General features: G+C 38.7%; 2 protein-coding genes across 2 annotated transcripts in view; both read right to left on the bottom strand.

Moving 5' to 3' along the window:
* Positions 1-26,413: 26,413 nt before the first annotated feature.
* Positions 26,414-106,927, bottom strand: LOC139708230 (serine/threonine-protein kinase MARK1-like). The gene is made up of 6 exons (XM_071620203.1): positions 106,729-106,927; positions 80,787-80,902; positions 77,613-77,759; positions 52,497-52,550; positions 27,136-27,188; positions 26,414-26,582 (listed from the first exon to the last, which is right to left on the bottom strand). Exons 2-6 carry the CDS (start codon positions 80,871-80,873, stop codon positions 26,414-26,416), a joined length of 510 nt encoding a protein of 169 aa, XP_071476304.1. The 5' UTR covers positions 80,874-80,902; positions 106,729-106,927.
* Positions 106,928-115,333: 8,406 nt separating this feature from the next.
* LOC139745224 (DNA repair protein XRCC3-like) overlaps positions 115,334-121,085 on the bottom strand; it is a 6,351-nt gene continuing 599 nt past the window's right edge. Inside the window, exons 2-6 of the mRNA XM_071655634.1 lie at positions 119,820-119,957; positions 118,869-119,084; positions 117,194-117,339; positions 116,097-116,309; positions 115,334-115,624 (exon numbers count right to left, since the gene is read on the bottom strand). Coding sequence (XP_071511735.1) covers positions 115,334-115,624; positions 116,097-116,309; positions 117,194-117,339; positions 118,869-119,084; positions 119,820-119,957 — 1,004 coding nt within the window. The remainder of the gene's footprint in view (positions 115,625-116,096; positions 116,310-117,193; positions 117,340-118,868; positions 119,085-119,819; positions 119,958-121,085) is intronic.

Genomic DNA, 121,085 nt, shown 5'->3' with positions numbered 1-121,085 from the left:
TGACTGAAGCTGGAATAGTTATACTGCAATTTGGAGCTGGTGATATCAATTCACCAGGGTCCCATTTCATAAAACTTGTTATCTGAAACAACTGCCACATTTCTATGACAAATTTGCTCTCAGCCAATCAGATACAAGGATTTCAGTAACTATCATAACTTGTTGTTGATAGCAAGTTTTATTGAAACGGGGCCCAGTTTACAATCCACATGTTAAAACTAGAAAACAAATATACATATATGCATATATCATGTGCATACATATATACGTGTATATATTTATTTCTATATTTATATAAATAACGCCTAAATTGATCCTTGTCATTTAATTGGTTGTTTGTCATTGATCATTTAGCCCATTTCACTATGACGTCATCATCCGTGCAATTGTGGCTCCATTTAACCGTGCAATTTTGGATCCATACGATTTGCTCCATTGCACGCATGCCGACACAGAGCCCGGCACACTATACGTGTGTAAAACGCTTGCATCTGCAGGCAGTGTGTGTATGACAGCGCGCTAGCGTAAAGCGCTCAGTGAGCACTCTCTCGATTTCAGATTCTCTCTTGTTTCTAGATCAATAAAACATCATTTGACAAGGATCTATAATAGGCATTATATAAAACAAATAAATGTTTTTCATTTGTGCAATGGACAGAATATTTCATTCGCTGAAAGATGAAATCTTTGGTCCATTCAACTTGGCTGCGCCTCGGTGATTGAATGGATCATTTCATCTTTCACCTCATGAATTATTCTGTCCATTGCACTCATAAACATTATTTGTATAATATATTCACATGCAAATATTTTATACTTATGAAACTTACACTCTAACACACTTATGTATATATAGATAATATATAATATACATAATAAGATTTACAAATCAAGAAACAAAAAGAGAGAGAAAGAGAGAGGGAGAGACATTACCATCTCATGCTCCCGTTGCTATCTCTCTCTCCCTCTCTCTCTTCAACAATTCAGTTGTTCCCTACGCCAAGTTATGTTTTCATTGGCATTGGTTTGTTTTGTTTGCTTGTCTGTGTGCAAAATCACTCAAAAAATTGTGAACAGATTTGCATGAAACTTGCAGGAAAAGTTGATAATGACACAGAGAACAGATGATTGCATTTTGGTAGTGATCCAGGAATTTTTAATCAATTTTTGAAGCATTTTTTAATATTTTGGCAGATACATACTAGGTCAATGAACTTGAGAGTTCAGGCTGCATGTATTTGAGGTTTGCATACGTGCTTGATAGCTCTGCTCGGCCCCCAGGCACCGTGCAGCTGGAAGCTGATGACATAAACAGGGTTCTGCACAGTATTTGGAAATTGGGCAATTTTCAGCATGCTTGGCAGATGTCTGTGCTCTCAGAATGCTTTCCTATAGTTTGGTATGATTTTAGGGAGTGATATTCATTATTCCTAAACACACAATTCTGCACACCTAGATGTTTGTTAATCTGAAATTAAGATGAGGTTCATCAATCCAAACATTTGTGCTATTATTTCGAAGGCCGGTTGATCCGATAATATATTCAACTAAAAATAAAAAAAAAATGTACCTACTAACAAACCTTCTAGTTCTAAATTACAAACACATTTCATTTTCGGAATTATGAAGCATCATAATAACAAACCTTACTTCATTTTTTGGCTTAATGAACTTTCGGTATAATGAACCTTTGGAGTTATGAACTAAAACTGTGAAACTATATATGCATTTAAATTTACAGATCTTGGCTCCTCACGAAACTCACAAAATTTTTATAGCTTACCAGTACCGCATTTTAGGCAGGAGTATATGCATCACAAAAGGACAGTTTCCACAGTAGGCCAAGTATGTGTAGAAACGTATGAGAGAGGTACATTGTATGACATATAATTTTCCCCCTCCCCTCCCCTCCTGTCCCCTCCCCTCCCCCTCCTCCTTCCCTTATTTCGCTGTTTGGCACAGACATTTGACTGGTATGGTAATAGTATTTTACACTAAGTACTACAGTAGTACAAAGTAGTTTGGTGCTACTCGCGCGTGTCGCCAAAAGACAACAAGATAACACGGGTACTGGGGGTACCCCTCTCAGCTCCCAATCGTACACACACAATATAGACAAACACACGGTGTGTGGTGTTCAATTCGTGAGTTGATTTGGATCCAGTAGACGGCAAACGCGCATACAGGCTTTGACGGGAAAGTTCATGAGCGAGCCTTTTGATTGATGATCATTGAGGATGATACTACTCACATACGCTCACAACACAAGTGATACTGGAAATCCCTGCGCCTTGAATCTGTGTCTTTACTGAGGCGAGCTTCATCTATTATCTCAAGAAGGTACTTTATCCTGACAAATTATGCTATTGTATTTGAGCTGCTTGTGATGCCTGCTAGTGCTAGTGTGATGAGGATAATGGGCGAGTACTGCTGCGATGTTGTGGTGGTCTGCTGTGCTGTAGCTGTGCTGAGCGTATATCGTGCATGGCCATGGTTGCATAAGACGTGGAGTCAAACACGCGAAAACTGTACCTGGAAGAGCTACTAATCGTTTAAATAGGTTCTGTAGACTATACACAGCCCAGTCGCTCTGGGCCCAGTTTTATGAAGAGTTAAATTGATAGTTGATTTCAACTGTAAAGTCTATGGCAGCCTGTGTGGTTAGGAAATTTAAAATCGATTTTATGTTTTGATAAAACGAGGCCCTGGTCGGGCTAATTCGCTGTATAAATTATTTTTCTTCTTCTTCCTGCCTGGTGCACTGGTGTGAGTGGTGAGTGAGTGACCATGATGAACATGCTGATTATGCTGTCACTTTATCAGGTAGCTTCTAGGTCGGTATTGCACGGTGCAGTACCCAGTAGGTTTTGAGTTTAAAATTTATAGAGTAAAATATCCCGTTTGCGGCAGTTTAAGCATTGTTAAGAGTTTTTAACTTGTAAACAAATCAGGCAAATTATTTTCAACCATTTCATATATCATAGACAAGATTATTCATTAACGCAATTGTTTTCATGAAAGAAATTTACCATAGACCAACGCAGTTTTCATGATTTACCAGGGCAAAACCCGGCACAATTTTCGCCGATAAGGGCGATATGCGACGTAGTATTTCTGCTTGCGGCACGATGTACAATCCCTATGCAATATGCGCGTGCTCCGCGATCTTTAGCTGAACGCCTTCACTTGTCTCGCGAACATTGCGAAAGCGCCAATTCCCATTGCGAAAGCACGTGAAAATAGCGTGCGCACATGCATTGGCCGCAAACAAGATCGCAATTCTGGCGGTGTTGTTGATGTCTTTCTCGTGTTTTTCTCATTTTTTTTCGATGGTAACATCCACTTTCCGAAAAAAGTGGCGGCCCACATCGGCTCGCGAAAATTCTATTTTACGTGAGGATATGTTTTCAAAATCCATGAACATCGAGAAAATGACAAAAAATCCAGTTTCTTGGACCATTGTTTCTTAACTGTTATGTTAAGAAGTACCGAAAATTTCATTTTGGATGCGATATGTTGTCATTTAGGTGAGAAAATTTCACTTTCGTCAGAGATCGTGCCCATTTTATCGGTTGGTTTTTGTTGATTGCTAGTGTGTTAGTATATGTGTAGTGTGCATGTAACAGTGCAATGCGGTGTTTAGCTGTATATTACCGTGTATGTTGTACCTGCCGCGAACGGCTGCACGGCCGCTTACTGACGCAGTTACTCTAGTTGAGCGACCAGCACCTCGTCATAGTTAATGTTTATGGAATTTAATGCATGTTTGAATCACATTTCGTCACTGAAATTCTATGAAATCCCACTCACATACCTTTATGATGGAATTAAACCGGAACAAAGAAAATATTAAACCTCTGAGAACTGTAGTGTTGGCAGGCGGCAACTCATACAAGACGAAACGGCGGAAACAATGTGCATTCAGTTAACTCAAATAATTTAATTTTCTATAACTGTGAATTTTGGTTTTACAGCAAATTATAAAAAGAAAAAAACCAAACATAAATTCTTCCTGCGCAGTGGCTTTCTGGCTCTTAGGACTTCTTTATGTTAAGGTAAACTTAAATTGGATTTATTTCACCTCGATTTTGCAAATGGCTGTCACGGATATACGTTGTGTGACGATGGCTTATGACGACGACATATGACGATGACAGTGCAGGTCGATGACGATGTCGGTCGATGACGGGGGCCCCGTTACGCTGGGGCTGGTATGGACTGTCGCGTGGACTGTCGTAGCAACTCATAGCAATTGCCGTTTGCGTGGTTGCTCTCCCGACGAACGTCTCGGCGATGTCTCCTCAGCATCCAGGAATGAAGTTCAGTCGACAGTCTATGCTCCCTTACTGCCTCGGAGCTGGTCGACAGTCAATGACGCCTTAAATGTACCTGCCTCTTGCAGTGCCAGTGGGTCCTTGACCCTTCGGGAAACCCGGAAACCTTTCAAATATTAAAATATTCAAATTACTAAAAGCCAGAGCACTTGTTGAGCACATTCATATTATCCTAATTAACGTTCAAATTACCTCATAAATATACAAATGTATCTCAGCTCATGCAATCACAAACAACCATTATACCTATGTCACATATTAACTGGAGCGTTTATCACAATTCACTCTCACTTCAAATATCATTTACACAAACGAATTATTCCAATTGAATAGGCCCTATATAAAAATTACAATATTAATGCACTTACAGTACCACTATCTGTGGGTATCTCTAATAGATACTGACTGGGGTGGCGGCCCCTGTCACCGTTACAGGGCTGCCAACTCTCACGCATTGAGCGTGAGACTCACGCATTTTGGTCCTTTCTCACTCTAAAACTTTATTTCATTTGCATGCATTTCTATTGATCTCACTCATTTTGACTCCTAAATTGTAGCATTGGCCTATGGGAGTCTCACTCTCAACTAGTTTCCAGTGTTGGCAGCCCTGCCGTTACTGAGTGGCCATTCTCATACAATGTGTCACAGAGACAGCACCACAGCGTGATGTCCCCTTCAAGGCCTGTTATCGTACTGCCGCTCCTTGCCACACATAGCACAACCGTGGCTCTACCGAGAGCGATCTGGAATGTCTTCTATTGACATGTTAACAGTTTGCATCAATTTACATGCTTTAGTTTACAAATTCCCTTCAAATTGACCTCAGTGGAGGAGAGCGTCTGTCACTCCACTCGTGACACCAATCAAATGAATTCTTTCCAGCGAATACGGTACAACTATCTATTTGGACATCTTCAAATCCCCAGTGAACAATTGTTGAAGAATGCAAAACAACGCAGTAAACTCTAAGCCTAATCCAAAAGCCGCCTAAATTTAATAATGTTACCTATACACATCGTCGATACATATGCATTTGAAACTCTGCCCCCAAATCCTTAGATATTGTCATCTTGATAATCCTCCAGAATCCGTCCAGCCTCATAGAATCCAGACGCGCACTATGCACAATCAATCTCAATGCAAGTTCAAGGCCACTGAAAAATGCGCTGCACCATACTGTTGGCGCAAGGTTGCATTTAGGACGTTGCAGCACCCGTTTGTGTCCGAATTTTGGCGAGTCGGCCCTTGCATTCATTCATAACCCCTGTACACTGCATCAGCATGTAGAGAAATTTTGTTTTTCTGTTGTGTTTTTGAGGATACCATCACACTCTGAGCTTGTGATAAGTGAAAAACCTTGCAACAGAATGGCATATTTCTTGATTTTTAGCGCTTTTTTTGTGACCCTGATTCTTAACACCAGACTTAATTCGCACATGCACTGGTAAAATTGCGCCGATTCTGCATTTCTGACAGCGAAATTTGGAATTTCAGATAGATTTGTAGGTATTATTGTGTGGGCCTATGATGAAATACCTAACTATTACTCACCGAATGGCTAACAGGACGCAATGCGGAAGGCACCACCAGCAGGAGTGGTAGACGACCGTATCAGTAGTGTAGAATGCACTAGGGCACCAGAAGAGGTGAACAGTGTCCTTGTGGGTTGTATTGCACTCCCCGAAATAATATGAAACAATATGGACAAACTCCGAATGCACTTACGGTGTCCGAAGACGACAGTGTCCCATAGAAATATGTACAAAAGATCCAGCGGCAATGTGGAGTATCCTATGAGTGCCGCGGCTAGCACAAGCGAGGGTAGAGTCCACCGCTGGAGCGCTGGGTCGAAGAACTGCGAGGTCCTTGGTAGAGTCTGCACACCACGGACAGCACGCTAGCAGGACCGATGCAGCGATGTAACGGGACGCGAATCGCGTTGAATGCAGCGATGTAAAAATCCCCAGGTTGGAGTGTAGAGCCTGAAGAAAGGGCGAATCGCGATATAAAAGGGAGCGAATGTCACGAAGTGTAAAATCCGAGGAAGTGTAATATTCCGTATTGCGTATAATCCGTATGAAATGACCGTCCACGGCGCGAGGTGTCGTCCGCGAGAAAAGACGTGGGAAGTAATATAAGGACGTGATATGCGGACGTGAGTGACTCCAACGATTAGGATGTGCTCTCCGGATGAAAGCTAATCGTGAAGTGAGGAAGCGTGGGAAAATGAAACAGCGTGGTCGGAGAAACGGTGTCACACGCGGACAGGGGCTTTGGAAGTTGTAATTGGCTGGTGAGAATGCACAGCTCGCCACTAATTGGTAGTTTGTTTCCGTGACAGCAAAACAAGGGGTGTGTTTATGAAAATCCAACTACTGTTGGAATGTGAGTAACGGTACCTCGGCACGATGACAAAGGCGAAGAATGTAGTGTGCACATGTCGTGTGTCGGCGCACAAAGAAAGTTCGCGTGGGTGTTGACATAATGCTGGCGTCGCCAGACAGCGTAATTGACAGCGGCCAGACAATTTAATACAGAGATATTGGCAACCGCTACAGATTTTTGGAGGTGACTAAGGGACTTACCTGTTGTGAATGACAGTGCCAGTACATGAAATGCTGTGATATATGCGTGTGTTGTGACAATAGAATTTGCTGGCTTGTGATAAGTGGTAAGTGTCCGGATTCTTGGTGGCCGAAAACTGGTGGTTTTACTCTAGTTACAGTATTTGTGGGTAAACTCGACCTAACGGGTAAACTTGGCCCCTCGTGACCCCATTAAGGGACCCAGTTTACCCGTTTACCCACAAACACTGTATAGAATCCACCTAGAATCTAGTCAGTTTTGTTCTGTTGTTTGTTTGTTTTTGTCACTGAAAATTAGATTCTATTTCTAGATCCCCATATTTTTTGCCTTAGTCACAAAAGTTCTATAGACATCTGCTTGTATTCTACATTTGGACATCATGGCTTGTTTGTATGGCATGGGTTCTTGTAACCCCTGGGTGCTCCTTCACACACAGTCGCAGCAGACGACTGTAATTAACGAGACCCCGAAACCCACGAAACGTTTTGAATTTTCAACCACCATCGAGGCAGTGCGAATCGGGCGTTCTCATTTTCACCAAAATTTTACCTTCTCATATCTCCGCTACAATGTATACATTGACCAAAATCACTCAAACTTTCAGTATCAATGCAAAATGATGGTTTCTATCCACATACGGTACGAAAAATCACGAGAAACAATTGAGTATTTTTTAAGTCATTCAACATTTCATGTTTCGCTGTCTCGGAAAACTACCCTCCGATTATTTCCAGACACATCTGGTCGCACCACTAAATATTCATGAAACTTAACATACATATTAATAAGACATGTGCGGACGTTAGCAGAGTGCTGTTCACTTTGCCGAAGACCTATTTTTGAAGTTACAAGTGAAAATAAATGAGGTATCTTGTCAGAAATCTCAAATTGTGCGGGAGCAGCAAACGAGAATAATGATGTCATATTCTAAGAAAAACTGATTTGCGCTTGCGCAATGAATGGACTATCCCATGCTGCTTTGATCCAGCGAGCTGATTGGTCGATGCAGTGTACTGTTCAGGGTTCTCGCCAGGAATTTCTTCACGCTTGTCGGCATTTATGCGCGCTGTTCTGGGGGTGGGTACGGGAGGGGGGTTCCCCCTCCCGCGCGAAGCGCGGAAGCCTTCGCTAATGCTCAATACAACACAGATAAATCGCCGCTAAAATGCCACTAAATGCGACATTTTCACGGAGATGTAATGAACGTTGTGAGGGGCATATTCTCACAGAAACAATGCAGAAACTCCATACCTTTTGTTAGCGGCAGTTCCTAAACAATAAATGAAAGAGAAGTAGGTGCCGATGGTGGAGGTTCCGATTTCTTTTAGGCCTTTCCTGTTTCACTGTTGCAATAATTAGCCGCCTCTGCATGCATCGCAACAACGCGCGCCGTGTTGCTTTCTCGCCGTCTGCTCGACCACGTGGTAGGCCTATTGCATGCAGATGCGCGAGAAGCGATCGAGAACTTTCGGGACATCGTTGCACTTTCCTTTCTGGGTATACTGCGGTAGTTTGGCCGTGACATCAAAGAGATATCATACAAAAATGTAATGATGGTCATTATTCCGAAGGTTTGTTTAATCATAAAATGAAACGATTCATTACTGAGTACTTCGAAGGTTTGTAATCGGAAACAACAACAACACCAAAGGTCGGTACTATACAGATGAATGTTCAAAATAAAACTGATTTCGTTCGAAGATTAACAAGCATTTTTTCTTTATTATTTTCCGATCAACGAACCTTCAGAAAGGAATCTATCATCTATCATCGTTATTGCTTCAGAAAAACAAACCTTCTGAATAAGAAAACACCCTTTTGGGGCCGTTGTTGTATTCCGAAATTATACTGGCAGAACATTCGAAATAACAAAACTGATTTCGTTTGGATATAAACGAATATTTTCTCCTTTATAATTTTTCTATTAACGATCATTCAGAATTAAGAATGTACAGTATTATTTTGCCATTATTCTTTCGGAGTAACGAACCCTGAGGGTAAGAAAACTGTAACCGTTTTCATTTCTTCTTTATCGTTTTCCGATTAACGATCGTTCAGAATTAAGAATCTAAAGTATATTATATCGTTATTCTTTCGCAGTAACGAACCTTCAGAGTAAAAGAAAACTGTAACCGTTTGGGGCCGTCGTTTTATTCTGAAATTTCGAAATAACAAAACTGATTTCGTTGTGAAATGAACGGACATTTTTTTAAAATCATTTTTGGATTAACGAACCTTCAGAATAAGGAATAGAGCATTATTTTTTCATTAATCTGTCGGAGTAACGAACCCTAAGAGTAAGAAAAGTGCAACTGTTTTTGGGGCAGTTTTATTCCAAATTTCACTGGCAAAACGTTCGAAATGACGCACTGATTTCGTTTTGAAATTTACGGACATTTTTCTTTATTCAATTTTCGGTTAACGCACCTTCGGAATAAAGAATCTATTGTTATTACATCATTACTACTTCTGTCGGAATAACAGACCCTTATAGAGTACGAAAACACGCTGTTTTGTGCCGTCGTTTTATTCCGAAATTTCACTGACAGAAACGTTCGAAATAACAAAACTGATTTCGTTGTGAAATGAACGGACGTTTTTTCTTAATCATTTTTTTGGATTAACGAACCTTCAGAATAGGGAATCTAGCATTATTTTATCATTAATCTGTCGGAGTAACGAACCCTCAGAGCAAGAAAACTGCAACTATTTTGGGGCAGTCGTTTTATTCCAAAATTTCACTGGCAAAACGTTTGAAATGACGCACTGATTTCGTTTTGAAATTTACGGACATTTTTCTTTATTCAATTTTCGGTTAACGAACCTTCAGAATAAAGAATCTACAATTTATTATTTCATCATTACTACTTCTGTCGGAATAAGAGACCCTTAGAGTACGAAAACACGCTGTTTTGTACCGTCGTTTTATTCCGAAATTTCACTGGCAGAACGTTTGAAATAACAAAACTGATTTCGTCGTGAAATGAACGGACATTTTTTCTTAATCATTTTTGGATTAACGAACCTTCAGAATAAAGAATCTAGCATCATTTTATCATTAATCTGTCGGAGTAACGAAAAAAAATGAATCTTGGTGGCGATAACTGATGCTGGTGTAGAGAAAAACAAAGACAGCTCGCTCAAAAGATGCTTCCTTCTTTCAGTTTATTTTCTCCCCAGTCATTCCTATCGTTCTCCTCCCATGAACCCCTGCCATGCAGGGACGATGAACAAAACAAAATGTTACCGATGCTGCAATGAAAAAAAAAAGAAAGAAAGAAACACGTCCTCAAAGCAAATTATCTATATACACTTTTCAAGTTGAACAAATTGATGTTCGTAATGAAGAATAAAAAAAAAAGCACGACCTCAAGCAGTGGGGAAACTTGATATCATGGCTTGTGGAAATTTCCACGATATTTCCACGAAAGCCAGGTGTCAGATAAAGAATGTCGCGCGTACTGCCACCTTGCTTCAGTGGTCGTAAACAGCGTGTACATAGCATGTAAACCAACTGGGAACATTGATGAATGATCATCATTTATTTTCTGCCAATGAAGGCCCCCTAACCCACCTTTTAACAAACCAAGCCAGAAGCACGTGGAGCATTACGTATACGTTAACTTGAAAGACCATCATGACAGAATTACTATAAATTTCGGCCCGGAGAAGGAAAATGGAATATTCACGAATGACGTTTACAAATCCATAGAAATTGAAAAGGCTAAAATGGAACGCATGGCTTTTTAGATTTAAAAAAAAATAACCCACTGAAACTACCAAAACCTAAATAACAATTTGCATTTGCTTACTCCATCGCACGTTCTTTTTTCTTTTCTTTTTTTAACGAAAAATGGAGTTAATTTTCTCTCTGCGGCAATGCTTTGAACGCATCTAATTTTGCGTCATTGCCGATGGCCAGCTTCCTAAAGAATTGATACGAATCCTTTCAAATATACGAAACAAAGTCTAAAGATCCTGGATCCTGGCGGTGAATTTCGGTGGTATTATAAATCCTACTCACTATCAAAATTTAATCATCTGTTCCTTGCACCATTTTACCAACCAACTGTTCCTGAAAATTTCATCCTAATCTGTTCCCAAATTTTGACTTATTTTGCGAATAGAGAGACAGACAGGCAGACAAACTAACAAACAAACCAAAGCAGCCAAAAAAAAAAAAAAATACAACCTTTGGCGGAGGGGGGCATGCATTTCATATCGTTTGTTTTTGCGTAACCCGACAACAAGCGTGACAACAAGCGAGCACGTGTCAGCCTTCCTCAGCCTCCCTCGGCCTCCGACCCTCTCTTCCCGTCCTCTCTCTCCCTCTCACAATACACTGTAGCGTTGCACACGCACGCGGCTGGATAAGTGGCCGGCTGGGTGCTTGTGCATGTGTGTGTGGATCCCAAATCAGAGCGCATGTGGTGAGCAAGTGTGTGATGTGGTGTGTATCTGCAGGGAGGTAGTACGTCGCTCTGTTGAGCCGCGTTGTTGTGATCGGTGCGGTGACTGCGTGGGTAAATTTTTGCGCTTGTATAAGTATGTAAACTGCCGCTGCTTTCAACATCTAGCTTCTTTTCTAGCCAGATAATAAAGACTGAAAAAGGCGAGAAATTGGTCCGAACTTAGCTCGTCAAACAAGTTACCCTTGTCGGCAAGTTCACGCGTGGTGTTACCCTTGTCGGCAAGTTTTACCCTTGTCGGCAATTGCTTCTTCAAACCGCACGCTTGTCGGGGCCGACAAGGGTGATATACGCTGGCGAGATCCCTGCTGTTACTGTGCGATGCAAGTTGGCTGCTGCCGATGCCTAGTACACTGTACATGTGATGAGAGTGGGCCGGGGGGGGGGGGGGGGGGGGGGGCCGCAGGGTGTCGATAAGTAGCAGGAGTGTGCTGCAGGGGACTTTGCCACCTCATGAACAAGCACTTACTTTATCAGAACTGGCCTATTAAAAAGAAAGAAGCAGAAATGTGAATATCTACCAGCCATGATACCACTTGTAAATTCATGACATTGGATTATTGGGACTTTACGCAGATTTTACTGCACTAGTAAGTAACAATACAACTACCAATTCCCGGTACGAGTTTCGATCAGAGTACAGGTGATGTGAGCACCACAAAGATGTGGGTACGTGGGACTGTACCCTGTCTTCCCGTGTGCGAACGACTATGAAATTTTGTGCTCGGAACGAAGGTAGAAAATGCACCTCTTTCGATTATTTCCAGACATATCCAGATGCATGACTTCTCGAATGTGATATTTTAGAGTTCCGGAAAGAAATACATACTTAGTAACATACTTGAAAGTTTTTTGCTGTTCACGAAGTCAACATGTTAAATTTTAGCAACCATTTCTGACGATTATTTTCCATTTTGAGAGTGAAGTTATGCTCCATTTTGGAATATTTTATCATCTTTATTTAAACAAGGTAACATAATGGCAGGTTAAAATGAGGTTTTTACTTTTCACAAGCGTTTGAATTATCAAAAAATATGAATTAATAGTAAAGTTACAGCAGTTTTGCTGCGACTCTTTCCTAGTGGTTTTCGTGCAAAACGTGTTCATTCAAGAGGAAAGTGAGGTCACGTCAAAATGAAAACAGCGAGTTAATTGCACCCGTCCGTGGCGACTGCATAGGTATACCTGGCCGCCCTACCAGATGCCATGCTTTATACGGCATCTGCCAAGTACCGATATACTTTTATTGTACGCACACTACAGTTCACTTTTCTCTACTTGGTAAAGACAGGGTTACGCGGATAGTAATCGCTGTGCACTATTTATAAGGTCATGCCAGTAACCGTGTGGTGCACGGAAAGGATTGCTGTAGCAGCAGACGACCATAGGTGACACACACGCAGTGCTCGCTATGAAGCACTCTAAATTAGGTTACAAAAAGCATTTGTTGGTGCCATGCAGTGTTTTGACCTAAAATAACTATTGATATTTTAGTTTACAATAGTGTATTCTCGGGGATTCCACCCCCCCTTCAGATCTCGCCTATGGAACGCGTGATTGCGCCGAAAATCGGCACACGCGACGCCCACGACGTATACTATCAAAATGTATTGTTGCTTTCTCTGAAAAATTTTTCTTATATTTTATATTAATTAATTATTGTAATTTATGCATAAAATCAGTTTTGGGCTCTAAATCACTTATTAATGCTCTAATTAAGCGAATTTCTTTTTAAAAATGTTTCTTGTATCATTCTCCTGAGACATAGGATAAAAAAAAAATCTGTATCGAAATTAATTTCTTATGTATTATATTGTTTTTTGAATTTCTTATTTATTTCTTTGTTTTCGACCTTTTGTTTTTGTTTGTTTTTTGGCCAATTTTTGTCACAGACATTTTTCAAAGCTTTATTATGCTAAAATAAATTAATTTCGTCCATTCTAAGTCAAGATATGAATTTTTATGTGAATTAATTGAAAAAACACAATTTGCATTGGATTTGTACACAAAATCACGTTTTGGAGCAATTTTGGGGTTGACAAATTTTTTTGAACGGGCGTCGCGTCAAAACGGTACGCGCGGGCGCAACAATTTTGGTCTCAAAAGTTGCGCGATACTTGAAAGAAAAAAGTCATGAAACATCGCGGCGGGAGCTTATCACGCTGCGAAGATATTGCGCGAAACGTCGAGGGGGGGGCGGATTCTGCCCCCCCAGCCTGATTAGGGTTAACCTGATACACAAACTAAGACAAGGAAACTCAGGGAAACTTTTGAGGTACCAAAACTTTATATTATCTTTAACAAATTTGTGATTTTTTTTTGTTGATTTGTTTAAATAATTTTTTTTTGTTTTTTTTTTGGGGGGGGTGTCTTTTTTTCTCTCTCCCTCCTCCTTCATTCACACTGAGAAGGAACAAACAAATAAGAACCCACCAAGGAAATTGCTGCATTGTCCCGCAGTTCAGGAGTATTATAAATGCCACTTTATCCTGACAATACATCACAAGAGCTTGTTGATTTCAGCAGATGAAGCTTTCGCCTGACGTAAAGTGTGCATAAGCTTGCAAAAACTAGCAAGCAAAGTAATTAATTGGTAATGTGCAATTTCCGCATTAGTATGTGCAAGATCCGGCAATGTTAGCAGCGATGAAAGCGCACTTATAGTAGGTAAGGCACACCACTTCTCTTTCAGATCTTTTGAAAGAGATGTAAAAGGTGTCGGTCACATGAATGCTTATTTACTAGTATTTAAAGGGGAAGGCTAGTAATTGATCAGTGGGAATCGGTGGAAATGCTGGGAGATGATTGTTCCAATCCTTATGGGATTCATTCAAGAGTTCATTGTATATCTATTGTTGTGTGAAAATGATTTGCTTCAGAATGGTCTCATATTCAAGTAATGTGCAGTTTAATGCTTCCAGGTTAGCGTCCCTGGTCAGTGACGGAGCATTAATCTGCACATTACTTGAATATGAGACCGTTCTGAAGCAAATCATTTTCACACAACAATAGATATACAATGAACTCTTGAATGAATCCCATAAGGATTGGAACAATCATCTCCCAGCATTTCCACTGATTCCCACTGATCAGTTACTAGCCTTCCCCTTTAAAGGGAAGTGAAATGCCACATATTGTGTTAATTATATATAAGTGAATGCAGAAATATTGATAGGCTCACACATCATTGAAGTTTTAGGAAAATCAGACAATTTGTTCATGAATTTGTGAAATTTCAGTACATCCCATCACTGGATAGGGAGACTACAACAATTTGTGATGTCACAGCAGGACAACAATTTAAAGAAAATATAGAGAGAATTCAACTTATGTAAATTTTGTAGAATAGTGAAGTATCACTTGGCTTCTTTCAAAAGTCAGGAGGAAAAATATTACCCTCAACATACATGTCAGTAACAAGTGGAAAGAACGTGTACTGGTACTTTTCATAGAATGTGAAATTGTGAGAAGTTATTCTTATATTTTCTTTTCATTATTGTCCAACTCTGACGTCAAGAATTATAATGAGGGAAAACTGGCAGTCCCCCCGATCCCATTATAGGGTTTCCCCATACTGCATTTCCATGGTTACCTTGTACGAGCCCTTCATTTCTTGTCGACTGTCAAACCAGAAATGTTTGTGTGCATTACAATTTGTGAATTTCTAGAGAGAGCCAAGATTTGTAAAACAAAATGCAAGCGAAAGTTGTCTACACTGTATGCATTGAATGCCAGCTTGGCGATTCACAAAAAATTTCATGCTAAGAAAATTTCTTGCTTTACACTATCTAGGTCTATGAGGATACCACTGTTTAGTAGTTTGACTACTGTGTACGACGAATATTTCGCGAGGTTTTTATTTTTGTGAATTTCGCGAGTCGGGTGCTGTTCGCGAAATTTTTAAAAAAAAATATTGACTCTGATCCCGATGTGGATGTGATGTACACATGTACATTTCTCTGTTCAGTACAGGACTCCACGATCGCGAATTTAACCACTCGCGAAATCGTCGGGAATTCCCGATTCGTGAAACTTTAGACTCGCAAAATATATGGTGTACACAGTACTTCATTAGTATAATTTGTTGAATATCTGCCCCAGGCATTTTATGAAGCATTGTCAAATCAAGAAAATAATATGTTTGTAGGCCCTTATTTCCTAGGTTCTTCCAATATCCTTAGAAATGCTCTAAGTTTGACTTGGCCTGTCAACCACAGGACTATTTCACATTTGGTTTGTATCTTCACTTTACTGAAGAAAGCAAAGTTCCACCCGGGGGGATGGACATAAAGAATGGAAACTTGAAAAAAAAAAAAATTACCCATGCTGCTATTACTGGTAAAAAAAGATTTGAAGTGTTTTCCTCCAACAAATGAATCTCGACTGCTCATGCACGCACATTTTGTAGATCATGCGAAGTATCTCAACAAAACTTTACATACAGTTTGTACTTTGTATGTGCTTGCGTAGATTGCTACTGGTGAAGGTCAAGATACACATAATCATGTATGGGACTATGCAATATGCTGATGAGCAACTCAATATTATACATTGAATCAATCAAAGTGCTTTACTGGTAATCTTTTTAGCCACTTCCATTGTCCTTCATTAATACCTACAAATGATAATGTTCTAAATTTTCTAAAAACATTCTTACCTTTTTTTTAAGACCAACCAAACTCAGAGGTAGACGTTGCTGATTGCACAGTCTAAACATGTTACTTTCTTCAGTAGTAGGACATTGTGCTGGCGGCCATATGAAGGGTCGTCGGCTTCTATTCAGAGCTAGTAATAGTATGGAGAGTCACCTTCCCCACATGCGGTCCATACTCTCCCACTGTGTGCATACACTGTGCAAGTGTGTTGCATAGTCTCCCAAACCTCCACGATTCTACATAAAGAGGGTGATAATACAGTGGAATAAACAGTTTGTAGGTGCACAGTGATAACAATAATCGAAATATAAACATCATTCTCTAATGTGTTCTACTATGTAGATTCATTGCCACATTTACTCATTCCACATATATCCCAGTTTCATTCCCCTGAAATCTGTTTTCGTATACAGTGAAACCTGTCTATAGCGGCCACCCAAATGAGACAAAAAAAAGTGGCCGTTATAGACAGGTTATCCAACTTTGTGTGCATTGCCTACATGTACATGTATCATCGTTGTATAAGTACTTACATGTACATGTATGATGTATTATGCGTGTACGTATGCACACGTGTGTTTCATGCATTGAACAATGCCGGTGTTTATGAAATTGTTGCACAGTAGCATGTGTACAGTCGTGAAGAAAGCTTAACACTACCAGTACATAGTGCATTATTATGTCTGAATGAGTGATGAATGCAATGGTGGCGATCACTGAACGTTGCCCATGAATGACTGGCACTGCTACAAAGCAGAAAAGCATGCTGAATTATCGACTCTGTGGCCGCTATAGACAGGTTAAAATCTACAGTGGGAAACAAAGTTTGTTGCCGCTGGCCGCGTCAGACAGGTGGCTGCTATACACTGGGTCTTAAACAGGGCTTTTCTCTCAGGTGGCCACTAAGGCAGGTTTGACTGTATTAGCAAAAACATTTCATTTGCACCCATCATGAAATGCAGTGCTGATCATTTGTCGAGTCACGGACTATTTAGACACCAAAGTGAGTCACATGGCACGCAGCATTCCAATTCAACAGCAGAGTCACAAAATCCATGGCCTGCCAATCAAATGTGCATGCAGGAGTACATGATCCTTACACACTCACACCATCAACGTCTAGCTGCAGTTTGTTGGTGAAAGTGAGTACAAGGTGAAGTGATGCTCCATTCATTAAGGTGAAAAGCGTACAATCAAAATTAGTGCGATGTGATGGGAAAACACCTCCAGACGTTGAATGGCCAAACTTGATTCGAGAATCATAATTAGCAAAAAGTAATTTCAGCTTGCTCTCAGATCACAAAAGGAAAAATAAAACAAAACGAACAAAGTTGATTAATGCAAAACATGTTTATAGACATATTTACAAATGTGAACAAGTACCTTTTGGCCAACAGAAAGAGTTGTTGATGAAATCTTCAAAAGTGCTTTTTGTTCACTCATTGAAGGTTGATTCGAAAGTCAGCAACATTTTGATAGGAATCTAGCATTTAAACACCAGAGGAAGATCACTGTCAGTGTACAAGTGTTGTAGGCCCTCATTTTGTTTTATCATTACCATGTCAAGTAAGTTATTGTTCTCACACTCTCGCTGATTTGATGATGTTAACAGTCTCTCGGTGAACCCCATGGATGTGCTCAAGCGACGCATCTTGAAAATGGGTGCACAGATCCCTAGATGCATTAATGAGTACCTTGTTGCACCGTAGTCCCTCATTTGCCTGTAAACCGATTGTATATATCACAAATGAAAGTGGGAGCATACAGTTAGTGGATGATAATTCTGGATTTGTAAACCACAGGTCTTGTGCTTGATTTCAAACCAGTGTGTTCATCTTTTGACTAGATGTATTGCCAACCCCCGCGTCACCCTACACTAGGTCCTGCATCACTAACAAAGTCCCATGCTTACGGGACTTTCCCTTCCTACACCATAGTATGGGCACTCAAGGGGACTTCTCCCGGTGTTCCATGTCAGGTCTGAGTATACAGATTTTTGGAGGGAAGAGTGACCTTGGACTTGTAATTGATGGCACCCAGCTGTATTCATCAAATTCTCACAGGCACAAGTTCTGGAGTCAAATGACAGGGCAAACCTCTTCATTGCCACGCACGCAGCCCAAAGTGCAATTGTTCCAGCAGCTTGGCAACGGTCAGTCTGTCAAAAAGATATGATTTCTCTTGACCATCATCACATGGACCTACTACACACGTGGACTAGTAACAAAGGTCTTTCTTTGATCCCATCATCACCGCCGCCACCTGATGATGCATCTTAATGAGTACATTCAGGTGCTTGGATAATGATGATTGTGCGGTCATGCATCGTCACTGACAACAGAACCATTTACCTCATTGCAGTCTTATTTTGCTGAGGTGCCTTTTCAGGCTCAACTGCCTTTGAATGAACACCGGTGAAAGGGAGCAGCTAACCCGAAAACATGACAGTTTTCCTGTCACAGAATTGAAAATTACTGAAGTGGACACTTGTGGACAAGCATGTAACATGGCTCAATGATAGGACATAGGTAACGCCTACATGTCATCTACGGTTACTGTCCATGTTTACTCTGGAACAATGTGCGAAAAATGGAAAAATTTTTATTACAAATCACAACCAACTTGCCAAGATAAGTGCTTTCTCTTGTAAAGTACGCGCATTTCGCAAATGAAATTACTTGAGCGATAATTTCCCAATGTACACTACAACTGCACATGCATTTTTCTTGATTTCAGAGAATTACTATCTTCTGCGCATGTACTTTTTAGATTTCTCAAAGCGTTGTCTTTTTTTATCCAGACTCAGCTGTCGGCGGTGATGATAAGATCAACGCAGGAAAGCATGTTTAAAATGCGTCATGCCACTTTTGACAGAAACAGGTGCATGAATTGATTAACGAGCGATGAACATCCATGTGTATTAGGTCCATGGTCATCAAGACCCAGGACCTAGTGTAGCCTTTTGCCCAGGCCCTCTCGCTGTATGGTGGTGTCTGGGCAAATGGGGGCAAACAAGGTGAACTCAGCTGAGTGTGATGGGGCGAGGGCCTTTTGAAATCTGATCTGATTTACATCCTCCTATTTTAGCCCTTTGAATTACCGTCTTTTGCTACCCGAATTGGGGAGCAAAAATCAGCCAATCTCTGTGTCTGTCCTGCTTGAGCCCGATTTACATACGGTGAATGCATGCCACTTACCTCCACTAGTGGTCAGTGATACATGCAAACAGGCCAGACAACGTCAAGACAGAAGAAGTGGGAAGCGTGCCATTCCATTGGTCGACCAGAACCCATTAATATGATTGTTCAATAGGGTTTATGTGGTCATGAATAATAATGTGTGAAGCAGATCTCAAAAGGCACTTGCGCTGTCGCGCTCGGCTGGGCTTGTTTCACTCGCCTGTTATAGCCATCATACAGCGAGAGGGCCTTGTCAAAAGACTAGACCTAGTCTGAACATAGAGTGCAATTTTCCTCTTGACCCCCCCCCCCCCCCCCCTTTGTATGGATGGTACTTGTACCTGTCAATGCTTTTTGCTATATGCCATATATTTCATATGTTTTTTTGTGTGTTTTTTTTTGGGGGGGGGGGAATTTTGACAGTTGCTACAAATATGTATATTTGCTGATTCAACAACACACAAATATAATACTCGTAAAATGCCATGGTTCAAGTTTGCAATATTAAAATTTTGTTGTTGTTGTTTTACTTTACATTAGTTTGTATTTTGTTTTATTTTTTCAGTGTTTCCAAGATCTAACTGATGCCACACATCTGTCTCAACCCCCTCATGTTATATTCTTATAAAGTTGCTGGTGGTCTCTTGTGTTGTGGGGCGTAGCACACAATTTTGGCGATCCAGCGCGAATTATGTGTCAAGAACCATAAGAGGGTTGACATTGCAAGAAGCACACAAGGTTGAAAGAGTCACTACACATTGGTGTTCGAGCTGACCCTCATCTTATTTCCCTGCCTTTAATATTCACCATAGATATGTGTCATTAAAATCCGTCCATTCATAAATATCCTACCAGTCGATCTTAATTTAGTTTTGTTAAGGTCACTGTCAGCACAAAACATGTTTATATATGACTGGCCAAGTTTTTGGAATACACTGAGTGATGATATTTCAAATGCCCTGCCACTGGCTGTATTTAAAGGTACATGGAGACTGAAATGGAATCGATGTTATTGCAATCTTATAGATAAGACATTATATGAGTAATAATTCCTTGGAAAAGTATCATGAGTATTTATCTGTCTTCAATCATCAAGCCTTTGTCTGTTCTGTGCATTTGAATCCTATACCATCTGTTCTTCCTCTCTCTCATTCTTCCTTCTCTCTCTTTTCAACTCTTACTCCAAGACTACTACAGCTTGTGATGTCACATGTGTAGAGCAATTTAAAGAAAATATAAAGAAAATTCAGCATATTTTCACTTTTCTTGCAATTTAAAGAAAGTACAGCATATTTTCACTTTTCTCGCATAATAAAAGAATACTTGACTTGCCATCACTTTTCTTGTAGACTGATAATACTATTAAAGGGGAAGTCCGGACGATTATCAGCCGTTTCGTGTGTAAAGAACAATATTTCATGAACCTATTACCCTTTTCCCGACGAGAAAAGACCATCAGATACATTTACTATGATTTTTTTTTAAAAATAAGGTAATTCTTCATGTTCGAATCCGTCGCGAGCTGCCCTTCATACTATCTGTCCCAGGATGCATTGCGTGTGACGTATCGGGCGCAGTTTCCTCAGCTGAGAGCACCGCGAGCGAAGCCCAGCTACGCATCGATCTCCCATTGCACTGCTGACTGCGGGCGGTATCTGCATGCCTGCATTGGTGTGCCTTGTCGGTGCTACTGCAGGAGACCGTACACCGATCTAGGAGTGCTGTTGCCAAACGCTGTATTCCTTTATTCAAATAATCTTCGTTATATATCTATATAAAATCTTCAAAGATTAATGTAAAATAGTTGCAATGCTATAACATTTTCGTTTAAATTGAAATATGTATGTATTATAATACTGCCGTACTTATTAGTGTCCACCCCATCACTTACAATGCATTAGCTGTTGTCGGGCTGTGCAGGCATACATTTACGTCTGCTGCTGCCAAGTGCTATCACAATCCGCGATCGTTTTTTCGACTTCTGAGTGTGAACAATCTGAAATCAGTCTGTCAATGTCAGAATTATTGCCTCTTTTGTTGTCCGAGACTGTTGAAAAGTGTGTCTGACGGTGATAAAATACGACAGTATACATGTAACTTGAACCGCGGAAGAAACGCCAGCGCCAGCTTGGTACCGCCGCCGCGCCGCGCCGGTAACTACGACCAGCAGCCCAATACACACAGCGTAATCGGGCTGCGTGTTGTAGCATTCAGGATCATGTAAAGGTAGTATCGTGGATAGATATCAATTTAAAATCGAAATATTTCTTCAATTTGAAGACTTACTAGTTAAGTTGAAGTATTGACAACACCCTAACACTTGACACATCGGCATTTTTTTAATGAAGCAATAGATCATGCCGCGTGCATCCGCTGTGTGGTCAGAGACTGTTGAGCGGTACGCTACTACCGCTTGCTTGGCCCGTATCACCGTTGCTCAAGCAGGGCTCCCCCGAGCCAGCTGACGCTCCAAGCAAAAGCAAAGTGAGGATGAAACGTCACGCTGTCACGTGATCTTTCTCGCCGGCGTATAGAAATCGAACGGTTACGATTCAAAATTAGTGATGCTAAAAAATCGATTGTGGCAAGTTGGGAGGGTCTTTTTCAATGAAACTTAGTCATTATGGTCCTTTATTTATGTAGATTTTGGTTAATTTTTTTCAAAATCGTCCGGACTTCTCCTTTAATGACTTTGTATAAGAAAGGAGAGTTATAATTGCTGAATTATGCAACGACAATAACAAATATGCCAGGTAGATACTTACAGAATAGGACCTATAGTCCGTAAACCCATGTGGAGAGTTGTGAAGCCATTGACATTGCGCGATCTTATTTGTCGTATGATCGTGATGAACATTACTGTCTTCTGATGACAAAGTCACCAGTGCTTGGTAATGTGAACACTGGCAATGAATTACCATGCCTATTCACCCAGTAGTTCCAATGTGAATGCGTCACAAAAAAGGATGTGGAAATAAATGAAATGAAATGAAATGAAAAGCTAAGAGCTCGTAGAATGCAGGTGATCCCAGCATACATGAATTGGCAGCTGGTGAGAAACTTAGGGAGAGGTGATGGTGCAGTGGGTAGCCTGCAATTCATCTCCTTCCGCGTTTCAGGGGGCCCAAATTTTGATGTTACATCATGTCATGCACTCTGGTAGCCATGCTTCTTGTGGGCGTCTACTGTTACGAAATAGTATGCCTGTATGGTTTCCCGTTTTGTGCAAACCTCACCCTGGTATGCTCCCCCGATATGCAGTCCTAGCCTGTCTCGAGATAGTGAGCTAGATCAGAGAAAGTCTGAGAGCCGACAGACACACATGTTTGAATGGGTAAAAGTGGGAGAATGTAGAGGTTACATGCAATTTAATGCATTTGGTCTATGTGATGGATATATGATTTGATAAAATGCAGTATACAAATTTTGACTGCTACAGAGGGAGATAGTAAAACTATTTGCACCGAGGTGATTTCTCAACAGTGCTATATGTCCCGAGACTCCCAGGACGAAGTCAAGGGACATGGCACTGTTGAGAAATGACCGAGGGCAAATAGTTTTACCATGGCCTGAAAGAAAGCAGTCGATATTTTTTTTATATCCCTCTCGAGCATTTTGCTAGAGTGATGACAAGGTTCCCTTATGGAAATGTGCAGGCTTAACGTTAAATCTAGGCCGTGGCAGTGCAGCAGCAGCGCGTAGCGAACGACACGGCTGCACTGTATGTATAGGCACTGGCGTAGCCAGGGGGGGGGGGCGGGGGCGATGGGGGCGGTCGCCCCCCCCCCCCCCCCCCCCCCCCCAAGATTTGGACCGGGGATTTGGGAGGCGGAAAAAAAAATGCGTGTATACTGTATGCATGCACATGAAGCGGGTCTCCTTTGCAACGTTTCATCAAATAAGATTTTTTTTTTAATATTTCACTCAAAGTGTGCACCAGATCGTTGAATTTCAATTCAAAATATGCAAAACCTCTCGTGCTTGGGAGGGGGTATCCCCCTCCCAAACCTCCCCCTCTGTGCCTCTTTCCCTAGCTAAGTACACTTTTTAGATTTACAAAAAATTCTGAATAATTCTGAGTGCACAAGACTTATCACTAATATTCCGAAAACTGGAGGTTCCCTCATGTATAAGGGGAATTTCCCCTTTTAATCGACCCTTTCCTCCCTCAGCCCCCCCCCCATCAGTTTTTTTTTTTTTTTTTTTTTGTGATTACCCAAATGTTGATTCCATCAAATATGCGTATACGAGATATCTCAATTTCAACCTTAAAAAGATAAAAGCTCCATCGGAAGGGAAGGGTGGACATAACACTCGCCCACGCCTTCTCCCTGCTCCCCCCCCCCCCCCCCCCCCCGCCATGCAAAGAAGTAGACTGTGGCTATACCAAGATCGCTTTATTTCAATTCTAAAAACGCAAAAGCTCCGCGAGCGGGAGGGGGAATCCCCCTTCCCCTAAGCTCTACCTCGCTAGACTTTATACATACGCACAGATGGTGCACATTCGGAATAAGAGCTAAATTCCGTGATTTTAACACTTCGATGAAAAAGTGTTGCACCAAAAATTTGCACCAGATCGCTGAATTTCAGGTCCGAAAACGCAAAATCACCTTCGTGTGGGAGGGGATATGCCCCTATCTACACCCTCGTGTGCATGCTTTTTCTGTTTGATTGCTGAACAGACCAGACCGTTCATGATATTCAGTGTAAGAATTAATACAAGAAGACTAGTGTATTTATATTTATACCATTTTATAGGCAAATTGTTCAATAATAATCTAAACGAGACATGAAAACTCGTCACATTGAGGACGAGTTAGGTGATACGCTTGTGGTCATCAGATGACAGTCATCTGTGATCGACAAAGAAAAGAATGTGATATAGGCACCTTGAAGTTATATTGAGCGTGCATGCGAAACCGTTTCTGTAACCACTCGGCCACGGGTCATCCACAGAAATGGTAAGACAAAAAAAAAAACAATGTATAGATATAACAGGGGAAAGTCAATGCCCACTCAACCAACGTGGCCGTGTGAACATCTATTGCATTGCTAGACGGAAAAGCGGCCTTGTAACGACTGAGGTCGCTATGCCATTTCTGGCAACTTGGGAAAAATACGTCCGCAGACATAAAACCTATAATCGGCTGGTTTTGATACCTTGCCTTTAATCACAATTTTCAGTGTAATGACGTCATCAAATTACAAAACAATGACATCGTCTTGAAAGACAATTGTTCAAAGTACAACACCTCAGTCGTCGTCATTACATACTATGATCGGTTTGACAAAGTCAACCTGCAAAATTTTGCTGCAGTCGAAGCAATGTGGTCTCCAACACACAAAAAAGAGGGATATGGCGTGTGTGTGTGTCTGTGTGTGTGTATAGGTGCGTTTATATACGAACGTGATTTCTACATGGACGAATATGTAATACAAAATTGAAGAAAAAAAAGTAAAATAGCTAAGTATTTTGTTTCATGATCTTGTGGGGTTCGAACCCGCAACCTCAAGTCTCTGAGACGTCGCCTTTATCCACTCGGCCATACGTCTCGACGAGAAAATGTGGGGAACGTAATCTTATGTATGTGAAAGATACACGAGGAATCGTTTTGTCCACATTCCATTTTCATTTTCAGTTTTAAACTGCAAAATTGTCAATCTGATGAGAAGATTTCAAAGAATAAAATGCATGATTACTGCAGCTTATTGTCTCAGCTACAACATACTAAAGTTTCAGAGGAAATGAAGCAAAATCAGCTGAGATAAAGGTGCTTAAACGTTGTTAAGTCAATGCATGGTTTTAAAAAAAATCACCTCCCATAGACAATACACGTAAACTTGTCCGATTTTGCGTCTTTACCTTTAATCACAATTTAAGGTATGATGACGTCATCAAATATCAAAAGCATTTTATCAGACCTTATCAGTTTTATCAGATCTTATAAGATCTTGAGGTCAGTCATGGTAATTGCATTGATCATAAGACTATTTTTGAACCGTCCAAAACTTGCACGACTCACCTCAAGATCTGATAAGATCTGATAAAATTTGATACGACCACGATTACTCCATGATTTGGAGCGATGACGCCGATTGTGATGGACATCACTGAAAATTCCACTATCAACTACTAATGGCCAATCATGGTGTGCGTAGCGTATCGCATGACAGTGGAAACGAGCCTTTTTTTATCATTACTCTTATCTGAAGGGATGAAGAGAACCCATCAAAGCTGTCCCTATATTCACTTCCTTGACTGAACCTTTAAAACTACAAACAAACTAACAACAAACCTTCAAGCAGCACAAAACTAACAACAGGTCTGCCAACATTCCCACATCCAAATCAGGGAGATTTCACACAGCAATCAGGGAGATATCTGTGTGTTACATGCATTTCAATGGGCGAAAATAATTCCGAAATCAGGGAGATTTTAGTATTCTCTTATTCAGACATGAACAGATTTTGACATTTTCAGGGAGACTCCTGCAGAATCAGGAAGAACTGGCAGCTCTGTAACAATCTTTGACTGAAATTGCTCAGTCAAGTTCCTAGAACTTTGGAAGAAACTACTTGTATGTAGAACCAGGACAACTTGATATTTCTGTGCATAATCAATCAAAGGGTGCATACCAATAGTGAAAGATTCTTCTTTTTAAAAATATTCTAGCCCATCCCTTTAAGCCTTAATTCACTACACACTTCACTGTCTGTTCTAATTTGGGTGCAGCAATATGTACCAAGTCATGTACACAACCATTATGATGGTGTAGGAAGTGTTCTTAAGTCTCTCATGATTCAATGTATTCACTCTCCAGTATTATTAATACTCATGTCTTGCATTTCGCTCTTTCCTGGGTATATTTGCACATTCTGGCTTCATGCAAAATTACACACTGTGGCTTCTTAAGTGATACACACTATGACTTCTTTACCAATACACAGCAAGAAAAATGAATTATTGGATTCCCTGCCTCATTCTAAACCTATTCCTGAGAAATTCTGATATCCATCCTACAAAGGCACTTTCTTTCACCAAAGCAGAGGGAGCATTAATTTTAAAGAGACTTGATAACGTAGCAGGGTACATTTCACAATTATCTTCAAATGCCTTTATGTGGCAGGACAGCAAGTTGGGTAATTGTTTAGCTTGCGTTGCCATGGCAAGATGGAGGATGGTGATGTCATCACCTACATCTCGCAACGCTCGTCAGATGGGGATCCCAGCATCTGTCACTCTTAAGTGAGGTTGAGACGCGGCACCCGGCTCGTAATGAATGTCGCAGGGGCATGGGACAAGACACGTCGGGTGCAATCACCAACACAGGTAGCCTCCTAGCCTCGCAGCAAGGCTTTCTTTCGTGATGGAGACCGCAAATCGAGTGGGAGACAAGACTTCATTTGATAGCATCCCCACGGATTTCAAGCAAAATGCCGCAAATGGCTCGGCTCATAATACCGACTCCTCCTCGGGCAATAAATGAAAAAGTCGCCCCTCCTCCATCCCCCCTTCCCCATGCTATCATAAACACATACACACAAACACACACATACAGATACAGACTTTAGCTTCATATTTTCACCATATTTTGCTCTACCTTCTTCCAATTAGGCATGAATGAAGATGCACACAATTGTAATATTACACACATTCAGGAACAAATTCCCCCCCCCCACCACCCTTCCACTGATCTCATCATACAATGTGAATGACTGGAATCGATGGAATACAAACATGATTCATAATATGGTTGTTGGTTTGAGTTTGAATTTCATTACTATTCTGCTACCCCGTGCCATCTTCCTGCGCTTCAATAGAATCTACGATGTGTGCCAACATGCTCTAGAACAAATATACATATAATAATAATATTTGAGACATGAGAAAAATACGAAAAAACAAAGGAACTTACCTATATTTGGATGGTCTAGTAATTTCATAATTTTAACTTCTCTGTACACCTGCAGATGAGAAAGAAAAGAAAAACGGAGACGTGAAAATTTGTGATACTTGTAATTTGTAAGACACAAAAAGATAGGTGAATGAACGAAGGAGTCCTATACATACGAACCAACACAAATGATGCCTGAAATAACAGGATTGACCAGACTTTGCAGGAATCTCGGTTCATTCCAACACAGCAGCATGTTCTCAAAGACTGCTCTGTCAAAGCACAGAATCGATCGCTGTACACAACCATTGCAGCTATTATTTCTTTCGGCAAAATTTGAGGAATGCTGTTCACAATATGAAGCTTAACTCAACTCCATCAGTGAATTCATTGTAAATTTGCAAGCATGTGCTTATATACATGTACATACATACATACATTTTTATTTTTTTTTGCAATTAGTATCTATTTATTACCATCTAAATAATACATTAACTGGTACTGCTGTAAAAAAGTAATATAATTTGGACATAAGTAACAAAAGAATTATATTCTTCCCACGTACAACTTTTTTTCAAAAGTAGAAATTACAACTTGATAATATAAATACCACACATCTCCTTTGCCAGATTTATAACAATTAAAACGAAAAAAGAACAATTGTAGAGAGAAACAGAATGGAATCATGTCGGTATAGACCAAACACCCTCCACCCCCTCCCTACACACACACACACACACACACACACACACACACACACAGATACATATCATACACGTAATGACTAGAAAGGCAGCTGTTATGACTGCAATAAATGTTTCACATGCATATCTGCTCTGATATCAAACATAGATAGACCATGACACACACAACTGAACAAGGTAAAGCATCCTTTTTGGCACAGGTGAAGGAAGCTCCTACAGGACGGGGGTAAAAAAAAAAAAAATGTATCGATCCTGATCGACAAGTTCCTTTTCAAGCATCTCAATGCATTGGAGGGCCCCCTTAGGACATGAGGGGACCACGCAACCATGTCAGGCTATTGCTGATGTCCTACTTTCCATGGCAAAGGCAACAGTTTCTCGCATGCGGCAGATTGCAATATTCTCTTGAAACTGTGTAACCATATGTGCATATATCTTATCCTATCTTTTTTTTTCTACTTCCTGCAGAAGCCACAAATATCAACCTTATAAACAGCACAACAGTATTCTGAGGGCCAAAAGGTTTATTGTTTTTCTTTATTACATTTTTAACCTTTCCTGCAACAAACATAGGTGTAATATTAAGACAAATGGGAAAAAACAGTATTTTCCATGATACCTGCGATACTTTTGGTAAAAAGGAAGAGGAAGAAAGTACAAAATACAGCAAAAAGTTACAGTTTGCCATTCCTGGAAAGCCCCATTAACCTTCTGGAATTGAAATTGAAAGTGCAGATTATCACTTTAAATGGATGAAGAGCAAATTTTCATACATCTGCAGTACATAAAGTAACTACAAACACAATAATAAAAGCGTGCATCGAAAATTAAAACTTGGTGGACTAAAATGGCAAAGAGTATTTCACCTATTTTTTGTTTAAAAAATGCTTTTATCAGTTTTTCACTCCAAAATTTAAGTAATCTTATTACAAATGTGATCACCTGATGCAATTTTTCTTCACTTAACTTGCACACATTCTTTGTGTCTTCTATTGTGATGGTGAAACATTCACTACTGCTAATGAAAATTCATCAGTACCTGAAACTGCATTTCCTAATATAATAATAATACAGGGTACTAATTCAACTTGTCTGAAATTGTAATAACACTTTGAAAAAAACAAACAAACAACAGTGATTCCCTTTCACTGTAGCAAGGTGAACAACACTGAATATATCATAAAAGTCATAAATACCACACGTTTTTGTATCTATGACTTCACAATTTCTTGGCTGTATGTCATTAGTCATTATATACATTTCCGTTGCTGTAACTACTTTATTTATCCACCATATTCATTCATTCATTCATTCATTCATTCATTCTTTTTAGCTCAAACAAAATGAATGGGCAGACTGATCAAATAAAAGAGAAGAAGAAAAAAGAAGAGAAGATATTTGGCATCAGTAACTCTGTGAAAAGAAACAATAAGTATCAGCCCACAACAAAACTGATTGCACATTCTTCCTTAGATATGAAACCCTCAAAACCTTCGTCTACAGACCATATTCCCCCCTAAACACATACACAATTGCTTTGCAATTTCCTTCTCCCATTGTTCAACAGCAGTGGTCTTTGTTTGCATAACATTGTGGGAGTTTTTACAAAGAAATGGGACAAGGTTATCTCCAAATGCAATATAATGTGATTAACATAATGATAGCATTGAAAACAGTGGGTTAGATAGTACAAACAGGGGATAATCCATTCGAAAAGTCCGACCTTTTTATCTTGAGATGAGAGAGACCTTATAAACAAAGATATGAAATCACAGAATACTTCTATCAACAGCCTGGTAGCATTTGGTATCGAGACCACCGCGCATTATAGCTGTACATTTTAGGCCGAGCTCCTGCTGGGTTCTTTCAGTAATTTCAGGGTTCTACCTGCCATCAAATTTCGAAGACATTTAATTTTGAAATTTAATTTGGACAATAGCTGCATTGCTTTGCATAGTTTACCTTTAAGTCGAATCACTTCCAACTACAGATACCTAATTTATTTTTATTCCCTTATCATGATGTAGTATGAATAAAAAGGGGAGGTGGTAAACCTATTATCTGGACTTTACCAGAGAAGCATTTACATTAGCTCTTTGAGCACTCTTCATTTGCATAAGAATGTGTGATACTTTCTTGAACAATGTTTAGATTGATTTAAAAGCAAACAACGTTTACCAATCCTTTACTAAGGATTAAACTCAAATTTCTTTCATTTCTTAAAGGGACCGTACAGTTATGGTTGAGACCTAATTTCAGGTTTCTAACATTTTTGGTGAGTTAATGAGAAACCTCTCTATAAAATTGAAAGAGCATGTAATTATATGAGGAATTCAACGTTCATTTGATGAAAATTGGTATTGGAATGGTTGAAATATAAAAAAAAGAGCAATTCTAATAAAGTGTGGGACCTACACTTTCCTACGATTGCTTTGTTTTAGCTTTGTTTTTGAATGTTTCAGTCATTCCAAACCCGATTTTCGTCAAATAAACTTTGAATTCCTCTTAAAATGGTATTTTCTCTACTATATCATAAGTGTTTTCTTGGCATCTTGCAAAAAGTTAAAAGCCCAATTCTCATCTCCACCAAAACTGTACCATCCCTTTAAATAATCATCATTATGCAATGGTGGCGAACAATTACAAATGTAGTGTACGAACAGCTACAATGTAACTGACAGTGTATAATGATTCTGGTAACCGCTAATACATGATCACTATGTCTGAGGGAAATTGTACATGATGTTTATGGACAACTGCTCACCCCAGATCACATTATACATTCATTATTGACGTACGTTATAGATTGGCTGCGTATAGTACAAGTCCCGCCTTCACTCGGATCTGATGGAGGGCTTTAATACACACCCCAGGTGACTGGGCTATTGTGTGACTCATTGAGAGACAGAACAAAAAGCACAAACCCTTATGACCTCTGCAGCAGCAATTATTCTCTGTCAGTATATCCCCCCCCCCCTCACACACACTCCAACAATTACACATAATACCACATACACACACTCATCTTCACACACACACATACACACAACCTTATTAGTCCTTCACTGACACATGAAGCGAAGAGATAATGTGGGAGTTGTGGCATACTCTCTTACATATGAGGGGACTTGTCAGGTAAAAGGCACACCAACTAACATCATAACAAAATAAACAGTGTCTTTACAAGGTGAATTCACATTCACTGTTCTCATTGCAGACATACTACAGTACTAGATAACGTGGTAATCTACTTTGTATGGTTCACATTCAAGAAACACCATGCAAACATGTCTAGTAAGCACTGCAGATGCACATTTTACCAACAGGAAAGACACAAAGTCACTTGTCAGGTCACATTAAAAATATACCACGGTATGGTCGGTGGTATTTCGACTTCGTGCCTCAAATTGCACCACAAACTCTCATGTTTATTTCGTGTGAAGTTTGAATTAGCACCTGAGATGCCACAGTATTTACAATGTACTTTGCGGTGCAAAGTTTGCATTCACATTACAAAATATCGGGTATTTCACCATCAATGTAAATGCACCGATAAAATGTGATGTTCCACATCACACATGAGGAGTTAGAAATTAATATTCAAAGAAGGGAGAGCTAAGGGGATTAATGGTAGGGTATATGACGTGTCCTTTCTGCATCCAGCAGTAACATCTTATTTTCTATTGTCAGTCAAGAGAGGATGTAACCTTCAAAATGTTTCATGGGTGAACTTTCATTCTCATCTCCACTGCATGTGACCCACAATGGAGTCTAAACAATCAGTAGACTGATAAACTAACTGACTATGCCTGCTATATTGTAAAAGTGGAAATGTCGCCCATTTTGCACAACCACAAACTAGCGCAAAACTAAATTCACATGACTATTTTTGGTTGCCATATGATCCAGTGATTAATGTCTTGATTTCAAAGAATCAAATACATGCAAAATTCATCTTACCCAGCAAAGTGCAAAAAATTACTCGAATCCACATTTACAGCAAGTGACAATACATGCATTCACATTGCTATTGAAATACCACGATATTTCGTAAAAATGTGAATGCAAGTCTTTACACATCATGAAATACGCCACACAATACATCACAAAATACCGTGGTTATTTAGGGTGGTAAATCAAACTTCGGACGAAAGACGTATGCAAGATTGGAGTATGAATCGCATCACAAAATACTGTAAACCCTAAGCTATTACTTTTGCAAGAGTTTGGTTTTTGTGAATCACTGTTTGACCGCGAGTTTAACAACACGTGAAAATGTCGCCATGCGCTGGGCTAATAATGCACTTGCGATAGCTTCGGTGTCAATTCCCCAAAACAACATTTCACGAAAATGTCTGTGACCTCATTTGCAAAAATATCTGTACTGAAAATAACAGCTTGTACGGTACCAGTGATTGTTCAGTGGTGCATTTATCATGTGACCTGACACACTTTCCATCTTCTCCCTGCAGAAGACATGCACACTATGTGCATTCCTTGCTAAAACCAGAAATACCATGGCATTTTATGAATGAGAGCGGTACCAAGTGAATTACTGCTGTATCTACTGCAGTGGTATTTCACCGAAGAGTATGGTGCCAACAATATCACTGTATCTAACACGATGGCGATTCAAATGTTAATGCACGTAATTACAAAAAACTGCCTAGTTCCCTGAGGAAAAAAACCAAAAAGACTCACTACTCTGTAGAGGGTTGATAAGAAATCTACCACTTTTCATTGGTTGCTGCTATCATGATCACTTTTATTTCAAAGGCTCAAAAAAAAAAAATGACTACATATCATCTACAATGTTTGACAGATCATACAATTGTAGGTGACAGGGTTACAGAACTGGCATTTTAATCCTCACATCTCCAGAGAATTTTTTCTTTCCATTCATCCTCTTCACAATTTCTCACCAATGTTCTTGAAATTAGCCCACGGTGTTTGTCTAAAGTCTGTGGCTCTGCATTTGTGTTTACTTAGCAATGCTGAAAACAAACTTTTGCACTTTGACCACTGATCTCAGTATTCACTGAAAGGTAGTAAACATTGCAAGGCAAATCATGCCTCCTCTATCATTGCAACTTGTAATCTCATTACTATCCACTGTAAAACCATATTTCCTATAGTCCTACGCAATGACAGACAAGTTATGTTTTGTGCATGGATTCTAGTACTCTTGTAAGGTCAACTGGGTCTGCTCCAATTCACATATCAAATCTGCAACAAAGCACATCTATAATGCATCTTGCACAATACTGCACACATGCTGTAGGTTATGAGGGCCCACATACAACATGCACCAAATATTCCTGGGAATTCTATATTAGGGTTGTAACGATTCTTATCCGACTTGAAAGGAAAATCCTTTACTTCTATGGGAGGGAACTGCCACAATTTCTTGTTGTTTCTTCCTCTAAATTGAAACTAAATATATCGATGACTAAGTTCACAATTTAGCCAAACTAATTTGATACGATGCAGTGGGGACTTACGACCATCATCAGTAAATCATATCATATGGTTACTATCTTTGGTGCATCGCAACATGAATGTCTTGGTCACGCAACTAAGATGTCATTTGCCACATACACGCAAAACCAATTTAATTTCATACTAATACACAAAAGACACACAAACAATATTTTGAAATTCATGCCCGTTTATGGAGGAGTGTTCAAAGATCATCATATCCTAAAAATACACGATGTTCTGCTGCAAGCCAATTGTTTTTGGGCTGATCAAACAGAACATGAGTAACACTTGAGCGACTCACAGTCACATGATCTTAGCAGCCATTTTGAGGCACCGACAGGATGCAAAGTCAGATGATTTACAGACATTTAAAACAGTCATGACCTCCTTCTCAGTTGCCAATTTCCCTGCAAAATCCCTGAAATCTGTTTCTTTTTTTTTTCGCTCACTAAAAGTCACCATGTCCAATTGAAATCATCAAATACATATAATAGGATACAAAACTTTGGACTCCGTAGATATATAAAGGTCGGGTCTACGCTGCTACTTAACAGGAATGGCATTTGGCAACAGGTATATACCCGGGATTAATATGTTGTATTCTAGTGAAGAATACTCAGTGGTATTCTCACAACAGAACTGAATAGGAGTGTGGAACTTGGCTTACAATGAAGAAGACTGGCCCAAATCCAACAATCAAGGTTAATTACTCACAAAATCATAAAAGGGATGAAATGAAAATCTGTGAACCATCTACACAGGCAACAGTGACTTCTGCCATGCCAAAAAAACAATGTAATTACTGAATGCGGGGTACCAGCACTTTCCTGGGTAAGGGGTTGGAAGTTCAAACACTAAATTCTTTACCTTGATATACCACATTCTCTTTGGGTGTTATTTTCCCCCTGCACTCTCTCGAAATGAATCAAACCACAGAGTGATTCAAGTGAACTTTTAAAGACCTAGTGAATACAAGCGAGCTTTCCGAGTTAAGGCACACCTACAGGGACACCAACCTCCTAAAACACACTGGCAGTATTCTGAGGGATGAAAAGGCATATTTTTTTTTTTTTCTTGGGGGGGGGGGGGGAACAGTATTTTTACCTTTTCTGCAATAAACCTGTGTAGTAATACAATATGTCAAAAACAGTGTTTTCCATGAAACCAGCAGTATTTTGCCCCTCCCCCCCCCCCAAAAAAAAAGACAGTACTACAAATCCCTGCAAAAAAGTAACATTTGGCAATGCTGCACCTAAGACTGAAAACTCAACTCGGTCTTCGAGTTGAAATTAGTAAGGAAGCAGAATGAAGTAAGACCCCGTTTACAGTGCGGGGCCGGGCTCGGCCGCGGCCGAGCCCGGCCTCAATTGCGCGGCCGAGCCTCGCAACTTTGTCCGTTTACACTGCTGGGCTCGGCCGCGCTTTTGATTCAAACCTTTCAATATTTTGTCGTAGTGGCGCTCTGCTTGTAAACAAATGCAATTTGGTATTGTCTGGTTTTCAGACCCTTTGCCCAATGAATTCCGTGGCGACGAAGTCGCCGTTCGGGCAAAGGCCTTTGCCAAAGGAAAGAATTCTTTGCAGGACAAAACCACCTTAAAATATACTGGTTTTCAACGTTGAGGGGGTTAATATCCTGAATAGCGAAAGATACAGGCAGAGGGTTTGGAAGCCAGACTAAAATTGGCCGCGCAATTGGCCGCGCATTTGGCCCAGTTTGCGTTTACACTGAGAAAAGGCCGGGCTCGGCCGCGGCCGAGACCAGCTCCAGAGCGAGGCCAAATGCGAGGCCAATTTGGGCCTCGCATTTGGCCTTCTGCGCGTTTACACTGAAGCGAGGCTGGACTCGGCCGCGGCCGAGCCTCGCACTGTAAACGGGGTCTAAATCAGAGAAAACAGTATACTGGTTTCGTATGAATTACATGACACCAATGATGACACGACTTAAAAACTTTGGAATTTTGAAGTAAAACATGCTTCTTTTTCACAACAGAGATACCATTTTCAGTCACACTCACAAGCAAATTATTCTATGCAGTAATGTCATCTACTCACAACTGGTTGAAAAATGGTTGAAAAATGGGGGAGAAAAATATCGCACACACTGGTCAAGTTAGCCTACTAAAAGCTTTCGGTTGACTGGATCTACCTGCCATTTATTCAAATATACTTTTTTTTTTGGGGGGGGTGGAGATGGGGGTGGGGGAAGGAGGGGCATACAGGGTTGCTTAAAACTAAATGCCATATGTGCGAGCGATAAGGCTGCTGTGTTGTTTAAAAATAGCATCCTGATTTTAGCTCCTGGAAAAAAAACCAAACAACAACAATGAACGAACAGACAGACAAACATTTAATAGAACATATGATTTAATACCTGTGTCAGTGTATAAGCAGGTGATTTACTGGGTTGGAAAGACCATTATTAGGTTGTGGTGGTGCATATGCTGCACACACCAAAAGTTTACTTCTTTGATTCCATTGAAATTAGTGTGGTCATATTGCTGATGAATAGGATACATTGGTTATCATTGTTTACGTTGAGGTTGGGTGTGAGAGGGACTAATTAATATTTAAATAAATGTTAATTATCTATTAACGCTGAAGCTGACCATATGTTACCAACATACTATCTCAACAAAAACACAAAAGTGAATGACGATAAGCCTCGATTTGGAGATACTGTCCCGAACTAGGATTTGAGACTAACGTATGTGATCAAACAAAGGTAGGAGAGCTCGCGTTCAACAGCTCCGAAATGTCAGCACACAGGGCGAGCCACTGGCACATCTATCATCCACATACACAAGACATTCCTGTCACTTGTCATACCCTGTGATGTTATGATCCTAGAATGTGTGTGTGTGTGTGTGTGTGTGTGTGTGTGTGTGTGTGTGTGTGTATTGCACCCCTTTCTCATGGAATTTTCACAGTGCACTGTACGGGGGAATCACATTTGGGGTTTTGTCCGCATGGGATACATCACACACTCCTCCCTATTGGGTTCATGGATCTATCTGTCAAATCGTCAATCTGAATGAACATGAATGGCTCGGTCACACATACACACAATCAGATCAATTCTACACCACTCGTCTGCAATGCATCTTACCCTGCTTGAAATAAAAACATTGCGGTAATAAACACTACATATTAATGACTGTTCCCATCTTCACAAGCCTGCATCTTCCTTATCTAGCATTCAGTTGTCATAACATGCTCCTGTGTTTTTCATACAAACTTCTTAAAAACATGAACTGGAGAAAAATTGTGGTATTTGGAAATCAATACGGTGAGAGTTTGTTTGTCACGGAGCACACTCCAGTAATTCCACCAGGCATGATCATACATACACATCAAAACAACAACACCTCCGCCTTGCCCAAACAACAACTAAGCAAATAAAAAACACAAAATATGACAAAACACAAAAGAAGACAAAACAAAAATAAGAAATTTGAGATGTTGTGGGTAAAGATATCGTCACTTTGTGGAGGTACACCCACGTGGCTGCTAAATTGAAAACTGGGCCATCACTTCATCATTCCAAATCTTTCCTTGACAAAATAACATTGAACACTTCTTGAGCTAGTGCAAAAAATGAATACATGTAGTTTCTGTTTTAACCATAACCTTTGACCTGTAAGAAGAGGCACTTAATGCACATGCAATCCCTATGACCCCCCCCCCCAAAAAAAAAGCAATATGCAGTATTCTCACTTCAACATCCTTTCCCGAGCACTAGATTGCAATCCCAGGAATCTCCTCATTTCAACCTATTTTCATGTTCATAGAGACTACACGGCAACGTCACTCGATGAAAAGCCCATATTGGCTGTGCACATTACATCTTGCAACATCAAAATGCCCTCATCAGGGCTCAACACAAACTTTTCCTCTAGTGGCACGTTCTGGCCACTAAAAATCTTTTAACTTAAAATTTTGGTGGCCCAATAGGGAAATGTATTGGCCTGAAAAGGACAAGGAAATACAAACAATGCATTTTGCATCTCAGTTGCCCGATCGTGGCTCGACAAAATGTCGAGCCCTGCTTATACATGCAAATGCTTGGCATCATGGACAGTGTCTCCTCCACGTTTGTGGCTGAACAAATCTGAGCGATGGCGATCGCCAACATAGATCCATCGACCCTCAGCAAATTTACATAGAGGCACAGTTCACATGAAAGCACACACAATTTCGGGCAAAATGTGATGCGCACTTGAGCACATCGCCACCAATGCATGCATGAACATGTCCACCAGTCTGTTAGAAGGCGGCCCCTTTTCCCTGGCCTGATTTTTTTTCCTTTGCTTCTGCCCCCCCCCCTCTCCCTTCTCTGCCCTCCTTTTCACTCCTTTCTTCATCTTTTCCACCATTCTTACTATCTCCCAACTCTTTCTGCTCTCTCTCGCTTCCTTCAGTCTCAGTCTTTCCTGCCATATGGATCAACACACAGCCTGAGCCTTCCACCAACCCATCTGCCTCCTCCTCACAACAACATTTGCAGGAGAATGATTGACGGAGAGGAGCCCAGACTCGGTGTGACTGCTTTTCTCTCTCTCCTACAACTGCCCGTTTCCAAAACACCCAACTCCAAAAGCCCTGGGCTTGGGTGCACCCGTATCCAGCCCGCTTTATTAGCTGTACAGCGATTTACGCCGATCTCCTGCGAGCGTCATCGGCATTAGCGGTAAACACCATGATGTATAGACAAGCTTGGGACAGTGGAATAGATAAGTCATCTGCTGCAAAGTGCAACAAATGGATATTTCAGTGTAATTTCACCGCCCCACAATTAGCCGGTATGCCCTGATTCCCAGAGTCAAAACTAAGTCCTTGGAACATACTACTAAGCATAAATCTGTCACATGGATAGAGCTTCTATGACATTGTATGTGCAATACAGGGCTCTGACAATAACCCATGACAAAATAACATCATTGCAGTTTAATAGAATAAAGAAAAGCTTGCACTACAGGGCTAGCTCTTTGCGCGCAGTTGTGCTGAATACTGAGATGTAATTTCTACAAGTAACATATTCATGTGTACATGCTATTTTTATATTCTACTAAACTTTTGAGGTAGAGACTCCACAAAAAGTGTCAGAAATAAAGATTAACAAAGATTTTGACAAACATAACGGGTAATAGATACCCTGATAGTGTATCACCTAAGAAGAAGTTGCATAGGAACACTTGAAAACACTTGAAAACTGCAAACATTTTCCGGAGGATGTGTCGGGTGGTCATTTGGCACAAGTTGCTCAGTAACGGCTATCCAGCTTGTCATGATTTTTCATTGTCGGTGTGAATGTCCCTTGAGAGGCAGAATATTGTTTCCAAAAGCAGAATTCATGCAAGAAAGAAAGATTAAAGAGAAAGAGAGAGAGGAAGAAAGGCAAGGGGGGGGGGAGGGGGAGGGGTGAAGAGGGAGAGGAAGAGAGATGAGTATGAGTAAAGGGAAGGAATTGAGGATAAGTGATCAGTCTGTTCTTGACATTCTCAGCCTCTTTTTCTCCAGTTTCCTCCTTCACCCTTTGACCGGCACAGAACTTGCCACGCTGCCAGCTGCTGTTACATTTGGTTCTTCATTAACCCACTTCTACATTGTAGCTTGGAGGAGAAAGGTGTCCCTATATCGAAGTAACGTCAAGTGCAAATTCAGTCGCTGATATTTGGTTCTGCCTGATTCCCTCAAGTTCCCCTTTTCACTTGGCTCTATACATGCACGCACAAAAATTGTGTAAGCTTTACAAGCAATGCACAATGCAGGTCTATCTTAACCCGTTTGCACCTACATTTGCATTACCAATGGCAACGAGTGTTCCAAAGTTTTTCCTCCTCTGTTTTTCCTCCTAACACGTAATGAACAAAAGCCACAAGGAAAATAGTCAATGGCCAGAATCCACAGAGTTAGTTTAAATTCAGCCCATGGATTATGCAAATTTTGTCTAGGTGTAAATGTTCCCGACAAATCGTGCATGCCAACAGACATTCAATAACGAACGTGTGCGATGTGATACCCTGGGTAAGCGCATGTGAAAAATACGCCTATTTCACACTTGTTTTAGTCCACGGATTAAACTTCAACCCTTGGATTTGATTTAAACCACCTTTGTGAATCGGCCAATGCTATTCCACTGTAAATGTCATGTCATCCTCACTACAAAATACAATGCAAATTACATGCCTCTTGCTTGTTTAAAAAAAAAAAAATTTAGGGACTTATAATCAAGTGATAATGTATTACTGTACAAAAAACAAACAAACAAACAAACAAACCCAAAAGCAAACGGAATCTTCTCACAACTGACTTTGTAATATAAAGGTATAGAAATGTGGTACAAATATATGCACACATCGAATTTCTCGTACATGATTATACTCAGGATACTTGGTTATTTTGTCCTTTCTATAAATACTCTGTAACAGAAATAGCTAAAAAAAAAATCTTCCAGTCAGCAAAAAATGACATCATGCTCAATGCTTCGGGTGAAGATAGCAAACAATCAAACAAAAGCTGGGGAGAAATAGGTCAGAAAATGAATGACCAGTTGGGAGTGTACATAAATTGCCTTGTTAGATTATCTAGTGATATTTAAACTGTCATAATTTTTTAATCATTGCCTTATACTGCTGACATTTTTGCTGCATGTGTAAGGCTTAATGGTACTGTTTACCACTGGGAACAGTGATTTAAAAAAATGTTCGAGTTATCACATTTGATGCATACATGTAGGTCAGTTGTATCACAAAACATCCTACTATATAAACATTTTGAATAAAGCCTAAAATATAAGGAGATATCACTATTTTTTCTCACTTAACCATAACTGTAGACGGTTAAGTCTAGAGACAAATCTATTATAGCTATTGTTCACATTTTGTGTATTTAACAATACATAACATGGATTATACTGATTGACTTCTACTATCCCTAACTCACATTTTAGAACTATTTTCAAGCTAAAAAGCTGGGTTTTTGTTTCATCTGCAAATGGTAAATAATGCCTTTAACACAATTTCTCTATTGGGTCAATGGTCCCCGCAAGGTATGTTTAGCTAAGAATGACCTTTAACACTTATCAACATTTCACAACCAGGACAGTTTGCAGACCAGTTAGTCTGACTTTCAGACTGCATGCTACTACCCTCTACTTCAATAATTTAAAATTTCAAGTGAAATAAATTGCTTCTGCTAGAATACTTTTCATTGTACCTCGGTAAAGCCAATTGTGACAGGATGTTATGTGCATTGAGTTTAAGTCATTGGTAAAGATGACAGACTGTAAAAACAAAGAGAGAAGACAATATTCCATGGGCATAGGACTAAGGCTATACTAGTTACTACTGCATTCCCAGTAGCAGTATTACAGTGCAGTAACCCAAGTGGTGAGCTGTAGGCACATCTTCTTTGACCATTTTCACACCGGTCGAGAAACATAAATGCAATGCTGAATTGAAATTATGATTGCAATTACAATTCAAATTATCATCCATGTGTATGACTGAGGAAGGCTTCATGGAATCTATGGTTTCGATTTTTTTTTTTTGGGGGGGGGGGGGGTGGGGGTGTGGCTTCTTTCCAAGTCAACGTCTATCACTCTTATTGAGTGGTACATGGTGTGCATTTTGACTGCAGCGCGAGCATTTGCGGGGTGCGGTTGAAATGTCACCATAAGCTCTGCCCAAAAAAACATGATTTGGAGATCATTCAGTAAACACGACTGTTCCATTCCGTAAGTCTGGCAAATCCTGATTGGAAAACACCACAGACTCTCATTTGAATCATTGACTGGAATATTATGATTCAAATCACCCTCCAAAATTCCAGTTTGCATACCGGAACACACAGCGAAAATGCATATCTTGAATCATGTTTCTAGCGATTCATCATTACAATTCTGTTTCAAATCACGCACTCTCGATGTGTGTGTGAAACCTGTTTCAAATCACGCACTCTCGATGTGTGTGTGAAACCTGTCTTTGACTTCATCATCTTCCTTCCTCACAGAGTATGGAATGTAACTCCTGTCACAAACTGGTTTCTTTCTTTCCCCGAAAGCCTTCAGGACTTCTGACCACTATAAAAAGTCGCAAAGGGTATGGGGCGGCTTACGTGTGACAAGAGATAAACTTGTCCTTTACAGGTATTAAAAATGTCAACAGCCTAGCATGCCAGTCATGTCATTCCCAGGACGTGATTTCTGAATTCCATTGTGCATGAAGATAGCGTGCAGCGGGATGGTGACGAAAAATCAAGAAGCTGCTGTTAATGAACAATGGCATTTAGGCTGCCTGCCTCTGTCCAAAGGTGAATGTCCTATTCATGGAAACTACCGCTCTGTATGTAAATATTGATCACCATGGTGTGATTCCTCATGCACTCTAAGGGATAACATGCAATGTTCAGCTGCATATAAAACTTCCTTTTTACATTACAGTAAAGAAATAGGAGTTTGTGAAAATTTCATGACAGGTATGATTGTAAAAGCTATTGGCCTGTTACCAGATTTGAAACTCGAGGACTTTGCTTGATTCAGAGACTAAAAGAGTGGATAGGGAATGTCTAGGCATGCAGTATTTTGAGGTCACTGATAATCTTACTTTTATACTTAATGAATAAGAGTGTAGTTGAAGGAAGCTTTGATTATGGCAATCAAACAAACTAAATAGGCTGTAGGATGGATGGACATGCGATCCAAAAACATGTTGTCTCTGGCCCCCTTTGGGTTGGAAGCAATAAATAAGTTCATTGCTGAGGAGATACTAAAAACTACTTCCGTCATAACACACTGCTCACATGACTAAAAGTCATATCAAAGAGGCTGCACAAATTTCCTCAGAAATTGAGGTATTTGGCATAAGCAAGGAAAACCTCCTTGGCATGAAATACGAGTAAAGAAGGCTCATACATCCATGCATCAGGCCTTTCTAAATGCATCTTCCGATGCTTCACACTGAACGGCTCACCTCTATGACACCACTGAACTGATATTCCCTGCTTGTAGCATACCACCTCTGCAACTGTCTTGACAAGAATATTAATCATCCTACCATCCTTCAGAAAAAGCTGTGAGACCCACACATTCCTCCAGATCCTGTGAAAGCTGGAGCTGCTTTTGAGACCAGCTCCCCCATCTATCACTCTGGGTTATGCTGTGAATTTACTGTGTTCATTTTTGTACCTCATTATTTTTCAGCTAGGAGGATAGTTACACCTGTCCAGTATCTAGTTACACCTGTCCAGTATATCTAGGGCAGCAGGTCCAGTGTCACCTACTGGAAAATATCTCAATACTAATAATTTGCCATGTTTGAGCTTTCCATTCATGCTGACAAAAAAAGAAGAAGACAATAATAATAAAATGAAATAAAATAAATAAAATATCATGATGTTTTGGCGCAAGAGAAAACGGTGAGTCTTTGAATGCTTACGTTATCGGGCTTGACAGTTTGTAGTATAAGCAACTATGATTATGACGTAATAAAAATGTAAAAACTGTAATTTTTGCGTACAGATATCTTTATGAAATGGGGGAGGTCACAGACACTTCTGCTAGATGTTGTTTTCGCGATTTGGCACCGAGGCTATCGTAGGTGCACTAATGCCGTCTAGTCACTCAGCAAATTTAATGTGATCCCGATCAGGGAGGCGATATTTTCTGATGTTGTTAAATTCGCTGCCCGTGACAGTGATTCACAAAATTCACAAAAATTAAACCATGGCAAAAATAATAGCTTTTACAGTAGCCTGGACAGTTAGATGTGTGTGTGTGTGTGTTTTTATGGCAGTGTAAATAGCCCTTGAGTTGTTTTGAGACAGATATTGTTACCACATTCTGTTGTAGAAGAAATAGGTTACCACACATTATCTTGTCACACCTCAAAATCATGCCTTGAAGAATAAATCTAATATTAGCAAAGGTAAAATTAGAAGCATGCAACTCATCATGGACACAGACAACTATCATATTACACTTGATATCGATGCATATTTTTTTCTTTCTTTGCATGTGATCATGTAACGGTAGTGAGTCACGATTCATCGCTTACTGTAAACTTCTATTGGCCGACAATTTAGACTGTAAATTCAAAATGACAACTATTGAATAATGCCACATTTTTACAATCGTTAGCATATGGCTGCTTTCTGCATATACGTGCATGGTCTTGGCTTCCAAGGTAACATTATAACTTCGAGGTTCCGACGGCTTTTGCCTTCTCCGAGAGTAATGTCGTGTCTTTGCACCGATACTCTGTAACGATCCTCCTTTGGGCCTCTGCTTTCGACGACTTGATTTTATAGCCCTGCCATAACTGATATGTCTCGTGTTGTCTCCATTCCTACACAAAGTGCCTCTGGTGATGGCGATCAACACACAGTAGCCCTACCATCATGTATTGTATACTCCCAAATGCTCATTTGCTCTGCTGTAACCTCATCCAGGATTTCTAGCAGTTATGAGCTAACTAGCAACTACAGGTAAAAGGCTTTAAAAGAGATTTAAAAAATATCAATCAATAAAAAACAATAATAAAACAAATCCTCATATCACTCTCAGTAGATTAATAGGCCTACTAGTTCATAAAGGGAAGCAGTGTTGGCTACAGCATGCCACATAAATGTACAGTCACAATGAGACACATATAAACACACAAGTCAGAAAGAGAGAAACAAAATCGCTGATTTTAAACATCTTAATAGTCCCTTGACCTTTAAGTTCCAGGTACGGCAAGAACAGAGAGAAATAGGTTGAAAGTCACTGTGGAAGAAAACATGTGACTTGCAATACGTCGACTGCATACATTGTGGGATAGGACCCACTGCAGCACGTGACATGTCATAATGAAACAAATTATGCATGCAAACTCATAACTGACGCACTGCATGTGATGTTGAGCATAAACTGCATAGGATGTAGATGTGGAAATGCCTGGCAAGAAACTCCATAATTACACCTAATGAGAATGCATCGAAGTGACAAGATCCCAGGTCAGAGAGACAAATAAAGGACTGACAAACTGACAAGCAAAAAAAAAAAAAATGAATGAAGCGTAATCCCTTCAAATCTCTACGAAGTTGACATCTGCTGATCGCCTGTAAGACGTTGCATTGTGTTAATATTACCCGATACCATTCAAAACTGTCATTTCTTGAGCACCTTGTCCAATCATCCATCAAAAATTCAGACAAACTATGGATTCATTACACAGATTTCAGTCAGCACTTTTATTTGCATGAAGAACAGATTCATTTGTTTTTAAATGAAGTAGGCCTACTCCTAATTATGAAAACCACAATGGCTTCATCAAATAGAAATGTGTGTCCCTGACAACTAAAATGGCTACTGTGGCAAACATAACTTCACATTCAATCAACAGCCATTGTACATCTTTTTGATAGCCCATGCAAAATATCTTTTCCCCAAAGATGACAAGATTCCTTGACCAGTGAGAGAATATGAAAGGAAAGAGGGAAGTTGTAGTTCTACTTCTGGGAACAAAGACTACAGTAAGTTTGTGTCATGACTCTGCACACATTGTTCTTATATATATATTTATAAAAAAAAAAAATGAGTGCTCTGGTGAAGTTGTGGGGAAAATGGTAGAGATTGCAAATAGTGCTACAACCTTTAAAGGGAAATTCTGGACCAGTTTTAAAAACATTAGACTGAAAATTAAAAAGATGTAAAATGTTCTGAATACAACAACGAAAATTTGATCAAAATCATATGAAAATAAAGGAAGTTGTTACATTGGGAAATTTTACTAATTTTTCATGAATTTTTCTTGAATAGTCAATATGAATATGCAAATGAAGTGATGATGTCATCTCCCAACAACTTGTTATGTAGTTTGTACATAAATTTTGAAATTTCCAGTTTTTTGTTCAAACACAATTATGCCTAAATATCAAATCCTGATATATCTGAATGATCATTATCTTGATGTTAATCAACCATTACTAACATTGTTTAAACTCTTATAATTGGAAAAAAAAATTGTCATTCCTTTTTGTACACAATCAATGAAAAATTGTGAGGTGATGACATCATCAGCTCACTCAATTAGGACCTACACATTCATATCAACTGTTCAAGAACTAGTATGCAAAAATTAGGGAATTTTTAAAATTTCGTGACTACCTCATCTTTTTATTTGATTTTGATCTAATCTTCACTGATGTGCTAGTCATATATTTTGTTCTTTCTTTTTAGACTAATTTCAAACTGGCCTGGAATTCCCCTTTAAAAGACTTCCCTGCTGCCAGAATGATGATATCTCTCTGAACAGTGTTCCACCTTTTACCACTTCCTGTTATTGGTTGACAGGTACAAAGTCCACCGACCTTCTGGACCACAGTGGGGCTAAACAACTTTCTACGAATTATACCTGTCTTTGCTGTATCACAATATACACCCATGTCATGTCATGTGGACCAACACGCACAGATGCAGGGCAGGTGAAGTACCCTTTCATAAAAATGAAGGCAAACTTATTTTTCACAAAGGTTTGAGGAGAAACTTTGGTCCAGACAAGTTAATAATGGTCTAGAGAGTAAAACAACTCAATCACTGAAGTATACCTAAAATCAAATACAGGCGAAATATCAATAGCCTCTCTCACATGCGAAGTAATGATTTCAAAAATTGCAGAAAGTGTGTTGAACTGATCAAATGCCTTGCCTTTTTTCCCCCTTTCTTAATTTGGTATTGTCTGAAGTATATGGGACTATGAGATTAGGTGCATTCACATGAAATGAAAACTTTAAAGTATTAAATATGCTTCACTAAGAAAGCTAGTGTTTACTGACTTGAGTTACAGACACATTTAATGACAGAGTCTGACAAATGAGAAGTTTTCCATTAGCCTGAATGGACAATTGGGCTAGAACCCCCATACTTGCCCAAATTCTCAAGTGCCCATTCATTTTACTTGCCAGAGAGTAAGCTCTACCACCTGTAAGTAAGTGAAAATCAAGCAAGACTTCACAGCAACAACTTCCAAGTGTATAATTAGTACCAAATGATCATTTCTTTTTTAAAATCCAGGACGGCCTCTTGTATTGTACATCTTACATGGGGGTGGGGGGGGGGGGGGGGTAAGTGGGGGCATTTACAGTATCTTAATCTGTGATACTTCCTGCATTTAAGTCTTCTAGAAATAAATCTTCAGGCAGAGAGACAAAAGACCATTATCGTAGGATTTATCTCTTTTGTGACCCATTGAACTTGGCGACCTTTGAGCTGGCCAAGAAAAGGAAGAGGATGGACGAAAACTGAGCGGGCATCTCTGCTGGCCTTCCTTGTTGGGACTGTCCACCTCGAGAGTATAATGCAGCATCCCTAATGGACTGTGGCCACTCTGACCCACTTGTAATAGGATGGTCAGGTCATGGAGAAAACACAAGCTTTATGAGGGGAATTCTGTCACACTTGACCAACTTCTATCACCCTAAATGGAATGTACACAAATCTGCCTCACACACATCCCCGTCTGCAAGTTCCAAATTCCCAACGCCTCACCACCAAGCGCAGATCTATATTCAAACATTTTGCAAGGCTGCCGAGTGAACACTGGTTGTCATCACCCATCCCCACCTCCCCCACCTCCTGCATAATGTCATGTGAATCTGGATCTTTTGACTGACGTCAAAGTGGTCATATGGGACTGAGCAAATACTGTTGAGTCTGCAGCCAAGACTGAAAGCATATGACTCAGCCCCGACACCCATGGTATTTGAACACTGTTGCTTCCTTACCAAATGTAAATTCAATCATTCATCCCTGAATGGAGAAGTTGTTACTCCTATAAAAGTTAAAGACCCATTAACATTGAAAATGTCTTCCAGCTTTCTGATGAGAATTCTGTGACAATTATATTCCTTGAACTGCATAGGAAATTGACCAATGGACAGGTCACATGTAACATACTTCCTTTTTTCCACAGTTGAAATGTCACAAGGTTAGGTCACAAAGTTGGCTTGATGTTGCCTACCTTAAACAAAACAAGACACCCAGAGGGTCTAGTGCTCACCTGGGTATTGCAGGTTCATGTTTCAATTTGGTAAGCACCCCTGGATCTACCCTGAACAATCTTGATATTGCACTCACTAACATATTTACTCACAACAATTGGGGGGGGGGGGGAAGGGGGAGGGGAAAATAGAAATTTTCCATCTCCCTAGTAATGATAATTGTAGAGTTTGGTAAAAATTTCACAATGTAATTTTCACAAGATGAAAATTTGGCCCTACAACTTGGTCTTCCTCATCAGGCCCTCAGGTCTGCTGTTTTAATCTGGGACTGTCACTGATAACAGGGGTGCCGGAATTACCTCACAGCACTCACAGCAATACCTTGTTCCATTCTCTTTGGCTAACTGATATCATAGATGAGGAAATGCTTTGCTAAATTTCTTTTTTTATAATGCTGTCTGGTTTGGCTTTTCCTCTAAATGCTGCATGTTTAAAATGTAATCACTATTTGGCTAAATCACACAAAAAGACCTGATCTCAATCTCTGCTACACGCAGCCAAAAAAGTTGAAGTTTCAGCTCATGCATCGATAGGTCAAACACTCAATCAGGAGAAACTCCCATGAGCTAAACAACTATGATAATAATCATCAAATATCAGACCTACAACAAGGTGACAAAAACCAGAGTGACAGACATGACTCATTCACTCTCTCCATTTCTTCGATTGGTAAAAAACAAAAACCAAAAACCAAAACAAGACTCCCACTCTTTCTCAGAAGATATGTGGAAATATGACATTAATCTACAGTGAACATTGTCAAAACATAAAACCTAGTGGGGGGGGGGGGGGGGGGGGAGAAACAGAGGCATGAAAACCTTGTGGTCAGTTTTACTGCTGTATCATAACAGTCACATGATCAATGAAGCCCTGTCATGATACCACACTACCAATATCCTGACATTAGATTCAATTACCTGTACTCCTTTCCTCTTTGATGTTTTTCTCTCATTTTTTATTTTGTTTGTTTGCTTTTTTGTTCCTCTGCTCTTACTCAATATTTACCCATTGCTTGATATAACACATTCAGCTTTCCTGATGGTATCAGAGAAAAATTTCATGTGAAATCATTTCAAAATCATAATGTTAAGCATGATCCTCTGCATTCTATGACAAGCCCCAGCTGGGCGTGAGAGACATTGGAAACACATAACACTAGTCACGTAGTCACCCATGGTTGCTATAGATATGAAGTTAGTCCCTTTTTTTCCTTTTTTTTTTTTGTTGCTTTTTCCCCCACTTGTTCTGTGCACAGACACACACAACAACGTTCTTTTGTGGTACACACACTTCAATGTGTGGGCTTTACATTCTAAGAAAGAAGCAACATTGAAATGTTGTCGGCCAGCATGACAAACGAGCACGAACACAAGCCTTCTCGTGGATGAATGAACAATGACTACTGTGGGCTCACCAAGGCCAGGGCTCACGCTTTTATGTACATGACTGAATTAAACTGCATTAATCAGAGTACTTTTTCCCCTGATCTTTGTCTTTATTTATTCATCTTATTCTATTTTATCTATTTATAATTATCAATATTATGTTATTCGAAGCAGGATGTTGGATGACAATCAGCATGCGAACATGCCACTGAGAATATAAAAGAGCCCTGAAACCTGTCAAATCATACACAGTATGAGGGATTAATGGCAAGTGATTATAATGCAGGAAATGATTCAAATGCACTTAATTTTGTGCCGTAACCTACTTGCCTGATACAGATCTAGATATTTGTCTTTAGGAGTAAATCAAGTTGATACAATTTCATGAGCCACCTCTATTATAACATGCATCAATCTTTTTTTTTCTCATTCTGTGCCGCCACCTGATTTCCATGCATGAATGAAGGACAAATATATCATTTGAGAGAAAATCAATATGACAGACTTTGATAACTTCTATGAGGTGATTTCCCACGTAGTTTGTATAGAAAATGAAAGCTGAAAATTTAAAGAAGGCATACATCCATCTTGATATCTTGTACTGAACTTAATGGATCGTATAGTTTTGGTTTATTTATTTATTTATTTATTCAGTTTTCTTTATCCAGGGTAGCCCCATCAGTGGTTTAAACACTGTTATCCTAGGGGGCCCTGCAACAGAATGACAAAATATAACAGTTCAACAAACACAAAATAACAAATCAAGGACATTCCTTTTTACATCATAACATCAACACAATATCAATATTCTATATAAATGAAAAAATGCAAAGTTAATCGTTGACGATAATACTACACAAACTCATATTATTTGAGAAAAAATACCTTAACATTAAACAGGAATATCAAAAATACCCGAATTCTACCCCAAGTGAGATATGTATGCTCTTACGAACGCTTGAAGAGAGGTTGAGACCTAATTTCAGGTTTCTAACATTTTTTAATGAAATAATGAGAAACCTCTTATGAAATATGAAAGAGCATGTAATTCCATGAGGAATTCAACGTTTATTTGATGAAAATTGGTTTTGAAATGGCTGAGATATCCAAAACAGAGCGATTCTGATAAGTGTGGGACCCACACTTTATTACGATCGCTTTGTTTTACTTTGTTTTTTGATGTTTCAGTAATTCCAAACCCGATTTTCATCAAATAAACTTTGAATTCCTCTTAAAATGGTATACTCTGCACTATTTCAAAAGTGTTTTCTTGGTATCTTGTAAAAGGTTAAAAGCCCAATTCTCATCTCCACCAATACTGTACTATCCCTTTAAATGACAGATATATTGCTCAGAGATACCAAAGTCATATAAAAACAGCTTATTACTTATTTTCTGCGCATTTTTATCTTTACAAATGTTTTAGATCAGTGAATTAGATTACAACACAGTTATATAATACAAGGACACATCTCATGAAATTACGGGATAGTTTCCAGTCCATAAAGGCACTTTTACAAATCTTTAAATGTCAGGCAGTGACCAAAAATCAAATTAGATTCATAACATAAAGAAACAATGGCACATCTAAACAAGAAAAAGATATCATGAAAGCACAGGCATTCCATTGTGAAGAGTGAATAAACCCTCGCACATGAAATAACGTCATGGATATTGATCAGAGTGAAAAACCAATCAATGTCCTACATAACTTTCCAGATAGAACTGGAAAAATAGAAGGGGAATGCGTAAGAGAGGTAATATCAAAGTGGCAAATGAATTCAAATTTTGGGTCAATTAAAAAAATGAGATAGTATGGTTCTTCCTTACCACTTATTCAATTCACTTAGCTTTTATTTCAATGAAGAAAAAAGAATGTGCCAAAATACTGACAGTTTTACTGACAGCAAACCCTGACATTAGGAAGAGATAAATCTTCACTTTGGCTTCAAGATCTAGAAGAAGTATGGCTTGTGTGATGAAACATCTCTCACAAAATTTCATCCCACTCCTCCTTGCCCCCCAGGGCAGCTTTCTGCAAGTTGTTGCAATCTTGCTCAATTTTCTGCCAGTGCACAAAAACCCTCTTACACCGACCGATTTCCAAAGAAAATTTATATCAGTTTTTTCAAAATAGATCACATTAATCTTTCCCGCAGCTATAAAGGTATACAAGGATGATGATCCCTGTCAATACTCCTAAAATTCAATATAAAAACACTAGATCAATTTTGTCATTCAGAGCAGTACAGAAAATGTACTGCAAAGACAGACAAACATCATTACCATAGAGATGTCCAAAGAAAATTTAAACAAGCACTTTGAAAATAGAATACAAATCTTACCTGAATTCTATAATGTATAATAGGATGATGACCCTAATTCCTACCCCTAGAATTCAGTATAAGAGCAAAAGATCCATTTTGGCATTTGGAGCACCAGAGAAAATGTACCACTGACAAACATCATTACCATAGGGATTTCCAAAGAAAATTTACACAAGTTCTTTCAAAATAGGTTACAAATCCTTTCGAAAGTTTTAAATATAAACTAGGATGATGATTACGTCATTGGACAAGATGTTTTAACTCACGATGTCCCTCTCCACCCAGGCGTATGGGTACCTGGCAACGCTAGGGTAATAATAATGGCAGGGCCCTCTGGTAAAGCAGTGGCAACACTGAAGAGGCAACCCTGGGTAAATAAGACCTTATTATTATTCATCCCAACTCATATTCCTAGAATTCAATACAAAAGGAAAATATCCACTTTGGCACTTAAAGCAGTAGACAAAATATACTGCAGTTCAGACATAGATCAATTCAATATAACGGTATCAACTGGAAACACTCATTTACCTTTTTCTCTTAAAGAATATTGTGAATGATTCCACGCAAACTCCTTTTTGAAGTTTTTAATTCACGAGACATGTCAGTTATGATGTGAAAAGAATGTGTATGATTATGAAAAACAATGTAAAGTCATAACAAACACTCTAATTCACTTTAAAACTGTCAATAGCCATGTGTGTGCGCAATGAAAACATTATGCTTTGTAAATAATGCCCATAATCTCATCTTTCTTGAAAGCCCCATGCAATTTAAAGCCAAAATATGCAAATCTTTGCTGAAATCCAAAATAGCCAACATGGACATGCATAAGATAATCCCTGCATGTGACCTTTTATGGAAGAAAAAAAAAATCACCCTGGCTAGTCTGAAGTCAAGTCTACAAACAGAATTATCCTTTGGAATGTGACTTTGACCTCATAGATGCTGCCAAGCCCTAAGTTATTGGGTCTCTCCATCCCCCCCCCCCCCCCCCTCCCCCCACAAGGCATGATGAAAAGTTGGCTAACACTGGGTGCAAAGCATATTGCTCTCACTTGATGTGCAGCACGACTCCGTTGATGGGTATAAGACACCAGCTGGCAGCCGACATCATCAACGTGCTTTGTGTCATTCAGTCCAGGAGGAACACACTTCATATACCGGGAACTGTAAAAGCTGTTATTTTTGCGAACGAGGAAGGCACAGATGTTTTCGCAAAATGTTCTTTCTGCGCTCTGACACCCAGGTTATTGTCAGTGCACTAATTCCCGACCGTTCACTCTGCCACTTTATGCGATCAAGAGCAGGCGGTGTTATTTTTCGCGTGTTGTCAAATTTGCGACCCAATGGTGATCTGCGAAAATTAAACCCTCGCGACAACAACATTTTTTACAGTCCAATACGGTGAAGGACATTACTGTACTCAGTTCAGGCTTACCTTTTGAAGACTGCCTGGATTCAATTGTGTTTTGTCGATAATCTTGATTGCAACCTGTAGACGAACAAATAAGAGATGAAAGACAAGAAAGAGTCACTCAGTGCAGCCGGCAGTGTGAAAAGGAAAACAAAACTTCAAATTGAACACTAGCATCATAAAAGTGCCTTCACAACACTGCATAATTGATGCATGTACTGTATTAGCACATACTACATGTCACAGTTCAGGAGTTGTGATGGAACTCAACAATTTTAATGCCCTTTTGAATAAATCGTGCCACGCACAAATTGTGGCACATTAAAGATAGTTATGACTTTTAAATAAGTAAAGGTGGCATTAAAGTCTCATTTCGCAGTGGCACCATGATCCTATGATCCTTGAGGTTACAATTTTTTCAGATACTATTGTAAACATCAAAAGCAAGACATGTATCAGAGTGTATGCTATGTACAACAACTCAATTGCTTAATCATTTTCATGCAGATTAGTGACAATAAAAGACAAGTACAAATATCCAATCAACACTTTGGCTTTTTTTCCCCCTTTCATTCATTCATTGAAAATTAGAAAAACAACAACAACAAAACAATAGAGCTGGATTGAACATATCTAATCAACAGTGCTGGCAGCTCCAATTCTTATGGCAATTCTGCTATTAATTAAAACGGTAGCTGGATAAAAACAATTCTCTGCAACAAAGTATGCATGAATCTCATTATTGATTTTGTGCAATCATACAATAAAAGAAAAGTTCACATATGAAATGCACCACAACACACAAATATTCAATTTGAAATCATCAATACCTTAAAAAATGGGGTGAATTACATTAAGAGAAAAGAAAGTGTTCTATCTTTGTCTGAAAAGTCTCAATTTTACAAATCAATGGATATGTAATCACTGACTGACTGGTTTTCAACTGTATTTGGAATAGAATGCAGAAGATGACAGGAAATTGGATCTGAAATAAATACTGTACAAATGAATGTCTGGCGAAACACTCAAAACAAATCAAGGAGTGATGAAAAAGCCTGTGTGGTATAATACATATACAATTTGATTTCAGAGTACGCCACACTTTTCCCACTGGAGGAATACATTAGTCAACATGGTTACATATACATATATGTGATTGTCGGTCATAAATGTAAGACATCGTCTTGACAAGTGAATCTATAAATGTGCGCTGGAGTGTATACATAATGCACATCTCCAGGGCAGGCAGGGGGAGTGCTTGGATGTGTAGATAATTATGAAATGAGAAAGAAAGATGGAAGTGGAGCTAAATCGAATCATCCCCGAGCGTTAGAATTGTCACAAGAAGGGTTTCCGCTTGGATCACTATCCTTAGCATCAACTGGTTTCAGCTTCAAATGGCTAGAACTACTTTTGACTGAGTTCTGCTCGGCCAGTGTATAATTGCATGGTGCCTGAAATGTAAATTTTATCTCTTTCTCTCAACTGACTCCCGTTGAATTTCACCTTGGCCAAGGAAAAAAAAAAGGGGGGGGGGGTGGGGGAGGATACTAGGTAGGTAAATTCATCTTATAAGCCCCAAGATGCATCATTATTCTGATGAGGAATTTCATTAAAACATGCCTCCAGTGCTCATCCATGTGAAGTAGGACGTCAAAGGTCATGGGGCAACCACAGATAAAGCAATAAAGAAATTTCACGAGTAATTCAATTGATCAAAGTGTTGTGTATTTCTCTGCATAGCTCGTTTGAAAGACTGTGCATTTATCAGTCTTGTAGTTCCTATCAATTATAACTGTGTAGCAAGGGGCACGCCCCCACTGCAACTCCTATCTTTCCGTAATGTAGATCATCACAGGCCGAACCCTTTTGATGTTCTACTTTTATACACCTGTTCCAACCTACAACAAATTGACTATGCAGACTTTGGGTTCATTCATTTCTCATCGATTGTATGTACGCAAGGTCAACAGAGACACTATTGATACACACTGCAGCTGCCTTGGTACTACCTTCCACTCTGCAAGCAAAGTCTTGCCTGGATGGTAATTTTTGTATCATACAGCTACTAAATCAGGGAGTCTAATGGGGTGTTATATTGCTGATGCTGCACGTAATTAATCAAATCAAAGTCTGGTCAACAAGTCCAACTGCACAATCCCTTCTTCCACTTCCGTCTGCACATTTTCAACACGTCCATGTCAACATCTACCAGTGAACTAGATGAAGTGTGGCTGGGTGAAGGGTGGGAAAGAGGAGAACAAACAGCTTCTGCAGTGGGATTCACACTGACACGAATTAGCGGGATACAAATCTTGAGATATTTGCATTGTGATCCAAATTGCTACATATTTGCCTGTGTGAACATATAATAAATATCCCACTAAATAATGTAATCACCATTGTGATCCAAATCCCAAGAAATCTTGTGAATTATTTCAGAATTGTTGCAACAATATGAGAAATAATGCAATACTTCGCACTGTGGCATGTGTGTGAACCCTAAAGAAGAAAAAAATTGAATAATTTTCTTTTGCCCCATCATTCAAAATATATATCATGACAGCACACGAAAACCTAGGGTCATTATTCTGGTAGGATTTGGGCATGCGCAGTTTGGTCGACAAATTATCGAAATTGGCAATTAGCGAGATATTTCTGTCCATCTGAACAGGCATAGAATGTCTCTGTATTTGGATTGCGATCGTTATCTCACTATTTTGTCTGTGTGTGTCTTTATGGTGCCTACTGAATGAAGGCAACGCATAGTTCTCCGAAGGACTCAAAATCAATCTTCCACCATTTGGAATTTGCTTGCAATACACTGAAAAGGTCTACCACGAACTTGTCTGGCTGATGCGATTTGCCAGGATAATGATCTGGTTTGGAGTATTTTGAGATAAAAGAATGTACATCTGTATGATAATAAAAGTTGGTGGACCTGACATCTATTTCTGAAGAGTCCTCCCTGTTCAGTAGTGGGTAGGTATAATGATGATCTATCGTGCCCTGGCAATTGTATTTCACAATGAGCTGAATGCGATTCACTCTAGCGCGGAAGGTCAATAAATACTGCTATAGCCGATTTTGTTGATTATCAATAATCAATAAAAAAAAAATGTAGTAAACACAATCAGACATGTGTTAAAATTGCAATACTTTACTGTCAGCGAACCTTTTTTGGCTAATATTTTGTAGTTTTATCATTACCTAACTGAATTCCTGTTAAGGTTAAAGGTTTAGGGTTGGTGGTCTGGTGGAAATCCAGGAATCTCCTACATTTATGTTGAAGTTGTATTTTCTTCAGTTTTTGAAATTAATGTATGAATATATTTATAAATGAAGTTAATGGTTGGATGATTATATTGGAATTGTATTGTGTTTTTTACGTTTTGAAGTTTGATATGGGCTATGGCGTTAAGGGGTGGGGATCAGGGGTTGAGTGATAATTTTTTTATGATTGTTAAATGTTTCTTAGAGGCAACACGAGTGGGTTCACATCCCTATGGGCAATAGTAAATGTATTTACTTTTGTGTGCCCTGACCCTCATGTAGTCTCCATTCATTTCATTTTCATTTTGTGTAATGTGTACAGTACAGCATATCCTTTGTAATGTTAATTCTGGTTTTTGTTTCATGTTTGTAATGTTTATGATATGTATCCTATATTCTTTATCTGGTCAAATAAATAATAATAATAATAATAATAATATTGATAACACTGTGCTGTTTCACACATTTCTTATACATCTAATATGTCTATTTCAGAGCAAAAATCAACAGTTTCTGCAGGCACATGGAAACTAGTAAGAGTTGAGTGTTAATTATTAATTTCTATATTTGACATTCAGAGAAATGAGAGCAATGTCCATGCTCATTGACCTGAACTGTTTACACTCTGATCTACTCAACTTAAAATAAAACCCCAGTAAACATAATGCCTCGGGCAACATTTCATAGCAGAGGCATAAAAAAATCTAACAAACAACAACAGCTACAAAACACAGAATTGTGGTGATGAGACAAAAATATCCAACCATCAATTGTAGGATAATCCTGTGGTAATGAGCATTTTTCTTCTATCCATTTCGTTCCAGGAATTCCCTGCCGAAAACCTGTTTGGCAAAAAGAGGGCCTCTTGTGACTCATACTGCATGATTTCATTTTTTTTTTCTCACAAGTACAGCTGCGCATCTAAGGATGTGTACATGCCACAGAACATACTACATGTATTGAAGGTTTCCATGTTTGTCAACAAGTATGCCACAGAGATTCAGGAACAGTAAACCAATTAAAGATGGGAAATCCCTCTTCACTATCCATTCCTTTCCCCATCTCCCTCTATTGCGAAGGAGAAGATAAAGAAAGAAAAAATGTGTCTTAAAACGTTTCCTACGTCGTCATCAGCGTAGAAAAATAGATTTGTCTTTCAAAATGTCAGAGTGCCAAAGCAGCACCATACTGGGTTAACTCAGTTTGCCCAATATGAGGGGGTGTTAATAATAGCCCCAAACGCAAGTACATTGTAGCAGTAGCAGCAGCGAGAGCCAGCATGCCACATATTGTAGACATATTGACTGTCACACAGCATAATAGATGTGTACCCTTCTTCATGGACCTACACAGTTTAGTATGTTTACCCTGATTCACTCCCTGCACATCAGGATGGTAGTCGGGAGTACCTGTGCATCTCCTAGGCTGTATGCCATCTGTTAGTGAAAATCTTGCCGAAAAATTTGGAAGTAACTTTAATCCCCCCCCCCCAAAAAAAAAAGGGTGTAAACACCTACGATGACACTTGAAAACCATTTATGTAGGAACGTAAGTGTTGACATGCCAATGCATGCTAATTAGAATGTCTTTTCAAGATCTGCCCAAAGATTAATATCCCACTCACTACAAGCTGAAATTTCACCTTTTCATAAGGAAAAAAAAAAAGAATAAGACATGGTCTTTGGTGAACAAATGTTTCTGAATAGGCCTTCTCTGTATGTTTCATGACATTTCTTGTTATTTGGATTGTAACATCATATAGATTGTTCTTGAGAAGTAATATTCTGCTGCCTGAACTTTACAAACCAAACATAACCAACATACAAATTATTAATGTAAACTTCACTAATGTTATCATATTGTTGTAATTACATATTCTTCAAAGAAAGGATCTTCAAGTGCATGCTCTAAGTCTAACTGTAGGAATAAATAATTACTTCCACTCCACCATATTTTATCAGAGTAAACCATTCATGTACAGTATGTTCTCCTTGCTCTGGAAGCGAGATAAATAGATAAATAGTGTAGATAGATAGATAGATAGATAGATAGATAGATAGAAGAGAATAGATGACACAAGATAGAGAGAGACAATGAACTGTAAAACCAAAGTCAAAGCCCTACAATTTGCAAGCAGCATCACTAAATCGGTCGATATGACAGACCAGCCACTCTACATGCCGTTCTCCACATATTACTGAACACATGTGCTTTGGAAACGGGCATGTGTGTGGCAAACACATGCAATATGTAGCGCTGGCTCGCTGTTAGGCATGTCCCACACTATATCGGCCATGTCTGAATCCAAAATACAGCCTGTGCATGCTGTAGTTGCACCCACAGTCCACCATATCGACATGGCACATACATAGTATACTGACTCACAGATGTACCCCATCAAGCATGCAAGCAAATGCATAACATACTACTCCCCCAGTGTGTGTGTGCATACAATATGTATACTTGTATTTTGAAGAATACCAAAAAGCCAGTTTTATTGTCATCGCCAAACCCCCTCTCCATACTCCTTTCAATCACAAACAAATTTTACCACGGCAGAGGAAAATTTGCACACTATACCTGCACTAGTTTTTACAGTTGCCCTCGCCAAATGAACCTCAAATGTACGAGTGAGCCCTCGAGGGAGCGGACATAATCTCTCCTCTGTGTCTGAAACTGGAAGACTACACACCTGGCTCTACTTACACCAGTGGTGTATGATTCATGGGGAGAGGCATGATTGATTGAATAACCCAGGTTCAATATTGATTTCATTGTTATGATCTCAGATGATAACCATAATGGGGCATAGAAAGAAACTCACCAGCGACAGACAAATAACTGGACTAAGTATCAGGGCTCCTGGCTGAGAATTAAGGGGGTATGCACAGTCAAATTTTGGAGTTAGTGTTTGCAATTCGCCCCCCCCCCCCCCCCCCCCCATACATCCAGGGAATATGTTCCTATAAATATCAAGTTACTGTTCCGTCACAAAAGTATTTTGAGGACAGACCAATGCTGATCTCAAAATTTGTTAGTGACAGAATGTCCCAGTAAGTTTGGTTGAATTTTTAAAAAAGACACAAATTCAGATGAGACACTGCAGATTGTTTTTTTCCTTTCAGTAACAATTATGCCAGTTCTTCATTTTATGATTTCACATGGCTACAAGTATTGTCTCTGGCAGGCAAGCCTTTAAAATCTTTATGTTTCATTATAATTTCTGATTAATAAATGCTGACAATGGGTTACATAGTGCAATTGGCTAAAAACTGCTCATAAATGAATGTCTTCAAATCAATGACTCTCAAAAATTATCCCAATACAACACACGAGGACAATCTATGATCCAAATGTACAACCCTGAACCATGATCTAGTGATCCTGTTTGGTATATCATCTTCATAGAGCATACATTACTGAATGTTTACTTTTGTTTATAATGCACAAAATGAAGCCTCTTTATAAAGGGAAAAACAATATTTCCTTCTATCTATTTGACTGAGAATATTCCCCGGGGATGCTGACAAGCCTTTACTTAAATGAGTGTTTCTAGATTGTACACAAAACCTGTTACAAAACAGAGAATTCAATATGACAATTACCAACTGCTTCCAAATTTGCACATTCGTTATCTTGTATGAAATTATGCAAAAATGAATGGTCTCCTTTTACAGAATAAAATAAATCATGCATGCAAGATTTCTGTCGTTGGATCTGTATCAAGAGGGCAACATGTTCAGTTGAACTTGGCCTGACCTTATAACAGCATGAAGCTTCCCCTCTACCAAGAACTGAACAAGGAAACCTGATCGTGGCATTGTGTCTGGGTCCCCCTTGTTTTTTTTTTTTTTTTTTTTTTTTTTTTGGGGGGGGGGGGAGAACAGTTTGTGACACACTGGCACACTCAAAGATCATCATTTCCCTCTTTACATGATGTATCTTTTTTTTTTCTTTGGCTCACATACCTCTAAAACTAATGGCATGGCATATAAACGCTATTGCACACAGAAAGACATAATACCACAGTTTGAGTTGTCACCTACGAAGCACACATTCAGGACACTTTTCTTTCGGGTTTATGACGCGTGACCAATCTTGCACACAAAGTTTCTTGTGACCAATCTTGCACACAAAGTTTCTTGTGTACGGGGCCTCAGAATGTAGACAACATGAGGCCCTACAATAGGTGAGGTAAGGCAACAATGCAAACAAATCTGTGAAGAGCTGGTCTTGCTACTCAGACCCTGACAGCAAACCATCAAGATCCTCTACTTTCCATACAAGGATGGATAGTTGGTCTGAAGGACTAAAAAAAACCCCAAAAAACATACAACATAAAATCAGCAATGAATCATGAAGCATCATAAACATGCGAAAGAGAATGCCTGTATATTTTCACTTTTCTAACATAATGAAAGAGCACTTTCAGAAAGCACAGAGAATTATATTACTCGTAACTTATGTCAGTAACAAGGCAAAAGAATGTGTACTTTTCATACAAATTGAAATATTATTCATTTTTATAAGATATTTTTTAATATCATTATTCACATGTGATATCACAAACTGACATAGTCTTCTCATCCTGCAATGGCTACACCAAAACTTTTAAAATGCATAACTTTCGCAGGGACTGTCCGATTTTCCTCAAACTTTACTGTTGTGTTCTACTACTACTATACGAGCTGAAATTTTAGCGGTGGTTTTATTTTCGCGAATTTCGCAAATCGCCTTTGAAACGCGAAAATAAAAACATGCGAAAATAACAACGCGCAAAAAGCTAAGTTCAGTTAGACCCTCGCAACCGCGAAATAAACAACACGCGAAAATGTCCTCCATGTAGCAATTTGCGAAAATATCTGTACGCAAAATTTCAGCTCGTACAGTACTTCTGCATTCAATAAATCCACACATTGGGCGTCATTCCCTGAAGATTACCACAGAAACATAATCTGCACTTTGAATGTCATGGATACTCACAGATAATTCTTTGCACATCAACATTAAAGGGTGTGTACAGTTCTGGTCTAGGTGAAGATTTAGCTTTTAACGTTTTGTGAGATATTCAGAAACCACTGTATGAGATGTCAAAGAGCATGCGGTTCTAAGGGGTATCAAAAGTTTATTCGATGAAAATCGGTTTTGAAATGGCTGAGATATCCAAAAACAAGGTGAAACAAAGAGATACCAATAAAGTTGGGGCATGTCGCCTTTTATTATTAGCACTTTTTTGGATATCTCAGCCATTTGAAAACCAATTTTCATCAAATAAATGTTGAATCCTTCTTAAAATTACATGCTCTTTCATATTTCATAAGAGGCTTTTCATTATCTCACTTAGGAATGTTCAAAACATGAATCCCTACCTCAACCAGTACTGTACATTCCCTTTAAGACTTTGCACTGTACATCAAGCAGCACTTGTTCCACATCATTTTACCTCTCATTTCTATTGGTGACTGTTTACATACACTGTGAGTTGTAATGGGTTATGGTAACCCTAAGGGGGTTAATGCTGCAATTCAGAAGTACGAACTCCCTGCATGCAGACATGCACGTCACAGAGTGGGTGACGACTGGCAATGTCTGGCGCCTCTCGTGTGGTTGCCAACGATGAATGTTCCCTTGCCATCCAGCCTGAGCCTGGAAATGGGTGCACTGATGCTGGTAAATGCCCTCAAATTTCAGATCTTTACAAATTGTGATGAGACTGGCACCCGTTATAACAGTCTTGTCGCAGACGCCCCTGCCTACAGCCAACCTGCCCTTGGAGCTCAAATTAAGTTTTGGTAATGAGACGTCGAAAGAAGCATGTGGGACTAGAAAGTACAGGAGACATTTCTTTTCTCTTTCCTTTCTTTTTTTCCTGCTTGGTCATAGAAGATATTAGCTGTACTAACTCCTGGCCTCAACTTGCCTGAACCTTACAGCACTCATGTTATTTGAAGCCTCCTTTTAAATCTCTTTTAAAAGTAAACATATCTCCTCATTGTATCTCACAGTTTCACCTAACTATCACAATGCACGAGCTTTTAATCTATAGTCCAAACCATGCACCCTTTCCACGTAGTACACAACTAATGCTTATGTCTAAACATAAAAACATTACAAAATCAGAACATTCAGGATTTACGCCTGCACTAATTTGCTGTAAATACAATGTATGCTTAGATTATCTGCAATCTATGAACACAAAATCCTTTGAATAAAATATTTTACTATGTATTTTTTAGAACACCATTAAAAAATATGGAAAAACTTCATAACAGAGATGACCCCAATGCATACGTCTCTAGAGAAATGATGTTCTTGAATGAACAGAGAGATCCTGATGCGTAATCCCCTAAAACATAATCAGTAAGTTTAATCAATCATTTTCATTTCCCCTTTTCAAACTCGACTCGACTACAGGGACATTCAGATAGAAGAAACTATAGTAATGATTGTGATTCATCTCAGGGATGATAACATGGTCATCGATATTCAACATAATTTGTTAGATGACGTGTGGCACAGTAATGGGATTCACACCTACATGAATTAGTGGGATATAAATCTCGAGATCTGCATCACAATCGCAATCTCGAGTTTTTTGCATGTGTGGACACAAAACCCCCACCACTTCGCGTAATCAGCATCCCGATGCTAATCCCAAGAAATCTTGCGATTATTTCTGAATTGGCATGCTAATTCACCCCACGGTGACTGTGTGAACACTTGGCCAGATAATCTCCATACATTTATCATATTTATAGATTTATATCCCATCATTCAAATAACACATAACAGCGTGCGCACCACACCGTTGTGATGCGCAAGAACAATAGATTTATCGACTAGCAATAAGCGGGCTATTCCTGTCCATGTGAACGCTTGTAAAAAATCTCGAGATTTGAAGCGCAATCGTCACCCCGCTACTTCTGACCGTGTGAAGGCTTGCACGATATCTCAAGATTTGGAGCGTGATCATCATCCTGCGATTTTGTACGTGTGAATGTGGCTAGTAACGATGTCCTTCTTAATGTAAATATACAAACACCCCAAACCACACCCTTTTATCTGACTACTTGATGGCAGGGACAAAACGATGACTATGCCCATGTCTGAAGGCTGACTCTATTCAAGCCCAGGGTGCTCAGCACATAATTAGAAAGTGAAGATTTACATGGCACATTGTATGCATTTCCAGTCAGGAGCTGTATACAAGTACAGTACCATTGTTTCCAGCTGTTGAGTGTCTTTCATGGGGGGGGGGGGGGGTCCTCTCTTCTGTGTACAATATTATGTTTGGCACAAAACTCACAGTAATTGGCATGTGACCCTGCAATTGATCATTCTTGGCCACACAGTTAATATCACTGGCCATTTGTAACCTACAAATATATGACAACGCCTTGAGTTAAAGGACAGGCTTGAGATTCACTTGGGCTAACACTGAACCACAGCTTTGATGGCAGTTTGTTATATATATTGACTGTTACAATATTAATCATATTGGATGGCAATGAATGAGATATTGACCAGGGAATATTGCACAAGGGAGGGATAAGATTGGAGGAAAATTATAATGTAAAACTGTCTCCAACAAACAAACAAGCAAATGAATACTTGAGGGATGTTAAACATGGATCGTGCGCGGTTAAAAAAAACCACACACACACACTCACAAAACTATTCTGATGCGATATTACTCATACATTGCCCTTTAAAGCTTGAAAGGGGCTCTTTGCGTGGGAAGAGAGACAGGGGGGCTTGCCCAGGGCGGCATGAAGCGAATGGATGCGAATAGATGCCGGGCGATAATATATTACATCCCAATGTGGACAATGCACAGGTAATTCAGAGGAGCGGGTCAAGTGTCGGAGATTGCACTTTGGAGCCATGATTGTAGAGCGATGGGGGGGGGGGGGGGGGGAACCAACTTCCAAATTGAGTTGATTCCCTTTGACAATCCTGAACTTGAAATGACACTATCACCTTGAATCCATTTTTCGTGGTAATGTCCGGATGGGGCAATTGGCTAAATACCAGGACGGACTGCATGCCTCCTTCAATTCAAGAGGTACCTTGCGTGTTTGATACAAAGAGTCTATTATCACCATCAACTGCAGCCAGCCCAGTATACAGTGGTAAGTACTATTCTGTTGCGTATCTTGGAGGTACATTACGATGGCAAAACTGTGCATCCTGTATTCTTATCATTTCTGACAAAATCTAATATGTCATTAAAAGGTGAGGCCCACCTTTTATTAGAATTTTGTTTTAGTTTGTTTTGGGATATTTCAACCATTTCAAAACCAACTTTCATCAAATAAACTGTCAATTCCTCTTAGAATGGGATGTTCTTTAATATATCATATAATACGTTTCTAATTATCTTGCAAAGAAAAAATTAAAATCAGAATCCCCATCTCAACCAAAACTAGACCACCGCTTTAAGCTCCCTAGGCTGCTTTTTGTTAAGTTTTATCCACTTGCCTTGATGGCTTCTACAAATTTATATGATGAAAAAACACTGAACTTGTTTTCCTCTTTTACAGGAAATACTTGTTACTTCATGGCTTTCTGAACTATAGGCCTACAGCTTAAATCTAGTTGCCAGTATTTTTTTAGAATGGTCTTCATTCTTTTATACACCATTGAAACAGTTATCAAAGTCACTTTTTGTACCCCTTTCACTGTCGCTATGAAACAGAATATTCTGGTTTTTTTTCTCTATCTCCCTTGCGGTTTTCACATGGCTTTTAGGCACAGCTATGAGCCCGTGTTTGGCTGGAGATCCCCGTAATCTTGCAGGAATTACGGATGCTACCTCAGAAGGCAATAATGGGTTGCACCATGTTGCTTGATGAAGTCTGTATGCTGTCGAGCAGAACATGTGCCAGGACACTTCAGCACACACACATACACAAGTCGAAAGCAACGTACCTAATAATGCAGCAGAATATGAGCACTTGCCCATGGTCCTTCAACGATATTCCTACAGCTTGTTGACCGTACAGCTTGATGGCGGAGCTAGAATTGGTCTCGTTTGTGCATACGCTTCGAAGGTGTCAACACAAACAGATCTCTTTAGGAATACACAAATGCTTTCAATGATGCCAAGCTAGAGAATCATAAATCACATTATATACACTACATGGGCAATTGTTGTTTTCCCATAAAATAGACTGAAAATGAATGCTTTCCAGTGTATGGCCAGTTCCTCAGCAATGCTGATATCTATTTTGTGATAACGAGTAATAAAATATATGCCCTCAGTTAAGGGACCAAAAATCAATTGAATGATAATCACAAATTATTTCTTGAGCTGATACTAAACATAAGATAATTTAGAGTGATCAACATACAAGCCCTTAAAAAAAAAAAAAAAAAAAAAAATTCCCAGGGGTAAAATTGTATCTCACATCCTGACATTGTTGAACTGGATTGCAAATGCTCTGCTGAATTCTCACACAAAACAAAAGTGAAAACACACACAGTAATGCAACCTGTAAAATCATTCTTAGTACATCAGTGCAATACTGAGTCAAAACAAAAGCACATCCAGGCACATGACATACTGTAAAAGCACAGTCTACCCTCTCACTGCACACACAAAGCAATTAATACAGTAAAAGTACCACAACAGAGTTCTTGAGTCTACATTATGAGCGACTCGGGAACAGACTCTTCCCTCTATTCTACACATCATAACACGGCCGTGAGTACACAAGGCCGGTGTGCGAACTCTGAGAAGTGCTGTGGGGGCCCATTGTTGCCAGGGCCTTTCAGGGAACCCTTTTCTGTCGATAAGCCCGAGCCATAGAATGGGATCAATACGTGCGTCCGGCAGAGTGGATCCCTCCCATCAACGATCACACATGTTATAATAGTAGCATGATAGCTACAGGAAAACAGATGGAGACATGTGCCGACTGCCAAAAAGTGGGGATCCCTAAAAATTAATCTGAAAAAAAAAAAGGACCCTATTTGTCTTTGTTAACGTGTCTTCCATCTGCTATCTTGGAGGGTGTGCCAGGTCATATCATTATCTACATACTACATACATCTTGACAGAGAGTCACAATTAAGAAAAATGTTACTCAGGAAAGTACTGAAAACTGTTACTTCATACGTTAGTTTGAAAAGAAAATGTAAAGTTTCCCATTCGTGATGGTCCGGCAGTCATGCGATTACGATAACCTACAGACTTCCAGGGGACCATGGAGCATGATTGTTCCTCCATGACCTCCTAATGAGCAAGTGGTCTCAGCTTCATTACTGTTATACTCCCCCCCCCCCCCCCCCCCCCCTTATTCTGATTCAATCCTCCAGGTCTTTTTCTTTCGTTACAAGGTTTTGTTGCATTTATTCTATAACCTTTCCCTTTAGGGAAATTAAAGAAATCACTGCAAAATAACCAAAACAACAAGACCTGACATCTCAGTGGCAAACAATTGTATAAAACAAATCTCTGAGGGCTTGTGAAGTCATGTCTTTAAAGTGGACGAGGGTACTATGAAAATGATTGCAATTTTGACCCCACAGTCAATTTACTTATCTATTTGTTTATATATATATATATATATATTTTATTCATTTGTTTATTTATTCATTTATTTATCTATTTATTCAACTTATTCTCAAGACTGCACTAAGTCTATAGAAGTCTAAACAGGACTGTACCAAACTAAAGATGAATCACTATCCTGTAAAGAAAACTGTATAATGCTGTAGCATTGTCACTTGTATGTTATTCTCCCATCTCTCACACTGGTCTGAAACTCAATATGTATCTCAAGTGCCACTACAGTTTTGATTACTCGCTGTTGACTACAACATGTTTCGAGAAAAACTGGGTTGAACTTTGCTTGGACTTGTTGGAGACTTTGTAAACAAAAAGGCTGTTAACTTTCACATACGCATGAAGGACAGCAAATGTGATTTTCCTGATTTGCGAAAACTTTTATCACTTTCAGTCACGTATTCATCAACAATGTAATCTCGAAATTTCTATTGAACACTACCCTTATTCACTCTTTCCAGATTGCCTTAGCCATGAGTGCCATAAAAAAGACAGTTAATCATAGAACTATATTGAGAGCAAAACTTTCCCCTAAATATTTCTTCGGTCCAGGTCCCTGCCAAGCTCCTAATGCAATATCAGCATTGCCGGTGCCGCCCACTTGCACGCAATGACATCACTTTACTCGTCAGCGTGAACCGACTCAATGCGAAGGACTACCAGGAACTCGTCGGAAAATAAGATTAGGCCTTGGCCAAGATTGCAGACGAGTAATTGAGTTATGTCTAAAGCCTCAGCCAGCATGTAATTAGGACGAATGATAATGAGCTTACAACCAAACATGTACAGGTTTGCTCTGCCGTGTAATTGAGTCTTACGTTTGATGGAGGAACATGCTTACTTGAATTAGCTCCCTACTAATGCTACCTTGATCTTGCTGCTGTCTTCATGGACTCCATTCATCCTTCATATCCCAGTTCATTACTTGTGTGTGTGCGTTTGTTTGTTGTTTTAGTTTTTGAACCCTACAAACATAACGTTAGAATTCTACTTTACTACTGAGCATCGTGCTGATTTGGGTTAAGCAGTAGATACTGCTACATGTAGCTAGAGTGTCACTCCACTCTATGTTCGAGTTGAATTTGTTGAAACAGGGTCTAATCAAACAAGAAGAAGCAAGACGTTTCATCAAAATCACGCAAGAAGTAGTTCTACAGGGAGCTTTAAAATTTCACATGAATTGGTGAAATATTGACATTAGCTGCAATCACCTAATATGCAAATGAGTTAAAGTGATGATGTCATCAACACAAAAGTACCCCCATGGCCCACAAATCTTAATCAATTTTCCTGTTTTGGAATGAAATCCACATGAAACCTTTGTACAGTGCATCTTTCACATGAAGTACACATAAACATGTATACTATTGTTGGTCTAAGATAACTGAGCAGTAATGAGTTTTAGGGGTGAAAGAGAGACAGCTGCTAGTAAAATCATCACGTCAAAAAAAAAAAAAACTTTTGTAAAAATATTTTGGGGCAAAAAGAATACGAGAAATGTGAGGTAATGCAATTACTACTTCATTAAATATGCATAATTTATGTGGTAAGGACTAATGTCACTGATTTGTGAGGACTTGTGAAAATACTATCTTTAATGATCTTCTACGAAAACCATTCTCTTGGCTTGACTTTATTCTGTTCAAAAAGCCAACTTTAATAAAGGGGGAGTTACACTTTAATTACTATTGCCATAACACAGAAGGGAGTTGTACTTAAATTACATTTGCTATATAACATAGTGGGGAATATGATCACAGACACTGTAGTACTATAGATGTTGATAAATCTTTATGGAGGAAATAAAAGATGGCCAATGTCTGAGGATTGAAATTTGAAGCTGAATTTCATATCAATTCTTTTGTTAATTTTCTGATTAGGTGGGTCTAGTATTGCGCAGTAATTTATAACCCATGCCCTATTTGTAATTGAACTGTGCATTTTCTACATTTTATAACGGAATGAGTACACTTGTTATACAAATGTGAACTTTTGCTGCTGTTTTCCTAGCAGTATTATATTGTTCATGCATGTAAAATGGAGCTCTTTTTCATATCTCTGGCATAGAAGAGAAAGACACAAAGACATACCACATTGATGCACGTTTATTGCTGTCATTGCATATCATATATACCTACCGTAGATCACTTCATTGAATACTAGTAATACTGTTCAATCTTTTCAGAGCATAAATATGATAAACAGCAGCTGTTAGATGGTCACATGTATCCACTTGATTATAAACAATATCTAGCCTATCAAAAACTGCACAGACTTGGACGTGCAGCTACTTTACATTTATGGCACATATCCCATCCTAAACACTATTGGTGAATACTTCTACTAAAAACATATCAATGAGTAAATCACTGCCATGATGCCCCTCTGCCTGTAAAAGAGACAAGAAGGGGGGGGGGGGGGGGGGAGACAGGGAGATAGAGAGTGAGACAGAGAGTGAGAGAGGGTTAATGCTTGACCCCCTTTTGAGGCTACCCCACCAGCTGGGTCTCCCGTCGAAGGGCCGACATGTTCATCTCATTACACAGTAGCATGCCCATACTGTGAGAGCAAACTGCGTCTGCTGAACTGGGCATGCACACGGTGCATTTTCTCTGAAAAATCACTGGGGTACATGTTTTGGACTGTTCTGCTTGTCTCACAGCAAAATACCGGCGACTCATTTTTTCCCCCTTCATTCTCTTTTCCACACAAAATGCCATTGACATGCAGCAAGTAACTACATCAATAGTCACTGCGGTGGTAATTATTAAAACTCCACCCTCCTTTCTCGACTCAATTTCATTATGACTTATTGATCATGGCATGGGCGATACACAATTACATTACAGAATGAATTACGGGTAGCGGGTAGCACTTAAAGGAATTCTCCCTGGGTAATCTAAGATAAAGAAGCATGAACTGCTAGCAGTAAGCTCAAATGTTGCTAAGTCAATCTTTGCTTCTTTAAACAAAGTTGACCAGCACCTTGGTGTTTGGATAATGCACTCCTCCATACATAGGGATGCAGTCTTCTAAGGGCTAAAAAGGCACATTTTTCTTGGGGGGAAAAATTATTGTTACCTTGCATGCCAGACCAGTGTAGTAATACAATGTGGGAGAAACAGTATTTACCATGAAACCGGTATCAGTTTTGGCCAAAAAAGTATGAAATAATGCTAAAAAATAACAGTTGGCATCTTTGACATCTAGGCCTATGGGATTTCATCCAAACTGGTGTATCACAAGCAATTCTTGTGTACTGCATGCACACACACTTCCAATTGCAGTAATTTAAAGAATATGTTGGGAAAAATAAACCCACTTCTAGTCTACCCCTGACAGCATCAAATTTCTTTAAAAATATCCCAGTCACAAACATGACCACAACAACCTTTCAATGTGTAGAGCTGAAAGATGATGAATTGTGTTCAGGGCATCAATTTTTTTCCCCCCACCTACATGCCCACAAATGCATTTGGGCAGGGCCTCGTCTCATATTCCTTTTACTCATAAGTACCCGTTGATTTTGCTCATCTAATAGCAGATCATGCGTTCACATTAGAATTACCGTGGTATTAAATTGCCACTGTTCTCAATGGTAAAATATCACAATAATGGATAGTAATTGACTTGGTACCATTCTCATTCATGGAATACAATAACATATCATTTCGGGCCAGCAATGCGCATGCATATCTCCAATAAGAAAAGACACGAAGTGTGTCGAGTCACATGAGAAATGCATAACTGTATGATCACTGATATATTTCGTGACACAATTCGCACTCAAATACCACATGCGTATTTCTGGCGAAGTTTGAATTATCACCCTAGACATCACAGCATTTTGCAATGTATTTCGCCATTTTGCATTCACATTATGAAATACCAAGCGTAATATTGCATCAATGTGAATGTACCTGAGTGTTAGTGACCCTGGGCAAATGAGCCCTTCATCTCCCCTTCCTTGTCTACTTCAGTCTCTCTCTCTGTTATTCCTTTCACATTTATCTTTTTTCCCCCCTTTTTTTTTTCTACAACAGAGCTGCCATATAAAAGCAGTTACAGTTTGCGACAAGAGGCGGAAATGTATGCGCACCATCATTACTTCTCTGTTTCTTTTCTTTTTTTCCAAGGGTGAAGAAGCCTCCAATGATTCGCGCATAAACAGAAAACATGTGCTCCATTGCAAGACAACGAGCGTGTTTCTACTGAGAGCACCTCACATCCCTGGCATCGCCATGAATTTTGACCAACGCAGCACCTCGTATTTTACGACCACTCGAGCTGTTTCTACTGAGCGATAAAATACGAGGTGATGCAAAAGTGACGTGCAAATGCGGCGATTCCGGAAGTCAGGTATTTTTAAGTCACAGATTTGGGTCACGCGCGCACTGCCTGTTAATACGATCCGAACCCTGCCTGCTTTGCTACAACTGCGTCGGCTATTTTTTGATTAGCCATTTCTCTTCGTCTTCCCATTCAATATACCCCGAACTAACATACTGGTATCCTGCCACTGACTGATAAGAAATTTTTGGAGATCGGAGGGTCCAGTTGAGATTTTCTCAAGGCTGCCACATACTAATGTGGTACTCTCGCGATTCGAGATTATATAAAATGAAATAACGCGGTGTAAAATCAAGTAAGTGATGAGGGCTTATACAATAGACGATGAATGCCACAATTCACATGTAACGTAACGTATAGGGCCTATAACACATACACAAGCGAGTTGGTACAAACAAAGCATGATGCGAACACGGTCGCTGGGTGTACACACGTATTTTGTACACATGTGTCGAAGGAGTGTGTGCGATGAACTGATTGAAAAGCGCGGGGAGAAATTCTAGACGTCCGATACACCACAAATTTTGTTACCCGGTGTGTTTCTACTGAGAATCGTCCTTCGCGTCACCACGCATCGACCACCTCAATAGATGGACGACGGAGCACCTCGCATCAGCCGGCATCGGCCACTACCCGATCTGTTTCTACTGAGGAAAAATTCGAGGTGTCACCACGCATCGGCCGGTATCGGCCGGCATCGGCCGGTATCACCACACATCGGCTGGCATCACCTCGAATTTTTGTCGCTCAGTAGAAACACGCTCAACCATCTGCAATGTGAATATGCTATCACGGGACTGCATTGGAGTTGTTCTGGGGCAGCGAGAGCAACATGAATATGTTTGTTACGAGACTGTTGAGGTGCGTCTCGGTGCGTCTCGGTGCAACACCGGTACAAATTTTTAAAGGCAATGTGAACGCAGTAATAGTGTGTGACTGAATATCACTGAGAATGTGGAACATGCCTGCATACTGTCCTGTCTCCTTCTTCGACAAGAGAAATATTAACATGTGTGTGAGACTTCCTGTGACTGGGGCCCTCCCAGTGCTACATGGTGGATCTTGGCATTTGCCAGCCGACTGGAATAACACACATGAGCGCTTCTTCTCCTTTGCTCGCCGTGCACCATTGCCCGAAGCCAGGTCTGACTACACTTGTTTCTGATTTGGCAAGGGGGCGAATTCAGAGAGAACATTTGGGGCATGTTTCCAAGGTACGGACAGATAATTGGAATGCTAATTTCCACTTCTCACAAAGAGGCAACTTCTAAAAAAAAACCCAGAAAGAGTGATGTCAAATTGCCAGGTTTGACCTTCTGTATCAGCACTACAGCTTGGGCACTACAATTTGTAGAAGCTTCAATTCTTGCAGGTGAATCTAACCCTTGAGTGGGAGTTATTTCACTACTTGCAGAGACACAAAGCATGATTAAAAAGTGAAGATTTACACAAAATTGGTCAATCTACACAGCAGTTTACACTGCTTGGATATCAGTGAGTCGTTTAGATTATTGGCCCATGTGCAAATCAAATAACCAAATATAGGGCCTGCAGGTTAAAACAAGAGACCCGCGGGTCTAGCGCTCACCTGAGTATCGCAAGTTCACCTTTCACGCAGTCACTAATCTAAATCATTCACAGCTCTACCAAAATTTGACCAGGCATTCTCAAGTAGAAGATGAAAATGTACAATACCAAGGGCCCATTTTTTAAAGATTCCTTAATTTGGGGGGATTGGGGCCCCCTGGGGCCCTCTGGGTGGGGCATGGTGCCCATTTTGATAAATTGAGATATTGACCCCTAGGGATGCTACCTGCCAAGTTTGACAAAAATCCATCATGAGGTTTTCAGGAAGAAGATGAAAATGTACAATTCAGGCCCCCATTTGGACCCTTCCAACCACCCCCCCCCCCCTCCCCCCCCCCCTACCCAAGAGGGGCACCCCTGGATCTCCTATGAACAAACTTGTAGTATTATCTCAGCTCTATAACTTTTGATTCTAGAGAAGATTTATAAAGATTCCTTCATTTGGGGGGTTTGGGACCCCTGGGGGCCCCCTGGGTGTGGCATGGTGCCCATTTTAACAAATTGAGATCCTAACCCCCTAGGGATGCTACCTGCCAAGTTTGGTGAAAATGGGTCATGGGGTTCTCAAGAAGAAGATAAAAATGTACAATTTAGGCCCCATTAGGATCCCTCCTCACCCCCTCCCCTGGGTCCCAAGGGGGCACCCCTGATTCTGCCATGAACAAACTTGAAACTACAGTCATCAATGTACTAACTCATAGTATTAACTTAGCTCTATCACTTCTGGTTCTAGAGAAGAAGATTTTTGCGGATTCCTTCATTTTGGGGGGTTTGGGCCCCCCTGGGGCCCCCTGGGTGGGGCATGGTGCCCATTTTAACAAATTGAGTTCTTAACGCCCTAGGGATGCTACCTGCCAAGTTTGGTGAAAATGGGTCATGGGGTTCTCAAGAAGAAGATGAAAATGTACAATTTAGGCCCCATTAGAACCCTTCCCCACCCCCCTCCCCTGGGTCCCAAAGGGGGGCACCCCTGATTCTGCCATGAACAAACTTGAAACTACAGTCATCAATGTACTAACTCATAGTATTAACTTAGCTCTATCACTTCTGGTTCTAGAGAAGAAGATTTTTACAGATTCCTTAATTTTGGGGGGTTTGGGCCCCCCTGGGGGCCCCCTATGTGGGGCATGGTGCCCATTTTAACAAATTGAGTTCCTAACCCCCTAGGGATGCTACCTGCCAAGTTTGATGAAAATCGGTCCTGGGGTTTTCAAGAAGAAGATGAAAATGTAAAAAGTTTACGCACGACGCACGACGGACGACGGACGACGGACGACGGACGACGGACGACGCACGACGCACGACGGACGCCGGACGAAGGGCGATCGCAATAGCTCACTTGAGCCTTTGGCTCAGGTGAGCTAAAAATAGAGACACATTTTCCTTGATATCATTTGTTCTTTTTTTTCCTTTTTTTCCCCCTTTTTTTCGGGGGGGGGGGGGAGGGTTAATTTCTGTTTTAAGGCAACCTTGACCTTTATCTGTCATACAAGACTGTGCAAGACCCATAGGGAAACATTGGCAGTTTGATTGAATTGATCTTCATTCGCTGCCCACCAGGGTGCATCCGAAAAACCACGAACAGCGCCTGTCAGCGAATACTGGTATGTGCATTGAAGCATACGTTCAGCCGTAACGGTTGGCTCCAGGCAAGATTCTCCGCCTGCGAGTGTACTCATGTAGCGGTCAGTGATAAAGCTGTACAAAATTTGTCGTGGAGATTCTCAAATAAATCCGAGCCAGGTCAGCCTTCTCACTCCATGAAATCCCTCCACTACTAGGCTGGGTTTAACGTGAATTAAAGTTTTTTGCCCTGAGCAGAATTATTGAAATTATTGGTTTCCAGAAAATTAATGACAAAGATCACATGCATACAATGAAGGATATACTGCATGAGTAGCATCACTGTCATAATAATTGCACTCAGACGGTGATCCTTAACCTCGAGGATAAGCCAACTTCGAGGATAAGCTCTATGGGGCGCCAAGTGTCACACGGTCAATTTCGCTACAAAATCGTTCATTTCGTCACGGAATCAGTTATTTCATCGACGACATTATCAATTTTGTAACGAAATTGACCATGCGACGCTAGGCGTCCCATAGAGCTTATCCTCGAAGATAGGACCACCGTCAGAACATAAATAATATTATGACAGACACTTTCAGAATATTTCTACGTTATTTTTTTGTTCCCACTAGTTCACTGCTTTTGTGATCCCACCAAGTTTTGACATTTATATGATATCATCTCTGTCAGTATGTTTCCCCTGAAATGGTTCTTTGTAATTTGTTATTATCAGGTACATGAATCACCGGCTAATAACTCATTTATTTGAGTATGTTAATTGCACAATGGGTTGTGACCACATCATGTACCTCATGTAATCTGAATACTCTACATGTAAATACATCCCAAATCAATACTGATCTGTAAGTGTATCACATTACAAGCCACTATCAGGGCATGAACACATTCAGTACAACCTCTGTATGGTGAGTTCACACCACATGGAAATGTATTAGCCATGAACTGGAGGTAGTACATTATCAGCCGCAAACTAACAGGATACAGAAAATGCTACTTCAATCGAGGGCAGAGGTCAAAGAAAAAAACAAAAAACAAAACAAAGCAACTAGCCATTCACACCCTTTCCCGTGCTTGATTCAATGCAAACATATGCAAAAGTACACTAGGAACAAGAGTTTCATGTTCACAATCTGTAGTGGAGACAGGAAAGATGGGATGGGGGGTGGGGGGAGGTTGATCAGTATAATAAGCCTCCCTGGTTTTTATTTAATCTACTTATGAAAAGGTGCTTGACAGGTTTTGACTGTTGCCGAGCATCATGTACATATTTGGTCCCTGGTAAATCCTCCCCATGTCAACTTGCTTTGCCACCTTGGACAAACACACAGCTCCTACGCTGCATCAACACACTTCCCCATCGTGCATGACCTTTGACCTGGTGAGTCAGTATCTCTCAACTCCTGAGTCCTTCATTCTACATCAGCCTTCCCTCTGCCGAATAACTGTCTTTTGTTCCATTGAGCTCTATATTAATTATGCATATAAAAATGAGAAACAATCAGAGCAAAGTTCAACTCCTGGTTTAATAGTCTGTTTGTTCTCTTTTTGTGTTTGTTTTGTGGAAGGGGACAGGTATAGGAAAGGTGATGGGGATACAGGTCTCTCAAACTTGTGTGCAATCATAACGAAAGTGGAAACTGTCATTTCAACTCTGTACTCACCCTGTCTTCAATATTTTTAACCTAACTTTTTGCATGCATAATTTCTGTTCCCACTTCCCCAAGTATTTGAATATCTTTGTTCATTGTCATATCATATATCGTATGCCAACCTTCATAACAAATGTTCCTGACAACCCGACTGCTTACCGATACTTAGTCTGACATATCAATTACTGATGCAAGCAAATTATCCCCTGATATAATCTTTTCAATGAGAACGAATGAATTGAATACATGTAGCTCATTGACAGTTTGTTGGATGAATGGCATCTACCCATTTGAATACCTTGTAAATTTGCCTATTATGTACATTATCATAGCAAAGACACCAATTACACTTTACAGTGTAACAAGTGTCATTCAATAGTTACATCCACACAATGTTCCTTTTATAACTTAAGGATTCCTCTCTAAGTTTTAATCTTAGATGATTAGCTTGGAGTTTAGCCCCACGTAAATGTACACGAAATTTAGCAGTCTCAAAAGACTAGTTGATGACTTGAACCATAAGACATCTAAAGGGTTTATGCTCTGTCAACTCCTCATTTAGCATCGTTTGAACACAATAATTCTGACCCGAAAGATAGCTTAACCTCTTTGTGAACCCTTGTCCCCCTGAGCTTCTGGGTCGACAGCAAGAGTGTTGCACAGTACTGTATTGTTGTCCATCATTGATGAATTTATTGCCGGCACTGCATGCATGTATTTCTCTTTGTGGTTTAATTATCACCAAAAATTTAGTCGTTCAGTTTACGTGTCATGTGGACACACATCATAGTTTAAAAGTGCAAGCTAATCACTGAAGATTACAAACATCATGTGAACGTAACTTCTATCTGTCTCAGTGGGACATTGAAAAAAAGAAATACCAGAAGACAATCTGTTGGGACTGGAATTCGGTTGGACCTTGCTCATCACATGGGAACTGCTGATATTTGCAATAAACACACGATGCAGATTGAGCATGAATCTGTGGTACTTATACATATATAGTGGTTTTGTTTTCCATTAAAGGGAGGGCTAGTTAGCCACAACTGCTACAGAGGAAATCTGACGATGTACTTGAAGTGTATTGTGGACCTATCAGTGTTATTGCTTTCATTGCAATCTGTAGATCAAGTTGTCCCTGAGAAAGCTCAAACACAGTGTTGTTGCTAAAATAATATTTTCAACAACTAAAACACCCGAGAGCACAACTTCCCCTTCCCCTTTTCCAAATGAACATCCTTCAGTGCATTCATGTTTTTGTAATCCAGTGTGCGAAGCTTATATCAAGATTCTCCTATTAATTCCACAGAAAATGACTACTTTTGATTATGTTCATTTCTATAAATGTCACAATTGAGAAAAGATGAGGCCATCTAATAGATCATGTACAATTTAGACTACAAAATGTTTTTTATATTGGTACTTCAAATTTCTCGCCACTAAGCAATACCTAGCTAAAGCTAAAATTTGACACAACATGCTACTCTCTCAGATATCATACAATAACTTGAAATTAATAGGTGATGAGTTCCAGCAAAGAGACTACTACTGTAGTAGAAAGCTGGCCATTAAAAAAAAAGTACATTATTCTCATTAAGACTTTCAGAACATGAAGAAAAAAACTTTAGAATGAACTAAAGCATATGTTTGTGTGATTGTGTATACTACAATATGCCTGTTGGTTTCTTCAACAGACTACAATTTACAAACCTAACAACTTTGACCATTGCCCGAAAACTGCATATCATGCCCAAGTGTGCGTCTGAGATTTGTCAGTGAGTCCATGCGCAAAAATTGATGTACATTTATTAGTACAACGGACTCCCGTTATAATGAAGTCCTCAGGACGGGCAGCTTTCTTTCGTTATATCGAAATTTCGTCATAACCGAACAAATGAACAATAAAAACACACAGAGCTAATAATGTTGCAGCCAGAATTTGTTCTTTGTTGTAACCGGAATTTCGTTATAACCGGGTTTGTTAAAACGGGAGCGCACTGTATTGGAAATGTATGACAAGTGATTGGACACTACAGTCCTATCAATATCACTGCAGGAATAATCGAGCAAATGAAAAGCCACACAACCCGCACACAGGCAGCTAGCTCTAACTCAACTTACCTCTTTCCCAGTTGGTATGTGTTTGGCCAGCTTGACTTTTGCAAAGTTTCCTTTGCCAATGGTTTTGATGAGACGGTACTTGCCGACATGTGGCTGTTCGTCTGTTGTTCTACTCCTGGTGCGTGACGAGTTGGATGAATCTTCCCCCTTGAACCAGAAAGGCATTGTGAAAAGGCATGGAGTTTAATAGTCACAAACATGAAAGTGTTAATGTCTTGTGGAAGCCATGAAGATATTACATTGCACAGAAGATCTTCTTTTGAAGTGATCACCAACATGGCTTCTGCAATAATGGGGCATACAGGCCTTACACGGAGAGGTAATCTGGTTTCACAGCAATGATAATAAGGCTCGTGCAGATAACCGACTGAACTTTGAGTCTTTCTTTGTTTGCATGGATGGAATACATACAATGAATAAGATTAAAGTTTATGTGTGACCACAGATACAGTTGTACTCTCGTGAACTTGGGCAATAAACATCCACAGGTTCATAAAGGACTTTACAATCATTGAAAGTTGCTATAATTGCGCTTACCATGGTAATGACTCAAACACTCACATCTGATTGATTGCAGCATCACTGCTGCCATAGAAACTGCCATTTGTGAAACTTAATGATTGTTGTACAGAGCTTTTTGAAATGATGCCCACTGCAGCATTATCAGCAATTTTATGAAAATCATACAGACATGGGTCTAGCACACAATTCAAAATGTATAGATCACAATGTACATAGTCTACACTGTACATGCTGCATCTGCATTCATGTTCATGATCATATGTGCAACAACTGGAAGAGACCATTCGTAGCAACTTCTCTGGTCTCAAATCATCTTGAAACCTACTTCCTAACAAATCGAGTTCTTTGTGAATGATCAACTAAATATCCTAGTAACTAATTTGTGCTCAAAACTAATTTATATGTGCCTTTTACATCTATACAGGATTGTATTATCAATATAAAACACACACTTTGTTTCTTCACACATCATAGCATGTAATAAACAATCCTAGGTTACTACAACATACCTGCCCACAGGCAGGTAAATACAAAGAAATGATAAATCTAACTTTAATAATAAATTAATCAAATTCAATGACATGCTCTGCAAGATATATGAGATACAGTGCAGATGAATTTGAATTTTGGACACATTTTTTTGTATCGGCATTTCAAATTGGTTTTGTGAACATGCATTACAACATTATTTCTACTGGTAAATGACATGGATTTGTCGGCATTTTATGCTGACTGGCTCTCATTTTGGGTTATGTGTGTGAAGCCACCTCCTTGGGATTTCTTCTCATATACAGTATTTGACTGTGGCTTCCACTGAGTGTCTTTAACCAAGCCAGAAAGCCTACCATTTTATTCTCCATTAAGAAGATTCACATTCTTGAAATCGGATGGTTATTTTTGAGTAATACTGAGGTTTCATCTTTTAAAACGATGTTCTATATTCCAAATTTTAAAATAGCTCAGCAGATCCAGCTTCCTCCTTACATGTACATAAAGGCATGACCTTGTCAACAACTCATTTGCTTTCACGCAGCCAGTTTTTCCATTTCCCTCTCTCAATTATGGCTTCCTTTCAGCGCCTGTGCTTCACAAAAAAAAAAAAAAAATAATGATAAAATCATATGTTCTATTCTCTTTACAAAAAAAAAAGTACAATCTAAAATTAGAAATGACAGTCACAGTACTGACAATATTCAGAAATCCAATTCAGGGAGATTATCAGAGTAATGAGGAGGATATATTTGTGCTACATGTATTTAAGTGAAAGAAAAAAAAAAACAAGAACAAATTCCAATCAGGGTTTTGACATTATCTTATCCTGACATGAAGAGAAGATATTGACATTTTCTGAAAAAACCCCTGCAGAATCAGTGAGACATGGCGGCTCTATTGTCATTATGAACTTGTATGTGAAGGCATACAATGTGTACAGTTTTTTTTAAGCATTGCTCAATATTTGGATTGTAATGGGCAGAGTACATCTTGCATATCAAGATGTCATTGAAACAATTATAACTTGCATGTTTTACTGAGCAAACATCCTCTACTGTCATGGACCAGTCAGTGATAAGATTTTCTTTTTGTGAATATTGATAATATATGTATTTTGTACCTTGAACGATGTACACATACAGCGTAATGTATAGTTCTCTGCGTTGTGATGTATTATCTGACATAAGGAATGATATGATTGTAGTCACTGTGGGACACAGTGAAGATATACATTCATCAAATATTTCAACATTCAAACTTGCAATGCCAGAGTACCTCTATCAACACTCTGGTACTAGTAATTGAATAACTTGAAACATATCCAATAAATTGAACGTGAATAAAACCTCCCATAACATCACAACCTGCCAACCCTGAAATCCAATCAACTAGCAGGAATTAATGGGAGAAAATTGTACAAAAAAAATTGAATGTTCACCTACTATTTGTAGCTCCCACATATCACTACTGACAAATATTCACAACAACAAAAAATACTAGAGTGATAAAAACATTGATCTCTTTCTTGAAATATATTGGGATATATATTCCTCTCAAATATGAATAGTTGGAAGGGCATGAACTATTCCTCTTCAAGATTTCATTTCAATATGGAAATTTTTCACGGATTTGTTAACATATTTATGAAAGACTTCATGGTGATTATGCCACCTACACACAATACACATATAAGGTGCAGTGACTGACAGCACTCCAAACTCTGAATAATCACAACTTTTTTTTTTATTTTCTGCAGGGATTTGAAAAGAAAACTTTCACTGCTCAGATTGTTTGCCTTACTCTCTTAAAGTCAACATCAGCGTGGAATAGGGCTTTCAACTGTAAGTTCAGCCACTACAAAACTACAAGTGATGATAATATTGTGTTGCCATGGCGATGTCGAAATATGACACAGTTCTGAATCTGACGCTCTTTTAGAGATGATATAAGTAGCCAGTTACTATGTGTAATTGAAAGTAAAAGCTTTGGGCAGGTTTAACTGCCTAAAGAAAGAACAGGAAAGATACTTTTCAAACTTCTTCCCTCCATCTCTAAGTATAGATTTTGTAAGCACTGTAGTCTGGGTAGGAAAAAGAAATTATCTGAATATTGCATGACAAGGTTTCACTTGCGACCTTTGGAGAAGTGGTGCATACTTACATTTCTTACATGTGGACGTGGGCCACCACGAGCATGTCCATGAGAGCTGGTCTCATGGACTGTGGTCAGGTTTGGCATCCTGGACATTACGTTTGCCCAATCACGTCAACCAGAACCTGATGGGAATAGACAAACAAACAAACAGAACAACATATAAGCCTCCGTTTTGAAAATGCCTCTTACGATAGTCAAAATAATTCATAATTGTTACTATCCAGGGCGGTACAAACAAACATAGAACTCTCCTCTGTCCAAACTGGCATTCAGGGCAAGGGCCCAATACCTTTAACCCTTTCTGCGCCAGAGACTTTGGCCAGTGTGTACAACACTGTGGGGTTTTGTTTGCCAATCAGCACTCAAAAGTACTCAAAGACATAACAGGCAAATGCTCATATAGTGTACTCGCCTGACAGTCACTTTCACATGCCTAGGCAAGTGAGCCTATAGCAAAACTATCCCTGGACATGATGGGAAAAAAACAACAATAAACAAACAAAACATCTTCTTTCCTCACCCAACATTAAACTTTTGGCACCCTGATGAGTAAACTAGGCCATTCTTTGCACACATGTTGCATTTTCACATAGGTATCCTTGTCTTTCATTTCAATCAATAGGTCCTACAGCTTTACACAATGCATTCATATGATTCCCCTCCCCCCCCCCCCCATAGAATTCATCATGTATAAAAAAACAAACAAAACAAATGACATCACCAAATCCATTACAGGTTTACCTGCTATGTGACACAGTTCTTTATCAAACTTGAAATCCATAAAATCAAATTGTGAATTCAACTCCATGATTTCATGACACAAAAGATGCAGAATGATAAGCAATGCTGTCCGCAGGGTCACTTGTCCATTGTGCTCATACATAGATCCTAAAACAGATTGTTAAGTGTCAAATACATTGCAGTATGCATTCACTTCAATGTGTATCGCAAACTATTATTGTATGCAAAACTTTAAAAAAATGTTTGTGCATGCCACACATACAAACATTCCAGCAGTAAATTTGGTAGCATTGTGTGAAAAAACCCTAACAAAAGAACAGAGGCCAGCACAGTGGTACATTGCACAGTCAGATTCAGAAGAGCACTATCTTAGAAATATGTAATTTCTGATTGATATATTACACCATGATTCCTCTGTGGAAATCAAATGATACTCAGAGCTAAAGAGCATGCAAATACTGAAAACTGAAAACCCTCTCACCAATCTTGGAGGATTACACAGACAGTCCATTATTTACACATCTGGATGGGATTAGCTTACGCTTCATCAAACTCGGCTAACAGTACTAACACTCACTTGGAGGAGGCTGATATCATAGCTTCCCTGTTTCAGTTTCACTACGGCTAATATCATGGGTTCTGGGAAAGTAAGACTCGGGCAGCTTTCAGACACACCGAGTTATTGTATCAAATATCTACAATACTTTAAATGGACAAAGTATTATGTCATATGAATATGTGAGCATTCAGACGTGAATAGACATGATATGGATACAACGCATTGATATGGAAGCATTCAAACACAATGTCCAGATAGGCCTATGGTATGGCAGCATCAGAACCTCGTGCACTGTCGATCATGGGAAGTGCAAGGATGTTTATAAATCTCTGGCACTACTACAAACTTAAGAGCTTTCCACTTTGTGTTTGCACTTTGTGGAATTACTCATCTGGTAGTTTGTACTATTGAAACCCAAATGCCATGAATAAGTCTGAAAGGGGGTGGGTCTGATTCTAAAAAGTATGCCAATCCCACATTTCCCTTGAAAACTATGAATATCTCAACACAACGCAGCATATTCTGGAGGCATTATTTTCAATCTGAGCCTATGTGAGAACATTTACCCTAACCTCAAAAAGAGAAATTGTTTTGAATAAAGTCTGATAAATCAGATCAAGACATGAGAGAAAGTTTGAGTAAAATGAGATTTAAGCATTTCAATGACATTCACAACTGTTTTAAATGTCAAATACACCACCAAATATCGCATCCTACCTGGACCTCAGAGTAGTCACTGACCAATCTGGTCATCTGACTTGACTATGCTGCCATAGAAACAAACCTGGTCATTAAAAAAAAAAAAATCTAAATTATCTCTATTTGCATTCACGAAGCAAATGATTTTCCTCGTCCTGAAAAATGTTGCGATGACACAACATCCGTTTCATAATGATTTCATTTTGCTCAGTATTGAATTCCCTTATCTGTTGTATCACCTTCACTGACTCAATAGAGCATAAAGTTTCCTCATAAATACAAGTGTAAATAATAGATGTGTATAGGATTTTTTAAATACATTTTATACATTTTAACACATTTGTACATTATACACATGAGATACACATACACAAGGATCTACAGAATTCACATGCACAAGATGTTTGTTTCCTATCAACAGCTCAATTATGGAAAGTGATATGCACAAGCTTGCAAAACATTGTGCCAGCATAAAAACAGCCAGCATATAAAATTGCGACAGCACTGTCAGCATTGTATCTCCTTCAATGCATTACCTGATTGAGCTAAATCCAGGGCGATGGAGAAAGATTATCCTGCATGTTACTATAATGCACGGCTGCCTACCACTGTACATCAAAATAGGGAAAGTTCCAAAGAGCAGACAAAGGGATACAGTCCTTGCATATTACATGCACCGAAGTGGGCAAAATACATTGCAGTTCCAAAATCAGGGAGATATTTATATTCCTTGTTCGGACATGATGAAATGGTTACGTTTTCAGAGAGCCTCCTGCAGTATTAGGGAGACCTGGTTAGCTCTGTATAATGATGTGGAGAAATGTAAATGAGAAGGAAGTTGCCAAGTAATCTGGACAATTAGTTACTTGAAAAGAAAAGAAAATCAGAATATACATTTTCCTGTCTCCTACTTGTTGCTCACACACCCTCCTTTATTCTACAGATGCATAGAGAATATTCATATAAGATATGTGATATCTTGATAATATCCCCTCTCTCACATTGAAAGTCCTTTAAATCAAGTATTTCTTTGATGTACTTTAGTTTCTTCATTCTATACTGAATTCTGAAGTACCCACAGACTTAATATGCAGGCCACCAGGTTCCCGTACAGAACGGGTTAAACGGTGCTATGACATGACTATATGGCTGCTATTAATTTCCTAACAGATACATGTGCTTACACTATACATATGACAAGTGGTTGCATTATAAAGCCCAAACAAGATCACACCCGAGAAAAGGACTGGGTCAAATTCCAATCACAGAACAACAAATGCCTGTAACCTGCATGGCATTACACTGAGGGCAGGGAGGCCCAGGCTAACGTCTCCTGCTACCTCTACTTCTACCGTAGGGACTATGGAGAACAGAACGTGAGTCAAACACTGATCAAACATCTCAGCCATGCGTCACCAGTCATTGTGCTTGCACGCGGAACATTTTCACTCCCAGCACCCACGGGTTTGGCAACACTGTACCTTCACAGTAGGTGTGTACTAGTCTCGTTGCGTACTGCATCATGTGCAACATGATACACTGCACATTACATAGCTGTAACATGTCTAGGACGTGAAGACTACATTGTATGAACAGCAGGATCCAAAAACAACAATAATACAATAGTTATGAAAATGTCACAGATAAATATCTGTTGACTGTTGAGATTACACGGAGATTATCAGAGAATAAGACCCCCCCCCCCACACACACACACACACATACACACATCAGTTTTGTGCGTAGGACAGGAAGAAACATGACTACACTTTGTTCGTAATGATGAGTGAAGAAAATCCTGTTGAGCCTTGACTGGAGGGAGACTCACAATACTCTGGAATAACATAACAAAACCTTGCTTTTGACAGTGATCACTTGGTTTCCCCATCATATCCATACATCCATGTACTCGAAAGGAATGATTGTGCTTTTCAACCTGATAGATAAGTCAGGCATCTCATGCCAAACGTTAATTGTGCAGTGACTTTCCTATTAAGAATGTCTATATTCATGATTCACAAGGTCTTCTCATTTGCTTGTGAAATGAGCCTATTCCTGACAGCACCCCCTTTTTTTTTTGAATAACTAAAATCGTGTAACATATTTGAAGCACTTCGGATAGGCGAAAATTAGCAATTGATTATTGTATGATGATGGATAAAGCTGCAGTGTACAATGCTAGCAGGGTCTGCAAATCAGTCTAACACCTAACAGCAGGTCTCCACTGCAGTAGGTGCAGGTGAAAATTAAAGAGCCTCGGCATGCTCATTCGAAATGCCCAGCGGCTTACCATCAGCATAAACACTGCCAATGCATTAGAGCCGAGTCTCACACAGCGTACTGTAGATCTACATTTGATGCAGTGGGCGGAGAGCATTAACGTTGTCAAAATGGGGGAGAAAAAAAAAAATCACACCATCCCTAACTACATATAATGTACTGTATATCCTGCATAAACCATTTAATAATCATAATCTGTAACACTGAGGTAGTTGTAATATGCTTCATACAATGTGTACATTACCTGAAAGGACAATCCACATATTTCAGCATGCAATAGCACTGGTTACTACAAAAAGAGGCAATAAAAATTGAATCTAACATGGAGCACAAGCCAACGTAAACCAGACAGAGGGGGCATCAAAAAGACATCTCAGCTTCCTACGGTGTATCAATCTGCCATAGACAGAACTCATTCTGCATCGAAATGAGCACGCAAGCCCCGACATTCCTCGGGATCACAGATGCTGCGATATCGCGTTATCAATATCAGTCACGATACACTGCCTATGGGCACAGTTGGCTCTCTCGGTCAGCCTTTGCTTCATTGATATTCCACACACGAACAGAGCATTAGGAGGAATCTCGTGCTACTTTGTAGGAAACTGAGTTCATGTGCATATATGTATTTACACACATACTGTATGTGTTACTGCAAAAGTTGTTATTCCCGCGTACAGACATTTTTGCGAATGACGACGTCACAGACATTTTTGCGAGAACTTGTTTTTGCGACGTGACACCAAAGCTATGATATTAAAGTGCACTCACACCTTACAGTTCACAATATTTTTGCGTGTTGTTAAATTCAAGGGCCAACAGTGATTGGCAAAAGTCATGAAAAATAAACCCTGCAGAAAATCACAGCTTTTCCAGTACTGTACAGTTTCATCAATGACTATTTAAAGATGCAGTGTGATACATATAATTTCACACGATTTGAACCAACTACAGTGTACATATGTACATGTGGAGACAAAGCTCAACTACGACTAAATTCAAGAGTCGCCATAACAGCATTATTCAAAAATACAACTCCACAGTATGTATCTACAGTGGAATTCATCTGAAGTTTGTGGCTACGGTGGCAAACATGCTACTTCAAGCTTCATTAGTTGAATTACCCCCTCAATAAAATGGACATTTACTTGTAGGCATGAATTGGCTGTTTGCTATGTACATGTACATGTATGGTGGACCTCTGGCAGACTACAGGGGCAAGTTCAAGGGTTGTCATGGATACAGTTTTATCAGGAGGTAGGTAGATGCTTATTTGCAAACATTTGGAAGCTTGTCTCTTTGAGTCAAACATGGTCTCCTTTTGCTGCATACCAAGTAACAACAAGTTTAATAGATTTCTAGTTACATGCATGTTTAATTGTAAAATGAAGGCGTCAGGGTGCTACAAACCCAGCTGACTTGTACCACGGGCAACTAAAACTGTGCGTCGAATAAGTATGTGTACTGGCATTGCTTTCTACAGTCAAGTATCTACGCCTTGGCCCTCTACCATTTGGGCAAGGGGAGAAATATTTGTTGCCATGTCAAGGGTGACAGCTGCATACATCACATAAATTGTAAGATACATACTGTACTGTAGGTGCCGAGTATTTTGTGGGGTGGTTTTGTTTTCATGAATTTTGCCCACCAAAAAATTCTGCAAATTTAACAGCCTGCCACAATATTGCCTTCTGGTTAAGTGAGTCTTACTAAGTCTGGTAGCGATGCCTAGGCTACTACATCTCTATAAACAAGTGCACGCACACCCATTATGCTGAGCACATGTACACCATACTATATTCGCATTCCTGATCGCAAAGTCAACCATCCTCAAAATTGTTTTACAACTGCCGATCACAAAAACATTAGGCCTGTATAATAATTGGCATAGAATGTAATTTATAGTCTGTGCATGTCATTCTGAAAAATTATGATCACTTACATTGTACAGCACTCCCCGCTTCCACTCACTTTTTATATTTTATCATAGTACCATTGGATACTACTAAAAGTGCACTCATAAATAAATCTACAAACTAGTAGTATGCACTTTCAAATTTATTCTTTTATTTCAACAACTTACTGTAAGTCCATACCAGTTTGAAACCATAATTATTACAGTAATTCAATAGGGACATCATAATTCTTGAATATGTGATATGTCTTTCATCACATATCAAGCCAATTTCTTTGAATTTCTTCAGAATAATTGAAATTCATTTTGTTTACAGTTTTTTCTCCATTAAAGTGATATCTGGGATTTTGTTTTCATCACACGGTTGTGATTTCAACTGTCCATGAAAAACTAATATGAATGTCATTTCAAAACTTTGACTATGCATTTCCTCTAATTTCAGTTTGATTGATGGGTATCTTCTCCATATTTTTGTCTTTTTTAAACTAGAGTACTGTGTATGGGGACAGTTAGAGTACAAGGGAAAATTCAGCAAGCCTAATCCCCCTGCAAACTTTCAACAGTGGTTGCAGCACATCGCCCGTAATTATTCTACCGATCAACCATCTCAGGATCAATTGTTTGGGAATTTGAAGGATGTAAATGTATGCACACTCGCAATCTGAGGTTACCTGGTAATCTTTTGATTGCCCGCAATTGTTCCCACAGCAAATCTCTGCACTTACATTCAAATACGAATTACATTGTCAGAGATATAGGAGAAGTTGTCCTACACTTTGTACCATGGGCACATTTAGTTGTGCCCATGAATGATAAAATATTTTTTAATATTTGGAAACCCATAAAAGAATGGCTCTGCTGACACACACAGTCCATGGACTCGTGACTGTCACTCTATATGGCACTGGGCCATACACTATCATCACATTGGCTACTCCGGTGGTAAACACATCCGTTTTCTTTTCCCTTCTTTTGTTTTCAGGACATTCAATCACTCAGATCATTGAATTTTTGGCTAGGGGATGTAGAGCAACTCTGTCATGCACGTTTCATTTAAAAATGCGTACATTTTTACTGGCAAATTGTAACATGGTACAGTGTACGTATAATTTTCTGTATAGCATGTTTGAATAAATCACTAGTCCATACAATGTATGTGTACGAAGCCCATTCCACACAAATCTCATGCTCTCTCAGTCCAGTGTTAGATTAACATTTCTTTGTTCAAATGAAATTTCTTAAGGGCTTTTTACACTGGTAAATTTTTGCTTAGCCCCGGACCAACGGTGTGGCTAAGGGGGGGGGGGGCCTTAGCCCCACCGTTGGCACGGGACTATCCTTAGCCCACTTTCTGTTTACACTCGTTTTTGCCAAAGTGGGCTAGCCCCACCGATAGTACGGTACTATCTGGCCCTGCAAAATAGCAGGGGTTAGCACCGCAATTGTGCTAGCACCGCAATTGCGGTGCCAAGCAAGTGAGTGTAAACAGAACGAAAAAATAATCCTGGGCTAAGCGAAGGAGGCGAAGTCCGACCCTCACTGACCAATCAGAAACGAGGTAATCAAGTGCTGCCGGTGCGTGCGTGTACGTGTACAGTACACAGCGTAATTATGAATATTCATGTGGTTTGGAAAGTCCGGGGCTAAGAAATACGAGTGTAAAAAGGTCAGTTTTCTCCTTAGCCCCGGACAAGAGATAGTACGGGGCAAGTCCAAGATAACACGCGCGTTACGTATGGGACATTCAGAGACTTTTATGACCTGAAAAATAGTGTTAATGGCTTTTGATCATATTAAACTTTATCATGGTGATTGATATCTAGGAGAAGTATAATCATGCAAAAAATGGAGAAAAATGACCTTCACAATTATATTCTAGAAGAGAAAATATGTGCCGTTACGTATGGGACCAGAAAAATTTTGTTTTTTTGAACATTTTTTTCAACCTCAAAACTCTCTGAAAGTATTTCATTCTACAACTTGTAACTCACTGTGATGAAAGTCACAACACTCAAGATTATCACAAGTAAGTTTCGTGTCATTAGGCAAAAAACTCTAATTACAGGTTCTAATTAAAGACAGACATGACGTGTTACGTATGGGACAGTTACGTATGGGACAGTTTGTCCCCCATTCATTTAGTGTGTGAAGAACCATGTTTATGGGTATTTTGCATAATCATTGAAGTAAAATCAGTTGAAACTACTCAAATACTGATCCAGATTGTCAAGGAAACAATATTCCCCAAATATTCACCATCCTAATCATATTCAATCATATTTTTATATTTTTATGACCAACCTGAGTATGCATGCCCTTTGTCCCCCATTCGTTTAGTGTGTGGAGAGACATGTTTATGGGTATTTTGCAAAATAATTTTGCAAAATACCCATAAACAAATTTTTGCATAATTATTGAAATGGAATCAGTTGAAACTACTCAAATACTGATCCAGATTGACAAGGGAACAATATTCCCCAAATATTTACCATCATAATCATACAATTTGTATTTAATCATAATTCTATATTTTTATGACCAACCTGAGTATGTATGCCCTATTTTTATCAGGATAGTTACTACTGAAAAATTGAATAGTTTAAAGTGTTTACTTCCATTGATGAAGGGCAGTTTGCCATTTCATTTCAATAAAAAACAACTTGACACAAGAAACATTAATTTTTATAAATAAGCAATACCTGCTGCTTGGAACCCCAGTGATCGAGTAGAATGTCTGTCTAGCAGTCAGGTCATTGATTCGAGTCACACCTCAGTATGTATACCCATGGATTTTGTCGTGGCTATTATTGAAACCTGAAGAAGGACAATTTGTGTATCACTTGCAATAAAAAAAAAATCATTGTACTTTATATTTTTTTAATATTTATATCACAACCATTTCAAATTGGATCTCCATCACTAAACTTTGAATTCCTCTAGTCTTAGAATTGTATGCTCTTTAGTAATTCATATAATTGGTGTCCAATCATCTCATTAAATGTTGAAAACTGAATCCCCCATTTCTACAATAAACTATACCATCCCTTTAATGCTGATTTTTCATTGTGTATTTTGCCATTTTCCCCTCCCCTTTCTGAAAATTGTTCAGTCAAGTACATGTATTGTTTAAAGTGTCTATAACTCAAAAAGTAGCTACAATGTTGGGATGCTTTCTTCAAAATGATTGACCATTTGTGTACTGAGAGACCTTCCCAGCTAGCTACATGCATTCACATGCATTATGTATGAGGATGTCCCATCCGTAACGCATTTGTCCCATACGTAACATTATTTCAATGCCTAATAAAAAATATTCCTTTTACAGTTTTTTCTTTTTTCTATGGTATTTAATTTCTCTAAACAATAAATTAGAACTTTCCAAAAGGGCATTAATATAACCTTAGCAATTTCAGAAAAAACCTAAAAAAATGACCTCAATTTGTTACGTATGGGACATCTCATGATAGGACACGAGCTAATTTGCATAATCATATGCATAATCCCTAAATTTTCATACGAAGTTAAACTATTTGATGAACTTCTTATGTCCACATATTAATCAAAAATCATTTGCTTTCCTTTGAATTAATATGAATTTTTATAAATGTCCCATACGTAACGCTGTGTTTCACATTTATGCAAATGAAGCCCTTGAAATTTGCATAAATTTACGTAATATAATTTTTTCCTCCATGGAAATCAAAACTTCAACTCATAAGCTTCAAAATGATACCAAACATGTCAATATTGAGCAAAGATGAAATTTTGCCTTCTGAGGGGACCTTATCTTGGACTTGCCCTACGGGACTAATTGGCGAGTGTAAAAAGCTGAAAAAATTGGTACGGGACTAACGATAGTCCTGGGTCAGAGAAAGTCCAGGGTTAAGAAACACAAGTGTAAAAAGCCCTTTAGAAAAGGAAAAGTGTGGAACTTTTTCAGAGAGTTGTTTCTTTAAAGGTTCTGTTTATCAACTTATTTCTGGCACAGAATCAAGGTTCCCAAACAACTTTCATGGAGTTTTGGGCAGTTTATAAATGCAAAGCTGTTTTGATTATGGGGTTGGAAACAAGTTACTGAAACTGCAAACAAAAGTACAACCGCAAACGGTATTTGAGCCTGAAATGCATTTCTGTAGAGATGATAAACACAAAGTTGTTTTGAAATGCATTTATAGAGCTCTCTGACCTGCCCATTGCCCATAACCACCGCTAACTACATATCTCCGCTCCTCTGGTCAAACTGCGCAATGGAGTTGCGCAGTAACAAGGCTTCCCAATCGACTCATGACAGCATTGATAAACGCAATGTTTCAACACGAGAAACACGAATCAAGAGGTATTTGTGAATGTGTTTTGATAGTGGGTATTGAAACACATTACAAACATGGGAAAGTTGATAAACGCAACCAAAGACACTCACTGTATTTGCAGGCAAGTGGCTAAATAGAGGATACAGAATGTGAATAAGACAATCTTTTTTTAGTCACACTATTTCAAGTTATGGCATAATGTGTTTTATACGTCAAGTACAAAAGTGAAAATCAGACAGATATTAATGCTATCTAATTCAATAGTTTGCGTTTTACTATGCCAATTTTGTATCATTTTTAAATTGTGTGCTTCTACTGGTTGAACACAACATTGGCCCACAAGGGACATTCCATCAATATGCAATATTCACATTTTAGCATGTGTGTGAGTGGGCGTGTGTGTGTTACACTGGCTTTCTGTTCTCCTTGCTGGGTACCTCAACAACGACCTACATGTAGTCTGAAACTGAAATAGCTATGCACTCTTGTGGTAAACTCGTTGACAGCTGGAAGGGACACGCAACATATTAAGTATGAAATAAATATCATCACATTAACATGCTATAAATGCTATTGAATATAGATCAGGAAGTGCCATGGCTGATCTATAGAAGCTCTACGAAATGTCATACCAGTATGTGTGGTACACTGTACAACTACAAGCAATTTATTAAGTTTCTTTAGAAACTACTGTATACATTTGTACTACAGACAGGCCATGAAATACAGTGTACAGTGTGCAAACAGACTTTATATTTGTTCAGAAGTGGTAGACAATAGAGCCTCTTCTATTTTTTTTTTCTTTATCCCGAAAACTCAAAAGGGAGTGTGCAAACAACACATAGACCTACACACACTCCCTCCATACACTGATGGATTTTACAAAATCCCTATAAACCAACCACAACATTTTCTTTATATATGGAACCTTTTTAACATCAGAACTGTGGAAAATCCACACACATTCCTGTAGTAGCACAAAATCCCAGTAGCAGTTTCGTTTCACTTTGCGATGGAAGGGAAAGTACATTCATTAATGCCTACTGTACATCATCGAGATGAAAACACACACAACATTGTGCACGTATATCATCCACTACATCCACATGTACAGATTTTGTTGTCATTTTGGACACTCACTGTTCTCTCAAACACACATGCATACAAAACCCTGAAAAATATTACTGAACTATAATAGAGGTTAAATACAAATCTTATAAAGAGTACAGAATCATACTGGAATGTTTACATAACATGCAGCGTTCCTATAATCAAAATTCATCATGTCTGAAATATTAATGTCTCTTTATTTCCCTTTCATCAATCAGCATCTAGCTAACACAATGGGAGGGGAGGGAGAAACAACATAAAATCTGTCGCATCTTCTGACTGGCTAATATGCCTTTATGGGTAATTTGGAGAGCTACTGCAGCACTACACGGCTGATCATGAGATCCGGTTTAGTGAAGCGTAATTAGTGGCCTTGATTGTGCATATATGGCATTGTCTTTCTTCACCATGATCCAGGTTCATTACACTATTTATCGGTGAACATAGCACAGCTTCTAGCACCACAAACCTACTTGCCTGTTTACCCACGGCAACAAAAACTCACTATAGTGCAAGTTAATGAATGGACACTTTCAAAACTGTGCAAAGTATGGGGGCCTTACTAAAGGCCGTGTCACACCTTTCCAGGCAAGCCTTGCGTGCGACTTGCAAAGAACAATTTTGACTACCCGGGGGTCCCCGTAGATGATCCGCACATGACAGTACTTAGCACGTATCTCAACCGCAGTCGCCCGGAGGTGCGCACGCATATTTTTGTACCCGCAACCATATTTAGGCCCTGTCACACCTTTCCAAGCAAGTTACTCGGGCTTGTTACGTGTAGGGATTTTCTAGCATATCGGACATTCCTGAGGGCGGAAAAGGATTTGAGCGAGTCAGCGCATGTGTCTTACTTGCTGGACGCGTTCTACTTAAATTATACTTGCGAGTATGCTGTGTGACCTTTGTACCAGTCGCGTGGGGGCTGACAACTCAGTGAAGGAATTCCTCAGATGGAATAGCTGAAATCCCACAGAATTTCATTATCTTGGCTGCATACGGGACTGCGAAGTACCTGCGTGGGAGTTGACTGGGAAGTGCTGCCGCTAAGGGCCTCCTACTGGCGTTCTGCGTGGACCTCTCCAGGCATTCCCGCCACTCACCCGGAAAAAGTTTTGGTCATGCTCAAAACTTGGCTGCGGTTAAATCGGACTTGCGTGAGCACCTCTGGGCAACTACAGGCGAGATACGCGCTGGATACTGTCAGGTGCGGACCAACTGCGGAGAGCTCTGGGGAGTAAATTTGTTTCCCCGCAAGTCAAGCCGCAAAACTTCCCCAGATACAGTATGACAAGGCATGAATGAATATTGCAAACATTCTTGTTCGCCCGCTTAAAATCTTCTACGTGCTGGAAACTACCTCCTCGCCATAAGCCCGCATAGCTTGCCCGGAACGGTGTGACATGGCCTTTAAATACCCATTTGGACGAGTAAGAGGAGTTGTAATGCTCTAGACCTCATCCAAACGACAATCCTGCCTTATACTTCTTGGCTAGATGCTGGTGCCTTAAAAAACAGAGAAGACAATATTTCAAACTGTAAAATATATCAAACTGGTAATATATTCACCACATTAGTCATAAAGATACACAATATTTGACCAGAATCTCTTGCATTATTTTCTTGTAAGAAGTGAGTGCAGGCATATAGAGGAGAGGATAATTTATATTATGGAATAGAATATTGTGCAAATTAATTGTACTGTAAACATGAAACATTTCACGGTGTCAAAATATTTGCAAATCTGGGCTTTCAAGGCAAAATAAAATCAGAAGTGACAAAGGACAACTCGGGTTTCTTGAAAAACAACAATGACGAAAATGCAATTACAGTGTCAAACAAAATTGCAAACTTGGCATGTTCTATCTCTAAAATAATGCTATGGCAAATAGGATATTAACACGCCAGCAGTGTTTTGGTGGTGAAATAAATACTACTTGACATAGATGAACTTTGTCACTTTCTTGCTTGTGTCAAGATTGATGAATGTGGCTTAGTGAGCCAAGAAACCAGTGGTAATGGATTTGCAATCATATTTCCTGCACCCGCACATTACTGATGAAACCTGACACCACAGCTCCAAACTGCAACTGTGCCAAACAAGCTTGTGTCCATTATGCACTAAACCTGCATCAACATTTGTCTGCTTTCTCGAAAAACTCTACATAAGGCCGGGGTCATTCTTTGCCATATCACAATATTATAACATAATGACATCTTAGTTATTGGTATGTGTATGACTATCATTGTTGTTATTATCTCCGCCAAGGGAGGAGGTTATGTTTTCATTACCATTGATTTGTTTGTTTGTTTATTTATTTGTTTGTGTGCAAAATAACTCAAAAAGCGATGAACGGATTTGGATGAAACTTACAGGAAAGGTTGAGAATGACACAAGTAACAGATGATTTTATTTTGGTAGTGATCTGACAATTTTGGGGGAATTTATGAAGGATTTTTGATATTTTTTGCAGGTAGGGTCAACGAACTTGGGAGTTCAAGCTGCGCATTTTTTAGGTTTTCATACGCGCACTAAAGTGCGTGCTCTAGTTTCTGCTAGGGCGAGGCGAGTCGCGCAGCTGAAGGGTTATGATGTAACAAAGGCTTCTATATTGGGAAATCGGGTGATTTTTCAGCATGTATACCTCTGGGTGGAAATCACTGATCTCTATGGAAGAGCCCAAAGAGCTTTTCCCAGTGGTGGAGAGGAGAAAAATGTCTTCAGGAAGAGCAAGATCATCGGTGGAAAGTAGCTGCTTGGCGGAGGTCTGCGCTCTCAGAGTGCTTTTCTAGTTTGATCAATGTATCATATTATCATTTTATAATCAGAATTATCATTCTATCATCATCATATCTATTTATCTATGCAGCACACACTAACAATTAACATTGTATGATTCCTATGTAACATGATTGCATTATAAATATATATTCATACTTCATATACTCAAGCCATACACTACAATGTACACAGCATCTGGAAGCAAAAAATAAATTAAATACCAGGGCTTGACATTAGTCATAGAATGGCACAGCAGCCCGGGGCCACTAAAAATTGATGTCGAATCACCAAATTTTAAAAAAGGTTATCTCTTGGTAGCCTGATTGGGCAACTAACATTCAAAGTGGACTTATTTTTAATACAACGTGGCCTGTAAAAGAAAAGTTATACATTTCTTTTACAGGCCACCAAAATTTTGAATTTTATGGTTTTAAAAACCCTGAAAGGTCCATCAGAAAAAGTAGTGATGAGCCCTATAGGCCTATACCAACATAGAGTAATTCAGGACTTTTTTCTTTTTTTTGCTTACAATGTCTGTGTGGTTTAATATCATTGCAAAAGAAGTGCACAGGATAATGCATTATATCTGTAGAGAAAATGACAGATCCAGGAAAAATGGTCAAATCAGAGCTGTGATAATATCCTGTACTACAAAGATGAACATCTAGAAAAAAGACTCTTAAACTGGTATTCTTTCATGTATGAGTCAAACATATTTCTATTTTGTCATCATTCAAAAAATTTTACACAAGTGTGTGCATTCTGTATATGTATAGCTCATATTAGTAACTTTATTGACATTATTACATCACTTTAGAAAACAGACACACAGTGGATCTCTATATTTTGCATATGAATCACAAACACTGCATGCTATTCATGTCAAGAAAACAAATCATAGCAATGGAGATTGGTCCTTTCGCACGTCAGCTACAGTATCAGAGGCAATATGACAGTACACGACACTACTTCTGAGTTAACCGTAATATGATCTGATGACGACTAGGTTCACAAGAAATCAGTGTACAAATATTTTGCTGCTTGAAGTTTGACTTGTAATCAACACACTACAAACAAATCGTGTATTGAATTGAAAAACCGACTTTTTACTCTTTTTTATGAGGAACAAAGAGGAAAAGCAAGGATTTTGCTGATAAGTATGTCCCTTGGGCCTCATTTCACCAGACTTCAAGAATAATACAAGTTTGTGCACTCAACATTGCATGGGACGCCATGAGGATGCCAAGCCCCAACAACTATCAATCACGATACATGTAAAAACGGTGCACATTACTGTAAAAGTGGACATTTTTGTGCAACTCATTTTGCGTGCTCGGCCGGGTAAGAAGAGTTTCGCATGTTTTTAATTCCGCAAAATCAAGACATCAACTACTGCAAACATACGGCAGGCAAAAAAATTCACATTTTTATTTTCGTGCTAGTTTCTGGTTGCGCGAAATGCGCAAAAATTTCCACTTTTACAGTATGTAAAAATTGTGCAAATAAGCACCTTCCTTTTCTATACTTTGTGTGTATGTGTGTGTGCGTGTGTGTGTAAGCCACTCAAAAGATCTATTCCGTTTATAACTTGGTAAAATTTACAAGTCACAAGTGTGTCAAGTTCACAACTTTAATGAAAAATCATACAACAAACTATAGGAAAAATCATACAACAAACTATCAGATACGACAGTACAATCAACATTTTGTATATTGGGATAAAAATATTGGACAATTTGATAATCTGCATGAAAATTCAATTAAAATTATAATCTAATTTCAATTCTTATTCAATTTCATGTTTGATTAAGAAAATGCCTCTTTGCCTGATTCCCCATTGTCAAAACAATAAGTTTTTTTTTAATCTGCTCTAACAGTTTTGCCACTTTTTTGAATAATTATATAAGTTTTGTAACACCTCCTTTGATAACCACGCACATGCTGAACAATGCCAGAAGTGAATATCTATTAATAAAGATAGACGAATTTTCAGCATGTTGATTTATATGTAGAGTGACAGCCATATGAATAGAGTTCAGTCACATAATGGGCACAGAATTGTGTATCCCTTGTAACTCAAGCCCTCTGGTATTGTTCCTTGGGGTGGCTCTGCCATCCGGCTTCGGAGGGTTTTTCATCCTTGAGTTGATGTGGAAGCCTGCCGATCAATCGCCACCCATGCCCATCCCACATAATGTCTAACATGACATTTACATCGAGAGTCAAGAGAAGGGATGTGCAGAGCAATCAGCTGATGACCACATACTGCATTGCACCGTACAGTACATTGTACACGGGCAGCAGCAAACACCTGTTTCATAGAACACACATTAATCATCATCATCAAAGGCATTGCAGGCTTTCTTCCTCATATTCCTCAGTGACACAGTCACTACATTGTGATCACAGTGTAAAAACCACTAGAAACTGTCCTCTTTATTTCAATATTGGATGAAGAAAAATGTAGGACATAATAAGAAAATAAGAACTAAAGTATGGGACTCAGACAGTCCAAAAACATCCTCTATATCTACGGAAAAAAAAAAAGAAGGAAAAGGACAAAAAAGTTAATAAACTGCTAGTCTCGTCCCATACACCTGTATCTGTATTGTTTGTTTGTTTTTTTAGAACACATACTTATTGAGTCCTTGTACAGATTGTTAACAATTGGTAGTACGGTACTGATAACCAGCTCTGTTTGGGGACTACAGAACGCACAGTGTATGTATCTAAAATAACTCATGCAATGATTAAAACTAGAAATGTTGCTACGTCGACTGGTATGCCTCCGCCATAATGCATGGTTCTCCAAATAGGTCTACACAGTATAGTGCAATTTCTTGACAATGTGTGATGACAGTTTCACATAATTGGCAAAATATTAAAATGGCAGGTTTGTCACAAACGTGTTGAATGTTCACTTTCCTTGAACTACATACGTAGGTTTAATTAGATGAATGGCTATAGTGTATAAGAGCGCAGGTATTTGGGGATTTGAGGATTTTTCCTAGACTTTTGACCCCATTATATAATGAAGATGTGAAATTCAGCACTTTCACTTGACCTATGACCTTTTGGCAAGAACCTTCCAAAGAAAATCTCTATTAGGTAATACAGTTACAGTGCATGCATACACTATGTGTCAAGAAAAATCCTGCAGGCATTGCATAGACACGAGGGAAAAAGCAAAATTTTGAGGAGTTGACCTTGACCTTGACCTTTGACCTCCTGACCTTTAACTTATGACCCCTAAATTCCCTAGATAATTCCTACCAGTCAGTATAGGCATATGTATATGTATATGGAGAAAAAAAGTGAAATTTTAACATTTTCACCTGACCTTTGACCTTTTGACCATTGACCTCATGACCTGAAACTCTTTCTCGAGAGTATTCTTTTGGTAGTACATGTATGTATACACTAAGTTTCAAGAAAATGCCTTCAGGCATTGCATAGATATGGGGGAAATAGTGACATTTTGAGCATTTGACCTTGACCTTTTGACCTTTGACCTTGAACATCCTCTCCAAGAAGTTCACAGGCACATCTTCGCCCACTCACACATATGACACGTGCCAAGTTTCATTAGGATACCTCAAATGTTTGTTAAGTTACGCTGTCCACAAAATTGATCACGGACAGAAGGACGGACGGACAGACAACCCGAAAACATTTGCCTCCGGCGACACTTCGTGAGAGAGGCATAAAAAAAACCTATTATGTGTGTTGGATTGAGTTACATTTTAATTTGAATTTAAGTAGATTCTATAAATTCTTGAAGACAAAGTGATTTTTTTGGGGGGATGGGGTAATAGATGCTGAAATTTAGAAATCCAGGAAAAAAAATATACAAAGGAATCAACTGTATATAAATTTTGTGAAGTGTATACAATTATTGGTATTACCAATTTGATAAATTGGCAAAAAAAAAATCAAACACTCTATCAAATCAAAAACATGAAAAACCTACTTAATGATGCCTAAATTAAACCATGATTAAACTGTGGAAAATGAACAAAGTAAATTTTGTTGTTGTTGTTAATTTTGTATTTTTTGTTTCTAATGTGTATCACAAATTACCCGGTACCTACAACTTTGTAAATAGAAGGGGGGAGGGGGTGGGGGTGGGTAGGGCTGAGTCACACCATGGCCATCTACTTGTTACATGTATCTCCTGTGTGGCTACGTACTGTAGCTGGTGCCTGTTGGCCCTTCCAATCTCCCCTTTCTCCTTCCCAAGTTACCAGGACATGTCACCGAGAGCATTGCTGGCATCGCTGGTGAATGATGTGGACTTCCAGCCTTATCATTCCACAGAGACAGACTTGATCATTTTGACACCGCGCATTATTTATGCTCACTCTTGCAGGTGTACTTTATACATCAGTATGAAGATGCTCACAGAACGTTTATCGAAACTGTGCTCTTCGCTACTTGAAAGCAAAGGCTATGGAAGGGGAGGGGGGGGGGAGGAGAAGCAAGTTTAGCTCTTTATCTTAAAAAAAATATAGAAAAAAACCCACGACATTCAAGGGTTCTGCTTGTAGATTATTCTATTCAAAAAGAAGAAGAGGAAGAGGAAGAAGAAAAGAAAAAAAAAAAAAAAGGAGGGGCTGGGGAGGTCCACTGACACTTGACCCACCCACAAGCATTATCCCCCTCCAGTCTGGAGGCCCCACATTGCCCCTGGACACTACACATACTATGATGCCACTGAATCCTAAGAATACCAAGTGGCACAGATCCTACATGTAAATGTCCAAAGAATGGTTTTACATCCAAAGGATTGTAGGTAAAAATTTAGTCAGAATCATATACTGTATACGCCATATATTTCGCGAGCCTAAATTTTCCCGAATCGGAACTTCCTGACGATTTCGCGAGTGTTAAATTCGCGATCGTGGAGTCCTGTACTAAATGGAGAAATGTATACGCGTACGTCACATTCACAGCTTGATTAGAGTCAATATTTTTGCATGTCTTTAATTTCGCGAATAGCACCTGACTTGCGAAATTCGCAAAATAAAAACCTCGCAAAATATTGGGTGTATACAGTAATGCATCATACAGACCTTGAACAAGATTTACTAAAAAGTCCCCATTTAAAGAGGTGACACGAGATTTTAACAGCTCTTGAAAAAAAAAAAAAAATGGAAGAAATCAAGACAAGTGACAAAACAATGTCACTTCATTATTCAGCCGTGACATATTGTCATTATAAGTACAAATTGTAGAAAGAAATTTTGAAGAAATCACAATGGCTTACTAAAGAAGAAATGTAAAAAAAAAAAATGATGGACAGCACTTTGAATCAATCTATGCAAAAGTCATCAAGGTCCACAATGTTATTTCTACACTACGATGTGCTGGCACTATAAATCAAGATCTAAACCTCATCTGTTTCAAATGTCATGTCATGAATCATTTATTACTTGTCCTGACACAGCATAGATGTTGATATTTTTAACTAGTATGGTTGGAGGTCATGATACATAATGATAAACTTACATAATCCATTATGTCAGGAACCTACTTAAATTCTTTACAGAGACAGAAACTAGCGCTGCTGTACAAAGACGCAAAGAACCACACGAGGAAGGTCTACTTCACTAACGAACGCAAGGTACTTGCAAACAGGAAGTTAAACAATTAACGAGAGGAAAAGATGGCAACCAGAGAACTTTTATAGCGTCACCACTCATCTGATTCCATCCTCACCTCGGTCAGAAGACTGCGTGACTGATTAGATAGCATGTGACCTCGCTGCGTGTCAAACCGATCACATACACTTCACGAAGTCTTCTTATCCTGGAAAGACATCAGATGGAAATTACTCTCTCTATCTCTCTCTGTGCTCTGACACAAACTGATGCGGGAAACATTCTCCAGCAAAGAGAGGAGAAAACATGGGGGATTCATGGCCACTGCTCCGCATACATAGAGCTACTGCCATCTTCTGAAAGCCTTAATTGAAATCATGCTCTCGAAGTACTGACAGTAGGTACACAATGCAGATCAACTCAAGGCTTCAACTGACTTACATGTAATTACATAACTGCATTAGATTTTCTACAGAATTATACAATATCATACGTTGTATACATGTATGAATGCATATTGTACCATGCATGTTCGAATGCATGCAACTGATAGATAATTCTTTTATCATTTGAAACTGCGGATTTTTTAAACTACTGCCAAGAAAAGTACACCTTTTCAACTTTAACATTTCTAACTGCAACAACTCGGAATCAAACCTGTTACACACTCAGGATGGAGCGCTTGATACAGGAACTAAAGTACATGTGACCCCTGTTTACACAATAAAAGGGACAAAATTCTGACTCAAAATGGAAGCAACAAACTACTGTTGCAATACAGACTGACATGGCCGCAATCTACTTTCCCAGTCCTCACACCATCCATCAAGTTTCACTCTACCACAGTGGATATGTCTCATTTTAGTGAAACTTAGGCACTCCAGGAAAACACACATTACCGATAAATGTGCAACATTCTGTATGTAAGGTCGCAGACATGCACATACAACAGTTATTATTACAGCCACTATTAATAGCTTACCAGATGTTTAAAGTTAAAAAGAGAGAGAGAAAAAAGGGCACTAGTTCTGTGTCAAAGTCTGTTGACTCATCAACTTATTATTGCTCCTCCATGCAATTCATTTTATAATGACATAATGCTACACAGCTCTCTTGCCCCTTTTGCCTTGTTTCTTTTTAAGGTAAAGTCTGTAGTAACCTTCAGAAATCAAGGTCACTAACATTGCACAAAGAAGTTTGTATTAAACATATGACACTGAAGTACAAAAAGCACACATTGTAGACAAGACTAGCATGACAACAAGAGATCATATACATAACAAAGATATATCATTTTTGTTGTTGTCATCAGTGAAACACTGGAATAAAACAAGAAATTCTGCTTATGAAATGATTTCACAATACACTGTTTGGAAATCAGATAGTGGTGATGGAGGCCACATCTTTCTGGTTATCTACTGATGAGATAAAATCTTCAGAATGTCATTACAGTGTCAAGACTTGAATATAAAATTACAATGACATTCAAACTCCCAAATATACAATTACCTTTGTATAATATTGCCATGATGTTACAAATATTTCCAATCAATTTTCCACACTCTATTAAATCTATCACTCTCCCTTGCTTCCGTACCAAAGATCAATTCAATACTGATTCTCCACTTCATGTAAATGAATGTTTATAAAGAACCAGGATACTACCACATCATCACATAAAAGTCTTGTACTAAGTATGTGATACACATCAGGTATTTGATTTGGTTTTCTTTGGTTTAAACTCCTTCATTTGGACTTTATATGTGTACATGAAGATACTTTTTCTGAATGACTGAATGCTTCTCATAGTTCTAGTATATTCTTCATAACATTTGTGATAAATTTGTGCTTGGTACGAGTTTAAAGGGATGGTATAGTTTGGGTTGAGATCGGGAGATTCAGATTTGAACTTTTTGTGAGACAATCAGAATCTAGTTTACGAAATATGAAAGAGCATACAATTCTCTGAGGAATTCAAAATTATTAAAAAAACACTGGTTTTGAAATGGCTGAGATATACATTAAAAAAAAATAAAACAAAGGGGGCCAATTAAAAGATGGGTCCCACCTTTTATTAGGACCTCTTTGTTTTTGGATGTCCCAGCCATTTCAATACCAATTTTCATCAAATAAACTTCAAATTCCTCTTAGAATTGTATGCTCTTTCATATATATGTAGTTCATAAGAGGTTTCTCCTCTTTTTTTTTTTCAGAAATAAGGTACGAAAGCTGAAGCCCCATCTCAACCAAAACTATACCATTCCTTTAATTCTTTGAGATGTATGGTCCTGTAAGGCCTGGTAAGAGTAGTCAAATGCAAATACTACATGTCAGCTCTGTGATGATCAAAAAGGAGGATGACAGTCAAAAAGGAGGAAGACAACAAGACGAGTGGTACAAAGGAGCCCCTACAATGTTTACCTCAAAAGCACTGTGAGGGTCTACCACAAAAACAACACGTACAACTGGTCTCACTGAAAAGTTCAAGGTAACCACTGAAGCCAACTAAGCCATTGCTCAGGATCTCTGCCTACGCAGTCAGCACAGTCTGTGTCAAGATGTCTAGATGTAGACACAAAAACCACAACTGGCAGACACTGCCAGGATGGAGCACAACTCAACTAGACTGCATCTCCATTGATGCATTCAGAAGTCACAGCCATATAGTCTGAATAAAAAGTGACTGAGATTTGATTCTTGAAACAATTTTTGTTGTACTTGTTAAATATTATCATTAAATACCCGATGGCCAACAGAGACATTTGATTAATTACAGAATCCGATAACTTGTAACATCATAATGGTTTGGGCTTTTCATCCTAAAATGTTTCCTTTCAATCACTGACCATTTATAAACATCTCTTACACAGTAGTCATTATGTCATCAGTCATGCAAAAAAAAGAATAAATAAATGAATAAAAATACATGGCATTTCCACCAAAAAAAAGAAAGAAAAAGAATTGTCCTGCTTGCCCAAAGGCACTGAAACATGGTACCCATACTTTGGAGGGCAGGTGCTCAACTGTTTCACTTGGCCAGCAGTGAGTCTAAATTGCCCAGGGCAATCAAGCACTTATAAGCATCCTGAATCAGAATTTATAATGCTCAGTGTTCAGTCCTAGATTTTTAAGTAGAGTGTAATTGTCCACCTGTGCTATATTCAGTCCCAGTCTAGTCTTGATCTTGATATTATGTGCCATCATCTGAAACATAAGTTTCTTGTTATGGATGCAGTGCTGGGGTGCACAGCTACTGGTTTTAAAGGCATCATACAGTTTTGGTCGAGACCTAATTTCAGGTTTCTAACATTTTTTGGTGAGATAATGAGAAAACTCTTATGAAATAGGAAAGAGCATGTAATTCTATGAAGAATTCAACATTTAGGCCCTATTTGATGAAAATTGGTTTTAAAATGGCTGAGATATCCAAAAAGAGCGATTCTAATAAAGTGTGGGACCCATACTTTATTATGATCGCTTTGTTTCACTTTGTTTTCGGATGTTTCAGTCATTCCAAACCCGATTTTCATCAAATAAACTTTGAATTTCTCTTAAAATGGTATGCCCTTTACTATATCATAAGTGTTTTCTTGGTATCTTGCAAAAAGCTAAAAGCCCAATTCTCATCTCCACCAATACTGTACCATCCCTTTAAATCAAAGTAATTGATTTCTGACATGTAATTTGAATGCCAGCAAAAGTAATCTCACATGGTATGCAAAAAAACAGAGGAATCTTAACAATTGCTGAAAGGTTGCAGGAATACCATGTTGTACTTGGTAGTTACAGCCTGTTATCTATTTTGAGGGAATATCATACAAATAAATCATTTTTCTCAATAAAATGTAAAGGAATTGACCTCTATTAAATGTCTCTTTGATCTGAAAGGAGTCATGACGATAAACAAATGTCAAGATAGTGCCGAGTCCACTACCATTTCATATGTAAAACAAATAATACAGAATTTCTTAATACATCCGACCAATGTGCATTGTTGAACTACACGTTACTTGTACAGCGTTGTACATGTGCATTATTGAACTACCGTACCATATGGGACTGTGTCTATTTACACAAGACACAGCTGAAGATGAAGTAAAGAGGTGCCATACGGAGCAGAGGTCTGCAAGAAAGTTCTTCAACTTTTAGACAATACTATCAAATATTTTGTAAGAAATTAGGATTGGGATGATCACAGGAATTTCTAGTTCAGCTGAATATGATCTCAAATTCAAACTTGTCTGAACATAAACACACACACACACACACACACACACACACTTATGATGTAAAACAATGTAAAGAGGTTTCCTTCATCGTGGGATAAAAATGATTACTGTCATAACACTGGGTAGCAGCTAAGCAAGCTAAACACATGTGATGCCTCTTCACAATCACTCACAGGATCAATGTGACGTGTTTTGAATGTGATGAGTGATCAGAAAACCTAGGTTAGTAGGTAATTAGAATGAACACTATTTAATATCATGCATATCATCTATTTAATATCTTCTAAAAATGACATAGCTATGGATGAATACGAATGCAAATTCCAACTTCTTTAAGCTTCTGTATTCAGGTCTAAATTTTTGTGGACGCCTTAAAAGTTGGCTGCGTCATGGCCAGGTGGGGCGGCGTCAAACTTTGACCTGATGGCTCGAATTCACAAAGGTGGTTTTAAGTTTGAACCATTGTTTAAATGCTAATTTCTTCTCCATTAGTGCGTGTGACAGATTGCGCATCTTTACTTGGCAATGCCCCTTCAGTGATCACTTTCAAGACCAGACTGCAGTAAGCATAGGCAAACCAACGTTTCAGCGCCACATACGTTACATTATAGACAAATATGCTGAGAGTACAGAAGAGAGGCAGACAGACAGAAAATAACACCAAAAGAAAGGAAAGGAAAAGAAAGGATGAGACTAAACCACAAGAGCAAGAACTGGAAGCCAGACTGCTGTGACAACACTACAGGCACAGCATTCTTCCAGCATCTGGGGTAAAGTGAGATTAAAAGAAAGGTAACGAGTTTGAATGTTTTTTCTTTTCAATGTCATGGCACACACTTAAACAACTATAGAATAATGGTCAACATGATAAATTTTAATTGCAAGGATGTAGAGTCTAGTTTTTATCCTAACAATGACATAATAATATGAGAACATCAAGAAATCTGACAAAACGGCAGATGTCAATCTAGTGTTCTAGCTAGATTCTACACCTCTAAAAGATTTTTTTTTTTTTTTTAATCAAACTGCAGAAGAAAACTCTTGTGGCTGTGCCTTTACAGTAAACATAGATCACCCTAAACTACTTTTGCTACACTGTCTGTCGACTGTCTTTACCTATGACTGACACATTGTATGTCTGACCCAGTCCTAACCAGTTATACATTAGGTACAAAATCTTCTAGTAATAAAGCAGACCATACACTAGTTTACACCTGCACCCATACACCAAATCAGGCACTGAACAATCTGACAATGGACATATTAAAATTATAGCACCATGCACCAGCACCTTGCAGCAGGTCCTAGCTAAAACACAAATCAAATCCTATTTCTACACACAATGCACTGTGCACCACAATCATCACTTGATGCTGATCATGAAAAACAAGTCTAATCAAATCTTCTTTAGACACAAGTCACACATGAACAGCCGGATTTGGATTGTGCAGCTGAGAGCCGAAGTTCCTAGCTACACGATCCATGCATGTCCATGACTCCATGAGCGACTGTCGGGCAAGTAAGGCAGGCGCACAGACACAGGCACACCGAGTGCACTAGTGTACAGTGGAACACAGTACCGGAGGCGAAGCCAACACTACTCAGGCAGTGCAGTGACTGGCTAACTGTGTACAAGTAACACGAACATAATGTAAGTGCTTCTAATACAGGCTATGTATGCACCAACACCCATATATTGCAGGTTCAATATGAAGCTACTTACAGGGGTCTTGGCAAGCGAATCTATCCCTAAGATTTCGCCTAAACAGCTATGACGAATCTTTGCTGCTGTCAAACCGGGTCTTCTGGTGGTACATGTCCTGAATTAGTCCAGAATCGGTTCTAAAGTCTCGCCCACCTTCATGATCTGTCACTGTTTGAGAAAAGATGGCTGATCGTTGAGCTAGTTATTTCGGCTATTTCCGGACGAGTTTCAATTTCCGAAGCGGGATCCGAACACGATCCGAACGCGTCGCACCAGTTCGACTTTTGCGGTCGACGAAGGATGAGGTCACACGGGTGGAAATGTTGACAAGTTGGCTGTAGATGGGGTTGATCACATTTTAGGCAATGTGTTCTGTGGTCATGAACAAACATCGCTGGACGAAATCAGGAGAGGGTGTGTGTGTGTGTGTGTGTGGGGGGGGGGGGGGGGGGGAGGGGGGGGGGGGAGGGGGGGGGTTGGCGCTGAAATTAAGTGTCTTTTTTTTAAAGGAATGCATTCATCACAATATCTTTACTTGATTGTATACTTTAGTTGTCTGTTGTGGGTTACTCACTGCCCAAGTTTGATGGCTGAATAAATAATAATTGATGATAAAGGTGATGATGATGATAATAATGATAATAGCAATCATCATCACCATCATTATTATCATCATTATCATCATCATCATATCTATAATCATAATCATTATATTTCTAATGATAACAATGATAACACGAAGTAATGATAGATGATAATGAAAGTATATGGCAATAATGATTTAACTGTAAATTTATATTGCACAGTTTTACCCAACTGTGCATAACAATGTAAGTAATCAAAATAATGGAAAGACAAGCTGATTTTTCGATAGTTAAAGGGATGGTACAGTATTGGTGGAGATGAGAATTGGGCTTTTAACTTTTTGCGAGATACCGAGAAAACACATATAGTACAGAGCATACCATTTTTAATTAAAAGGAATTCAAAGTTTATTTGATGAAAATCGGGTTTGGAATGACTGAAACATCAAAAAACAAAGTAAAACAAAGCGATCATAATAAAGTGTGGGTCCCACACTTTCTTAGAATCGCTCTTTTTTGGATATCTCAGCCATTTCAAAAACAATTTTCATCAAATAAATGTTGAATTCCTCATAGAAGTACATGCTCTTTCATATTTCATGAGAGGTTTCTCATTATCTCACCAAAAAATGTTAGAAATCTGAAATTAGGTCTCAACCAAAACTGTACAATCCCTTTAACATAAATCAAATATAAAGTGGAAATCTTACAATATAGTGGGGATGACACTGACCAGTCCAAAATCAATATAGTGTATCAGATGCATAAATGAAATACCAAATGGTTCCACAGCTATTTAGATGAAAGATACCAATTTATTTTCTACAATAACTGTAGTTCATCATATTCTAGGGTCCAGTGTGGAGTCCCCCAGGGATCCATACTGGGCCCTCTCCTGTTTCTTTTATATATCAATGATTTATGTTATGTATCCTCCTTCTTTAATTTTGTGTTATTTGCTGATGATACCAATATTATTTCCTCTCACAGTGATTTTAAGTACCTTGTCTCTAAAACAAATACTGAGCTTGATAAAGTGTCTGAGTGGTTTGATGCTAATAAATTAATTGTTAATTACGAAAAGACAAGTGTTATGTATTTTCGTAAACCCACAATATCTCATGTCTTAGATGAAGTTAAAATCAAGATGAATAATAATCAATTATGTATATCAACATCAGTTAAATTTCTAGGTATTATACTTGATGAAAAATTAAAATTTAACGAACACCGTTTTTTGATTTGTAACAAAGTTTCCAAAAATATTGGTATATTATGCAAATTACGTACTACGGCTCCCTGAAAAGCAGCTATTTATGTTGTATAATTCTCTTGTCCTCCCATATTTACAGTATTGCACCATTACATGGGCGAATGCTGGTGTTACTCATTTAGATCCCATACACAAATTGCAAAAGAAAGCTCTACGTATATGCTCTAATTCTGCTTATTCTGCCCCTTCTCAGCCTCTATTCTTTCGTTTAAAAACCTTAACAATATATGATATTTATAGATTCAAAATCGCTAATTTAATGTTTTATGTTAATAATAATTTTGGCACCAGTTAATATTTCTAATTTATTTCGCCACAATAAAGATGTTCACCAATATAATACTCGCTCATGTCTTAAATTCAATTATCCTGCAGCCAATAGTCACTCCATATTAAAATCTGTTAAGCATACCGGTCCCCGTATCTGGAACAACCTTTCAAATGATATCGCTTCTTGTTCAACCATAACTTCTTTCAAATTTAAATTGAAGAATCTTTTGATTCATACAAATAAAGAAAATAACCAAGTTCAATCATTTTATTTGATTTGAATTCCAAAAGAATTTACAATAGTTATAATATATACTCATGAATTTTATTACCAAGAGGAATATATATGTATCATGTATGTGACTGTATTTATGGGGGGGGGGGGGGAGGAGGCGTCGAACTTTACTGGGCTAAGACCTCCTTACTTATTTTTTCCATTTCAATGTATAGTATCTTCTGTGTTTTATGTACAATTTCAAACAGTTTATTATTTTACTTCATTTAAAAATTATGTTCACTTCGTCATGTACATGTACATGCATTCTATTTATCATTGTAATCTGGGGGCTTTACGCCTTTTCAAGCAATCGCTTTTTGTAGTCCCCGTTCTCCTCATCAATACTTCTTTTTTTGTTTGCTATGTTGATCTCACAATGTATTTGTTTTATGATGATTGAGATGAATAAACGAATTGAATTGAATTGAAGACCGAGTTCATGTTTAATCACTCTAAAGGAAATTGCACCAAAAACTTGCCTTACCGTTGTTCTCCTTAAAATTGCACTATTCATTATTTTGACTTTTCAAATGCTGAATTAAACCTAAGGTTTGAGACATCTATTGAGATATAACGATTTAGATGAAGAAATTCAAAGTATGATTTTTTTATACACGGTTTATAGAAGCTGTGTGTTGTGTGTAAAATTCTCTTGATGTCTGGTGACATCCTTCTTACAAGAATGGCACACTAGTTTTCTAGAAAAATTCTGATATGAATGTCATATTTATTCAATCTTGAATAATAATCTTGTATGATTGATATGTGAAAACCACTATATGCAATTGCATTGTTGTCATATCTCTTACTTTGAACATTGGTAAATAGTCAATATCATTGTAAACAAAATACATGTATTGCTACATGTTATGTTTTGTGTAATCTAATAAGAAATTCAAACCATGCTGAATATGGCTTTAACAAGATGACAAGCACTCATACTTTGATTATGCAATTTCATTTTTTAAATCTCTCTCACTTTAGTGGTCCATATTTTGCAAGTATCATTGTATTAGAAAGACACTAGCTGGTGTTATTTTATTTGAACTATGCTGGAAATGGCTATGAAAATGAAGCAAACAGAATAATACAACTTTCACAATCATGATCAGACCCGAGATGAAAATGTCACAAAATTTTAAGGTTTCATGAAACAATGATAGCAGTAAACACACCCACACACACACACACACACACACACACACACACACACACACACACACACACAAATGCATATATGAAAATAATACTAAGTGATTATGTCATAATCTCACAAGTCTCCCTTTAAACAATACATAACTCTGTAATATATATATATATATATATATATATATATATATATATATATATATATATATATATACATATACATATATATATATATATATATATATATATATATATCCAAACATGTTGCGAATTCACGTATTGGCTCCAATTTAACGAAGAATAAACCGGTAATGCAATATTTCGCCAATATAGAGTTTATTGAGGAACTCAAATTTTCGGTGGCTTCCATCCACCTTCTTCAGGAGTCTCGACGCGGAAACAAACAGACTCCTGAAGAAGGTGGATGGAAGCCACCGAAAATTTGAGTTCCTCAATAAACTCTATATTGGCGAAATATTGCATTACCGGTTTATTCTTCGTTATATATATATATATATATATATATATATATGAATAAATATATAATATTATGTAAGTATGTATATATATATATATATATATATATATATATATATATATATATAATGATACTTGTAGTCTGCGTGTTGGTACCAGTATAGAAAAGATGAAGAAGTAGAGTGGTAATGCATTTTGACAGTCCAACAGTTCTATTAATTCAGACCAAATTTTCGACGAATACATTCGTCTTCTTCAGGGTCGACAATGACAATTCTGAAAGTAAACAAGGCGACTCTATTCTCTATACTATATTCTCTATATGGAGAATAGAGTCACCTTGTTTACTTTCAGAATTGTCATTGTCGACCCTGAGGAAGACGAATGTATTCGTCGAAAATTTGGTCTGAATAAATAGCACTGTTGGACTGTCAAAATGCATTACCACTCTACTTCTTCATCTCTTCTATATATATGTATATATATATATATATATATATATATATATATATATATATATATGTTGATAAGGTAGTCCACATGTTGGCAAGATAAAAAGATAAGTAACAAAGCTGCAACAAAGTTCATGCTGTATTCACCAACGGTTTATTTCTTCACACAAATTTTCGAGCGTCTCGCCGCCCTTTCTCAAGTGTTGAGAAAGGGCGGCGAGACGCTCGAAAATTTGTGTGAAGAAATAAACCGTTGGTGAATACAGCATGAACTTTGTTGCAGCTTTGTTACTTATATGATATATATATATATAAATATACATCTATTTATTTATTCATTCATTTATGGGTTCAACATTAGTTGAACCCGTATAAGTTGATGTCGGGCCTTCAAATAATAAAAAAAGGCTATTTGTTTTGTTTTATTTTTTTGTTTTTTTAAGTTTTTTTACCGGTATATAAACCCATACATGTGTATATGTGTGCTTGCATATTGATGCATTTTCGTCTTTGTACAATTCAAACCATTTTGACCCATTACTTACATTCTTGTTTTAACGTGTATTACTACACATACTATGCCAACCTGGTTTCATTCTCATGAAAAATTTTTATACTTTATTAGTCTTTGTCCCTAGCAATCTATGAATACATGACTCAATTGTTTGACTGACTCAGATATATGACATCGATCAAAGATCATGTGTACTGTGATAAGTTGTTAAAGGAGAATGAACTCCAAATACTTATGTGGATAGAGTAAATGCAGATATACATGTATTACTAGAACACATCACTAACGTTTGAGGAAAATTTTGATCATTCATTCAAAAGTTATGAATCTTTAAGATTTCTGTACCACCACCGTCTCCCAAATAAGAAGACTACAACAGTTCGTGATGTTATAGTAGGATGATATAAAGAAAATATCATTTAAAAATCACAGTTTATTTTTTGTTTTAATGAAAAGTACACATTTCTTCCACTTTATACTAATATTTGTCAAGGGTAACATTGTTACCGTGCCTGCTGAAAGAGCTAAGTCAAGTGCTTCTTCATTATGGTAGAAATAATGAGAAAATTTATAATAATAATTAATTCATATGGCATATAATAATCATTGTTTTTGTGTTTGTGTATTACATATAAGTTGTAGGAGTCAGAGGCACATACAGAACAGTACTAAAGTAATTCACCAGTCATCTGACAAAGAAAGGCAAAATAACTCTGATTAATGTGAGGGATATAATCCTTGTGACCCACTTCATTCCGTGGTATCTTAAAGTTCAGTATTAAAGTATTGAGATAAATTTCTTACAGGAATTTTTAAGTAACATGGAAAAATTCCACTTTCATTCTATAGTTCTGAAAACAGGTATTTTGTTTGAATTCTCTTAATTCTTTATGCCATTGTCCTACTGCAACATCACAAATTGTAGTATTTTTATCAGTAATGATGTTACTGAAAATTTACAATTTCATAACTTTTGAATGGATACTCAGATTTTCCTCAAACTTCACTGATGTATTCTATCAATATCTCTGCATTCACTATATCTACGAAATGATATTTGGGTTTCATTCCCCTGTGTACAAAGAGAAAAACTGATACCCACATACATGATATATTACATATCCTGTCAAACTTTAAGATAAACAACAGCACACAAACCTCCTGAGGCAGCCATCTGCAGTATAAATCATTGGTATTCTAAGGGTACAGGATTCATATTTGTATACATGGAAGAAATCAAGTTGAGGCCTGATGTTACTCTCTACTTTTGGCCTGTAATTATCATTTTTATATCATAATATATTTACTTACACTAATATATTGTGGAATATTTTATTATCTCTCTATCTATCTATCAATCTATCTATCTATCTATCTATCTATCTATCTATCTATCTATCTATCTATCTATCTATATATATATATATATATATATATATATATATATATATATATAGTTGAACCTCTCGTATCCGGACAAGTCGGGACCAGGGCTCATCCGGATAAGGGATTTGGCCGGATACGGGAGACTCAATACTTTATACATGTACATATTACATACACATGTACTGATGTAGCCCATTGTAGTACCACACGCAGTAATGTGTATACTGCAACCTTTTCATTGTTACATTTGGGGATGTTTGGGGATGTTAAAATGTCTGAAGGTAAACAATTTGGAAGGAAATTTGATGTAATGTATGTTAATCATGTTGGAAGTAGTATGTAATTCATGTGTGTTTGTGTAGGAGTTCTCAAGGAGTTGGGAATCCCCCTTTCCTCCCGTAATTATAATTAACAAAAAGCACGGCGAGATTGCGTCTGTATAATAGAGAGATCCGGATAAAGGGGGGCCGGATAAGAGAGGTTCAACTGTATATAGATATATACACACTCACATCAGTGTACATACACACCTCCATTTATCTACATGTATCTGTCTAGATGTGTGTTTGTTTGTGTGCAAGTGTTTGTTAGTACTCATTTACATGTATGTTTATATGTTCATAGGTATCATTCATGCTTTTTTTGATACGATGCATGATTGCTCATATTGCATGTTTGTCAAGCAGTAAATTAGTTTTAAGAAACAACATGGACCACTGCTGGTACTAAATGAGTGCCACTTCCCTTCAGCACACTGACTCCATGAGCGATGAACAGCTGTATCATAATACAGGTAAACATTTGTATGTAAACACCTCCCTTCTCTTCCCAATGCCAACCCCAGAAACAATAAAATAAAAGCAGAAAGCGTTGGAAAGAGAAATAAGAACTTTCTACGATATAATCAGTGTACACTATGAAATTGAATGAGTACACAAAGGCATTAGCATACAAACACACACACACACCAATAAGCATTTTACAATCAAAAGCCAGTCCGTACTCAAGTTCACTTGAATAGAGTTGAAATGAAACCAGCAGAATGGTAAAAGCTTGTGTGTGTGTGTGTGTGTGTGTGTGTGTGTGTGTGTGTGTGTGTGTGTGTGTGTTTGTAGCTGCTACTAATGATACAAGTTGGTTAATGCATTTGAAACTTTAGAATCCCATTGCTTTTATACATGTTTTTCAAGTGTTTAATTTTACTTAAAAAAGTAAAAAATCAGAGCCAACCTCTATGTGGAATGAAACTTTATTTCAAGACAGATTAATTGTTTATACAATTTCATTTTGTAAGCAATGTAAAATTGTTCTAATCAAATATAAACACAACAAAATGAGATATTAAAAATACCAAGTTGTCCTTCTTTACCTGTGCTCTATACATTCATTTGTGGATGGGTGAAAAAAGAAAAATGCAAGCAGCATTCTTGCAGTACATGTATATCACTCTACAAGGCATTTGGGCCTATTTTTACTACAGGGTAATTAATACCACTTCTACTCAGGCCAGTTGAGTTGTCTCAGGCCAGATATACAGTTCTCAGAATAAGTTGAGTTGTCGCTGTGTCCAATTCACACACATGCACACACAGCCTGTCTCATTCACTGGACTGCAGTCTCATATAACGATGCATTGATGATAAAACAGTTAAAACAAATTTATCGTCCTCTGTTCAAGCAATGGAATATCTGTTGACAAACTTCAACTCTCCCACTTTTGGCAGGAGACCTCCAACTTTGAGGCCATTTTTTCGAAATCTTCCATTCTCCCACTTGAGCGTGTGAATTTCTCCAGCTCTAGCTGTATTGTTTCCCACTTAAAGTGCATTTTCTCTAGCTTAGAATTCAGCTTTCTTCAATCCAACTTTAGTTTTGCCATGCATGTTAACCCATTGAGGATGGACTGATTTTGCTACAACATGCATTTCCCATAGACACTTGCCTGAGTATACTCGGGACTCATCAACAACGGGATAAAACTAAGGCTAAGATAGCACCAGAGAGCATTCGCAACCCTTAGAGCTTCCAGGGACCCGAAGCAGGCCCTGGACCCCAGCCACAAGGGATGTCATGCTTCAAGCATGTGGTAGCGCATATAAATATAGCATGCATATTCATGTGATCAGCGTCCTCAGTTTGCTAGGGGATCTAAGGCAAAGGGAATCTCCAGTTTACGAGAAGATTGGGATTCGAGTCTGCATCACTGTTGACAAATTGTTCAACCATCAATGGAGGACAAGGCTACTGGAGTCCTTTCACTCCGTCCCCGTCAACGATGTAGTGGCAGACGTCCTTAGGAAGGTGAGGGGCAAAGAGTATCTCCATCTGCCTGACGGGAATGTCCGCCTCTGCGCGGTGTGCCCCATCTCCTCCGTCCGACTTCTTGGTGTCCTTCAGCGCCGACGGTGGGAGCCTGTACGGTGTTCGGCTGAGCATGAGGCGAACTTTGACAACATTTGACCACGTCAGTCCCAGGGCAGGCATCATATCTGACTCCCTGGGATCCAGTGATGATTTCATGTTTGCTGTGACCTGGGGGGGGGGGGGGGGGAGGAATTTGTTTGAAGTAAGATAATATATCAGTGTAACTGATCTTAATTTTGACATCAGCAAATCAACAAAGATGTGAATACCACTGTTTCAGAGAAAAGATAAAAGTTCCATATAAGAGTGTTGCGTTTGTTGTTGTTTTGTTTCAATATCATCACCATCAATTTCCATGGAATATGTGATGAGTTGGCATGAAACATTAGAAATGTATCAAGATAACAAAAAAATCTGAAAGATAAAAAAAAAATCTGAATGATTACAAAAAATAAGAATATTAGAAATATCTACATTTATGAACAAAGTTTTTCCTTGTTATATGTGCCTGTAAAGTTTACCATTAAAAAAGATTTCTTTACATTGTCATCATTAACATTTTTATAGGATTTGTGAATCCAGGTGATTGGCTACAGTGGACAACACGTAATGCACCATAAAGTAATAAGTAGAGCCTTGCCTGGTTAACGCACACAATGGCAGCATTGAATTGGCAACTCAGCCTGTGGAGATGGGCGCCGACACGCTGCAGTTCTCGCGCCCGCTTCACCGTGTCTCGCAGCTCAAACTCGCTCCTGAATATGGCGGCGAGAGAATCCACCACTGCCAACTTCACCATGCCCCTGGACAGCAGGAGGGGGAGCCGCTTCTCAAGGCAGTGCCATAACTGATCCTGAGTTTGACGGGAAGTGGACAGAATAGAAATATCATCACATGGCGGCAGTGCGCTGCACATTCTTCATCAGACGTAATGTGAGATGCATTTGCTATCAAAACTTCCTCCAGCTGAAGACAATGTGTTTCAGGGAAATTACTGTAGACATGGAAATTTTGGCGGTTCAGTAATTTTCTTGCATTTCATGCTACCTTGGTTAGTGCAAATTCTAAAAGTTAAACCCTTGAAGAAATATCTTCACAATTTTCTCTGCACATTTTGAATTGGTCGACAATTGCACAGCGCGAATTCAAGAATATGTTTTTGATTTTGATTAACCCAGAAATCCTCTTTCATAGGGTATTCGAAGTCCAGTGTTGGCAATAACAGTGCTTGAAAAGCTATTACTTGAGCTACATTGCACTTTGTTCATCTGAAAGCACAAAGAAAAGACAGATAGTCTGCAAATAAAGATGAAGCAAATCTAAATGTCAGTATCATCTTATTTACAGCAAGGGTTGCTGGCAAAGGAAATAAAGTGAGCATGTTTTTTACAATAATGCATTTTTTTTCTTGTTCAGCTAGTCATTACATAATCCAGGCAAAAATTTGTTGGTATTCACACATCTTACTGATGATGCAAGAAAAACAATATTTGCAATAACGTGTAATTCAATACACGACAGCTTCATTGTAAAGGCTTCTGATTAGAGCAACACTACGCAAAGAATTTATGATACCTTATACAACGGATGTGATCACATAATCATAATCTACCAGTTACTGGTATGTCATAGAAAAATGATACACCAATAGATATTTCCCTAACATATGAGTCTGTTGTGTACATAACAGACATTTAATGCAGTTGAGTACCTTCCTAGGTGATTATGGAAACATACCTTCTCTGCAACATGCTCCACATAGATGTGATCTCCCAGGGCGAGCTGAGAAGCGAGGGCAGGTCCCACCTTCCGGTTGAACGCACTGATAAGCTGCTGGAGTCTCTTGCTGGGGAACACGTCTTCTGTGCATACATACACAGCTCCTTCATATGAAAATGACAGAGATGTTATGCTAACAAATGAGTTGTTGGGTATATAGTGGTTGGGATTTCTTGTGGTTGGGATAGGACTATAGATACAATTAGGAAGAGACATGATGGTAAATGGTGGACAGCATGCTGATATTTGATGCCACTCTTTCAATATATCCTGTTTATTATCTTAACATTCTGTAATGAATAGTAGTTGAATAGTAGTTAAATGCATTATCTCTAGAGAAGGAAATAGGCGGCCCCATATGATATGACTACAACTATCATGGAGGATGCAAACTACAAGATTCCTTGGAGTGCAAATAATTGCAATAAGACCAATATTGGAGAAAATGGAAGGTCACTTAAGGACAGATTCAAAGAACATTAAAGGGTATTTAGACTTAATCACCCCAGCCATTCAGCCATTGTTGAGCATGCCAATGACACTGGCCATAACAATGGGAGGAGTGATGCCCACATAATTGACTCTGAAACCTCCTTTCTGCCAATGAAATCAAAGAAACAATCTGGATTGGGAAGACCAATAATGCTTTGAATAGGGACTTGGGATACACATTGTCACCTATCTATGCTCCAGTGATCTCAACGAAAACATCATCAGATAGGCAGCAAAGATGTAAAAGAATCATTCTGGCTTGAGAAAGTCCACAGTAGTGGAAGTTCAAAGTTCAAAGTTCAAATTTATTTCCATTCGACATAAAATCATCAAACAATTCATATAATGAAAACACATAGATACAAATATATGAATATCAAAAGAAATATACACACATACACAAAACAACAACAAGAACAAGAGCCGATGCGTAAATTCATGTGAATGGGGGGGTCAACAGAGAAGAGCAATAAGCCTTGTAAATCGCTGACCCTAGAAAACATAAATAATGTGTTAAATATATCGGGAGTATAGAAACGAAACTAAGGAGGAAAAGAAAAGGACAGAACTGAAGAACAAATCAAAAGACATATAAGTGCAATTAAAGTAATCATTCTGAAGGAGAATATGAATTCAGGAGTAAACATTTATAATTCCTTTTAAAACTATTCAAAGACGGTTTCATTTTCAAATCAAATGGTATTTCGGTCCATATTAATGGACCTTTATAAAAAACTGTATTCTTAGAAATATTTGTTCTCACATGACATAAATGATAATCATTAGCACGACGGGTGTTATAAGCATAAACATTACTATTCAATAAAAATTTGGAAGAAATATCGAAGGGCAATAAACCTTTTAAACACATATACATAAAAATTGCAAGATTATATCGATTAATATCATATACATTTAAAAGCTTCAAATGGAAAAAGCCAGCTCTTCAAACATAAAGGATGGGTTGAAGCTAAAATTTATTGTGGCGATACAATCTGAGTGTGCCCTTTGTTTCAGTACAAAGGAAATTTGAAATGCACTAAAAAAATAAGAATAACAAACTTCACTACAGTCAGCCATTAGTATGGAAATTAATCATTTATGAGGGTAAGTACAGAATCAAATTCCGATGGAAGATTACCTTTGGCAAGTCCTCCATGCTGGATTGGGAGCTGTGCTGTGAGACACAGCTGGAGGCATAGCTGGGTCTTCCCAGCTGCACTCTGACCTGCTATCTCTGTGATGCCCTTCACTAGGATTCCCCCTCGTAGGAAGTCATCCAGGATGGGACATCCTGTGGAAAGATGAGTCGGTTCCCTGTGCTCTTCCTGCAAAGTCTGGTTGTAGATGTCAAGTGCTGTTGTACAAAAAAATATATGTCCATTAATACAGATGCAAATCTTAATATAAGCACCAAGTTGTGATGAACAGCTGGCACACAGACACTAAGTACTGATGTACATAACATTTTTTTTTTCTTACATATTCAAAATCTACATAAAGGTATTCTTTGTTGTCGTTTTTGTGTGTGTGTGTGTGTGTGTGTCAGGAACTATTCTTGGCAAGAGATATTATCCCTGCAGATATGATATAATATCATAATAAAAATGACACACAACAATCCATTTTGAATCTGAAGCCCCAATATGGGCCACTAAATGGTAGCCTTATTGGAAATTTGGTGGCCTGACATAATTTTTTCTTTTGTAGCAGGTAAGCGGGCCACCACTAATATAGAGCCATGCTACATATTCAACAAAATATAGCACAAAAGTTAATCATTCTCAGCTGACTGATTTATGACTTGCAGTGGGTTAAAGCTGGATTCAAACAATATCCATCCTTTGAAACAACCTCCCCCACAGATGGCTTCATGCTAGCATGCAGACATAGATGCACAAAATTTACATTATTGAAGGCATATAATGTATACTGTATATTCTTTTTAAGCATCTGTAATGATGGGGGAATGATTTGTTAAATTGAGTAAAAAAGAAGTAATAGAAAAGAATGTTTGTAGTTAAATGATAATATGCCTCTCTCAATACCAGTACTTTCTTCTTGCTGTTAAATTGTTGCTGTTGCTGTTTACCTGTCAAGCCTTTGTACTTGTACACTGTTTCGGACACTGCTTTTATCAGGAGAGAAACATCTCTGGATGATAGCTTGGTGCACCGACAGAGATCAGCGGGAGAGAGATGGAGCACTGCTTCAAAGCTTCTTATATTTGCTGGTGTTCAAATAGAGAAAAAAAAAGAGAGAGAAAGATATATCAGAGAGAAATAGAAGGGGGAGAGAGAAATAGAAGGGGGAGAGAGAGATAGAAATAAGGGAAGAGAGAAAAGAGGAGAGAGGGGGAGAGAGAAATGTCATATAAACAATGCACTTTGTTGATGAAAATGATAGATCTACCATTTGCGAAGTACTATTGGAGTTGAAGACTCTACTCTTCGCGTTAACAACTATCATTATCATTAGGATAACAATGAAAAATTCGGCAGTGATTAGGAAGACACACCAGGTTCAATTGAACTGGGTTTGAGCAAACAGCTGCACAGCACCTCTCCTGAACATAGCACGCGCTGTAATGCGTGTACATGCAAATGCAAGCAGCTTGAACTACAAAGTTCATTGACCCTGAGGCTGTCTGAAAAAAAAAATCTTTCAAAAATCCATAAAAATTTCTTGATCACTACCAAAAGTTAATCATCTGTTCCTTAATTGTGTCATTATCAACTTTTCCTCCAAGTTTCATTCAAATGTGTTCACAACTTTTTGAGTTATTTTGCAAATAGAAAAACAAACAAACCAATGCCAATGTTACCCAGTGATTCATTCAAATGTGTTCACAACTTTTTGAGTTACTTTGCAAACAGAAAAACAAACAAACCAATGCCAACGTCATGGCGATGAAAACATAACCTCCTGCACTGTAGTGCATGCATGCAAACCTCAAATACGCGCAGCTTGAACTTCCAAGTTCATTGACCCTGTCTGCAAATGAGATAAAAAATCTTTCAATTTCAAGAATCCATTAAATTCCTGGATCACTATCAAAAGAATAATCCTGTGTTCCTTGAATCATTAAGATAGCTTTTCTTGCAAGTTTCATTTAAATGTGTCAACAAACTTTTCGAGTTATTTTGCAAACGGACAAAAAAAAAAAAAAAACAACGCCAAAGAAAACAGAACCTCCTGTAGCTGCCTTGGCGGAATAACAAAACCGCCTCATATGACCAAGTTGCAAAGATGTTGGTACATGTACCACTACTAGTTTTGAGACTTAGACAAAATAAAAGGGTAGCCACGCCCACTATGCCTGGTATGTAACTCCGGAGCACTGTGGAGTGTAAACCAG

This window comes from Diadema antillarum, unplaced genomic scaffold, assembly GCF_040938485.1.
Source record: "Diadema antillarum isolate AM-2024a unplaced genomic scaffold, OU_Dant_1.0 scf00000036, whole genome shotgun sequence".
In the NCBI taxonomy this organism is placed as follows: domain Eukaryota; kingdom Metazoa; phylum Echinodermata; class Echinoidea; order Diadematoida; family Diadematidae; genus Diadema; species Diadema antillarum.
The sequence above is the reverse complement of the archived record's forward strand: the minus strand, read 5'-3'. Positions and strand labels throughout refer to the sequence as shown.

Excerpts from the sequence above, each read along its gene's own strand:
- LOC139708230 (XM_071620203.1), bottom strand. The coding sequence starts at position 80,873 with ATGTCCAGGATGCCAAACCTGACCACAGTCCATGAGACCAGCTCTCAT. Across the intron at positions 27,189-52,496 it reads ATCCAGGCAGTCTTCAAAAG|GTGTACAGAGAAGTTAAAAT; the intron begins GTAAGCCTGAAC and ends TCTCATCTGCAG. Across the intron at positions 26,583-27,135 it reads GACCATCCAAATATAGGTAA|AAAGCCTTGCTGCGAGGCTA; the intron begins GTTCCTTTGTTT and ends CCATCACGAAAG.